This window comes from Linepithema humile, chromosome 1 (assembly GCF_040581485.1).
Source record: "Linepithema humile isolate Giens D197 chromosome 1, Lhum_UNIL_v1.0, whole genome shotgun sequence".
Taxonomy (NCBI): Eukaryota; Metazoa; Arthropoda; class Insecta; order Hymenoptera; family Formicidae; genus Linepithema; species Linepithema humile.
Window position 1 is genome coordinate 3109428 of NC_090128.1, and position 105596 is coordinate 3215023.

At 36.9% G+C, this 105596-nt stretch overlaps 13 protein-coding genes and 2 long non-coding RNA genes across 33 annotated transcripts; 8 read left to right on the plus strand and 7 right to left on the minus strand.

Moving 5' to 3' along the window:
* Positions 1-19244: 19244 nt before the first annotated feature.
* Positions 19245-31131, minus strand: Tg (Transglutaminase). Of its 2 annotated transcripts, XM_012370865.2 has the most exons (11): positions 30269-31131; positions 29458-29640; positions 22737-23086; positions 22525-22657; positions 22110-22339; positions 21656-21969; positions 21217-21486; positions 21045-21124; positions 20701-20845; positions 20205-20511; positions 19245-20092 (listed from the first exon to the last, which is right to left on the minus strand). In XM_012370865.2, the coding sequence occupies exons 2-11, from the start codon at positions 29567-29569 to the stop codon at positions 19784-19786; spliced, it is 2250 nt and encodes a 749-aa protein (XP_012226288.1). In that variant the 5' UTR covers positions 29570-29640; positions 30269-31131; the 3' UTR covers positions 19245-19783. The 2 variants fall into 2 exon arrangements, with proteins under 2 accessions (XP_012226288.1, XP_012226287.2); XM_012370864.2 differs by lacking the exons at positions 29458-29640; positions 30269-31131 and adding an exon at positions 23222-23515.
* Positions 31132-31271: 140 nt separating this feature from the next.
* Positions 31272-64409, minus strand: LOC105674511 (mitochondrial import inner membrane translocase subunit Tim21-like). Of its 4 annotated transcripts, XM_012370872.2 has the most exons (6): positions 64133-64409; positions 63529-63646; positions 32171-32360; positions 31865-32099; positions 31594-31693; positions 31272-31509 (listed from the first exon to the last, which is right to left on the minus strand). In XM_012370872.2, the coding sequence occupies exons 2-6, from the start codon at positions 63544-63546 to the stop codon at positions 31381-31383; spliced, it is 672 nt and encodes a 223-aa protein (XP_012226295.2). In that variant the 5' UTR covers positions 63547-63646; positions 64133-64409; the 3' UTR covers positions 31272-31380. The 4 variants fall into 4 exon arrangements, with proteins under 4 accessions (XP_012226295.2, XP_067213638.1, XP_067213640.1 ...); XM_067357537.1 differs by lacking the exon at positions 64133-64409 and having other exon boundaries at positions 63529-63836; XM_067357539.1 differs by lacking the exons at positions 63529-63646; positions 64133-64409 and adding an exon at positions 32724-32942.
* mei-218 (meiotic 218) lies at positions 33567-37091 on the plus strand. Its single transcript, XM_012370870.2, has 2 exons — positions 33567-33951; positions 34029-37091. Exons 1-2 carry the CDS (start codon positions 33897-33899, stop codon positions 35660-35662), a joined length of 1689 nt encoding a protein of 562 aa, XP_012226293.1. The 5' UTR covers positions 33567-33896; the 3' UTR covers positions 35663-37091.
* Positions 37370-50312, plus strand: amon (amontillado). The gene is made up of 12 exons (XM_012370869.2): positions 37370-38234; positions 43176-43280; positions 43641-43908; positions 44376-44413; positions 45230-45306; positions 45488-45752; positions 46239-46451; positions 46731-46831; positions 46983-47216; positions 47349-47513; positions 47848-47965; positions 48080-50312. Exons 1-12 carry the CDS (start codon positions 38079-38081, stop codon positions 48242-48244), a joined length of 1905 nt encoding a protein of 634 aa, XP_012226292.1. The 5' UTR covers positions 37370-38078; the 3' UTR covers positions 48245-50312.
* LOC105674508 (neprilysin-1) lies at positions 50665-63401 on the plus strand. 2 transcript variants are annotated; one of them, XM_012370867.2, is made up of 16 exons: positions 50665-51004; positions 52181-52844; positions 54848-55067; positions 56459-56566; positions 57038-57252; positions 57413-57544; positions 57617-57715; positions 58039-58232; positions 58349-58535; positions 58847-59023; positions 59201-59304; positions 59519-59574; positions 59648-59934; positions 60031-60189; positions 60429-60505; positions 60581-63401. In XM_012370867.2, the coding sequence occupies exons 2-16, from the start codon at positions 52641-52643 to the stop codon at positions 60678-60680; spliced, it is 2319 nt and encodes a 772-aa protein (XP_012226290.1). In that variant the 5' UTR covers positions 50665-51004; positions 52181-52640; the 3' UTR covers positions 60681-63401. The 2 variants fall into 2 exon arrangements, with proteins under 2 accessions (XP_012226290.1, XP_067213547.1); XM_067357446.1 differs by lacking the exon at positions 50665-51004 and having other exon boundaries at positions 51849-52844.
* A 348-nt stretch (positions 64410-64757) lies between the features above and the next one.
* Positions 64758-66784, minus strand: LOC105674463 (pyrimidodiazepine synthase-like). The gene is made up of 6 exons (XM_012370780.2): positions 66620-66784; positions 66293-66450; positions 66055-66219; positions 65856-65988; positions 65595-65710; positions 64758-65393 (listed from the first exon to the last, which is right to left on the minus strand). The coding sequence occupies exons 1-6, from the start codon at positions 66642-66644 to the stop codon at positions 65271-65273; spliced, it is 720 nt and encodes a 239-aa protein (XP_012226203.1). The 5' UTR covers positions 66645-66784; the 3' UTR covers positions 64758-65270.
* A 936-nt stretch (positions 66785-67720) lies between these two features.
* Positions 67721-74249, minus strand: MED23 (mediator complex subunit 23). The gene is made up of 11 exons (XM_012370766.2): positions 73845-74249; positions 73495-73739; positions 73279-73411; positions 72924-73106; positions 72400-72687; positions 70072-72217; positions 69610-69849; positions 69075-69234; positions 68663-68950; positions 68316-68522; positions 67721-68021 (listed from the first exon to the last, which is right to left on the minus strand). Exons 1-11 carry the CDS (start codon positions 73887-73889, stop codon positions 67883-67885), a joined length of 4074 nt encoding a protein of 1357 aa, XP_012226189.1. The 5' UTR covers positions 73890-74249; the 3' UTR covers positions 67721-67882.
* Positions 74250-74712: 463 nt separating this feature from the next.
* On the plus strand, positions 74713-85488 carry lig (lingerer). Of its 8 annotated transcripts, none has more exons than XM_012370768.2 (15): positions 74713-74908; positions 76370-76562; positions 76836-77199; positions 77369-77629; positions 77824-78032; positions 78116-78379; positions 78470-78787; positions 78866-79312; positions 79401-79595; positions 79716-79923; positions 80077-80279; positions 81397-81606; positions 81687-81812; positions 81888-82163; positions 82260-85488. In XM_012370768.2, the coding sequence occupies exons 2-15, from the start codon at positions 76437-76439 to the stop codon at positions 82503-82505; spliced, it is 3453 nt and encodes a 1150-aa protein (XP_012226191.1). In that variant the 5' UTR covers positions 74713-74908; positions 76370-76436; the 3' UTR covers positions 82506-85488. The 8 variants fall into 8 exon arrangements, with proteins under 8 accessions (XP_012226191.1, XP_012226199.1, XP_012226195.1 ...); XM_012370776.2 differs by having other exon boundaries at positions 81436-81606; XM_012370772.2 differs by having other exon boundaries at positions 74714-74908; positions 78866-79306.
* Positions 76703-78604, minus strand: LOC137000563 (uncharacterized). The gene is made up of 2 exons (XR_010890839.1): positions 78462-78604; positions 76703-78382 (listed from the first exon to the last, which is right to left on the minus strand). It is a non-coding gene; the product is annotated as an uncharacterized lncRNA (long non-coding RNA).
* Positions 85334-86154, minus strand: LOC137000564 (uncharacterized). The gene is made up of 2 exons (XR_010890840.1): positions 86013-86154; positions 85334-85585 (listed from the first exon to the last, which is right to left on the minus strand). It is a non-coding gene; the product is annotated as an uncharacterized lncRNA (long non-coding RNA).
* LOC105674461 (WD repeat-containing protein 13) lies at positions 86127-88256 on the plus strand. Its single transcript, XM_012370777.2, has 4 exons — positions 86127-86626; positions 86697-87370; positions 87448-87740; positions 87814-88256. The coding sequence occupies exons 1-4, from the start codon at positions 86494-86496 to the stop codon at positions 88058-88060; spliced, it is 1347 nt and encodes a 448-aa protein (XP_012226200.1). The 5' UTR covers positions 86127-86493; the 3' UTR covers positions 88061-88256.
* On the minus strand, positions 87774-96572 carry LOC105674456 (uncharacterized). Of its 5 annotated transcripts, XR_010890792.1 has the most exons (10): positions 96430-96572; positions 96008-96150; positions 95891-95914; positions 92218-95411; positions 91498-92050; positions 91205-91420; positions 91094-91106; positions 90769-90892; positions 90546-90617; positions 90389-90458 (listed from the first exon to the last, which is right to left on the minus strand). XR_010890792.1 is itself a non-coding variant. In XM_012370764.2 (9 exons), exons 1-9 carry the CDS (start codon positions 96512-96514, stop codon positions 89932-89934), a joined length of 4938 nt encoding a protein of 1645 aa, XP_012226187.1. In that variant the 5' UTR covers positions 96515-96572; the 3' UTR covers positions 87774-89931. The 5 variants fall into 5 exon arrangements, 3 of the variants coding, with proteins under 3 accessions (XP_012226187.1, XP_012226188.1, XP_067213489.1); XM_012370764.2 differs by lacking the exon at positions 91094-91106 and having other exon boundaries at positions 87774-90458; XM_012370765.2 differs by lacking the exons at positions 91094-91106; positions 95891-95914 and having other exon boundaries at positions 87774-90458.
* A 300-nt stretch (positions 96573-96872) lies between these two features.
* Samtor (S-adenosylmethionine sensor upstream of TORC1) lies at positions 96873-99078 on the plus strand. 3 transcript variants are annotated; one of them, XM_012370779.2, is made up of 5 exons: positions 96873-97013; positions 97147-97325; positions 97440-98303; positions 98547-98658; positions 98975-99078. In XM_012370779.2, the coding sequence occupies exons 2-4, from the start codon at positions 97194-97196 to the stop codon at positions 98586-98588; spliced, it is 1038 nt and encodes a 345-aa protein (XP_012226202.1). In that variant the 5' UTR covers positions 96873-97013; positions 97147-97193; the 3' UTR covers positions 98589-98658; positions 98975-99078. The 3 variants fall into 3 exon arrangements, with proteins under 3 accessions (XP_012226202.1, XP_012226201.1, XP_067213611.1); XM_012370778.2 differs by having other exon boundaries at positions 96932-97068; XM_067357510.1 differs by having other exon boundaries at positions 96932-97068; positions 98980-99078.
* Positions 98625-99609, plus strand: RpL28 (ribosomal protein L28). Its single transcript, XM_012370781.2, has 4 exons — positions 98625-98658; positions 98975-99076; positions 99155-99397; positions 99486-99609. Exons 2-4 carry the CDS (start codon positions 98990-98992, stop codon positions 99570-99572), a joined length of 417 nt encoding a protein of 138 aa, XP_012226204.2. The 5' UTR covers positions 98625-98658; positions 98975-98989; the 3' UTR covers positions 99573-99609.
* Positions 99610-99829: 220 nt separating this feature from the next.
* Positions 99830-103802, plus strand: LOC105674375 (uncharacterized). The gene is made up of 15 exons (XM_067347829.1): positions 99830-99836; positions 99937-99964; positions 100156-100211; positions 100396-100451; positions 100636-100691; positions 100876-100931; positions 101116-101171; positions 101356-101411; positions 101596-101651; positions 101836-101891; positions 102076-102131; positions 102575-102630; positions 102815-102865; positions 103102-103129; positions 103296-103802. Exons 1-15 carry the CDS (start codon positions 99830-99832, stop codon positions 103333-103335), a joined length of 714 nt encoding a protein of 237 aa, XP_067203930.1. The 3' UTR covers positions 103336-103802.
* Positions 103803-105596: the final 1794 nt, after the last annotated feature.

The following is a 105596-nucleotide window of genomic DNA, read 5'->3' on the forward strand; positions in this document are numbered from 1 at the left end:
AATCGTTGTCTAACGAGCGCTTCAATCGAACATGAAAACTGTTACGCGCGAGATCAAAATGTTTGCTGAGAAAAAAAAAAAACCTTCGGTAATCGCGGTAGTATTATTGACACAAGCAACGTTGTATGCTCTATTACATTCTCTTTACTGACACGTATATTTTCTCGGAGCAGGCAGCAATAGAGCGAGGAGAATTTATTTAAGCCGCGCCTCGAAAGTAAGTACACGGCTAAAAGCTTTCGCGAGGCGTCTGAGAGAAACGACGAGGGTTGTTTGCACCGGGAATAATCATAAAAACCTGTTGGAGGGTGTAACCGTCGACAGTGTACAATCCGTTTATGCCGGTTGCACATTGTAATTTGCACAAAAAAGATCATATCTTTGACAAGAGTTACCCGAACTAGCGTGACACGCGTATCTGTTCCGTAGCTTTGTAACATTCGACATTAACTCATGTGTTCTCCAAGATTACGCCACCTTTCCATCATTTGCGACATGATTGATAGCACCCTCCCTCATCGCCATTTCCATCTTTTAGAGATCACGAGACCAGCTTGTCTCTTTATTTCCACAAATCTGCTGTGTGTTATTTAATCGCAATTAACTCTTTAACCCTAAATAACTTTTAATAGTAATTAACTTTACTCTCCACATATAAAATAGCTTCTTCCTACGCGGAGAAAATTTTATATTAATTTGTAATGCATCTCAAATCACTATTTTTTTACTATCTGTGGACTATAATGATATTCTAAGATATATTGTAATATAACATGGTAAAATTTCAAACACTATAAAAATTACACTGCTTTGTTTTTAAAAAAATGACAATAGTATTTATACTTATAATTCCTCCATGATTCGCGGCTACTTTCGACATAGATTTTGATATAAAATTTTCTCCGTGTATTTATAATTTCGACAATCGATATATCATTTACAGAATTATTCTTAAGAAATTATTCAATAAGAAATAACAATTTTCTCATCTCTTTGAATAATTTGTGCAGCTTAAAATGCTAATTATTTTTTACGTCTATTAAAGCAGCATTTATTAATAATTCTATTCGTTATTGGCAATTCTTGCTGACCAACAATGTTACTAACCACACTGTCGACATTTCGCTATACATTTCATCAGTGTTCCAGAAGCTAATATCTCCTCGACGGTGCTTCCCAGCAGAATTTTCACTCGAGACACGTATCGCGGATATTCGCCGAGAGCGGTAAAACGCGATCGAGTTCCGTGAGCATTATCGTCAGGAGCGAAACGAGAGACGGGGTGGCTGCGGAGGGATAGAAAGGTATGGATAGACGTTACAGCGAGCGCGGTAATAAAACCGCCGAAGGAAGCGATCGAAGACGTAATAGGAACCGTTGGAGGCAGCGTCCGAAACGTATCCCGATCGATCAAAGCGCCCAGAAAATGGGCCCCGACGAGACAATTTCGATGGGCCGCCTGGACCGCCGGCGTGTACGTGCGCGGACGTGTCGGCGAGAGGGCCAGCGAATAGCGCGAGGAAGAAGCGGGAGAAGAGGGGAGATGGATTTACGGCGTGTGTTTAGGCACTTAGGCGCTTTACCTAGCCCCCTTTATTATACTAATTTCTCGGGCATGTCAAAATACCTATCGTATGTATGTACCCGGCCTCCCGAATTCTATTCGACACGCTGGGTGCCCCCGTAGTCGAGCGCATAAAAGGCCCCCTAAAGCATAAAATATTAAGCCCTCTCCCCACCCCCCCCCCTTCAGCCCCTGCCATCACCGGATCGTCTTCAGGTAGCTGGAGAGAAGCTAGCTCGCGCGCAAGTCGCTAAGTCGTCTCCCGTGAACCGCAGGGACGAGCCTGAACCCCGTAACGATCTCCCTCCCTCCCCCCCCCCTCTCACACCCCTTCGTCTCGAAACACTTCCCGATGTTTTTAAGGCGGCTGCCGGGACGTGTCACCGTTGCTTTTCACAGTCGTCACCCGTGGTGAAGCTTACCATTTAACGGACTACGACTGTATCCACTTAACTGCGTGCGCGCGGTCGCTCTCGGAAGTCATGTGGATCTAAAGCGCGTTGTTAAATGGGTATTATGACCGCGTGACCGCAGTGTGGATTCGGGATGATCTTGTGAAGGGATCGTCGCATCAACGAGTTTTGTCACGCGTGAAACCTGTAGAGAAAAAATGTGTGATTCTACTTGAAAATTAAAATACTATCTTCGCGTGCTACTGTAATAGAAATTGCATGATTGTTAATTCAATGTGCCGAAATATAGTTTTTAAATAAATATAAGAAATTCACACGCACATTTGAATTATTTATAATTAAAATTTGCGGCGGATGTTCTCTCCTTTTCTCCGTACTAATGATATCAACTTTAACTATGAAGCGCGTATAACGATCTCGCGTTTCATAACGGGAAGGTAATAGATCAATCCGGTATCGGCGAGTGCAATCTCGATCAAATTAGTAAAATTTCCTTTCCGCTGACAACAATTTCCCCCGGAGCGAGTCGCGCTACGCCGGTTTGTTGCTCGCGGCAACCGGCTGGGACGGCGGCAACAGCAGCAGCTCGGATGCAAATTGCATCTCGACGGTTCGCGGGTGGGAAAAATAAACGAGAAATAAAACGGGCGAGTTGGCGGAAGGAGAGAAAGCGAGCGAAACCCGCCGGAGCGAGGCCACTCGATGACGGGGGAACGGGCGACGCGGGAGGGGAAGGAATATCAAGGTGGAAACGGAGCGGGAGGGAGAGGAAAGGGCGGACGGACGCGCGTTAGTCGAAGGTGGATGCGGAGAGCCGGTAGGATCACGACAGGGTGCGCTAGGGAGGGGGGTACGCAAGGGTCATTCATCATCGGAGGAGAAGAGAGGCCTGCGCGAACACATCGTCGTACCGTACCGCACCGACCGATGGTGGTGGAAGACCCCGACGGAGGTGGAAGGCCACCCACGCGGAACGATCGGGTTCGGTGGCGATTCTGAGGCCGAGTACACCGACACCGACGAGACTGTGATCCTATCGCGGATCTCTATACGTACGACTGGCGCCCTGGCCAGGTGATCAGCGTGTTACGCGACGCGCGTTAGCCCTCTTGATGAAATATTTCACTCCCGCGTTATCTAGAAGCCGCACGTGAAATGCACTTTCGAATGGCAGTTGAAATTCTACGTTGTGTATTGAAAATACAATGGCAGGATTGTACGTATAGAAAATTTCGAATTCCAAATTGTTTTGGATTTTTAAATAAAAATTAATTTGAACAAAATAATCCGCTGTCGGAATTAAGATTGTTACGACACGGTATGCAAACGGAGGAATGAAGAGACGCTATTTCACCAATCGCTCTTCAATCGGTCCCACCTACATCAGAGCCTTTTCCTCAAGAAGACCACTCGCCGAGAAACCAGTCGAGCAGAGTTACAAACTCCGAGCTCTTGTGGCACGAGCTTCTCGGCTGTTCTCAAGTGGCTCCTGGAGAGGGTAAACACACGGTTTCTCTCCACAGCCACCCCCGCCCGGCCTCGGGCGGTCCTAATAATAACGACGAAATTACCGTTCGTGGCGGCGATAACGAGGAGACGATGTCGGGGAAAGACACCGAGTATCCTGTCGGTAGGGACGGAAAGAGCAAAAGAGAGATACAGCGGGAGGGTGCGAGCGGGGAGGGTAGAAAAGGGACAGCATCAAGGCGACTCGTGGAAAGACATGGGCTTCCGACGACTCGAGGACCGCTAAGATCGAGGACTCAATTCTGCTCAAGAGTGTCGCGGCGCCAGCCCTTTTCAGAGAGAGCCTCTGGAAAATAAAACATAACGCCGTGTAAAACGAGAACTCGTACACATATTTCTTGTGAAACGCGTCTCCCGTGAGAAAAGTATAATTTTGAAAAAAAATTCAAAGACATTTCGTTCGACTTCGAAAAAAAAGATGATTATGATAGCAATTTGGGAAGAACTTTTTGCGAAATTATCGGACCGGAAGATAAGAAAAATTTCATACTAATTAAATGCAAACAAAATTACACTTTGAATAAATAATGATAAATAATAATTCTATTCAAATCAGTCGCGAAATCGGATAGCTTTCGGTATCGAGAATCGCGCCCATTTAAATGGATTAAATTTGAAAAAAGTATCAAACTCGAATACTCTTTCGTCAACAGTTTCAAGTTTTTTCTCAAGCATCTTGTATATCGAGGAAATGTTCTCTTAGAGCAAAAGAATCGACAACCACGCGCATAAGACATATCCTCCTCGACCGCTCTTTCTTCGCACGGCGTGGGCGGAAAAATGGTGGAGCGTTCAAGAGAAGCGAACAAGAGGAGAGGCAACGGAGAAAGTACAAAGAAGGAGAAAGTAAATCGAGGGGCGGGAGGATGAAAAATAAAAAAAAAAGAAGAGGAGGATAAAGCAGAAGAGGCGTAAGAACACGTGTAAGGGGCAGAAACCGGGCTGTGTATCCCATGAATAACCCATGGCGGGGTGCAGCACGTTCGCTTTCGTGTATATCCGCAACCATAATCGTACCGGAATATGGTGGTACATTATGTGCGTTCGCTAGCATCGACACCGCGACGAATGATGTGGATATATGAGAATCCGGGGCGTATGCACTGCCATAATGCGCGAGAGGTTCATCATGCGAAGACAAAATCGATTCCGAAGTACCTGGAGAGACACACTGACGAGATCCCTTCCGTCGTGACTCGTGGCGTGAATCGATGAATCTCAATGATCGAGAACTCGCTTCATAATAATTGAAAATTTCAATGAGCTTATTATTTTTTCCGCCCGATAACTCGAATAATAAAACCAATCTCATTGCGATGTAAAAATTAATATATGTTGATGTAACAGAATGCGACAAACAAATATGTTAGATTATACAGCGCGATAAAATTAGATGTGTGCAATCGCGAGGAAATTTTACGACTTCGCAACTTCCTTTTCCATCTGGAATTCGGAAATGAAATACCATCGACAAAGTCACCGGTCTGGAAGATGTTAAATACCTGCCTAAGTTTGCGGTGGACCGCGTCGTATACTACAGCACAATGCCTGTCCGCTGGCGTTGTTGCCTGTACATAAGCGCGACACGCTGGTAGGTATATCGCCTTGGACCCGTTTGGAATCATCTACCTGCCACGTCGGGGCCCGGTGTGTAGCATTAAACATCGCACGATGCTTATCTAAATCCACACACGCACACGCACACGGGCGGATACACGAGCAATGGCTTTCGAAAAGATAACGCGATTATTTAATCGCTTCATTAATTCGCTTGTCTCCCGCCAGCTGATTACTTAATTCTATCGGTGATATTCTGTGCATTAGATACGCAAAGTGCGTGCTAGTTCGGAATACGCGTTTAGTTGCAATATTAATGTCAAATAACATTAATTTAATAAAACGGCGTAATTCTAAACATCGGAATGTCTAAAAATAAAAATAGTACAGACGAGTTGCGTTAATAAAAACGTTAAATCGATATTCAATTGCTCGATAATGTCTGCAGAATGCTTTTGTAGACGTCTCCTTAATGTATGACAAATATTTTTATCTGAGAAGAATTATTCTTATCATTGCGCGATTCTATCCAGAAAAAGCGCGCAATAGGAGCAAATTAAAATCCTACGACGATGTCGAAAATGGTTCCGTTGCTATTATCGTCCTCATCGTTGTCGAGTAATTCGTACCGAATCGGCAAGATATGAACGACGGTCTCGAAAATATCGCGACGTTGAATTTTTTACACGGCGCGCATTCATGAGCGAACCGGAGATAAAATCTCGCATCGCGGTAGGCTGGTTCATTTTCACGGCGTTTCTCCCGACACCCGATGGGCGAGCTAATGAGAACCAACGACGAGCGTCACTGCGTGATCAAAATTATTGCCGGACAGAAAATATATTGAAATAGTTAGAAGTGAGAAAAAAATAACCTGTGATAAATTTTATATGAATGTAATAAACCAATTTTTGATGAGAGAGACGTCTCGAGTTAAGAAAAAAAAAAAATAAATAAATCGTAAAACTTGAAGAATAATAGAGGCAAAAATAAATCCGCCTCTTTATTGAAAAGATAGAAAGGGGAGAAAGGAGCGAAATACCGAGCGGATAGACACCATCGGAATCGACGGAAATCTTTTCAATGGGCACAAAGCCCACGGTCACGCGGGTGAGCCCTCACGGGAGGATGAAATTCCAGGAGGACCAGCGTTACAACGTGTTTCACACTTCGGGTTTCACCCGCCCACGCCCAAACAAATATATAATACGACATTAGAATAACAAATAGCGGCTGAGGCGTCCACGCCTGAGAGCCGCGGGGTGCCGTAGGTGCGCACCTAACATAAATACTAATACGGACATAAATAAGTGCGTGCTTACCGCGCCCGCTCCTTCGCCCGAAGAAAATTCTGCGTAGACCACTCTCGAGGGAAACGTGATAAAGAGAAGAAATGCGGGGAAAAATTGAGAGAAATTATCTTCCGTTGTAGGAAGATTAGGATTAAATCCCTAACTTTTTCTCTCAAAAATTCTTTCTTCAAGAAAAATGCTTAGGAATGTGCAAACACAGGTTTTATTTTACCAGAAAAACGTTCAAATAGCACTTGTTATTCATTAAATTGTAATCATAATTTTTACCTTAAAGATAAATTACTTAAAAAAAGAAATTAACGAAATTGTGCTGAATTTGTAATAAATTGCTGAAAAATATATTCAATAATTAGTCAAATATTCCAGTAATTATTTTACCATAAAATTAATTATTTTAATTGGATAATTCATGAATCTACATTGAAATAGTATTTGAGTATTTGAATCTTTTTTTCACATTTTTTCTCTTTTACATTCTTTTTATTTCAAGCATCGAAAAGAATTTTTCCTGGCATGAGAACAAAACTAGACTCTTTTAGTCTTCCTTGAATAATACGCCAGTAAAATACTATGCACAAAGAATGTGAAATTTAGACGGTTCTATTAGAACGCTAATGCATGATAGCATTATAGAGTAGCAACAATGACGTACAGCGGTTGCGGTATAAAAAAATTGCGCCGATCATTTTCCTCCCTTCGTCGTCGGCATATCGCACTCAGCGACTTCCATCTCTTCCAACCCTTCGCTGTTGCTATCCTGCGGGATGTAGTTACACGATGCCAAATGGCCGCCCGGGGACTCTAATCGAAATTAGTTTTTTAATTGAGGGGACTTATTTAGTCATTAAGGCGTCGAGGGTAATGCGAAGGAGAGGAGGAGAGCGCAGGACGGCAGGAACGAGCACTTCGACTTTTCCTCCGGTCTTTTTCCTCCGCTCAATCTGCTTTTTATAAGTGGACGCCCTTTTTTACGCACGATACCTCGCTGCTGCTGAACTATAATTATTCTGGTATCATGTTATGGCTGCTTATCGAGGTGAGGAACATCCGATGGTTGTGTAATTATCAAACTCATTGAGTTTATGAGTGAGACGTAAGCTAGTATTTACGTAAGTTAGAGTACAATTTTATTTATAGAGTAAATAAAATATTAAAAGTAGTCAAATGATAAATAAAATACTCCTAGATATCATCAAGATTTTCAACATTGCATTATTAAAAATGATTATTATTTGTTTCAATTATACTTCCAATATTTTGTTTATTCTATAAATAACATATTTCCTTATTTCAGAATAGCAAATTAAGTGCTCGTTAAATTTAAAAAGAATTTTAAACTCTAATTAAGATATTTTAAAAGTCGATATCAATTTATTTCAATTATCATTATTTATTTCCGTCGCGACTTGTTTACGACTTGAATCGCGAATCAATTAGCATAACTTACCAAGTAGTGCTCAAAATAACTTGCGAATTTCACGAATGTTACTGAACAAGGCCGGGCCATTAACCGAATAAGTTTCTCGACGCCACGAGGAGAGAAAGGTCGCGAAGGATGAGGTCGGTCGGAACGACAGGAAGAGGAGGACAAGCGGAGGAATAATGAGGAGGATGAAGAGAGTACCCGGAATAATTCGCGCTCAAATATTGCTCCAGAAGATGGAAAAGGAGGATGGTGAGCTCGGTGGTGCAGGACGTTCCTGGGTAATTTCATAATTAGCAGGAGGCAAAAAGCGAGCGGGGCTCGGCGAGTTCCATCAAGTGAGATTCAGCCTCGACTGAACTGGGATTATTAAAATCAAAGGACTTCGAAATTTGATAATGCGATCGTTATAGATGTAAAAAAATATTCGAGAAATGAAACCATTACGAAAAGATGTGCTCTTTCTCGAAGAAAAGAGAAAAATACTTCTTTATTTATTTAATGACTTTGAAAGACTCGAATGAGAAAATTATCTATACAAGTAAAAAAATATGGAAAAAAGATGATTGAAAGGAAGAATGCAGATAATCTCTCTTAAGAAATTAAAGTACATATATTTTCTATCGAATATTATTTAAAAGCAGATCTTGATTCTCGATTTAAATTCACAATTTTAAATAAATATGCATCATATATGTATGTAGACGATACATGTATTGTATATTTTATGAGAGAGAATTCGCAGTATGCATCTTTTCGATTCTTTTAAAAATCCGGAAGGTTCTGCGTGGCTTTTCGAACGTTTCCATCTCCAAAGTTATATATTTTTTCACTTGATCTCCCGTCTTTCCCTGGCTTTTTTCGAAGCAACAAGAGAACAAGCGAAATTTACTTTGCGAATCCTCGCCAGCCCCCGTTTAGAGTCACTCGTAAATCTGTGCTACGGTCCGTTCGAGGGGAAGAAGCGACGACCCCCTCGACCCTGCCACCCTCCCCGTAGATTTCTCCTCGAACGGGACGGTCCGGTCGATAAAACAATTGCCGGGGGGATAATCGGCATTATTTACGCTGGATTCGCCGTAGGATACACAACGGCAGTAGCGAGGGATGTTTCAGGGGGGAAAGGGGGGACATTTCGTGTGTGTAACCACCGAGAGTGGAAGCCCGCGGAAGATCCCCCCGTGGTTATAAGCCCGGCGGGGCGGGAGGAAGGGGGGGCGACCTCCCAGCGCGGTGGTGGATGGCTCACGGCTTATCCCGCCCTCGTGGTTAAAGTGGCTCCAATTAGACACGTCGCTGGATCTCGATGTCAACCGAGTGTGCAAACCGTCTCCCCCTTCCTACCCCTAGTTTCCCCCGCGCTGAGTCGTCCCGCGGGAGCGAAGCGACGCGCGGACACGATCCTGAAAGCTATCCTTCCCCGCGCGCTTCCGAGAGAAAGAGAGAGAGAGAGAGCGGCTCACGATCCCGAAAAGCCGAACTTTACGAGGATTTAGCGGCCGCGCGTGTCTATTACTGCCGCGCGTTGATCAATTCGCCGCTAATGGGCAGCCGTGTAATCACGCGCGAAGGAGTTGCAATTAGCTTCAGATGTGTAGGAGAGAAATGACAAACGAAGATCATCGTCGGACCCATTCGTGTTAATAATTGTATATGTCCAAAGCATGTTTTTATTAATTCAATGTCATGAAAGCGTTAGAATATCTATATCTACTTTAAATTAAGAATTTTTTAATGCTTACCGGTAATTGTTTAATTGATAAATAATTGAACTTTTATCCTAAAAAAATAACATTCACATTTACAGCGTAACGAAATCTCGCGATAATCTACATCGCTGCAATGAAATTTAATAAAAAAATTTTGCGAATCCTGAAACCTTGACTTTCCAGTGTAGAACTTCAGAAGACTTCAATGTGTTTGTTTTTAATTTGCAATAATAGAAAAATAGATTTTAAAATAAAAAATATCTAAAATTTTTAACTGCAGAGTTCTCAACATTTTTTAATTTTGAAAATTTACATGTGGAAACGTCTAAGAGTCTGAATATTCCAAATATTACAAATTTATAGAATTTCTTTTAACAAGAATATTTATAAATTAAATATTTTAGGAAAAAAAACTAATAAAAATATTTGCCCGAAAAACTATAAGAACTTCCAAGTTCAAATTCATAAGATTTCTTCTAACAATAAGAACTACAGGACATGTTTCACACGCATGCAGGACGGCGCCTCTTTAGTGCGTTTTGCACATTCAGAATCTTTTCTCGCCGACAAAGGACGACTTTTTCTAGTCTAGTTGAATATGGTGAGAGACGGTCGACAGATGCTACAGAATCGCGTGTCCGTGTTTAGGACAAGCGGGCAAATTTTCATTTAAGACGCCTAAGCGGCCATACTAAAGGCCATGCGGTCGGTTATTCGCGGTCATTGTGCCATCTTTGCCGAAACGCCGTCCTATTACGCCAGGCCGAGCCGGTTAGGCTTACGAACGCGAAATGACAGGTTTTGACAGCCTGCCGGCATATTCGAGCGACACGCAAAAAGTACCCCGATTACTTCTTTTCTCTATCCGGCGACAATGGCACTTCGCGGTTCCCTCGAAAAATGGTGGACATAATTGGCGTGACGTGGCTGCTTCCGTTATAGATCGCGTGTCCTAATCGCTTGTCGCCCAAATTGCTGCCAATTTTGGATCGCGCACCGTGTGTCGTCATTATGCATCGTAATTGGCACCATAATTGCAGACATCTAGTCAGGAAGTGATCCTTTTTCCGAAGGATCCAGACGCCGACAGAATACGGTTTCACCGATGGTCCATCAGTTACTTTGTTAGAGGCCTGTTAATCTTCTCGTCGACGCTCGCCCGACAGTCTATTATTATTGTTTATTACGCTATTGTCATCCCTGACGCTATTATAGTTACTGGTACCTGATATGCTATTAGTATTTCATTTTGTATCCATCTATATGAATCGATTGTTATGAGGACGATTGATTGTATTAATCTATGGAATGCATTTTTAAAATCAACTATCTAAGAAAAAATGCTAAAAAATGATGTAACTAAAAGAAGATATAGGAAAAATTTACTTTTTTCTATTTCAAATTCTTTAACATCGCAATCAAAGGATTGCTCAAAATTTATAACTAACTATAACTTTGTTATGTCGAAGAGAAATAAAGAAAATTCAATTAATATTTGTTACATAAAAGCACGACATATTCTTAATAATATCGAAAGTAAATTGTTCCATTTAATTCAGCAAAATTCTTACACAAGTTTTTTAATGTGAAAATTTAATATTCATATCAGTCATAAGTTACTTTTAAGCTAAAGAAATTTGGAATAACGAAATCGAAACAAGATTCTCAAAAATAAATGTAGACATTCATTCGATTTGTGAAGGCAGATCTGCTACTCCGAGTTTATTAGACCAAAAAAATTCCTCTTCATCTTTCATTCTCGTGATGTCAGAAGGTGTCTCTCAACGTGCGTAATTGGCGTTAAGAAAGAGTCGCGCACTTGTCTTCGACTTCCACCCTCAGGGTGAAAAGGTCGGCGCGCGGTGAAGCAATTTCCGCGAGAATCTGCCGGAGCTGACAAAGAGCGAGCCTTCGATCGCGACACAGCCCCGAACCAGCGAGCGCGCACACCGGGGGATTGTCGAGGGAGTGTGGACGCGCTCGCGCACACCGGGACCCCATTACCCAGGAGATTATGGTAAAGTGACTAGCTGCTAGGGGTGGCGCAATTAGGGCGCCACGAGGGTGGAGATGGAAATGGTAAGGAAGGTTGTCGAGGGTTGAAGGATAAGGAGGGAAGAAAGGAGGGGTCGGTTTATACAGAGGGCGGACCGCGACGCGTTTTAGTGGCAGTTTCGTCGGAATTGCTGTATACACACGCGTGATATACGCACACACACCGCTCGTATTTTCGTATCGTTTTAGATAAATATACGCGTGTGACTTGACTCTCAGAGAGATCATCTGAATACTTATGTGAATTTGTATATCAAAGTTTTGGCCATCAAGAGTCTGAGAAGACTGGCATATTAAAAGCTTTACAAATTTCTACACGCGAAGATAAAAATATTTGAAAAATCGCAAATTTAAATATTACTTCCAAATTTTAGTAATGTAGAAAAGGTAATTGTTAAAGCTCGATATTTGAAGGTACATTTAAACTGAAAGTATTAAGAATAAAAGAAAGAGGAAAGAAATCAAATTCAATCAACTGAAAATTTAAATATGCAAAAATATACCTCGATTACTATTAATATAAAGTGATAAGAACGGTATAGTTTTTTTTTTTACAAAATTTATATATTAAAGATGAAAGACAATAATCTCTAAAAATCAAGCTTTATTTCATCTTATGATATTTACTGTGAGATTAAACGTTCTTTTCGAATTCTCTCTTTCCGAACTTTTCAGATTTTTTGCAATATTCAATTACATTATAAGATATCCGGAGCTGAAGTTGCGGTGCTTCCATTGCCAGATTTTGCCGCACCAGCCAATCCCGAATTCTTTCCCCATCAGTATTGCACGAAAATGAAAACCGACGACGCGGCCCTCGCCGCAATACGCACCGCGTGCACGACCGCACGCGGTCCTTTGTATGCGATCTTATACTCGACAAAATAGGCGTGTCTGCGCACACATTCATCCTCGCGTGTAAGTGTATGCGTGACGAGGAGGTACGTCAGCCAGTCACTCACTCACTCGGACCCTTCCGCCGGGGTGCATGCGTAATGAGGCATCCGCGCCATTTTTCGCCCCCTTTTTATTCGCCTCCCTCCCCGTCGCAGGACGAAGAAGATCCCTCCTACGACCCTTATCCGGACCCACCGCCGCCCTTCGTTGACGATATGGACGAGTCGACGGAGTATCCAATTCGCCCCGCGGCTCGATACGCCGGGGATTCCTCGTGCAAATATCTCGCAACTGCCGGCTTTACCTATGTAAACATCCTCCTCCTCCTTTTCCCGGACGCGCCTATGGAAATTGGACCTCCGAATGCGATACGAATTTGCATACGTAAAAGGAGAAATTATTTTTGCTTACGTTTAATATTTTGCTGTCGAAATGTTGTTTCGCAGTGTTTTAGAGAATGTGGAAAAACAATTGCAGAATATTGGATATCAGTTAGATAATACTTTGCTAAAATACTTAAACTCTGTTGTTCTAGATTCGCAGATTATTGTAATCGAGAATCTCTGTTACATTCTATAAATATGTACCTCGACCCTGAAAATCTGGCGGGGGATATTATTCTCTAATCCGTCGAATTAGTACACCCTTTATCATTATACAGTCGACTCGTTCTTCTCACCCTTTGTTTGAACAAACCCGACGCGGCGGGATGTCGCCGTGCAGGCGCAGAAGTGCAAATAATAAAATGTCAGACGACATCACAAGCTGACCGCGAGATAGTGAAAGTAGATTGACAGAGAACAAACGTGAACCAAGATCAACCTCGCATACCCGTTTGAAATACCGATTGAAATACATAATCGCTGCACGTCATCTGATGGATATGCGCGTTAGTATGTGCAATACTTTTATATATTATTATTTTATATGTCTAAAAAGAGAGAAATATAATAATATATTCTGCTAAGATTATCAATCTATATTCTTCAATCGAGTAAAATTATATTTGAATTTAGTTCTTGATATTTAATTTCCGCTTTCGTTTAAACAGATAATTCTATTATGTTCCGGACGAAGAAAGTAATCAACGCATTACGATCATTATGTTTGCAATCTAAACGAATGAGTTCGCATGACAGTAATTTGAAAAATAAAGAAACGCAGACAGGTCGAGTTTTTTGCAAAACATTTTCCCGATCAGTCGCGTGCATAATTCCTGCGGTAATCATTTCATCACAAAGCGTATCGCGTGTTTAACTTTTTAAGTAATACAAACCTAATAATATCTCTTGATAGCGCTCAGAGTGCAACGGAAAGATTAGGAGAAAAACGACCAGCGGTTCGTGTTATCTTTATTCTGTTTCTTGTTTAAAGTTATCTCAATTGCGCTTAATTTCCACACCGTTCGTTGAATTGTGTAGTTACAAACTTTTCTACGCCACCAACGTTCCGCAAGTTATGTTTTATAAAGTTCTTAAATATTAGCGAGATTGTGTTACAAAATGTGCCGTACATCGTGTTTATCTGTTCAAATTCCCGACAGATAAAAGCATGAAACGCATAATATAAAAATATGACAGACATTGCGCCACACTTAATAATCAGATGAAAATTTTGTTGCACATGAACTACGACATGAAGTATCTAATTGCCTAATAAACGGTGGAAAGAGGATGGCTAAGATATGTGGCCAGATTGACATGTCGTTCGTAACGAGTCAGGCATTATGGATTATTGGGGTCACGCGCGTTCGATGCCATACCCGATTATGGTTGTATATGATTGGCAATAAACTGTCAGCCGGTCTCGTTACAACCGAGCTTTGTCGTTGATCGATCGACTCTGCTTGGATACTTTTGGAAGCTTTTTTCTCTTATTTACTAAAGACTTGAGAAAGCGTGCGAAAACTCGAGAGAACACAACGTGAGAAAACTAGTGAAAAATTGTGAATATTTGTTTTCAAAATAAAAAATTAATTTTGCAACTCAGACTAAAAGTTTCAACTATTACTTTGTTCCAAAATAATATCGGAAAAAACATTGAATTTATTTTAAAAGTTTTGAATATGCTGGTGTTATATATACTTTTCATTACAATCAGCTTTTTAGATAGTAGCTTGAAATTAATTTGATAATTTTATTTTTAACGGCTACTATTTGAATTGAATTTTTAAACATTAAATTATATACATTCTTTTAAAAAAAAATTATACATATTCTTTTCTGTAAGTATTATGTGCTGCCATCTAAGTATTTGGTCTACCAAACTACAATGTCGTGAGCATCAAGATGAAATATAATTGACACATACCTAATAAATATTTAATTATTCCCTGATAAATGCGCTATAGATAAATACTAATAATAGGAAACAACACAAATATCATAAGAAGATAAGACTCACCATTGTTGAATACAGCTGAAGAAATGGACAAACACAGCAACAGTCACCTTGTAAAAAAAAAACAGAAAATTTGTAAAGAATTTCAGTAAATCATGCTATGATTAAATGTGTATTAAAAATCGATTTGATAATTTGTAAGAAAATTGATAATTTTATAATAATAATGAATAAAAATTGTATGCAAAATAATTATACATAAAATCTGTTTTTCTAATGATTAATAACAAAATATCATTTTCATGAAAATTTAATTTCTCTATTTTAATATGTTGAATCTTCTTTTGCATAAAAATATCAAATTTAATACATTATGCAACAAATAAAAAATATTTTTGTTACTTTTTAATTCTTGAGAAATAGATCAAAGATTATTATAAAAAATATAGAAATTCTAAAAATATAAAAACTATAACAATTAACAAATAATTAATTACATAATATAATAATAAAATTTGTTTACCAACTATTGTCTCGTCGTTGCAATCTGTTGATTTGGCACTATTTAAAAACACACACTTACATTTCACGAGCGCGAACATAAATACTTTTAATGCAAAATATGATAATTCCGAATTAATCCCGATTGTTACAAGCACGAAATACTTTTGCGCATTAAAAATTTCCCAGTGTTCGATAGAAGAAAGAAGCATTGTCAACATTTGCCGCGGAAATCATAACTGCTTTCCTCTCTTATTATGTTGACCAACAATGTATTCGACACTTTCGACACGCGATTATACGAACAATTTCAAGTGAATAAATAATGCGAAAAACGATGATTGTCCATAATTTTCTCACTGTCGAGATATACATAGCGTTTACAAAATGTCTTTCCGCTTGAAGATAGTTACTTCGAGTCGAAATCATGATGCATGAAAAAATCTAGATGTGATGTGTTATACAAAACTAACCCGCAAAATCAATGGGCAATTAATTCATATAATAAGAGCAAAGATGGCGCAAAAATTATCTAACAAATATATCACATGAGCAACTCGTTAAATAATAGCTTAAACAATAGATGGCATTACCTCCTTGATCGATTAAATAAATCATTACCGGGCTTGTTCCTAATGTTTTCCATATATTGTGGAATAAAAAAAGATAAATTATTACAAATTTTATTTCCAACAGAAACTTCGAAATAGTTATCTTCTAACGTGAAGGCATTATTGTCACTTAATGAACGCTTTAAAATTCGAAAGATGAAAACGAGTCGTGCCGATGCTCGAATATTTAGCGAGCGATGTTTGACGTTTGAAAAATTGATAATCACAATCGTACGCACTAAGTAACTTCCATGATAGTTCATGCTTGATTCAATACTCACGATACTTCTTTGCGCACAGGACTTACTTCGAACGAAAAAAAACACGCGCGAAATGCAGGATGCGGCTTGTGTTTCAACCTCCATAATGTTCCGCGGACGAATGAATATAGCTGCGATATGACGCTCCGTGAAATGATCACATGACTAGGACCCTAGAAAAATAGTGCCACCAAGTCCGCCAATTATTTTTATAGTATTATTTTTATAAGGCGTACATCAATCTTTAAAAATATGTATTCATAGTTTGTTATGATCTGTTGCGTCTCGCGTTTGTTTCGTGATTCTCGCGTGTTTTAATCGCTAAAAAATATATTTTATATCTAAACGTCAAGTGTCGAAAGTGCCGAATTGAACAAACGATTGTTTCAACACATCTATTATTCTGCGCGATCACGAGCTACGCGATTTTTTATACATATTTGCGATAACCTCGAAATAACCTAAATAACCTAAATAACCTATTCGAAAAGTCCACTGTTTTGTAGAACGCGAGTAAATTAGTGAATAATTCGCTAGTGTATAGTGATCAAGAATATCAATCTACTCACAATGACGATTGTTTGGAAGGAAGGAGCAAGGACGATCAGGAAGAAGAAGCAAGGAACAAAAAGGAGCAAAATATCAAGTAACGACGCATCGATCGGTGCGTAAACTCATTTATTATACTTGTATGATTATTAATTCATCTGTTAATTTTTATTTAATAAACATATCGCAACGCTATATGAATTACAATTACTCATGAGTAATTGCGTTGTAACATCTTGAGAGTAACGGTGAATTAATTGATACCACATCCTTTTTAACTTATTATATTCTGATTGCTCCGAGAATAAAACAAATCTCTTTGCCTGTACAAATTAAAATGACCGAATGCCTTTGGCCCAACGAAATAATTCATCCGTGAAATTCCGAAGTCACTGTCTAATTTTCTCAAACCCGTCGTTCGTCCCCGCGGTAGGAGAGCTCTCTTATTTGCCGCTGGTTTACTCCCGAAACGACCGGATTATTTACATCGCAGCATGCGTTTTTCTATCACGAATCAACGTCTTTCGTCGTTCGTTCCACGTACACGGACGCGCGCGGCAAGACGAGACGAAGACAGGTACAAATCTACAAGACGACGTTTCCCGTGCGTGCTTATCCTTCTGACCCCGCGGCATTAATAACATTTCACGAGATCTCCTCGAATTCCTCTCCCCCCCCCTCTCCTCCCACCCCCGACGGACCCCCCGTCGAAGAGATCGCGTCACTGACGTGCATCCTTCGCGCGGCGATCCTGATGGATACGCGGGCTTCGATGAGAACAAAAGGATGTTGGTTTAGCGTGGAAGGCGTGTTTGTTGTTTTGATGAGGTATAATGGGATGGATCCCGGGTGTTGATGCATAGCGCGTAGCGGGGTGCCGCGGATGCTGGCCCCCCGCTCGTCGAGACCCCCGTAGACAGGGGCCGCAACACGTCCATCACGTGTCACGGTTATGTATTTAGACATATCTCACTATCATTCTGCCTATCTTCCTTCTCTCTCTGCACCCCCGCAGCCCTTCTTCACGATTTCTCTTACTCGATTTGATGTTTCGGTCGTACGGCCGTTTTATCGCGTGTTAATCAGGATTTTGTCTTGCGCAGAAAAGTATTCTCCCATCCTGAGAATTGATTTTTGTCAGAGAATCGAGAAGGCTCTCCTTTTCAACAATATTTAACATTGTGACTTAAAAAGTCAACGTGTAATATCACAAATAATGTTATTATACATTCTAAAAAAAAAGAACACAAGAATTTTGTTAATTACGTTATGCACGCGGCAAAATTTTATCGCGCTTCCACGAATGTTTTATCTGATAAAGACGCAACCATCCGAGAAGAATTCGATGAAGCAATTCAACGATCATTGAGATAAAAAAATTCAGCGCGCGCACATTTACATTTACTTTGCGCGACGACTCCTTTCCGACCTGCTCCCTTTCATCACTCATTCCTTCAGCTCTCTGTCCAATTTGCCGTGCCGATATTCTCTCGCCACCTTACTATTTCGCCCGACGATTCATTAATCGATCCCGTAACAACCTCGTCCCCCCGCTGCCGATCCCGCGTGCAATCCTCTTCATCGCCACCGCGCGTTTTCTCCTTGGTCCCGCCTGGGCGCCGCGTATCGTTCAACCAGGCCCATATTTCAACATTAATTTCCCGGATGGTGATACATCGTTCACATCAACCTGGCCTCGTATCAGCCCGAAGCTCATCATCATCCGCGTTCCCTTTTTGCTCCCCCCCGCTGTCGCGCGCGCGCGCAAGGTCCTTCTTTTCCCTCCTCTTCCTTTTCAGGGACGAATAGTGTCTGGTATTAATAATTTTTCAAGGCTTCCGATAAAACAGAATAACAAAATAAAAACAAGTGAGAGAGGTCATCTTTCTTCTTATTCTACAAAGTGCATAAAATTTTTTGCCCCTCAGGTCTGAAGATCGAGTGCCGTAAAATCGAAATAAAAAGAAAAGAAAACATTAGCATCGGAACAAATACTTCGATCCAAGTTTCATTAACTTCCATATAAATCCGCCCCTGTCCTTCGTCTTCTTTCTCTCTGAATAATCACGAACTCGCCACGGCGACCCTCTCGATTGCAGGTCGTTAATATCGACCGCCAGGTAGTCTCTGTCGATTGAATTTTTTACCGGTGCCCACCGCGGAAGCCGCTGCTCGAACCGGTACCTCATTCGTGCTGTCGCTCCTTGAGAGTAACCGACGTTCACTTTAAACGTCCGCTATTCGTCATCAGGCCCGCGATGCCGATACGAGATGGCAGGAAATGGGACAATATAGAAAACGCGGCGGGATCCTCTTCTCGTCGAGATTGCGCGAAATATGCGGCGCGACGATGTTCCCCGTGGTTACTTCAATGACATCCGCGTCCGTTAAGCGATTCGCAATTTACGGAAATGAATGCATCCGCGAACAATCTCTGACAGTGGACCGTTGACTGGAATGTCAACTAACTCAGAGACGATTATTATTAGACGTGAAAGGTTTAGCTTGCAATTAATTAGAACTGATTATGCTAGGAACATGATGAAACATGTCGCAGATTATTTTATTCGATTTACGTACAAAATAACGTGTACAAATGTTATGCTTTTATATATATTCTATGAACACGCGAATAGCATCGGAAATAACGTGAAATATGGCAAGGCAATAATAAATAAAATTAATTTTAATTACATAATTTGACTCTTCGCATTCAAGTCGCCATAAATAAATGAACACTTCGTGTTTCACACGTAATATATACACCGTATCTTAATGATTCGAAATTAATTTTTGGCACAAATAATACTTGATCCGGTTGTTCTATTCAGTTATACTCTTCATATATTTTATTTTCTTGAAATTTGGATTCTCACATTATTGCATTTACTGTAGTTTCGATCTATTTGGCATCAAGCATTTCTAATTATAACTTTACAATAATTGCACTCCTTTCGTCGCCGTCATTGGAAAATTATTATTAATGCGGATAAATATTCATGGTAAAATACAAAAACGACACGACAAATTGCTATTTCCTAAGATATTGTTAAAAATATTGCAATTATTCAGAATTACCGATTATTCTTGCCAATTTGACTATAAAATTGTTCGAATGTCCGTCGACGTCCTCGAGTTCTTTCGAGTAAAACTTTGCCGCTATCCTGGCGCGTCCTTCCAGCTTCGGTATCATAGAGAATTCGCATTCCGCGTCCTCGTCTACCTCAACCGGCTCCGATAGCTTCAATTTCAATTGCTCGTCGAGGCCAGGCCCTTCGATGAGAAATCTGCCCTTCTTCAAGGGAATTGGTAGCGGATTGCGGAACTTGGCGGACGCGTTAAGAATTTGACCGACGATCGCGTCACTATGCAACTATAAATCACGAAATTTAATTTTTATATGAATATACTTATGTCAATTGCACACCTGCTTCTTTCTCTTCATTTTATTTCCCGCATTAATTTCCACATATTTCAATAATTACCGTGATTTTGATGTCGGGCTTTCTAACGCGGAAATCGTCTTGCGCGAAGTACTCGAAATTCGTGTCCTTCACGGTGGCGAGGCAGGCGATGTTGAAAGCGCATTGATCCAACAATCTCGGACCGTATTCCTCCCATGAAACGTCCATGCGAATTTCCTCGAGCACCAGCGGTCGGACCAGTCTGTCAACGTTCAATCTCTTCACTGGATCGCCCACCCGACCAGTGTACAGCACAGTTTCCACTCTCAAAATTGCGGACACGCGATACTCCACCGTCGGATTTCGGTTTTTTATCAGTAATACAACGCTGTCGAAAAATATAAAAGGTTCATATTTCTCTTAGTTCACATATTTACAGAAATAAATATTGCGTCTAAAAAAATAAAGCGTCAGAGAGAGATTCTAAAACTAAGTTTCAGAAGAAAGCAAATCAAACTTGAAAAATTGTATAATTTAAATTGCGTTATCGTATTAACTCAATTAATAAATTGAATACCTAAATGGCTGCCCAATTATGATGTCATCGCGCAATTCAAAAGTGAACGTAACGTCATTGAACTCCTCGTTGAGATAATAACGACTGAATAAAGACTCGCTCTGACGTAGCGCCTTTAGCATGGCAGCACGTTCTTCATCAGATTCTGCGGAGAAAAGTAATTATCACACAATATTAATATTCAAAGAATTAATAAAAAATATGTTAGAGGGTGAAATAAATAATTCTTCGATAAAGTAACACGATTCTACTTTTCCGTGCTAGATTATTATCTACTATAAATATCAAAAGTTTCCTTATCTAGCGGCAATTTAATTGCACAATTTATTACCAAACGCACTTACTTTCTGGATACTTGTAAGTGTGCGTGATATCTTCTCTCGTCCATTTTCCAATCGCTTTCGTGCTGATCAGTTGGCCAATTCTGTAAAATTATCATCCCCGATCACTCGACATCATCAGTCTAATGATTAGCATTACGATTAGCATTCGTGGAACAATATATTTCGCACATACCCGTACATATCCTTGCGAACTAATTTCAATGGCTGCGTAGGGCCGTTGTAACGCCAGAAGACCTTGTCGGCGTTCACCTCGGCGAAGAGAAATGCATTATCGTAAGGACGCAGGACTTCTCCTTTTTTCACAGCGGCCACGGAAGCTGGTCCGCAACGATACGCGCCCTCGCTCAATTCCTGAGGAGTCGCATCGATCACCTGCCATCCCGAACAATCCGGCGACAAGTCCAATCGTTTCATCCACACTTCGTTCCAGACGTGAAAGTTCCTTTTTATGAGAAAAATTAGCAATTTCGATATTTTAGATTCGATTCCACAAATTTCTTAAATTTTAATTTTTAAATTCGCTGATTATTCTAAAATTGATCGCATCGCGGACACTTCATTTCTATTATCGTTGTTATAAAAATATTTTGTTTCCAATTTCTTTCAATCACCATATAGAATCGCTGTTGAGCTCCTCCATAATTCTGCCTTCGACATCCACGAAATAATCGACAGTCAGACTGCTCTGCGTGTCGTGCGCGCTCGAATAATTGGTTATCACTCGGCAAGGTATACCGAGAGTGCGACAAACCGTCGCTAGTACGCCGGAGAAAACCCAGCACTGTCCGTACTTCACCGGTTTCTTCGTCTTGTAATATTGCTGAAGAATTTTCTGCGAGCCCATCCACCGCGTGGGCGGTGTGCCGCCTCCAAAATCGTCCGACCAATTTCCCATCACCGCCCCGTTGTCGTCAGGTGAATTTACCTAGAAATCGACGCTAGATTTAAAGAAAAGCACCCTGAAAATTCTGATTTTGATCACAAAATTAATTTAATTTTTCTACGAAAATACTTTTCTCGAAATATAGATCTGGTTTCGAAAAAGAATTCTCTCGAATGACTCACCGCGGCGGACAGGCAGCGTGTTATAATGACAGGATCGCTTCTACCGGAAACGCGAACCTTGCCAACTTGATTCATCAGGTGCAGAGCACAGTCCAGGATGTCTCGTTCGAATTGCGCGTATTTCCATACGGTGGGTCGCAAACGATTGTGACTGCCGCGCCAGATCAGACCGTCCTCCGCCAACACGTACTCTTGTCGCTCAGCTTCGCCCTCCAAGTACACTACATCGTCTAAGAAAAAAAAAAAATACCGGATTGTTATTGATAATATCTGATTTCTCAACCAAGTATGAAGCATACTTCGACTGAGATCTAGAATTTTTTTATTTTTTTGATAATATCAAAAATAATTTTTGATGGATTTTTATTCTGTCATCATCGCTATACTCCGCTGAAAGATGTTTGCAAATATTTACCTTCGCACCATGGATTGCAAATCAAGTAAAACGGACTGTCCATCGTATAACTGACAGCACCTTCAGATTGTTTATTCTTCGTGTCAATCTCCATCTTCCACTTTCCTATGATCGCATTTACAGACGGCACAACCTGCAAGAGAAAGATTAGTCAAATTTTTCACGTACTTTAAGTTTGGCAAAATCTGTGCACTGCAATGCTTTTCACTCGCCTTTATCCTTAAAAAATTGGGTTCAATGGCGGCTATGGTGGTCTGCCAGGCGGCTTCGGAATTTTCACCAGGATTAAGCAGAGCGGTTGCCACCAGAGTCCCATGTCCGTATTGCGGCCTCTCAATACCGTCCAGAGTGAAGACGATAGAAATTCCGTCGATATAAGGATCATAGTCTCGAGACAATCTGAGATGCAGATAAAATTCCTGCCCACGTCGAACCACGAGTCTCGCTCTGTCACCCTGACGAGTCATCAGCTCGTATCTGGATGTCCGATGAATTTCGCCATTCTCTTCAATGCAAGGGTCTACATCGTGAATCGTCAATACTGGAACACCGAAATCTTCCCCTGCGAATAACAGCTCTCTTAAAAATTACGAACTATCCTTCAATAAAGCTAAAAAAAATGGACAATAATAAAACAAATAAACAGATATTATAAATTCTATTTTTTTTTTTTATATATTTGCGGAGGAGGACTCACAATAAAATCTGAAGGGAAATGGGCGGTCGCGACGGTCGTTGAATATTCGATAGCGATCATAGAATCTGTAAAACATTGCACGGCGGTCCGGATGCACCGGTTGCACCGGCCGCGGATACGAACGAAAACCAGGATACATGGACGAGGAACGCGTCGGACGTGAGTGCGCTGATTGACTGAAGAGTCCACCGACAATGTAAAGGAAGGAAGTACATGCGGCCTGAGGTGGGCTGCTGCGTTCTAAGAGCAATTTCAAGGACGATCGTGCTGCAACACCGAGCGCAACCATACATGGCGTCATCGGTGACACCGCATTAGTAGGAGTCACCTACTTTTCATTCCCATAAATTAATCGGCGACATACAATCGCGGCCGAGTTATTGCAATTTTCGACGAAAAACTTCCTTTCCTTGAACTTCGTAACATATTTAATTGGAAAACATTTCGATAAGAGCTATAAAAATTTAATTTTGAGACTAATCAAATTTTTTGCATTTTTATATACTTTAATATTAAAATTTATACAGCAACAACGCCAAATAATACTTTATTGAATAAATCGAAGATTTTAATTGCTGTTATCAGAGCGTTTAAAAGAAATGGAATTGCTGTTAGAACATATATATATATAATCATTATTAAATAATTTTAATTAATAAATGCATATATTTGAAATAAATTTACAATAATACAACAAAAATCTACAGAACATGATAAAAAAATCAGATTTAACGTCAGAGTTGCAATGACGTGTAGCTCTATTGTCTCATAATACACTTAAAGAACCGCAGTTATCGTCATTCTTGACACCCAGGATTGATTTCATTACTGAAGCGAGTCTATTTAAATCATCGACGAATGGGACTATGAATATCAATTACGCCTACAAAAATATAATTGGCGCTCTGTAATTCGCGTATTGCGAACCTACGCAAACAATTTAGTAACATAAATCTGGTTCATTAGCTCATTGCCAAAGAAATCATTAAAACTCATCAGAAGGAATACTGTGTTCACCGTTTTCAAGATTTGCATAAAATAATAGATCTCTCAAATCGGAAAATCCGGCGTGGTGGTAATTAATGATCGGAAAAAATATCGATCATTACCCTGCATTGCATATACATACAAATGTAATCACGCAAGATTCATGCATGGATAATTGAACCGCCGCTGTACACAAATAATTAAGTTCTATTTTGCATAGATAAAATGCTTAAAACAGAGAAATTATTAAATAATTACATTATATGATTTTTATATAAAATAAAAAGATTCTGCAAGAGATAAATGTCTATCGATTTGTTTTTTTCTTTCTATGTAATTGTTCGGGCTTATTTAGTTTCCAGAGCACGTGTAAAAAAATCACTTTATCACCATTAACGACTCGCTATTACCATTTCTGATTGACACGTACAGTTCAATCCATTGAAACAGTCGGCTTGGGATTTTAGGTCAACGAAGAACCAAGTTTAACCATTTTCGGAAAGACAAGGCGCGTACTATATTTGTCTGGACGATTTAAGATAATTACGTGCAATTTAAAAAAGTATCTGTTACTGATTGCGCGTATACCCCTTCTCGCGCCGATAAACTGCGTCATAAGCAATTGATTTACAGCATACATTTCTATTTGCATAAATCAACTTTAAATCGTTACTTAGCATATACGCAAAATAAACTATGCGTTATATAGAGACTGCAATTTTTTCTTTTATTTTTTTGTGAAACAATGCAAACTCGTACAAATTACGTGTAGATTTAGTATTTTTTGCACAGTGTGTGTAATTAAATTACAAAAAAAACATGGCGGCAGGTAATTAAAGTCATATTGCACAAACTTCTTTTTATGTTTGCTTCAGCAAAATTTTATGACTGCTCTGTAATTAATGACGGATTTGCCGACAGAAATTATCATACCACGTGAATTCTATTACTTATCTATTACTTATTTATACCTATTTTAATAGATAAATTAAATAACGAAACAAGTGACCATACACGGAGAAAATTTTATATCCAAAATTACTTTGTACGGTAGTAGCTGTGGACCATGAAGGAATTATAAAAATTTTTACTATGTTTTTCACATGTGAAACATAGTAAAAATTTTCGGTCCGCGGCTTCATAGTCCGCGGTTACTGCCGTACATAGTAATTTTTTATATAAAATTTTCTCCGTGTACGAATCGCTTGTTTCAATCTGCAAACAATGTGATCTATTGTTGCTTCAATCTGCTTACTTCATCAATCTTAATTCGAAAATGATGGCGTTGAAATGACTCAGTAACGGGATTTGTATCACGGACGTATGCGTAATATTATTCCCGTGCAAAAATAACGACGTGAACTCGGTCAACTATACAGGATGCTCCAAATTGAAGTCATTTACATTTGCTCTTAAATGATTGATTCTTTCAGCAATTTATAACAATTTTTTAGTAATAAATTCATAAAATCTTATGAGTTATGGATATTTAATTTTCAGTGTTGCATAACATTTTTTATTTATCTAGAATTTTTTGATCAATGCTAAATTGATCCTCTTTTATCAAAAATTGTATGAAAGTCTATCTTCTTTGTTAACTCCTTGATTCTCGGTATTAATTATATCAGCAAATAGCGGAAAGTGCTACTCTTCTACACACGAAACGCAAAACGCAAATAATTAAGACTAGAAGGACATTTAATACAGTTTTTACGATGCGCTCTTCGCTGAATGCGTACACGCGACGACTTATTTCCGAGTGTTGCAATTAGAATTCCTACCGGAATGCACTTTACACGCCCACGGCGTGTGCAGGCAAAATGTTCGAGTCACGAGCAACTTGTTGATGCTCTCGGAGATATGCATCGGAATATCTTAATTATAACTCAGTGCATTAGAAGCGCCACCACCCACACAATAATAAATCTGTGCTTGAGAAGCAGACAGATGTAAATCTAAAAAGCTATTTTCGCCGGAATAGCTCAGTCTCATAGATTCGTTATATGTAAATTCGGCGAAAAATATGTAATTACGTACGTGTCTCGCGTTATTTATGCATCAGAGAATGAGTCAACGAGAAAAAGTTATCTTAAAAAGCGTGACTTGATGAATAGAATCTGTAATTAAAAGTTTCGAATGGGTAATCACAAAAGCACGAGTCAGTGAAGCTTTCGTGACTAATCTTCCGGCGAAATCAGACTATGAAGTAAAGTTCCGAAGAACTTTATGTGATTGTACTTTGTGTAACACTTAATGGAATGTTAATGCGATAAATATAACGAATATGATTGTCCCGATAAATATGATGAATAAGAAACTTTTATAAATGCTTTAATTTTTACTCTAATCTTTTCTTTTTTATATGAACAATCTAGATTTTTGAGAAACACAAATGACCCACTGAAAGATTTAATTCCCTAATTCTTGGCCGAAATAGATCCAATCTATTTAAATAACTCGAGTTTACGTCAGCGCGAAGATGACATCACCATTTAGCGGTCATAGCACCGCGTCGCTTGCGTAATTTCACTTTCATTCATATGTAATGACCCGCGGCGTAAGAGAAACCTATCAAGTTCAAGATCTGACCTTAGCAAATCAAATTCTGAATTATAAAAATTTTATAACACAACAGCTGATTTATGATAATACATATTCTCTTAAAGAGTTAACGGACTTCGTGTGTATATATTTGCGACGAGTGTGATAAATGGGGTCTGCGTGACGAACAAATGCAGATGTAATCTATGCCTAATGAATAATACTACCAATTTAAATGCACATAATCTGCGCGACGACGCTGTATTTAACGAAGGCCGGCATCTCGCAAGACAGACGGAAGCAAACACTTTCCATCTTGACTTGAGTATATTTTCTTAACCGCAGAAACGATAAATAAAGCGTGTTTCTCGAATGAGAAAATTGCGCATTGTATCGACGGGACGTTTATTTACAATCGTTCGATCGCTTTTCGGAATATAATTAGAGCTCTCCGTTTGAAACGCGAGGCTACAGCTCTTCTAAAAAGATACTTTCTCTTATATTTGTTAAGACATTTTTTTACTAATTTTTGAAGTCTACTTTACACGAATAATTCACGACAGATTTCGAGAGATTTGTAATTTTATATATACAGCGTAAAAGAAAATTCGCAAAATTAGGTAACGAAACTAGATAGAGTGTGTGACTTCCATTATTTTATGACACATTCTTTGGCTAATGTAAAATTAATATCGTTTATGATAGAATACATCGTCAAGTTAATAACATTTGATTCGAACGTACGATAATCATAAGTGAAATATAAGATTCCTCACGCCTATACATAATGTTGATTTGTCTCGTTCCATCAATCGTTTTCGTTGTTTGACTCTATCATGATGATTTAATCATTGCCAACATTTTTTTTTTTCTTTTGAGTGCTGACGATGATATCATTTATTTAATGAGATTCATTAGCTGTCCGCTGCTTTTTATTATTTTTTATATCAAAAATCGATAATTAAATATGTGTATGTACGTGTACGTACCATATTTGAAACTTAAGAGCGCAATTCATCCTTGACCAATATTCCAAAAATATATTTACGATCTACTAAGAAAAAATACTTAAGTGTTTACTAACCGTGGAATTTTGAGACTGATATTGTGTGACTCGGTTATTTAACTCTTTACTACTGCACGTGTTAAAACAACCAATTCCAAACCTCGTTTATGTTTCGATTTATGCGATTCTATTAATGTACCAGCAATATTGAATTAACAGTCAGTATCAATCAGTAAATAAAATCCTTGGTCTAAGTAAAGTCCTATGTTTACAAAATTTTGGCATATCGAAGATATTAAAACTGTAACTTTATTGTCCCGTTAATTTAGGAAAAGCGAGAGTTCTAGTTCATGTTATGCTTTTTCATTGCACTACACGCGTCTCACACGTGCCTAAATCACGATTTACTTTTAGGCGTGCAATACAAATTTTAATATAGAATATCATTTTATGCGCTCATGATTCAAATAGCAAACGTACGCCCTATTATCTTTCTACTTTATTAATTGATTTTTGCCCACACGTGAACTCCATCTTCAAAGGAGTCAATTGATTACATCAATTATATACGGCAATGTCCGTTCTTTATCACTTGTAGCACGGAATTACATTAAGAAGAGTGTAAAAGACTTTTGACTGTGTTAAAAAATTCGATAAACTTTGACTCGATGTTACAGTGAATATTTAATTTAAACAAAAATCTTTTTAGAAGCTAATTACACAATGGTCCTGTTTTGAAAATTAAAAAATATTAAATTTTAAAACTGTATCCTATTTCACCCTCTATATTGGTTTTGCAGAGATTACTATTGATTCATTTAAAATTTTTGAAAAAACCAAACGCCATTTTCTTCGTAAAGTGTTTTTTTTTATAGATTGAACTAAAATAAAAACAGTTTGATGAAAATTAACATAATAGATGAAAATAATCCGAAAATGTAGAAAACAAAAAATCGATTTTTTTAAATTTCAAACCTTTATACTCTCCTTAAAAGTGATCGGAAGTAGTTGAAAAAATTGCAGGAGGACGATTATCGATTAGTACTTTAGCATTTTCACGGAAACAGTAGCAAATAAAAAATCTTATTTTATTCAAAGAAAAATGGTCACTTTCGTATTCTGGTTCTCACAAGTTAAACACACAAGACTATTAATAATCAGGCAAATAATTACAGCTTTCTATAATTAAAAACATTGCATGAATAATAGATGGATGATTACTTCTCATCGATATCAATGTGTCATGCATATGTCTCGATAATATGGGATGAAAGGTCGAAGATTGAAATTCCATAAAAATTTATCGAGTCTAATAGTAAGCACGCAAACAGCATTCAAAATGACAAGCAAGTGAGACGATTCTTATCTCTCTCTTAATGTTTTAACTCTTTTCTTAATATGACTGAAACTTTTGGTCGATAATCGTAATTTCGCAAGAATATTTAACTGCGGTTGCCTCGGGAAAGCATTAAAAAACGTAATTTATTTGAAAAGTTACTTTTTTCTTAAACTCGCAATCAACATTAATAATAATATTATAATTAGAATTCCTTCACTTATTTAAATCATTACAAGACTAGTACACAAATACTTTATGTTATACATTGTATTTTATTTAATTTTTTTTTTTAAATTATATTGTCTTATTTTTATTTTAATTGTTAGCATTCGATTAGTAATTAAACACACAGAATTAACTTACCGAGATCAGTTGTAGTAGGTGGTCGTGGCTTGTGTGTAAAACCGATTTGTTGCGGTCTGTAAACGGCTCTAAATCCGGAGAGACATGAACAGGAGCAACACTTTTTTAACATTATTAACAGCAGAAGCAGAGACAATAAAAATCTTTAATGTCACACGTCTCGATCACACATCCATGGCATGCCTGATAACATATTTATTATTTTTAATTCATCATTTTTTAAGTCTATATTTTTTGCAATAATTTTTCCGAAATTTAGTAATATTTTTATCTTATATAATATTATGTGAATAATTTGAAAAATAGCGAACTTCTAAAACTCTAAAGTTGAACATACATAAAAATCGATATCGAGTGTAATAAAACGTTCTTTGATCCGAATAACTGGACGTGAATCTTAATCAGTAATTAATTCTAAGAACAGCAATCGTACAAAACAAGACATAGACTAGTGTTCATAAATGTATGCGTTTAATCAATTTAATATACACACAAAATTGTGTGAAAAAGTGAAAAGTTCATAAACTCAAGATAATTTTATCATGCACTCTAAAATGTTTTCAAATCCTTTAAATAAATAAGTTCAATAAATTTAAATAAATTTAAAAATCATGGCAAATTATATATATATATTCTTTTTCTTTTAATATTATCACAAAAATAAGTATATAAAATTTTTTACAATTGTTGAACAATCGTAGATTTTTTAAGCACTTATAAATATAAAGGATTTTCTCATTGTTCTTCATAGTTATAATATTTTTTTAAGGTGACGAAATTGCTTTGAAATAAATAATTGATAGTTTCATACCTGTGAAACAATCCGAAGGATTTTTCTTTTATAAATAGTTTTAAGTGATGTCACATCACACTATGTACATCTTGAGTGTAAAGTGATTAGAGCAACGTGTCGATCTTCATGCCGACTGTCGAGCGACTGTCAGCGAGAATCAGCTGCCATTGGCAGTGAAGCAAACGATATCTCCCGCCAACCTTCGGCGAACTTTTAGGAGAGACTGCTGAAGTAATGATATGCGAATGCGCTAACGTGGGCATCGTATGCACCCTTATGCAACCACGCGACACGCCTTTCTGATTACTGCAGTGGATGCTGCGTTCCTTAATAAACTCGATTGCATAATTCTGACTGATTTTATTTTTTATATTTTAATTACTGTTTATGAGACATAAACATCAATTGATTGATTTATAAAAGTAAAATTTTTTCAAATGATTTTATGTATACAATATTGCATGCATAATGATGTAATTAAAATGATAAAAAATATATATATATGAAAAAAGGGCAAAATGACTTATTATGCAAAGTATATTAGTCAGCAATTATTGGCGCTTTGATAAAGCGCATATGTACAAGGCGCATATATATATAGACACAGCGGCACGAGTAAACGATAGCACGCGAGAAGAATGTATATTTTTAGCGCCCACGTAATATCTACACAATGTAGGAATTTGTTTTTCGAATTTCGTAAGAGTTCCGTTTCCGTAGTGCCGCGGCGGTTTCTCTCTTATCCTTTAGCCAACTTAGATGCGAAATGCAAAATGATGCAAGTTCCAAATAAATATCTTTGGGGCATATCTTGTGGGCATAAACGAAACTTTATATAATAGGAATTCTATAATTATAAAAACAAAATTTTAAAAAATTGATATTAGAAATTCCTAATATTAATGCTGCTTCATCAATGGACAAACATTAATTAATCTTGATTCTTTGCTTAAGAAATAACAATTAATTGACGTTTAGCAACCTTCTATCACTTTTTATCAACAAAGAAAATTGCATAAACTAATAGAAAAAAATCGTATGTATTAAAATCATATATATCGATTCACAAAATGCTAGGTATTTACACAATATACAAATACGTACACAATTATCAATTATTATATATTAAACTAAATAGTATTTAATAACTCTTCATCTTGTTGGATTTTAATATTATCCTTGTGGTCTTCTATTACAATCGTTCCAACATGATTCACCGTAACATACAAGTATGTGTATTCATAATTGCCAGATTCATTCTGTAATTCAAATTGGATTATATATATATATATATATTATATATATATCAATGCCATTTTTACAAATCGTACTGATATACTTACTTCCTTTACTTCCGCATATACCGTACCACGTCTTCTGGTTCCTTCTACATAAAACTTGATTTTCATATATTTAATGCCTTGCTTAATGTAGTACATGTGACTGAAAAAAACAAATACATAGAAACATTATTTATATATTCTAAAAAATAATTCAAGTATTCTCTATTGTAAATAATACATATTTATTAGTCCTGTGCGACAGGACTCATATATACAAAAGCTATTAATAAATTGCATATAAATTTCAAAGAAGTATATTACTTCAATATACCTAATGTGTCTCCTACGACCACGTCGAGTTTCGTCTCCATAAGCCTTTACAGGTGCTCCGAGAATATCTATAACTTTTGGATGTTCAATACAACGGAGCCGTGCTTTACTATAGACAGCATATGGACTTTTGCTAGAAAATAGCTCGGAAAATAGTGCATAGAATATAAAAGCTGTGATTCCAATGCCACCTATAATTACCCCCAAGTATCCAGCAGATTTCAAGTTTTCTTTGACTGTAAAGAAGAAAAATAGAAACAAGTCACTGTATAATAATAATATGTAATATAGGTCATGTAAAATTTACCTACTTCTGCAGTGCCAATCTGTATTTTATTGTCGGTTTCATTGGAATCAACTTTAGATATAGATTTCTTTGTCGAATACCAAGCATTGTGTTTAATGTTAAAGACAATGCTATGACAATACAATGTATTTGACATGATCAAGTGTCTTCTCTGGAGAATATGATTTAATACTCTCGTTGACGCCATATCCTAAAACAAGAATATTAATTAATATAAGTCTATAAGATATAAATATAATTATATAAGTTTATACCTAATTAATTATATTGATTAACAATATTATATGATAAAATATTAAATACACTTTTAATTTGTGAAGTATATATGTGAAACTTTACAAGAAAGTAGTGTTGAAGCCAAGTTTTTTAACAAATAGAAAAAAACAAGTCAAAATGTACAGAAGTAATATATATAGTATACTGTAGCATGGAAATTTATGTGATATATATCGCAAATTAGGTTGGTTGAGACAAGTGCAATAACTCACAGCAACTAGTCTGTATATATTCGCAAATTAAAAAATAATTAAATAGATGATTAAAAAGTATTTACCTACGGCGCGTTTAAAAAAATCTGTCTAATTTAAATTATATTATGTACTTTTCAGTGAAGTAATTCAACAAGTTAGAAAAATGTTTTTCCTTGGATTCGAAGGAGAGTCTGTAGCTATGATATTTTTGAGCACTATAGAACGTCATCTAGCAATAACATCTATAAAAGCTTTACATCGTTACATCGGCCATCACTAGAGGCACTAGATTCAGAGTTACCAACTCTTAAGATATATTTATATAACTAAACTGTATAGTGCATAAGAAGATCGACCCATTACATGTTTAATGTAAATTTATTTTATAGCGTTTTCGAATAAACGGGGTTTGAACGATCTAGGGTTGATCAATCACTATTTTACTATAAATGCAAGTCTTTCATTGGTGGAGAGGTTGCAATGACGTCATTAACCAATCTTGGGTCGTTCAAATCCTGTATAATCGAAAACGCTATTAGACAGTTTGGTAGTTTTCCACCAAGAGACACAAGCGACACAAAAATATTATTCTCTCTGTTGCTCATTGAATATCGAACAAAGACAGGGTGATACTTGTGTCGATTTGTGTCAACTTGTGTCCTTTGCTGGAAAACATACATAATTGATCAGTTTTTTACGCACATGTATTACGCACTGCAGTTACAAAAGTTTATCAAAATTTACGTTTATTCCTCTCTCTAGTTTTGTGTTGATAAGTTTCTAGTAATTTTTTAGTCTCACCAACCTCATAGCTAGCAGGACTGCACAGACTGCTAAAAAGGCGCCTCATGTTTAAGTGCGTTCAGAAACCACATTCTGGATGAAAATCTTTGTCTATTGTCTATATTACACGTAACGTATACTATAGACAGACATAGACAAAGACTTACCCAGAGTATAGTTTCTGAACGCACCTTTCGTAACCTGATACAATAAAATGTAGGTGCCAAAAATTGAGTTTTTTCATAATAGCACACGTTTATTTTTATTTGGAAAAAATAGTGATATTGATTAAATATTAATTTGAAATAATTTGAATGGTATCAAATTAATACTCATTAAAATTGAAGAAACTTTTTCAAAGAAGTTTGACAGTTTTGTCAAGCTTGTTGTCAATTGCATAAGATTGATGGCCTAATACTGAATAAATTTTCATTTTTAAAGAATTTGAAACCTATAATTTGGAAAGGGTTACTATGAAATGTGTAAAAATTCCAAATAATAAAAATTCGCGTTTGACTATAAAGAGAGGTAGGTATAATTTGTTTCATTACATTAAGTATTCTCTTTTTACATTGTTAATAAAAAAAAATATATGATTTATATAGATGAAAATGTGACAATAACAACAAGTGACAAGATAATGAAGAAGAATGATGATTCTCCTCAAAGTTTTCAAGAGTATCCGGTTTCAGGTTATGATACACCAGTTATAAAAAAGCAATGTGCAAACAATACGGAAGACTCTCCGATGCTTAATTATTATCCAAGCCCAACATTACTTCCATTTACACAAGAAGGTGGTAATGAAGTTGCATGGGATTGGCAAAGTTCTGTAAGTAAAACTCCTGAGGACAGAAGTAAGAAACAAAATGCTTGTTGTGATACACCTAAAGGAACTAAATTGTTGCAACGAAAAAGAAATTCAAACTCGCCTTTATTATACAAGCCATTCAAGAGAAAGATCATCAAAATGAAAAACATAGAGAATATTGGACAGTTTGCAGCTGAGTTACAGGCTTTAAATGAAAAAGTGAGATTTATCAAACAAAATGATAAGAGTCATTCAGATGATCATGTTCAAGAAGAAGAAGAAGCATCAATCTTAGTAAACACAAGCAATGAGCAAGAAGTGTCAAGAGTTACAAATAATGAACAGAATTGCATCGGAGAAACTAATAATGATGGCAATATTCTGAGAAACAATGTAAGTGGAAACTACGATGATTTATTTGATGATTCAGTTGACGAATCTATGATTAAATGCACTCAAGAGATGGAAGAAAAATTCAACTTGATTGCAGAGAAAGAAAACTTCACACAGGCTAATGTCGAGAAAAAAGAATCACCTTGTGTAAACGAAGCGACTGTTAAAACTTCTGTAGAGCTTGTTTTTAATGAAAACTTCAAAGAATCACCAACCAAAATCATTCTTCATAAAGGTACAAACCATAGTAATACAATAAAGACATACTCAAGATTGCCGATGAAAAAAGACGCAAACTCCAGCATACATACTGCAGCGCAAAGAGATAAGAGTCGACAAATCGCGGATAAATCGCATCTAAATAATAATAACAATATGATAAATTCTCTTATTAAATCCTGTGATAATAAGAAATTGTCCAAACATTATAGCACAGAAGTGTTTGATTTTCCAGATGATTCTTTTGATGATTGTTTAGCGACCTGCGTCGAGGATGAGAAATTATTATTTAACGATTTCACAACTCGTAAATCTGATAGCACAAAATTTGAAACTAGTTACAAACGCTTAACCCATGCGTCACTAAAATCGGAAGTCAAGCCCACTAACTTTCTTAAATCTACAGTGAAAGTCGAACCACCGAGTTCTATTTTCGAGAATAGAAAGTTTTTTAAAACTAAAAGTTTATCGGATCAATATTTTGCCCAGAACGCGCATACGTCCGTAAGTAGAAATTCGATTGTTACGACTGACCGTAAAGTAGAGGGTAGTGCAATTTCGTTAATGCGCAGCGCGGATCGCACGCATGGATCTAATGTTAACAGGTGCGCCGTAAAAGAAGGTGGTGATCGCTTTGTTAAGCATTACTCTACTGGTAACATAAAAACCGATACGAAAGAAACGACAAAAACTGGTTCGCAGCCGGCTCGGTGTACCGCGGAGGAAATCGAAAAAAAGAGACAGCAGGCTCTAATGAAACTTCAGATGAAAAGAAAACTGCAATCCATGAATGTCGCGAATAATATTAATAGGTGAAAGTCTTATCTGTTTTATTTATTACTGGGATCATTATTATTGAAAAAGTAATTTTCTTAATTATAATGCTGTATCATATCGTGACTCATTCCGCTGATAAAAGTGTCATTTTTGTAATCGTCACTGTTATCTTTGCTTCGTCATCATTGTTGAATTGTACGAAATGGTTTTAAAAAAGTTGTAAAATATATTTGTAATTATAAGTTTATCATAGTATATGATCTATTTGTAAAACATTTAAGACTCATATACTCAAGAATATAATTGGTCTTTGAAAGCCTAAGCTTTTTTTTCGGGGATGATTATGCGATTAGATAAATTTTGTCTGAGCATCACTGAACTGTGACAAATAATTGATAATTAGCAGTTAAAAGTTTATGTTATAAAACAAATGTGAATATATAAAAATAAAATATTCTGTTTATAAAAATAAAAAAAGATCAGTTGTTTCGAAACTTTAATTTGTTTTTTTAACAGAATATAAGTTTTTTTACTTTGTAACTGTTGTCTTCTCGATTTATGTACCACTGATAATAAATTTTACTGTATAATTTTATAATATATCGAAATTGCGATATAAATAAATTTATTTTATCGAATTTGTCGGATTTTTTGGCACTTTAGATATTATCAAGCGAAAGTTACGTATATAAATTATGGGATAAAAGTAAAAAATGTATAATCGAATCTTTCTCTGAAGTTAGTTTATCGGAATGTAAATCTTTTATTATAGTCTTTTTAGTTCCTCTTATTTTAATGGCACATGTCTACATATTGCGTAGAATCAAGTTAAACTGAGAAAGCGAGCGAAATATGATGACGTGGCAAATGTATAGTAGCAAACAAATTTTCACATTGCGAGGATTTTACAATAAAGATTGGTCAACTTTAGAGAAATTTGATTGCATAATTCACCATATACATATATATAGTTCAGAACATAGAAAGACTGTATTTTCAGATACGTGCGCCATTTTGACGGTAATATGTAACTTTATGCTACTTCTAGATTGCGAAATTTAATTAAGATTTAATATTTTCTAAAAATTTTTGTGGCATAGATATCATAAGATTTTCTTAGGTTTCATATTTTTCCTCTATTTTTTTTCCTGCGTAAAAGAGAAGAGTTTCTAACTATATATGTGAATATTGTTTGCTTGTTGTCTTTAATTTTAATAATTGACTTATTCAGACAAATTGCGATATGTATTGCGACATTATACACAATCTTATAAGCAACTTGTTTGTATCAATGAATTCAGGGCGTATTTATAAGATAAAACGTAAAATGTAATGCGATATATTTTGCACATAAGAAGACGTAAATATTTTTAAAAATTCATGAAAATTAGAAGTTCCTTGTAATATAATCTTCTCCAATTTCTAAGATAAATGTTGTAATATAACAAATTATTTTTTAAAGTTGTAACTGTGTATATTATTCCCTTCCCTCCCCAAAAATGCGAATGTTACAGACGAAGCAATGTGAAATCGAAGAATTTGTTTTCCGCGCATTTATATCACTTAATTGCATCGATGTCGTTTTCCTTTTTATAAGCTATTAAATTGTCGGTTCTATATATTTTACGTCGACGATTATCCTTGAGAAACGAGATGAATTGGCGCACGCGCGATCGCCAAATTTCCCATGTTGGACGCGAACGACGCGACGCTGTTCCAATCAATATATCGAATGACGTCACGCAAAAGGTTATCACCTGTCCGCCTCATTGTTCCACGCGGCGCGGCTACGTAATCTCTTCTTTCGTAAATTATCTTTTCTTTCGGTAGCTGCATCGTAATTCATTCTCGCGATCTCGCTTCGCTCCTCGTTCGAATAATACGCAATTCGAAACAATATTCGAAGTAATAAAATTTTTCAACAGATAAGCGTCTAGCTCCCATATTTTTCCCGATAAAATTCGGCGTTTGCGCGTTCACGTGTTAAACATTATTCCTTTAATCCTTCTTTTTTTTATCTTTTACGTAATAGCGTCGGTATCTGGGCAGTCGAAGGGTATCTCGCGATATTGTGAATATGGATTCGGTGGCTCATGACGAACACCTGTGTTACACCTTTTTCCTCTTGATATCGAGCAGTTTTGTCGCATTGTAACATTTAACTTGCGCGTCCATCGGCATCCCGTCGCCGTCGAGGAAGGGGAGAATCTCGTCTTTTTTCGATCCGCGCCGTACGTGAGTCGACCGCCGTCTCCGCCACCGTCAATCGACGCCGTCGTCGCCGCTGACGCCGCCGCCACCACCGTCACCACCACCGTCGCCACCACCGCCGCCACCACGGAGATCATAGTACCGTCGCGTACTTCGTAGCCGAGTATCTCGAGTGTCCAGTGTCCCCGAATCCGCGAATGCGAAGTACGACCTGGACGTACCTCGCCGGCCGCGTTTCGTCACGATGTTACTACTCGCGGTGATTGCGCTCTTCCTCCTCGCCGGCACGACGACCGCCGAGGTCTTCACCAATTCGTTCTTGGTGAAAATGCGGCAGCCAACAGAGAGGCATGTAGCCGATCAAGTAGCGCTGAAAAACGGCTTCGTCAATCTCGGACCGGTAAGTGGCGAATTCCGCTCCGAACTCCTTCGGAAATAGCCAATTCATTCGGGGATGATTGTTGGGGAAAAAATGAAGAATATTCCACGATGAAAGCGATTAGCCATTTCATCATAAAATAATTCTTCGCAGACCTCAGCAATATATTTTCTCTCTTTATATTATATATTATATATTTGAATTATATACCTGGATTATATGCTTCTTCCATTCTGAGCTGAAAATATAATTTATTCGAAAGAGACGAAGGTTTTCTTATTTTAACTCATTATCGATGAATTAATTCTGCTGTTCAAGGCGCGGACAAAAGAAGTCCAGAGGTGAATGTAAGTTCCACGACGAACGCGTAACGATCGGATCGCGCCGACCAGCAACTTCTTATCGATATTACTTTCTCACGTATGGTGTGTTCAGTATCGCGTTTAACTTGCGCGAGATGATATGCTACTCTTTCCGGTCCAAATAGCCCTTATTCAGTCCGTATCCTGTGTCTGTGAACTTTGTCCTGTCATCGGATAATAATAGATGCTCCGTTATACACTGTTAAATTTATTAAATATCACGATAAAAAATATTCGCTAGCAACATTTCTTGATTCGCAAGAATTATGACGTGAAGGATAATATTGTGCACTTTAAGTACGACGAATATTAACGTCTCTCAGGTTCACCCGATTAATTACTTTTCCTTTAATGAATGGCTATGAAGTAAAATAAATGTTTTTTTTATCGTATTGGAAGCGTTAAAACCGCCGACTCGAGCGCATTCATTTACTTTACAGAAAGATAAATAACATTATGGTTTAATTATTTTTCCTAGCATATTGCTTGAGGAAACATTTATTTTTGCGTTAATTGGTATTACAGTTATTACTTCTTTTTTTCGCTCATTCTCTGCTTTTTTTTTTTAATATAAAGTTGCAGAAATCTAAACTATTATTTGTTGAAAAATGTAACGCAATTTATCCGACGTATTATTTATGATAATCGCAACTTTATATAATTTTTACATTCATCAGGCATTTATGACAGCATCATCTTCGGCTGACAAATAAAAAAATAATAAATGTGAGCGATATACATCGCAGTTGTGTGTTTCTGTATATTTTGTACATTCCTTAACAGTTTGTTGAATAGATTGCAATTTATTTCTAAACAATTTACCTGTATTAAAAAATAAAAAAATGTATTTTTCACATGTTATTATTGAATCGGAAAATATTTCGAGCTTTGTTCGCGTTCTACGCATGATGCTGCACGGCGACGCGCCACGCGTCAGATTCAGCGCCACGTCTGCCCACTGCTTGACATACTCTACTGAATGTGGAAACATCGTGTCGTGACTTGTAAACGGCACGTTCGCGAAAAAACGCATAAAAAAAACAACGAATATAAATATTTTTCTTGACCATTTTGCTTTATTGTATGCGAAAGATAAATCGGAGCAACTCGAGACGGACTATCCTCATGATTTGCATTGTTTTTATTCGCCGTCGATACGTCGAATCGATAGCTCTACTCCGTGAAGCACAGAGAAGAGAATCCAAGTTGCGAATCCAACTTGAAAAGTTTGTTAATAGTCGCCAAGAGAAATGCAAGAGCGGTCAAAAGGCATTTCTCTGAGTTAACATTGTTTGTGGAGAATTCCAACTTCGTGCACAAGTTGCCTTTACAAATTGCCGAGTAGAAATTTTTTTCACAAAGACTGTGATATTCTTTTTACGATAAAAACTTTTTGTAATACATTTCTAAACTTTTCTAATATTGTTTCGCTAAGTTAGCCCTAACGCGCGTGTAAACAATTGTACAATTTTAATTATCCTTTCTAATATAAATTAAATTTTTTTGGCATTTAATGTTTTCATATAATTAGGCATAATTTCAATATTTATTAAGAAGATCCATTAAACCTATTTAAAATTCAAGTTTATTGTAAACGTGACATTTATAAAAAATAAAAGATCTAAAAGAATATACCTAGATATTTCTATCGAGATATCTACTTGGATATTTTAAAAATATGGAAATTATATTCACGATAAAGTTATACATGTATAATTTGCAAAGGTATTAGAGTAAGTAATTATCCGCAATATCTGAATTACGTTTTACTTGAATATTGCAGACAATGTTTAATTTACCCTCGTAATTAAAATAAAATGAAGAAAGAAAATTCAACTCAAATTATTTCCAAGATTTCAAGATTATTGAAATGTCAGATACTACATATTTTTGGATATATTCTTTTAATTGCAACAGAAACTTTGAAAATTTTTTTAATTTAACAATTCCTCCGATTTTCATGTATATTATACAAAAATTGTGTTAATATAAAAATGAAGAAAAAAAAGTTATTGTGATTTAACTAAAATTATTCATAATTGATAAATTAAAAAGTCAAAATTTGAATCCTGCTAATTTGAGAAGTAGCATAAATCAGGTTTAGTTAAAACATACTCCTATTAGCTAAGTTTGATTAAATTAACATAGTCTAGTCTGCATCGAAACGAGGTGTAAGGTGTTACTGCGGGATCAATACTCGAGAAAATGGAGAGAGTGGTTTGAAAAATCGCAGCACACAAGAAACTCGATGCAAATATGCACACTAATTTGTTATTCATGTTACTATCGAGAAGATGGCAGTTTTGCATGAAGAAATTTGAATAAGTGCGATTAAAAGTCTTTTTATATGTAAGATTTTGTTTTAAAGAAAACCGATTCCGAAAATCACAAAAATAGTAATTTTACCATTTTTAAAGAATTATTTTGACTATTTTTCTATACAAAAATCGTTCTAGATATTTAAACAACGACTGTTAAAGTGTGAATAAAAATATCTCATTATAAAAAATAATGAAACGTAATTGAAGTAAAAAAATTTACAAAATAACAACAAGATTATTTAATCTTTATTTTCATATGTTCATTTATATTGCAATAACCGCAGTATGAAACAGATTCTATATTGCACAATTTCATTAAAAATACAAATATTTATTGAGAGTTGTAAAAAATTTAAAATAAAAACAAAATACCACTAATTTTTCAATTTACAAGTCCGATTTTCTTTAAAATACAATTTTGTATGAAAATAAATTCTCTATTTCCAGCTTTTTTTATATAGAATCACTCGCTTTACACAATTTCACCACTAAATAACGAATCGTACTATATTAGAGAACCGTTATTGATGCAGCTTCGCCAATACAGAGAAAATTGATATCCTGTAAGCTCTATTTACCGGCGTAGTGACGTAGTTTCTTCCGATTAAAACTGTTTCCCGGCTGTCTCGTACGTTTAACCGTCATGGGACATGGAGGCTGAATTATCGGCGCGATCGATCGCTTCCACTGCGATGCGATTAATTTTGCCATACTTGGCAGCGACTGATTTTATCGTGGATAAGCTTAAGTAGCAGCTGATGCAATTGACCGAGAGATCTTCCTGTCGTTATCAGATTGATCGTTTTCTCGTATTTCGAAAATTATATTGCAAACGAACGTTAATCTCGCAGACGTACGAAAAGAAATATGGTCAGCGATAAATATACATGTTCGGATATTTGTAAAAAAGAAAAAACGATGAAAAAGTCTCGTGTTCGAGGGAAGAGGAATAGTTGGAAACTTTTTTCCCCATTTTTCTTTCGCATCAATCATCACGGTTATCAGCGGTGAGCCGCAACGAGGATTGATCGGCTTTTATGTAAACAATTCTCATGTTGAGACAATCCTCATTATTTTGCGACCTAAAGAACTAATTGCTTTATCTCAATAACGTTCTCTATTTACTGATGTGTAGGCGTATCGAGAAATCAGATTAAAGATACCGTCGGTTGTACGACATTCCTAAGCTATATTATTGATAGAATTTCCGCTCTCCCAGATCTCATCCGCTTTTTCTCTTCCTTCCGGTATATTGAGTTTACTTCATTCTTTTTATCGTGCGTATTTTTCATCATTCTTACGGTTTGGTTTCGTACCTTCGTAGATTAAAGATATCCCCCTTGAGAAAAAAGAATGAAAAGAGAAAAGAGGAAAATTACATTTATATATTTAATATAAATTTCTACTTTTATATCCTGCTGAAGGACTCGCAGCTACATAATAATAAGACATAAAACTCTTGAAAGTAATATCTATAAAATATCACTTTTATACTTAAAAACAAGTTCAGATAAAATCTTTTTCAATCGGATATTACATAAGCTAATAAGAAACCGCGCAGTTGAACGTAATTGATGCAGTTTGCGGAAAATTAAATTATATAATTCAAATTTAGATAAACATTTTTCCTTATTTTTATATTTTTATTTCCGAATTTATTATTCACTGATAAACCAATTAATGTTAATCTTAGAGCTCAAACAAAAGATTCCAACATATTATACGTTCAAAGCGACAAAAAATAAGCTTCAAATTCGGACAGTTTGAACGTAAGCAATAATCGACAATGTAATGCCAATTTGTTGTCTGAAGATTCGAACAATTTTGATATTTAAAAAAATTGGAACAAAAATAGAATTTATTGTAAACAGAAAATGAGCAGCTTTTTGTTTTTACCCGACCTCACGCAAATGTTAATGTTCGAACTTTTGGACCTAAAGTTAGTTCGAATAACTCAAATTGTTCGAACATACTTTTCTCGAAGGATCTAAACTATTTGATGTGTGGTCTTGACACCCCTGTTCAACTGTCGCCCACTTCAAATGTCCGAGCGTTAAATAATATTATACAATGTAATTTGCTTAAAATTCTCAGTTTCGCATCGTCAACTGCGCTTGGCTTTTACTAGCTCATATTCTAGTGTATTAAAAGAGCTTTTATTTTATTCGCTTGAAAAATTAAATTTCGCGTTGCGCAGTTGAAACAAGGTCTAACAAAATTATGAAGAAGGGGAAAGAAATATTTCTTTCGTTTGAAAAGAAATCTGTCTTCTGTTAAAGGTTCTGGGCAGCAGGACGGAGTATCATTTCGTACACAAGGCTTTACCGCACGCACGAAGCAAAAGGTCTGTGCCACACACGCGAAGATTAAAGGTCGACCGTCTGGTAAGCTGACATCTTCTTTTTGCGGGGTTGCGCCTACGTAACAACAGTCATTAATAGGAAAAAAAAAAAAACGACAAGTTATTAAAAGGATAGTATTTTCAAAGGGAGAATTATTATTTGCCTGAATTTTATATCGCTGCCTATTAACTAGATTGTTTCACTCTTTTTTACGATTCAGGAAAAAATTAAAGAGTTTTGTGTAATCGTTAAGTCGTAAAGGCAAATTCACTAATTTTTTTTTTTTTTTTTTTTTTTTTTTATCGCAATCTTTTCAACATGAAATTTTATCGTAGTATTTGTATCGCGCAATATCATAAAAAGAGAACGTGGGCGTTTGACAAATATTGCCTCGGTGCCTAGGTGGATACGGCCATACAGCAGATTGGCTTCAAGAGAGTAAAAAGGGGCTATAAACCCTTGAGCGTGGACAATCTCGTGCCGTTGTACGAAATTAAGAATCCCACAAATCCCGGAAGCAAGGATCCGACGGATCCTTATTTCAGGCTTCAGTGGTACCTGAAGAATGTCGGGCAGAATGGCGGCAAACCGAAATTGGATCTGAACGTCGAGGCCGCTTGGGCCCAAGGTGTTACGGGGAAGAATGTGACGACGGCCATCATGGACGACGGTACGTGCTTGATTCTGTCTTTCTAAACGCGGGGTCTCTCGGCTGGGATTATTTTAAAGTCAAAACAGCATTAAATTACACGCGCTCGGATGCAGTTCGAACTGCAGCGGCTCTGAATCGATATCTCGCCGAGGGGCGAGTTACGCAACGCTCTCGCGTTTCACCGAGAAACGAGATGGTATTTTCGTAGAATCGCGGTCGTAACCAGTCGACCGGAACGGTGAAGCAAGACACCGTCTAAATAATTTAACAGCCGACCGGTGTAACAAAGAATTGTTGCCGTTGCCTCTCTCATCTTATTTCTTTTTCATTTCGGTTCTTTCTTTTTTCGAGGAACTTTTACGTATCATGTCACACACTGCGCGACGCACGTGGCAGCGCGTGATGTTGGGCTTTCCTTCTGCCGCTGCTTATGTAAATCCACAAACATGTACACTAATTGCTGCGTTTCTACTGTTCTATTGCAGGTGTTGACTACATGCATCCGGATCTCAAGTTTAATTATGTAAGCACAATTGTCCGTTATAATGCTAAAATGGTGCAAAAGGTTTCTTTTAACTTGCCATTTAATTCTATTTTAAATGCAGTTGTTAATATGGAAAGCTTTTTAAAGCTGAAGAAATCTCATTGAGAATAATGGTGATCGTTTCAATAAAAAATCATCTCATAAATCAAATTTATTTGATAAACTTTTTGCACCAACCTAATGAAAACTAAATGCATATACATATATCGATTTAAAACCTCTTGAAATAATAACGAAACAAACTGCATGAAAATGGCACTCTACAAATGCAATCCAATGCGATTAAAAGCGATATTTTTGTGATAAATCTGTAATTGGAATTCAATATTAACAGCATAAGTCTCTCGTATAACTAGCATCGAATATTTCGTTCTCTATCCTTCGCGCGGATGCCATTCTTAGCGTATCTCACAAATATGTGTATGCCAGGAATTTCAAGCTGGGGAATAATTCATTGACTACGAGTTGAGCAGAGACAAGCGAAAAGGAATAATTCCTTGCGATATTTGCCGAAGGGAGAAAAATTCTGTATTTTTTTTATTTTTCTGTACGTGGCTGTTATACATTGTAACATTTCTTTTAAAATGTTGCATGCCGCTTTTAGTTTTTCTTAGAAGGCAAAATTTTTAATCACTGTTCTTATCTCATCATTAAAATTGACATTAGCAGATTAGCACGTAATTTTGTCATAGTGCTAATTTCCTCCTAATTTAAGCGAAGTTATGCGGAATGTAAATAGATACGCAATTACTTTTATAATTAGCAGTCACTAACGACGACACTCTGTGTTTTCAGAACGCTAAAGCTTCTTACGACTTCAGTAGTAACGATCCTTATCCATATCCACGATACACCGATGATTGGTTTAACAGGTAAAAAAATGTTACAAAAAGTTAAACGAAGAAAAGCTAGTCAAGTAAATAAGACAATCGTAAAAGCGAAGCTTTGCTCTTAATTTGTTTGAAAGTAGAAAAAAAATGTGTCTTACGTTTTTCATACAATTAACACTTTGCGAAACTGGAAACAATCTTTTGCAATGTATTTCTCTCAAAGTCACGGTACGAGATGCGCCGGGGAAGTCGCAGCTGCACGCGATAATGAGATTTGCGGCGTCGGAGTGGCGTACGATTCGAAGATCGCCGGAATCCGGATGCTGGATCAACCGTACATGACCGACCTGATTGAGGCGAATAGCATGGGCCACGAACCCGATCTCATAGACATTTATAGCGCTTCGTGGGGGCCCACGGATGATGGCAAAACCGTAGACGGACCGCGTAATGCAACCATGCGGGCTATTGTGCGCGGCGTTAATGAGGTACACATTGCACAATTACTCACAGTAAATGATGCGATTGCAAGTGCATTCGTGTGCGGCTGCAATTAGGAAAATTAATCGCCTTTAGCACGAACCGAGAAATCATTATCGGATTGGCGAAATTAATAGAGTGGCTCTCAGCGGCAAAACTATTATTGCTTTGACAGTTCGCGCTTTTCTTCCATTAAATCTTGTGTTGAATAAAGTTGCGAGTTTTTTTGCCACAAAAAAAGTAGAAAAATTTATCGAAGCCAATGCTGACTATCTTGAGTGATAAAAATTATACTTAAAAATAATGTCAATTCGTTTCTAACTTCATTTGTCAATAACGATAAACCTAATAATTAAATGCTGCATTATTAAAGAAAACTTTACCAAAAATATTTACAAAAACTTACTAAAAATATCATAACGTCGCTAATTTTTTCATTTGATTGGAAAGATTTTGTTGTTTATATCGCTTGTTTGCTTGCGTACCATTATTAGGGCAGAAACGGATTGGGCAATATCTATGTCTGGGCTTCGGGCGACGGCGGGGAAGAGGACGATTGTAATTGTGACGGATATGCAGCGAGCATGTGGACCATCAGCATCAACAGTGCGATTAACGACGGCCAGAATGCGCATTACGATGAAAGCTGTTCTAGTACCTTAGCTTCTACCTTTAGCAACGGTGCTAAGGATCCTAATACGGGAGTGGTAAATGGCCAGAATTTCAGTTTGGGAAGAATTTCTCTCCTCCCTTTTTAGAGATAATTTTAAAAGAAAAGCATCATTACGAAATTTACTATTTTAATACTGAAACTGTTTCAACGTTTTATTTAATATATACTGATTAGTTTAATATATTGATTTTATAAGAAAAGAAGAAGTACTTTTTTGGACGGAAACACTTTGCAGCGATGTTTCTCTTTTTTATATAAAACTATCTCTAAAAAAATTAGATGGATAAATATTATATGTATATCCTTTTCATAGGCTACTACAGATTTGTACGGAAAATGCACGACGACTCACAGCGGGACGTCCGCCGCAGCACCGGAAGCTGCAGGAGTATTTGCACTTGCTCTCGAAGCCAAGTGAGTGGCATACTAGTTTGGCAAATATGCGTTCTCAACTCTTAAGCAGCGCGTGTTCACAAATATATATATATATTTTTTTAAGCAACACGCATTCTCGTTAATATTCCTTTGATACAATTTTGTGCTAAGTAAGAGCTTTTATTTCCAGCCCGCAACTCACTTGGAGAGATGTTCAGCACTTGACCGTCCTAACTTCGAAAAGAAATTCTCTGTTTGACGCGAAGGACAGATTTCATTGGACTATGAACGGCGTCGGGCTTGAGTTTAATCACCTCTTTGGATACGGCGTTTTAGATGCGGGCGCTATGGTAGCATTAGCTAAAAAATGGAAGACGGTACCGCCGAGATATCATTGCGAGGCTGGATCTATGCGTGAAATGCAGTAAGTAATCATTCGAATTGATGTTTGAGCGTAACTCGCGATGTTAATTTTAAGATTTACTGAAATTCAGAATCTATTTGTTCTTAAATTTTCAATCCCCTACTCTTTTCTCAAGCTGTTTAATTTTTCCAGGGAAGTCACGAGCAATCGATCGATTCGCGTACAAATTAAGACCGACGCGTGTGCCGGCACGGAGTATGCCGTCAACTATTTGGAGCACGTGCAAGCCGTCATTTCTGTAAACGCGACTCGACGCGGCGATCTTGAACTCTTTCTCGAATCCCCGATGGGCACAAAGTATGACAAATGTCATCTTTCACTTAAACTTTTAATCATTCTTTCAATTCGGACTTTAACTTCTGGATATATGACTCTGCAACAAGGATTTGCAAAAACTTAAACAGCACGAAAATAAATCTTCCGTAAATTTAAATTAAATGGCCTTAAATATCTCTAAAACTTAGTAGAATAAAAAACTTGATTTAATAGAAATATAATAAAAATAAAGTTTATAAAACTCTCTGTTATGTATCCAAAGATTAAACTTACTTTTTTTATTTTTTCGTTTAAGAAATTTTGTCGTCCTAATTTTTTATCTGAACTAATGTAAATAATTACAACAAATTTTCAGGTCTATGATCTTGAGCCGCAGAGTAAACGATGACGATCGTAGAGATGGATTTACGAAATGGCCATTTATGACGACACACACTTGGGGCGAGTATCCTCAGGGAACGTGGACGCTAGAGGTGAATACTGCGCATACTATTTGCATCGCGTTGGCATCAAATTTTATTATTCCTCGTATCTCGCAAGCACAAGATATGAAAACACAGTTCGATTCGAACGTTGGGATCTTTCAGGTGAAATTCAACTCAGAAACGCCTCAACGCGGATGGCTGAAGGAATGGACGCTGATGTTGCACGGCACCAGGGAACCACCATATACGGGATTGTCAGCGGCGGATCCTCACTCGAAATTAGCAATTGTCAAAAAGGCCCACGAGGAGCGATCGGGCGCGTACTAACGCTACCGACGGCTTTCGACGCGATTATCGCCGATTTAGGACGAGGAAAATGGGAATATTCCGATCGGAAGATGTTTACGCGAGCGCTCTCTTTCCGCTTTTCTCTGATTTCTCGCGCCGCGCGACTTGACAAACAAATTGTATGCCTCTCGATTTTGCAAATTCGGTTGCGCGCCGGCCGCATCATCCGTGCCAATCTATCGTCGTATGCTATTTCCGCGCGCTGACTTATCTCGTATTGAATCATTAAAAGAGAAGCAGGTTTCGGTACTTTTCATTGCAATCGCGTTTGTCTAATTCCAATTACGGCGTCAGCTATAATTACATATCAAACCGTTTGTAGCAAAATTTATATTATTAAGAAACGGCGCGGGGAAGTGGGACCTTTTGCATAGTCTTTAATATTGAAATCTTTTTTCGAAACACTAACTACCGAAAAATAAATCAATTTATTAACTATTTACTCTCGGAAACTTAATTAATATTTGTTTATACTTTTTGAGAAATATTAGGCAAAGACGTAATATAGATTGTGAATTATACGTCATTCTTTGATGCACCTTTAGAAACTTTTTACTCTATGAACAAGTGCTGAGCACTGAGCGGAAAAAAATTAATTTGTATGTACGTGGGTTGAAAAAGCATGGTCTGGAGTCTACGATCAGCCCGATAACGCTATTATTCGCTATTTATTAATTCTAATCTATTAATTTTAATTATTGTTACTAACAGCAAGCTCAGGCAGCGTGCGATGTAATTACTGAGAAGTGTCGTTTTGTTAAAGTCGTGTCCGCGTGGACAGCTTTCCGAAGAGTTCTCAAGTACGACGATCGAATCCTAATGATTGGGGCAACAAGCAGATACGGAAAGAAGTTTACCATGTATTACTCAAATAGCGGAATAAATTACTCTTCTGAGCGGAACGATGAACTCGAGGCATTAGCGTTTAATGGATGTTATCGAATCGATAGCGTCTGCAAAAGAGTATCCCGGGAACAAGAGTTTCGTGTAATCATCGTCGTCCTCGCGACTCGGTAATCGGAATATTTGTCTTGTACCGATGAAACTTTCAACTTTTAATGAAATTTGCCAACGCAGGCTGGTCGAGTTGGCCGGAAACAGTTATTTGCAGAATTACATTCAACATGTGATTTTGCGAATAATCGCATTTGACAAGTTTAACAGTGTATCGTAATATCATAATCTATAAATATCAACATTTCTATTCTTCTTCCTTTTGTACAATTATTTTATTACTCGATCGCGACTTACTTGATGACAAATAAATAATAAAAAACCTATTTTGATTTGATGCGAGCGACGGGAAAGGGGGGGGGGGGGACATGCGAGGACGTCTGTGAGGAACACGAGAACGCAAAATACGGATGCTACAAAATCCGCATGTGTAGACGATGTACCTTAGAATCGTAGCAAACAGAGAGTTTGAGCATTACATAAAATTAAATAAATATAAATGCATATATAAATAAGATATGTGTATATTTACATGTATATGTACGTACAGGGTGTCCCGTCCTTATCGTATTACTTCTAAATCACAGATTCTTTAAACAATTTTGGGACAAGAAATGCGAAAATTTCGAGGTCAATAGTAATTTTTAGACAAGAAGCAATTAAAATTAAACAATTGTAGTGGCTAGAATGTGAGTTAACTTTAATCGCTTCGTATTTGAAGAGTATTGTAACTTCGCGTATTGAAATTTTCGTCTTCGGATTGCTTGAAAAGTTGCTGTATAGTTGAAATACAGCGCGACAGTGACGGGACACCGTATAAATATATATACATATATTTTATATATATCTTATATACAGAGTGGAACATCTATTTTTATGACCTGGAGTGTCTCTATTGTTCACACAGGACACTTTTCGATGACTGCATGCACAATGGAGGTGTAATCCAAGTCAGAAAATTAAGTGCCCCGTCCTGTGTATTTTATATATGTATATCTCATTACATATATCTTACAGTTGAAATGGATTTAATCAACTTTATCGTGTATGCGTTAATAAGTGGATGAATAAAATCTGTATTTTTTGGCTGGCATCGTTTTTATCTCGTGTACCGATACATTTGCCACCACCTTTGACCTATTCTCTCTTCCCATATTTTTTTTTCTTATTGTCCTCATTGTCAAAACATGCTTAAAATAGATCTAACGACATATACAGGCGTTTTTGTTTGGCGAGAAATAGAGTTACATTATTTTTATTTGTTTAAATATTGCGCAAATAATGGAAAAAAGAATATCGCGTGACAAAGGCACACCTGTCGCACGCGTGTTAAACGCGAGAGATTAAATATTAAATAAAAGAAGGATGCACGCAAGAACGAGAATCGAATTGCGAGATGGAAAGGAGGGGGTAAAAATGGGGTGGTTAGTGGGAACGGGTTCAGGGGTGGAGCGGAAGCGGAAAGGGTTGAGGCGCGTGGGATTATAGAAGAGAGCCGCTCAAGTCCGAGTTCAGTCCGACAGTCCGCGTGCTACTGTCAACTCGGGAACGGAACTGTTTTGCAGTTCGTTCGTCAATCCGTGCGAGAGCAGGAAGAAACGTAGAAACGTTGACCGTCGCGAAGCATAGTCGATTATTTTCGAAAGACGCGTCGAGCACGTCATGTGCAGGTCCTCTTTTCTCGAATTTAAACGGTCTATCCAAAGTGAAATTCAAAGAAGCACGGCGAGGGTGTACGAAATTACGAATTTTGATCAGAACGTTTTGTCATCGTTGAAAATTCACGTAAGTATAATTTATGTAAAAAGTATTCGCTGTGTAGAATATGTCAGACTGACTGCAAAAGATTTATCGTCTTTGTTAAATAAAACTGAGAATATAATTACAAAGTTTTAAATTAATTTTTATTTGAATTAAAGCAACTGTTATTCACTTCAATATGTCTTCTATATACAAGAAATTATTCTATTCTTTCTTTAAATTAATTTAACAACTATGTTTATGATATAAATTATTTAATTGTTTATTTCTTAATATCGTATATCTTTAATTAAAATTTGAATTAGTAAAACTTAATGGAGAAACGTAAAAACTTTTGCAGCAATGTAATAAAAGACTTTGTCTCAGATTTCCGTCTGATTTAATCGATTCCGGCAATAAATGCAATCCGCGCTTTAATTTCCTTCTCACTTTTGCGTAGACTTTCTTTATTAAATTTCTCAAATTAAACGGAATTCTTTGCCAGATACAAACTACTTAGTTTGTTATCGAACTTCTAAGTTCATTATGTAAAGCCTGACATAACCGCGATGTTTATTTGTGGAAGTCGCAAATTGTATAGAATTTTTATTATAAAATATTTATTTTCCATTAAAACAGAAGTCTCTTTTCTTTGCATATAGAAATTTTGCGTATGCGTGAGACGGCAAGATGCACAAGTAGAAATTTATTTAAATATAGACTATCCTAAAATTACCACTTGTTTTTCTATAGTTTAACTATATCTAACTATAGCTTCTTTGATCAATTTCAAGATAATTTTTCTTTAGGAAAAATGTTTAAAAAGATTATAATTTAATGCAATTTTCTATAATATTGTGTATCTTTCGGACTAAGATTTGAATAAAAATAAATACGTTTACAATTAATTAAAAAATATAATTTGGACAATCGTATTCTCTTTCAAAATTTGTTTCGATTAAAACTTATTTTCAATTGTTAATTACTTAAGCGCCATACATGTCTCACACGTTAAGAAAATATCTACTTCAAATACAAAGAATAATAAAAAGATATCCAATGATTTCGTGATCTTGGAATCCTCCATAAATGTCTTACATAAGTTTTCTCGATCGAACATATAAATTTTCGAGAAGAAAAAGACATAATGATGATGATCCTGAGAACAATTTGTCAGCTTTGAAAGCGCTCGACTTCGCACAATTTTCCGTACAATTTCAGCTGAAAAACGAGCTACCGCTCGCAGCAGACTCGTCGCTCACTCGGTGAGGACTGCTGCCGTACATTCTCGCTGCTCCATCGACAGCCCCGTCGCGCCGGGGGTCGGCGACAAGAAGGCAAGGGTGCGCGGAACGACGACTGGACTGGACGCGGGACCGGGATTTAGGGACCGGACGTACGGCGAGACCCGGCAAATGTGGCTCTGTGCACGGTGAGCCGGGGTTACGTGGGCCCGCGTGTGACCCGCGGGGCCCGTGCTGGTGGTGGTGCTGGTGCTGGTGGTGGCGGCGGTGGAGGTAGGTTGCTACGCGGCGAGGCGAGCGCGCGGTTGCCCTTGAGCCCCCGCAATTTATGCGCCGCGGGGGTCGGTTCGCGCGGGGTGCACGGTGCGACCGGCGCGACCGTGGCTACCAGCGGCGGTGTCGCGGACGAGGCCGGCGCCGGGCTACCGGACGAGCCGATGTTGCACGTGGAACGATCGGCGCACCACGGTACATGGATATGCTGCGTGCCCTGCTACTGGCTGCGACGGAGCAAGGCCGTGCACAAGGCGCTGCTCACCTTCGCCATGCTGCTGGTCACCAGTCTGCTGGTCACCAGCCCGGTGCTCTTCCTTATCACGACCTTGCCGGAGGGCGAGCAGCCGCGCAATTGCGCGCCATTGGTGGGTGCTATGTCTTTATAACGATCGTTTCTCTTTCTATATCGTTACACAGCGCGGGGAAGATGATATTTCATCGAAGGCGTGCGAGGACCGATGCAAAGTCTGCTTAAAGCAAGTTTTCGTCGATCTAACTTTCAATGTCATCCATAAGTTCGGAGAACACACACCATACTAAATTATGAACAGATATAGCAAATTATATATACTGTCATTCACGGTTTTGAGAGTTGTGTATTTTCCACGTTTCTCTCAGCATTTGTGCACTTAACAGATTTTGCATCGGAACCTTTCAATTCAAAGATTAAAATGACGCGACGACTTTGATGAGTTCAATTTTCGGCGCTATCGATGCACTATTGATGAGAAAGGATTTTTTGCCGCGCGTTTCATTTATTCGCAAATAAATATAATATCATAATCGCCTGACTATGAATAATAACTTATGTCGGGTAATTTTTCAGTGAGGGTTTGCATAGTACAACTAGTACTTTCGTGTAAAAAAACGGTAAATCTTCGCACGAAAAATATGATTATTCAAGACCACTTTACGTTTAAAACTATTTCTTCGTGTCATTAAAACAATTCTCACGCAATTTTATAATGCATATATAAAAGGCAAATATATACAAATCTCTCAAGTCGACATACTTCATCCATTTTATGTTTTGGCCAAGATTCATTTATGTAAATATACGTGCAGTAAATTCTATTTCTTTTATATTCGTGCATTCGTGATTGTTTTTTCGGTCAAAATTTATTTATGTAAATTTACATCGAATGCCATACTCTTTGTATCTGCGTATCCATGCAGTTGCCTATGTTTCCTTCCTCAGAAAAATATTGGTATTTGTTTAACATTATCTGATAACAGTGATAGAATTGCAGAACTACAAGTACGAGGATAGATCAAAAAGTAAAGGAGCACGTTTAAGGAATCAAATCCTTTAAAAAGTCCTTTAAATTTTTCAACTTTCCTTTGTATATTAAAGATTGTAATAAGATATTCAATACACGATTTCGTGAACACGTTGCATAGGATAACTTGCAAATGTGCAAACCGTATGACGTGACGCGAATAAGAAATCGTCTTACTTATACAACAAGGGACATTAGTAGTTGCCCGAAGTCACGAGTAATTTATATCGATCGTAGCTCAGTTCGAGGTGAAGAAGGCAGAAAGCACAGCATTTAGCAAAACCACGCTGGAACTCTCGTAATCAGCGTTCGTTTATCCTGGCGCGGAAAAGGCGGCCAATTTCACAATATTACAAAAGATTATCTCGAATTAAAAAAAAAAAAAGAAAAAAAAGAAGAAAATCGAAATCAAATTGTAAATTCGAAATTCGTTGAAAACCGTTTCATTCACGCGATATCGCGCAATCACTCCTAAACGATAGAAAGGGTCGCACTTTACGATAACTTACGATTACTCGCGATACACATTGTAATATATGCCAGCGCAAAGCGAAGCCGTATTAGTAGGTAAGGTTTCGAGGCGAATAGAAAGCTCATCCTCGGCTGAGGTCAGGGCTTTACCCGTTATCCTGACCTTTAGACCTATATTCTTCTGTATGTCGCGTTTACGTATAAACTCGATTGTTTGATCGTAAACATTACGTCAAATATATGGGTATGTTACATTAATTAGTATCACAAATCCCGTCCATTGAGAGCCAAATACTGTTAACAAAAATGCTCTGTGAAAAGAACCGATAATTTGCAAAAATCGCACTTTACAAATACTTATCCGGCATTACATTATATATTGTATTTTTATCGTAAAAAGAGATTAAGCATTAAACCCAAAAAATTTAGCAATTTAAAGAAAGATAAGACATGATAAAATGGCAAAAGATATTTTTTGGCGGCGATAAATTGGGATTTGCATATTCTAAGATCGAGAAATTAGCACCTCGTTTTTTTCATTAGGTCGACACGCACCGACAACTTGCAAAAAAGGGTCATTATTTGTTAAAAGCGAAAGCTAATTGTCGCAATTTCAGGATGAGGCTTGTGTCAGAGAGCGGGATGGGCCCGAGGGTGTTTGTAATACAGATGTTTGCGTGGAGGCGTCGAAGAGGATCCTAGCGTCCATGAAACGTGGCGTCGATCCTTGCAAGGATTTTTATAAATTCGCATGCGGCGGTTTTCGCGATCAGCAGCCCTATCAGCCGAGCGCGAGTTTCAACATACTCCAGGCGCAAACTGACGCACGTATACACAGTGAGCGTTTTGCAATTATTTTCGACTTATAATCCACCGCACATCTCTTTCTACGAAATTCCCGACTATTTCGTCAATATAAAAAAGATGACCGCGCGTTCCGCTAAGTGCTCCACTTTTAGCATTATATTTCAATTCTTTCCAACCCAGTGAGTTCATATGGCCTCATTAGAACAAACCGCTATTTATCTACAGCTATCAGTTGAAACCACTGAAGTATTAATAGTGTTTATTAATTATAAAGTAGAAATTCTCGCGAGGGAATAAATAGATACAATTAGACATCAGATACGAATAGATATCTATTTTGCATGTATGGCCTATTGTAATTAATAACGCGAGTTGAAAAGGATTGAATTTTCGATACGGAAACAAGTTTAAATGGGTCATTTGTCATAACTGTGCACTGTGTCCAAACTCGAGCAGTTTACAGATAAATGCAACGTTTTTATACTTTATAAAAATTTTGCAATATAAATGACAATAGAATACGTTTAATAATTCTAAAAAAATATATATTAAATATTAAAGTATATCTCACAATGCTAACTTTTTGTCGCGTGATTATTTTCGACGACGCGATCGTAATCCGACGGGGAAAAAGCGGAAAACCGAGTACGGGGGTGAGAAATGTGAATAAAAGGCAATATATTAATCTTCAAGGACAAAGATTGAAAGAGCATGAGAGCTTGGACAGTGAATACGACCTCAATTTGGTAAGAATCTATCGTGGACACGATGGAGTGGGGTGGTGTCGCCAGCGCGACTGGCGCCGAGCGACTGGCACCAACTATGTTCGCGTATAGATCGCGCGTTGCCGGGATAATATAACTCGGTTCGGGGATCGAAACTTAAAGGGGAGGTAGATAAATACCGGAAGAAGAGAGAGTAGGAACTGTCTGAGCGCGATTGAAAAGCCTCGTTCCGATTCAAGGATAAAGTTAATGTATGGACGCGCGAAAGGAGCGCTTTATTCGACTACGTTGGTTTGAACTACGTTTATACACCCCTTAAACGGAAGCGCCGGCAAAAAGTTTCATTTGATGAAAAGTTATCGGACTCTAATGTGCGAGGAGAAATCGAACGGCCGACTTGCCGCTACTATAAATAATGCTCGTTAATCGATATACGTGTACACGTACGTGTGTGTTACGCGGGTCGCCTATTACTCGCGATAGAGTGCCTCCCCAAGTTTTACGCAACCTTCGAAATACTATTCGCGTGATTCAAGGTCGACAAATTACCTTCATCGCGCTAATCAGATTATCTAAAAGTGTGATCTCTAGCTACTTCGCCTTATCCTCTGGCTTTAGTTTTCCTTGTAAAAAAAAAAGAAAATAATAGAGATATTTTTCTTTAAGGAAATCTAGTCGTGGATATTACTGTTTTAGAAATGTTGACAAACGAGACAGGGCATATGGTCGCTGCCTTTGAGAAACTCGGGCAATTTTACGATGTTTGTCGCGACTTTAAGATGAAACCCGTGAATTTTACACCCGGTAAGTTATTTATCACGATATTCACCTTGCAATTTACACACAATTTTATATTTTATCGTGTAACATATGGTTCTTGAATAAAAAAAGAATAATAAAGAAAGGCTGCAAATCAAAAGATATTACAAACTAAAACAGAGTCTTCAATTAAGTTGTTCTCTCAATCTTCTTCTTCTTTAATTACTTCCTTATTAAACTAAAGAATGTTTAAAAATTAAACTGAAACGTCTTTTTGCTCTGTTTTAATTCGTAATATTTTTTGTACCTCGATATTCGCGTTTTTAATTCACAGTTTTTTGTTATTTTATATTTCATTATTCAAATATGTGTATACTAGGTGTATCAGTAAAAATAATCGAATGCCAATAAATACAGAATATTCTCTAAACCGTTTCGTTTCGTTGTTCCGAGTTCGTTAAATCGAATGAAATTTTACGATTGAAAGATCAAAATCTTGATGCCCTCTGTCTTCAGTTTACGAGCTCTTAAATGAACTTGGTGGCTATTTATCGTCGAAAAGCGCGGTACCGGCCGACATCACCCCTCTGATCTCCGCATTGCTAAAAGTAAACGGCGCGCCTCTCTTCGATTTATATGTCGACGTAGATCTTTACGATCGCACAAAGCTATCCGTATACCTTGATCTCCCTACCAAGCACCAGAGTTACGAGTTTCTCGCAGAGGACCAGGTAAACATAATTTAAGGATAGCGATTGACTCGAATTTTTATTTATGCGGTGAATGAATTTACGCTTCTAAATTTATCATTATCTTTTTTTTTTTTAATTATTTTTTAACTTTATAAGATTTTACATATAAAGACCACACTGTGTGACACATTTCTTTTAGAAAAATAGAGACGTACAAAGATTGCGTAGAATTCAAGAGATTGTTCGGGGATTCTTGCCAAAAGATATGAATCCGAAGGAACAGTCGTCGGAGACGGATCTACTTTTGCAGTTTTGCTTATCGCTCGAAAAGGTGAAGATAAAATATTAGCGTTATGGTATTTAAATAAATGAATAAACGAGCAGAATTTATCTGCCGTTTCAGGTTTATCCAAAGCACAAAGACTTATACAATTGGGTGGACGTCGATCAAAGGGTGTACGTTGCCTACAATGTGACTTATCTTCAAGAGACCTTTGGCTATGTAAGTATAAAATATCGATTTAATTTTTTTTAATGTAAAATGCACGACATTTTTTAGGGTTGCTTGTTTTGCGTTATAAAATAAATATAAAGGCAATTTTTTTTTTATCAAGAAAAGAAAACATAAAGTGGCTAACACGAGTTAAACGTAGATAGAGAGTTTAATCGGAGAATTTTAATTAGATACTTATCGCACTTTCATCTGCGTCCCACTTTTACCTCCACCTCACAATAACCTTTCGCATTTCTTTTTCTAATTTTTAAACTATCGGCTTCTTTCTTGAAATAAGAATTAAATTTTTAATTTAATGATCCTAATGGCAGATAAGATGGAGATCGTTGCTAAATACAACGTTACGCCATGGCGCAAACAGTACCGACCTGTACAGCAATAATAATGATACTAATCGCGCATACCGACCGCCTTATACAGCCGACGATCAGCAGATTTACGTTTACGTCACCGCTCCGCGTTACTTTCGCAGCCTCGGCAAGTTACTGAATCGTTCCTCTAAACGGTATGCATCCTTTGTCATTATACTTTTACGCACATGACACGCGTGTGAATATTTCCACGCGTTACGAAGCTGATTTTACGATTATTAATTGCCTGATCATAATTATCATCACGAAGGATTATTCATAACGGATTGCTGGTGCTGTACGCCATGGATACACTGCACGATATCGTGAACGTTACCGCTATTCAGGACTGGGAGGTTTTTTGCTACAAATTAACCAAAAGTCTATTCAGCGAGGCAGTCAGTGCGCTCTATGTGCGACAGCACACCCCAAAGTACTTGGAAACTCTAGTTAACAGGGTAATAATCTCCATTCACTGATTTAGCTCTTTAACTCTTGTTCGGGCGAACTACTTCGTACTATCCGGAAACATTGTGTTCGCCAAATAGGGCGACCGCTGCATTATAATTTAGATATTACAAGTTAGAAGCATTAATTTTTGATAGCACAAAAATTGAGAGAAAAGTATGAGAACTGACTATCATTGCCGTTGTGCGATTTCTCTGTGCATTTTTGCATCGCGTTTTTCAAAACATTTGACAATTGAAGACTTAATTTATCATCATCAGGTATCTTTTGTCTTAATGATATCATTGGTTACATCTCGTAGATAACAGCATTATTTGAACGCGTGAAGGAAACGTTAGCCGAACGTATATTGATAAAGTCGTGGCTGGACGATGAGACCAGAACGCAAGCGTTGCTGAAACTGAATTCCTTACAAGGCCAATTTCAAGTGTCGCCCGCTTTTTACAATGACACATTACTGGCATATGAAATGGTCGAGGTGAGACAATAACTTTTTAATCATTTTTAGACAAAATGAGAGAAACAACTACCCTTCAAAAGCAAAATATGAGCTTGATTAGATACCAGCTTACGATTTAATAAACTTTAAACCTGTTTATTTGAATCCATGCTTACATTTCTTATCTGTATTTTTAAGCAAGCTTGTTTTATACAGATTGTAATCGATTCGGATGACTTTTTCACTACCGTCCTAAGAAGATTCCGTCAGATCCGGAAACAGGAGAACCAAAGTTCATTACGAAGAAACGCAATAAAAAGGTGAGAGAAATTCTTCTCTAGATCTGCGACTTATAAGATAAAAAACTCGGCTCTTCAAACACAATTTTCCAATTATTTCTTCTATTTTTTTAATCCTTATATTTTTTCTCTACTATTGCTACAAATTTATCAGATTTGTCTACAAGATTAAAAAAAATGTATTTGTCAGCTTTGTTCCAATTTTTCGTTACAAATTATAACATTGAATTTTCAGACGCCACTATCCTTACTCTGTACACGCCTATTACGAATCCTCCACAAATTCGATCGGTAAGCAGTTTACGACACTCGCGTGCTGTTATCAAAGAATTTTAGTGAAATGGTCTTTTGTTAAAAACGATAGAAATTTCGCTGGCTATGATGACATCCTGGGCATGGTCGTGGGACGGCGGACCGGCTTATGCGGTTCACGCTACGCTAGGATCGGTTATCGCTCATGAGATCCTGCACGCCTTTGATTTTCACCGTCGCAGATCGCCCGTAGATCCCGATATGAACACTGACGAGTGGCTCTCAATCACACCTGACTCTTGGAAGCGATTGGAAGCCAGAATAGAATGCGTCGCGAGGCTTTACGCCAGGAGCTTCTGGCGTAAGGTTCAATTTTACGGAAACGACGTTGCTGTACAGGTACGTTGTAGATTTATATTTAAAAAAAAAATTGTTACTCGTAAAAAAAAGTAAAATATTCTACGAAAACGTTTCTTTCGATTTTTCACTATGCAGTTCGACTGGAATATGACGAGAAACGAGAACGTTGCGGATATCGGAGCTCTACAAATTTCTCACAAGACTTGGCATACTTTGACGAACGGAAAGGATCGGAGTCTTCCTGGACTGGAGGGACTTCGTTCAAGTCAACTTTTTTTTATAAGTGCCGCTCAGGTAAAAATCCGTTTTTTAATATTCTTACTTTAAATTGGTTTTTTATTTTTCCATTCCATATTTTTGCAAATAAAAAAATAACAAAAAATCTATCGCCAGTAATTCAAATATTTTTGTGATTATTACAAAAGAACAAATTTTTTTCGACTAAGATAAATATATTTTTGTGTTTTTCCTTCTTTCTCATTTGAATTCTAACATCACAAAAAGATAAAGTTGATCCGTCATTCTGTTTTTAGGTTTATTGTGTTAACACAACTGCCGAGGCCTACGCTGTCTCTGTTGAATTCGATTATCCTGCTCCTCATCCTGAGAGGTACTTCAATCTTTCCTCTTTTTTTTTGCGTTCAAATAATGCTGTATAAAATGTAACAAATAATTTCATTTTCAGAGTCAATAGTGTAATAATGAATTCTCAAGCGTTCGCAGAAGCGTTTCGCTGTCCAATCGGAGCAAAGATGAACCCCCCGAACAAATGCATTGTCTGGTGATGATCATACACACTCGTTCATACATGAGTAAATATATCGTCACCTTACGCAACAGGCTGCCTACGTTTGTTTTACGCCGTAACTATATAATGAATCATGCAAATCATTTCAGAATCGCAGAATTAATGCTGCGTAGTGATCACTTTTTCCTTTCTGGGTGGGAATTAATAAAACTTAACCCATTAAAGGTCATAGTAAAATATAAAGAATTTTAGTTAAAAGTCAGAATGGTGTTTATTCACTAAAGATCTGAGATTAATGCTAGAATCATTAAATAGATAGTTCTTACTCATCTTGTACCTGAAAAATCGCGTTATATTTTTGCGACGTTAAAAAGTAGAAAATATCACATTTATTTTTTTAGATCTTTGAAAAACATAAAAGTGTAAATACATGGACTTTGGCAAAAGTTAAAAAGATATTAATAATTGAATACATGATAATAATAATAAATAATAAAAAATTTTCAAAAAATTCTCTCAAGCAAAATCAATTTGTTTGTTTCCAAAAAATGATAAAAGTAATTCATGACAGTTTGTTTATATCAGTTAATTATTTAATAAATTTAATGTTTGTTTCAAATAAATTAACCGTTAATGGGTTAATTTTCAGGCCTTCGACTACTGAAAAATTTCGCAAGAATTTATTCGGAAATTTCCGTTGCTTTCTTAAGTTGCATATTATGCAAAACAAGAGAAAATATATTTATAATAAAGTATTTTTCCATTTTTTATATAGTATTCTTAGAGCTCACCAAAAAGTTACTAGAATTAAACTCCAAAAAGTCATTATCCGCCCGTTATGCTATTAAGAAATTTCTCGATAAAAACAAATTGTAATCAATTTTATCGAAATGAATCGAAGCAATGAAGATTTCATAAAATTGCAACCAGTTCTAAGACAAATTATAAAAATTTACACCAATTTATATTTGAATTATAAGAAATTGTAAACTAATTTGTAAGAAGAAAACACACACATGAACAAACGGATCGATGGTGTTTGATAGAAGAACGTTATCAACAAAAATTGCATTGATATATGATAAGCAAGTATACGACACAGTAAATTCTGACCATTATACGTACGTAACGCTCTATTGTTGAAATATTAATAAAAATATTCTTGTTATCGCGTAAAATGGTGCTGGAAAGTATGATAGAAATAATTTGTATATAAAATTTATATATAATAAAAATAAAACTGTGATACAAAACAAAATCTCGGCAAAATCATTTTTTGTTGATAATGCCGGACACCATCGATAAAAAAATGCCGGACAAAAATAAATTTGCTACATGCTAAAAATATTTTTCAGCACTCTGCTTTAATCATGTAGCTATTAGTGAGAATGTATGTTGCATGTTCAGATTATTCGCTTGACTTGTTCAATTATATAAATTGAAATAGTAAAGCAATGCTTGTAATAGCTGTATTAAGTCAAACATGTTTTAATATTTCGCGAATTTTTTATAAATTTTTTCTTATCAAAAATTTGATCATATATTAAAACGCCATCTTTTTATACTCTTTTAATGATTCATCTAACATGTCTTTAGTAATTAAAGCTTAAAAAGACTTTTCAAAATTATCTTAAAATTACTTGAAGAATAAGATTTTATTATCATTTAACATTTCAAATATTTTTTTATTCAAAAACTGTAATTTTACGAGAGAGTATTAATTGATTATTTTAGATCCTGGCAGCAGTTGCAAAGATACGTTGTCAAGATATGATTATTCATTTTTTGAACTTTTGAAAGAGAAAAAGAGAAAATAAAATAATCTTACTACATCTTATTAATTAAAATCCTGCCTTGAAAGCCTCTCAAGCAATTTTTATAGCGACAGCATGTAATAATGTCTAAACACTTAGTTCATACGTTGTTTAAAAAAAATTATTGTTGTTTAGAAATTGTATACCATACGTTAAATACGACATCCTATTACAGATTATACTGTTTTAGAAAGCTATTTTTGTCCGATTAATTAGTAAATATCGCTTTATGCAAATTAGATAATTGTAATGTATATATATATTTTGTAAAGAGCCTTCGACTTCTGTTCTTAAGAGATATAGTATATATTTTTTCGTAGAAGAAATAAAAGATGCAAATAAAAGCATGGACATTTTAGTTTAGCTAAGAGAAAGTACGCAGTGTTATGAATTTTGCTGCATGAAATAGGATATCAAAGTAGCACTCTGTTTTAACATTTTCCACACGTAATTTGATTAATTTAAAGTTTGATAGTTAATTTATCCATTACATGAATTACGGATCTAACGTGTTACATAGAATAATAAAAATACGTAAAAAATTATAACTTTAAACACCAGAAAATATTTATAGAGCAGGAGTTTGATTAAGTTCAATATTTTCAATAATTCTAAGATTATCGATTATTATGTGATTAGTGAAATACTTAAAAATTCGTAATTTCGAATAAAGTTATTAAGCTCGATGGGCCCGATAGATAGAAATGAGAGAAATAATCATGCATCAATAAACATTGCAATAATTAATATACATCAGCTCAACATTAGTCGTACGAAAAATGAATATGTTATACTAATTAGGAAGAACAATCATCAATTATTATTTGATAGAAACAATGTAAGAGATAAATAAGAAAATATTGTAAAATTAAAAAAAATATTATTTCTAAATATAAAAATAAAAAAATAATAGTTCCAGATATAAAAAAACTATAAAGATAAATCTTTTCACACTGATTATTAAATCCCTCAAAATATAAAATTACCAACGTGACAATGTGAAAATATTTCTTAATAATAAGAATGCAAAAAATATCGACGCAAATAACATATGAAATAACATGTACTTACATACTTGGTAATAATCATACGTCAATTGCTATTTCTGCTGCATCTCGACGAAAAAATAATGATACGAAATGTACGAAGACGATGTCGATCGATTCCATGTAGAAGTGCATTGTCGATTCTGAAAACACAATATTGATAACAGCAATTGTATACGATATTTAATGTACTATGGCGAATGTTCGGTGCTTTTCGCGATAATTTTTCGCAATTTTGAGATTAACTTTTAGACAATAATAATCATAACAACAAATGTGGAACAATCCGAATGCAATTTTTGCGGCGCATTTCACGATTAACTTTGCGATTCAAAATTGATCAAAAAGCGTATATTGCGATTCGTGAAGTGTCAATACGATTGAAGCGACAGTATATTTACACATGTTCATATTAATTGCATTTATTGCTATTTGATACAAAATAAATATAAATATATATTTAGCATTTGACAAAGAAGAATAAGAAAATAAGTAAAAAGTGCAATTAACATAAACATAGCTATTATTTAATGTCAAAATAAAATTTTCGATATTTTAGCAAATAAAACTGGTCGAGATAGCGACTTGTTATAAAAAATATATATATAGCTAGTTATAAAATTACATACCTATTGATGATCGCATGTCAATTACGCTTTCGATGCACGTCGAAAAGTTGAAATAGATGTGAAAATAATTTCGATCATACATATAGGAGCGAATTGCTGATACTAATGCCGAAAGTACAATGTTATCATAGAATGATGATGATGCTGAATGTTTATGTTACGACAAATATTTTACACGATACTTTCGATGATCTTTCGTGCGCGAGATTCACTTTTAGACAGAAATAATCGCGAAAAATATAGAATTCAATGATCTACCTGTATCTACTTGCGTCCATTGTAGTACGTTCTATGATCACTTATAACCGATTTGAAATATATTGAAATGCAGCGCCGCGATTCTTGAAACGACAAAGCAATAAACTAAAACTATAAAGGCGGCAAAATTCAAAATAAGTTGCAATAAATTGTTAATTTAAAAAAAGAAAATAACAATAAATAAATGCAATAATAATAAATGCAAGAATTTAATAAATAAAATTTTCTAAATATCGAAATTAATCTAAAATATTAAAACGTGTATGGAAATAAAATTTAAAACTTATTTATTATTATTTTTAAATATTCAAATAAATTATATAATATTTGAAATATTTAAGACGATACAAAATAAGAAATGAACACGTTGTAAATGCCAATTTACATTTTATAATCACAGTAATTGTATAACAATTATAATAGTCCAGTACAGTTATATACTCAATTATATAGCGCTTTGTAAATATTAAAATGCGTAATAATTATATTTAATATTAGGCGCAGAATATTATATTTAATTACATTTGATATCAGGCAGAGTATTATATATGTACCTAATTATATTTGATTTTAGAATAAGTACTATTAAAGTACATCATTTAAAATATAGCACATAAACCTATTTTGTACTATAATAGTTAGTAAATAAACTATAAATAGCAATGCTGCTATATAGCATAGTATAATATATTAAAATAAGTATAAAAATATATTAAAATTAAAATATTGTAGATATATTAGACAAAGAGATAAAGGAGATATACTGTCAATGTTAGGACTATCGAAACATTAATACTGTTATGTTAATCTGATAATTTATAGAAAGTAATTTTGCGTATTACTTATCTTTGCAGCATTTTGTTATATTAAGCGAGTAAGTTTAAATATTGTCATAATCAACGTTCCCTTTTTTTGTAGCTTCTATGACTTTTGCAAACTTTTCATATGGACATCTATGTTGCAGAACAAATGGCACATCTTTCATTTCCTCAACCCATTCCATCTGAAAATAGAAAACAAATGGTAATCAATAGATCATCGCGTATAGAAACAGATAATTAAATAATATTATGCATTTAAATTATTATTTTATAATAAATGCAAATATTATCTTAATAATGTTTGTGCTACATGAGCTTGAAATTATTGTGATAATTAAAGAAACTTCTCCATTCACACATTAAATGCTACGTTATATACTTACAAGATTAGGAAATCTCTCTTTGTCAAGACTCGCACGCCGTTTGTAAAGTATAGTTAGAGCTTTAGCACGTTCAAACCAAGGCCATATTAAAATGTCCAGCATACCAGGATTACTTCCTAAAAATAAAAATCTTATAAAATGCGAAAAATTGAAATGTAAATATAAAAATGTTATAATGCAACATGTTTCACTGATAATTTTGGAAAAAGAGTCAAAAGAGAAAGAAAATAGGAGAGAAATAGAAAAGTGATATTTGCAAACCTCCAAAAAAGATTGTCTTGCGTACACCAAGTTCTTCTTCAAACTCTTGTAAATTGTCCATTACTTCGGTTAAAATCTCTTCAAATTGCCTCTTGTCCTTGCCATGTATGCAATTTGAAAAAGTAGTTATAATCTGTAAGAAAAACATATACAATTATTAAAACATTGACTATTTCTAAAAAGATTTGTTGTTTATTACCTTAGAATAATGATCCAATAACTCCAAATCACGAGTTTTTGTCTCATTATTGTATAAAGGAGGTTCAGGATACTTCTGATCCAAATAATTTGCTATTTCAGTAGAATCTGTTATTACAGTTCCATCTGCATCAACATAAGCTGGTACTTTGCCTTCCGAATGTACCTAAAACAAAATTTTTTTTGTACAAATAACAAGAAAAACTACATTCAACATTTAAAAATAATTTGATACATACTTGAAGATACCATTCTGGTTTATTCTGCAAGTTAATGTTGACAATATCATGAGGTATCTGCTTCAGAGTAAGTATAAGTCGTATTCTGTGAGCGAAAGGACAATATTTCATACTGTACAAACGTGCCTGGCCTTCCACTTCCGGTGGCTTTTCGGAGCCTGCAACAAAAATTAGTTTTGTTAGAAAGGATTCGTTAGAAAGGATATTATGACATATGTCTCTGCTGATATGTGACACACATATAGGAGACTCCTTTCAAATACTGCCGGCTTTTTCTTAACACTACGTGTAATATTTTTAGTAGACCCGGCTGTCAAAATTACTTACCATTTGCTAAATGCAAGGAACTCATCTAGATAATCTTTTTACGGACCAACAAATTGATATTGCAGATCTGCAGATCCTCGAATTGATTCGATGCAGATTCTGAGTCTTGACGACAAGTTTTGTCAGATAGCGCCATCTCTTCGATGCGCAAGGATATCAAGGACACGCACGCAAGGACATTCATTCAAGGTCGGGCATTTACATATAATTTATACGTATAAATTTAAATTTATATCTACATCTATTTTATTTAAACAATGAATTAAACTATGCTTAAGTATTATCTATGCAAACGATGCATAATAATAATTATATTACTTGAATAGAATTCATGTTGATTATATCTTTAAAATATAGTTTAAAATTAATTTTAAAATATATGTGGGTCGTCTGAAAAATTTTGAGCCTCAATACGAAGATAGCATTACTCGTCAAAATTATTTCGGTATTACAATCGTACATGCTTTGAAAGATAACTGTGAAAATTGTAAACATTTTGTACGCTCAGTTATTGTTTGACGATCATTTGTGCCAGTCGATGTCAGTATTTTCGTAAAAATGGAAAAAAAAAACGAATATCGTGCCGTAATTAAATTCTTGCATTTGAAAGGCAATACGCCTACGAAAATTAAAGCCGAGTTAGACGCTGTTTACAAGGACTTTGCCCCATCATTTGCCACCGTGAAAAGATGGGCAGCTGAATTTAAACGTGGTCGTACCAGCTTGGCTGATAATGAGCGTTCGGGACGGCCAACAACTGCGACCACCACCGATAACATCGAAAAAGTTCACCAAATGGTACTGGACGACCGTCGAATTAAGATTAGAGAAATAGCAGAGGCTGTGGGCATATCGAAAGAACGTGTTTGTCATATATTGACTGAAGAATTAGGCATAAGCTAACCGCGTGTTGGGTGCCGCGCTTGCTCACAGTGGACCAAAAACGCATTCGAATGAACATTTCCAAGGCCCTGTTGGAGCGGTTTAAGCGAAACGAGACGGATTTTTTGCGCATTATTTGATGAATTTTATTTATGGGCTTTCGAATGGAACCTATATATAAATGGGCTCATGGGTCTGAGAATTTCCGTATGTATAATATCAAATTTAAGAAATATATTTTGTAGAGAAAAAGAAATATACATTTTTTATACTTATCTACATTTCGAATTATAATAATGGTATTTTGGAATAACACGTTTTTATTCCAAAAAGTCGTATTGTACATTATGATGTTGTTTCTGTGGCAGGAACAATCATCTCTCAGGATGTATGAATTTCTTCTATATTTATGTGAGCAATAAATCGTAGTCTCATTTGCAATGCGGGCCTCAATCTTCGTATAATACATTCCACTTCGTTTTTCATCATATCGCCAACAAACATGTATTTGATGTGATATCTGTCGTAGTTGTTAAGAAAAATACTATATGTTATATATAATTGATTATATAAATATGTATATCGATTAAATTAATTAAAAATGCTAATAAATATCTTAACTTTAGACAGGAAAATTGGATATGTCCCGAATACATTTTTTTTGTATTTAATATTTAACTTTCTGTATATATTATATTATTACATTAAAAATAAATAAGAAAATTATTCGATAAAAGCTGTTAAAATTGTCTCATGAACGATCTATCAAATTTTTGTGAAATTTGTTGTAGAATTATATGTACATAAAGGATACAATAAATCACAAACTGGATCTATATAATTCAAGAGTGTTTGAGTATGATCAACTCGTTCCAACATCTCGTACAGACAAACTGCAAGTTCAACTACACAATGTGGCCGTTCTGCATTAAATCTTGCCAACGTGGGACCAATTAAATGGCAAGCATATATTAATTGCTCTTCACTGCTTACGACTGGCTGAAGTTTTTCTTTGATAAATCTAAAAAAATATGTATATAAATATTTGTGAAATTAAAAATATAAATAATATAAAGTATAAAATAACTATAAAAGTTTCTATTTTTCAAAGTATATTAATCTTATCTTAATTTTATTTACATATGTAAAATCGCTACTTACTGAGGCATTGTTGTAATTTGTCCTACACCTGCGTGATGCCACACTGAATGTGCCAGTGCAAGCATGTAGCTGTATTTGTTTTCCAATAAGCTGTTATGTGTAGTGCTGAAGTTAAACATTTGAAATGGTGTCAAGTTATTGTATTGCCAATTAACCAGACCGGGGCTGCTAATGGTCTCTACTAAACGCTCATGCAACGCTGACCAATAACATTCTGGCAGTGCTGCCAGTAATAAACCAACACAGTTTATCCACAAATGTATTTCGTCTGCTGGCACAACGGTGTATCTGTGAAGAATAAATAATAGATAAAAATTACATAAAAATTTAATACCCTCATTATTATGCTTGTGTCATGATAGTCGACTATAAATATATGAGCAATATATATTTAAAAATAGAAAGATCATACCCTTTGGCAACAACGTCCAATAAAGAATTAGCTACCAGATTTGGAGCAACTGGCAGAGCTATAAGTTCAACGCAAGTCACGTATAACGCATGGGCAGCTGGATTTGGAAATTCGTTGAATCTCCAATCGGTAGCAGGAAAATGAGCCGTGCCGGACATCGCTTTAATACATACATAAGATAAACAAATTAAAATAAATCCTTTTCCATTATTTTGTTTATAATAAAAAAAACTATGAGTGCTTTGTTACAAGAAGTTTTAAATTGTCTACGAATAATATAAAAATGCAGATAGAAACTTTATAATTTTCTTTTTGCATATTATCTATTTAGATTTTTAACAGATAAACTGCAATTTTAAAAAATTGTTAACGTTTCGATTAATTTTTATTCAATATTTTGTAAATTTATTTATTTTTATTTTTAAAAAAATTACGAGCTTCAAGACTGTGTAAACAAGAAGCTATATTTTCTTATGTTTCGAAAGATCAATTAAAATTATAAAATAAAAATTAAATAAAATTTTTGCTGCCTTACTTTCTACGATTCTTTGTACAAGGCGAATGTAATATCCCAATTCTGGTACCCATGCAACTGCATCGTCGCCGGAGCGTGACATGTACATTTTATAATCCTCGGAAAGCGCCCATCCTGGTGCTCTAATTTCCCGCAACGATCCCAAAACAGCGGACACCAATCGACGTTTCAACGACGGTCGATCTCGCAATTTCCTTTCGTAATAATGCAATGTATTGTAAAGGTACGTGACAGGTCGATCTGAAAAAAAATTGATGAATTACTTTCAATTCAAGAAATTTTAATTCACAATGCAATCTGCACAATCGAAAGAAATCTATTTCCTTTTACAGAATAACAATGAAATATATTTAAGCATAGAATCAAATTCGAACAATTCAATCTGAAATTAAATTCAAAATATATGCGCAATAAAGTTTTTGATGTCTCACGTTTTAACAAAAATGATGTCTAAATACGTACCGTGGAATTTATATAAGCAGCCCAGATGTTCTAACAATATCTCCAAACTTTTGATAACAGGTGGTATCTCTAGATATCGATGCACGACTATGTCGAAGACCGGTAAAAAGCGGAGACATACATTCCCAAAATAGACGGGTAAACTCTGATATTGACTAGGCCCGCCGCTGGTTTGCTCCATGATACCTTCCGGTGCAAATTTTTCCGGAAATTTTCTATGGAAGGCAAGATGTTTCTCATGCCAATTCGACTGCTTCCAATGCTCCGGTGAATTCTCTTTGACAAATTCTTGTACGCGATTTCTGAACTCCGCCGCTTTCAGCAGCAACAATTGTATAATGAAGAAGCACACTTGCGCTTCGCTCCCTTCCTGAGTTCTTAGCGCCAAACACAGCACCAATCTGTCGATTGTTACTATATTGTACTTCCAGATCATGTCGTTAATAGTGTCCACACACTTGTTGACGTGTTGGCCGCCGACACTGTTGGCAAACTCGAACACTAGATAATCACAAAACTTTCTGAGATGAGCCGACAACGCTCTGGCTCCGATTCGCTCGAGAATTTTATACGCAATAGGACTTATACAATCCCTTTCCAATATCATTTTCCACAGCAGACATAAGAATAAAGGAGGCGTGCCTGGTACGGAGAAATGCGCGATTATGTCATTCTCATTGTTCATGGAGGACCAATTTCGATACTCCTCCTCAACTGCTTTCTTGATTTGCTGCTTGTTCTCCTTCGCGACACTGTTCTGCTGGAAGAACTCGCTCAACACTGGTGGGAAACATTGCAGCGTATGATTCGCCCAGGAGTGCGGCGTATTCTGCATGATGGTATTCAGCAGATCCTTGCACCATGTGCTACTGAGACTGTCTGCGCCGGTGCCAGTCACATGCATGGATCTCGCCAGTGTCAGCACTAACGCTCTATTAAGTTCCTCCGATTCAGCGGACACAAGAGTCTTCGGCTCCGACAGGAACCTGGATAGTTGCGGCTGCACTTCCGCCGAACCCAGACCGGTGATCAATCGTAGAGCCGTGCTTTCAACGCACAGATGAAGCTGCGTCTGATTAGTCTGCGGTACCGCTGCGAGACTATGAAGATGCGATAACAATTGAACTCTGTAGTGTGGTTGGATATGATGCATTCTGTAACTGAACATCTCCAACAAGGTGTAGAGCGTGCCCCATGCATGTGATTTAAATACCGTCGGCAACAATTGGCTGATGAACCCTTTAATACCGAGGCTCTCGATCTCTGTGTACACCAGCAAACGGCTATAAGTCTCGACGAGCGCCGGTGCTAACGCTATATTGCTCTTTGACTGCGCTAATTTAATCACATGCGTAACGATACTATGAATTAAACTCATTTTCGAGTGCACAGTCAAAGAATCCAATATAGACATTGAAAGGGGCGTGGTTGGACCGTTCGCCAGTGCCGCGTTATTCTGCAAAGTCTGCAAGCTTGGTTGCTGCTGCTGATTCTTCTGCGTACCCTGGATAGTATCCACTAGCGCGCCCATTGGTCTGCTGAAATATTCTTGATTCGTGGAATAGGCATTGCACAAGAGGGCAATACGATAATCTGAACCCATACAGAGAGACGTGTTCGGCATGACCAAGTGTTGCAAGAATTCATGATGGACCTTCAGCGTATGCGGTATCGGTCTGTGAATGTTGGAGTGATCAGCCTGAGCTTTCTTCAGCAAGTGTATCCATATACATGTAATAGCCATCTGATGAGTGCAGAGCGCTTGAGTATAATCGGGAACGGGCAAGGGCTCCTTCTCCGGATAGAGAAGATCGTACAGTTTCAGCACAGGTAAGAAATTTGACAAAGGATTTCGTTGAATGCTGCCGGAGATGAATTGCAGAAGGACCCACATCAAGTGATCTCTACCTTTTCTTAATTCTCTACCCGCTAATTTATCATGTATCGCCATGACGATACTCGGGAAACAAGCAAATTGGAAAAGAATAAAATAAATTAGCTGCGAGGATAGATGTAACCACACCCAGTGATTGGCTACAGTGCCGTCTGTGCCTTCCGCCGGTAAGGTTTCGTTTTCGGATCGTTCCATCGCTTGAATGACGAGCTCCACAAGCTGCTCCTCTAAGACAATGCACCGTTGCTTATGCTGTAATGTGGATAAAAATATATTACGATCGATACATACAATGTGTTCCAATGTGTAATAATAATGCATAATAAAAAGATTTAGCTCATTTAATTTTGTTGTGAACCATAGTTGTAATTTTTTTCGCTTAATTTTTACGTTTATTCCATGTTAATGTTCTATATAACTTGATTCTATTTTACCTGTTTTTGTAAACCAAGCATTGAGCAGACCATATCTCTACTATATGGTTGCTCCAGAACATATCTGAGCAGTTCTGTTTGAGGTTTAAGTAAATCTGGCTCATAAGGTAAATTTCCTTTCAAAGAAAACTTCAATGTAATAGGATCCAATAACCAAGGATTAATTAAGTGATCTGCGTATCCCGTATGCTCAACCACTGGTAACATTTTTGAATGTCCTACTATAGACACCATTTGCGCCGTGTTTCGAAAACTTTCAACAAAATTGGAGAGCAATTTTGCTAGTCTCTGAAACAGATATATAAAATAAGTAAAGAAAAACACTTTCTTACAAAAATATTCTTACAAATATGAAATTTTGAAGTATTTTTTGTGTTACCCTAATTTGTTTCTACTTACATAATGTTACATAATATTATGCTTATAAAGTTTTAATTATTGTAATTTAAAAATTGTGTTAAAAGCATAATTTTTATACACTTTTTATATAATGTTAAAGCATAATTCAATATTTTTAATGTTACCCAGTGAGGCCAGTTTTTGCTATCAGGATAGGCTTTCTGTATCTCATTGACGATAAAATAACCCGGCAATAAGCACGCATTTCTCTCAAAAATATATTCAATAACGTTCTCCAAAGCTTTTAGTTGTGGTTGTACAGATGCATCTAATCGAGGTGGTATAGTTTGGGCCTTTTCTTTGCATCCCTAATAACATAAATTTAATTACAAATTAAAATATTAAATATAAATTACAGACAAGTAAATTATTTACAAGTATTTTAAATTTGAAGTAAGCGCACACAATTAAGATTACAAGAACCATCATTATTTTATATGTATATTGCAAATAAATTGTAATAGAGCCATAAATACCTACTTTCATGATCTCTCTGACTCCCTTGTAATCAACTCCACCAATGATATTCCGAATAAGGACAAAGCATTCAACCCAAAAATCTGCCAATTGATATTGCAATTTATCACAACTCAAAATACATTCGCATACTAACCTGAAAAAAGATTTATAAAAAATAATTTATAATACAGTGAAAAAATAAGGATAAAATAAGATTTCACTTATCTAACAACATACCTAGCGGGTAAATAATTTGATTGCACCAAGTTTTGTAGCAATGATAGTAGTAATTGTAATCGTCTGTGGTTAGTCATAGCTGCTGCCATTGATAAAAACTGACGAACAGCAGCTTCCTGCTGCTCCTTTGGCAATCCAGTCATCAGTCCTTTTAGTTCGTTTTGCCATGTTGCTACCTTGTCACTGTCATTGTTAGGATGATGAACAAGAACGCAACTGAATGCTTCCTCTATCGCCTCTACTTTCTAAAATACATAACTTGTGAATATACAGAATGTATTGTAGCAAAAATGATAAATATAGAGAAATTATATATATTGTATCCAATATCAAACATTTTTAATACTTACCAAAATGTTATTTACAATATTGGCAATCTGACTTTCACTTGACATCTTCCTTATAATTAATTAGCAGTAATCTTTATTTTTAGAAGAATCAATTGTCAAATTCTTTGTGTTCTCTCGTACTCTAGGAATTAATTTAATAATTAGTTATTATATTCATAAACACACACATATAACGTTAAGATGCAAAACTGTGTAACTGCAACTGATAGTTAGCAGTTTGTTCTTCGGCGCCAGAAATACTTTGTGTATAAATATTTGTGCATCATATTGATTAAATCTTTATTACACACATCTTTATTACACACATATTATCCGTATAAATTACTATCTAATTTTTAATCAGCAATAACCTTAGCGGGGTACAAATGTAAGGTTTGTCTTTTTTAGCTAAACTGGCTGCACTAGTTCAGAGTCTATCTTTCTCCTTCCAATGTGGAGAAAAAAAGATAAACTCTGAACTAGTGCAGCCAGTTCAGCTAAAAAGAACAGACCTATAGTTTCAAATAGTTCAGTAATCATGAATATCTAGATATGCATTCGAATAACCTTGTGCATTATGCAGAGTGCACATGTGTCTGCCATTTAACATCCAATAGAAAAATTTGCTACAGAAATGAACAAGCTTTTGTTCTTACCATTTTATATATCAATTCATCAAATGCACTGATTGCCTATCGAATAAAAAAATATCTAAAGTTTTTAAAAATCTCTTTCCTAATATTCAATGAGCGCGTTGAACGAAATAAAATAATAACATGATTCATCTTCAGGCTCGATTTTCACATGACTTCTTTCATCACTACCGGAAGTAGGGGGATTCTGCTTCAGGCAGCAGACGATGTAACGTGGCGTGCGGATAGAGCAGTGCAGAGCAGTGTTCGTCAGTGTTCATTTTGTTTCGGTTGTCGTTCTGATCCACATCCTTGCGCATAGAGCTGTGATAAAGAGCGACGAAGCGGTGCTAGTTGTGCTGTTGAGGCACTGTTAGGTGCCTTGGTGCATCGTGGGAAGGGGGGCCTTTGCGGTCACGTGACCGAGCTGCGTTTTCGAGCGCACTAACCCAGGTACGAAAGCGAATTCGTTGTTTTTCTCGTGGTCTTTCGCGCGCCACGGCCCCAAGCGCCGAGGTGCCGTGAATCGTCGTACGTTTTTTGCTCGCAGTCGCGCCCGCTCGAGTACGCACACACCGCCTACGCATACGCCGTGAGTTATCTGAAAAAAAGATCCTTGCGCCTCGGCCATTCTGAGACTCCGTCGGGAATCCATGAATGCACCGCCGCGGCGATGGTTGACAATCCTTCCTTACGCAAAGCAGAAATGGCGTCCGGCCGTGCACATGGCCCTCTGAAAATATTTCTCGTCCGCGTGTGACTCGCATACATCGCGTGCCGCTCGTCCCGATAGCCTGCGTTCCGTTTCTGTACAGCGTGACCCGACTTCCGTTTATATACCGCCTTTCTTCGCTTCGCCCGCGAGGTGCCTTCGCAACCGTGCAACGCGGCGTGCGAGCGGCCTGACGACGCGCCCGACGAGGTGTTCTTTTTTTCCACAATTGAATTCTCCGACGCGCAACATTGAGATTCCACCGCCGAAATTTTCCCTGGGAAATTCCATGTACGACGCGTAAAGAGTTTCCCGCCGTGCCGACAATACTCGCTTGAGGCTCTTAAACATGCTCACTCGTGTTTCGACCGTTGATTTTCCTGACGAAATATCGTGGATCGTCATTAATCACATTGTTTTACGTATCGTCATCGAGCAGGAAGCAGTTCGGATTCTATCGAGACAATCGTCGAGGCGATAAGCGTTGATATTTTGTTTAACTTTCGTTATCGTCCCTGAATGGACTTTACATTCTTTATTTATCGTCGCTAGATGATCTTAACTTCGTATATTTTGTAAGCTTTTATGGGTATTTAAAAGCAGTTATTCACACAAAGGTTTTCTTTTTTTTTTTTTTTTTATGCATATCTAGAAATGAGAAATATATTAATTGTATAATATTTTATCAATTTGGTGTGCAAGCTTAAATTTTTAAAAATAATTTACCTTTCTTAATATTGCACATTAGTAATAACAAAGATATCTTTTGTGATACTTTCCTATGAAAAAAATTTTAGTTGTGTTTTATAAACTTACAAAGAAATGAAGTTTTATTTTTACATTAATTTTGAATTCATTTGGGATTTATATATAATTTAAAAATATAATTGATACGCATGAAAAACATAATTAGTTGGAAAATTAGTAACAAATACAAAGAATGTAAATGCACAGCTAGTATTGCGATAAAATTTGGAAAGGTGCTTTTATAATACCTGCAAATATAGCTTAATTTCTGATACTTAATTTATCTTGAAGGTAATAGTTATTGTTTTGCAAAGCAAGATATATGTGTGCTAGGGTATATTGCTCAGCTTCTTATTTCACCATACTTCTGCGATAACGAAAACAATGCATTATTAGAAATCACACAATTTAGTAGCTATAATTAGATCTGTAATGGCTAATATATTCTGTTTCAGATTGTAAATAGAGAGTGTACATAGTGTGATACTGTGAGTGCTTAGGTGTGTGGGATTTTAGTTGGCAATGAGCTCAAGCAACAAATCCCTGGTGTCCTCTGGTGGAAGAGGCACCAATAAAAACAAATCACAACAACACGGCAAATCAGATCATCAGTCTAAAACGGATTCGACAAAACATGACAAGGCCCAGGTTAGTATAATTAAGAATATTTGTAATGATATGTCTATAGAAACACTGCACTCAATATATTAAATAGCAGCAATCTATAAAACATTATTTCTCATAAAAAAATTTCAGTTTCTGTAAATAAATATGTATTTTCAACAAAATTTTCAATAAATATGTTTCTTTTATTTAAGCAGAGTAAAAGTACAGAGAACAAATACAAACATAGATAAATGCATATGTGACGTTTGTAATTCTAAAACATTTCTAAAATTCAATCATGTTTGTTTCATACAGCAAAACACAAATCAGATCCGGCACGCACAAATTATCGACACCAGAATGGCGGGAGGTGAGGACCCCCTTCTAAAGGAACGTATTAAGGAAGTCATGGCTATGACTCAACGTTCGGAAGACGCGGTTATCACGGCTCTGCATGACAGTGATGGTGACTTGGAGCGTGCTGTCAACGATCTTCTGGAAGGGGGACAAACAGAATGGGAGGTGAAAAAGAAGAAGCCTCGTCAGCCCAGCGGTTCCAAGCAGAATACGGATCAGTCCGGTGGTCAACAGGACAATGGCGACTGGGAAGAACGCCGCAACCAACGTAGCGGCGGTCCTCCGCGTATGCGAGGCCGTGCTAACCATGACAACCGTGGATGTACGTTTAATTATTTTCCTTAAAATTTTACAACACTATTCGAATTATTTAGCTATAAAAAGTTTTTTTTTATATTAGTTTATAGTTAAAAAGTCAATAGAGATTTCTAAGTCTTTAAATTATTTTACAATAAATTACAATTTGCGTAAAATTGTTTGTCCACAAATAGGGCGTGGGCGAGAAAACAAAGAGAACGAGAGAAACATGGAGGATGGTGTTCGCGATGGCGGCAGTTACAGCAGAAGAGGTAGGGGTGGACCAGGAAGATCAGGTCGCGGAGGTCGTGGTGGTGGTAGAAGTCTTGGACCTAGGACTTTTGCGAATCGCAATGACCCGTCGTCTACCTCCACTGCTCACAGCTTTAATCGTCCCATCGACACCTGGACTGGTAGCGAAGAACAGCAACAAAGTATTCAGGAACCAAAAATGGGTAAGTTTTATTCTATTGATTCCCTCGGACAAAATTTGTTTTTTTTTTCCTCTTCTCATCAAATCATGGCTGGATTTTGAACATTCTACGTTCTAACCCGGAAACAAGAAGCTCTGATTTGTACTCCCCACATGTACATTGTTCAATGCGTACAATTGAACATGTACATTAAATTACTGATAACGCATATCCAGATGCTTGGCAAAATTTGGAATCCACAGAAGATTGGGACAACGAGGAATACACGGGGTCTTTGGCAGATACCAAGGTCTTCACGCCGAGCGCGAATATCCTGGAACCTCCTCCTGCTCTAGAAGAACCAAAGCCTCAGGAACTACCGTCGACGCAAGCCGGTCAAGGTGTCAATCTCTCGCTGCTTCAGCAGGAAGTACGATCTTACAAAGTACCTAATAGCATTATTTCACATTGTTAATGCCTTTTCGCATGTTTCACACTTATATACACTTTTTCAAATGCAATTTGCAGGAACTACCGAAACTCTCTGAAATGTCTACGATGCAGCAGCAGAGTTTACTGCAGCAACAACCTCAACAACCGCAGCAACAGCAGCAGCCGCAGCCAACTGTATTAAGCTTACCGACGTTGCAGTTGTCACAGCAACCCAGCGCTATTAGCAGCGGCGTACTAACGGCGGCGCAAACTCAATATCTGACGCAACTCACTCAGCAGACGAGCGAAAGCTTAAAAGCGGCTGGGCAAACGTCGTTTTCATCGTCTGTATCCAGTCAGGTACTGCAATATTTTTACATTACATAATTAATCTTCTGACGCTAATGTTTATTTGAAATTTTTAATTGGTTCGTGTACTTACACTTGCAGCCTCAAAGGCAAGCAAAGCAACGTCCAAGAGTTCCTCCACCGTCAAAGATACCGTCGAGCGCCGTAGAGATGCCGGGTGACGCGGTGAACAGCGGAATGGGCTACCTCGATGTGCAATTCGGCGCGCTTGAGTTCGGCAGCGATTCGGGCTCCCTCGACGGTTCCGCGAATGAAAAATACAATTCGACAAATAGTACAATTCCTGGTGTGGACATGACTTCCGGTGCGAACGCTGTGAACACTGCCAACACGAGTAATTCACTCGATATTGAAACTACGCAAACTTCCACCGCACCCTTCAACGCCAGTTCTCAGATGGTAAGTTTCACTCTTGATGATCCCATTACAGTTTCGTTAACACGCACATCTTTCAATGTATACTTTATATATTTTTAGCTGTCGAATGCCGACAACCTGCCGGTGTCGAGTGACCATTCGATAAATTCCCAAAGCTTCACCGCTCGCGGAAGCAGTACTGGCCAAAGTTTGGACATAACTAAGCAAGACTTCACGTCGCAAGTCTCGCCTGGAAATGCACCGACGTACGGCGCGTCGACGACGTACCAGGCATCGCAGAAATCGTCCTTCCAGCCGTCAAGCGGCACGCCGAGCACTTACAACGCGTATTCGACGAATAGCCAATCTTCACAATCTACCTTCCAAACGGCGTCAGCCGCCAACACGAATAGTTACTCCGCGACAGCGACGGTATCGCAGGCGAGCTACAACTCGTCGACGTCGTTCCCGCAATCAAACGCGTCAACCTTTAGTCAGGCTTCTCCTTCCGCATCGGCGTCCGCGACTTCCGGTTATAATCAACCCACCACTAGTAGCCAGGTAATGGTACAAATCGATTTCAATTTTTTTTTCCCCCATAAAAATATTCAACAATGCTGAGACTATTTCTTGGAATAACTTATTCTCTCGATAGGTTTACCAATCCGCGAGCGGATATGTACCGGCTACGACATCACAATATCAAGCGCAATCCGTAGCTACTAATACTGTGTCGAACAGCAACGCTGGATATCAGGCGTATCAGCCCCAGGCTTATCAGTCTTCTGTGACGACGTTCACGTCACCGATAACGCAAAGTTCTGGTGCTTACCAGAGCGCCGCGCAGTCTGTAAGTATAAGTTACTATCGTGTATTTTTATCACACTTTGATTATGCAATAAAAATACAATTAAAAACTAGCGTTTTGTTGCGATGCAAGTTTTATAAATATCGAACTGATGCTTGACAGGTATACGCGAGCCCGTACGGCAGTTACGCCAGCCAGCCGCAAGCGGCGTCTCACAATCATAAGCTGAACAGCACCGCGACGAAGGACTCGCAATACGACAGCAGCGCGACGACGTCAAACAGTTCGCTCGCGACGACCAGCGCGCCGACGTTGGGTCTCACCTCGGCTTCCGTAAACAGTTCACAGACTAAAGTTACGAATTCTAATGGTTAGTAGATGCTTGGAAGCTTACTTGAAATCAGTTTAACAACATCTATCTCTATCATTGTGCGTCGTAGCTATTATGATGCTTACACATTTAACGATGGTGATATTGTTAGAAAAAATGAGTACAAAGTAGATACATATTCTGTTCGATTAGCTGTACCAAAAAGCACGTCGAGCGGCGTAGTGACAGGCAGCAGCGGTACCGGGAACATGACGGGCGGTGGTGCGGCCGGAAGTATGACTCCCATGCTGAGTCATCAGTACATCATGGGTCAGGGTGTGCCGTATGCAACCTTCCAGCAACCCGTGTACAGCTACGAGGATTTACAAATTGTGCAGCAGAGAATACCGCACATGGTCAGTCACTGCTCGATTCTTCATTAGTTCACTCGTTTCTCTATATTTATTCAGGTGTTGGGTTGCTGCGAGTGAAACGGTTGTTTTCGAAATTTAACCTTTCAGACTTTTAGACGGCGGAAAGTTCGCGTTATTAAGATTCGCCATTTCATTTGTAACAACCTGACACGAATATGCATTGTTCGGGGGTGACGCTTCTTCGAAGTAACGTACACAGACACAAAGCATGGTAGTTTGATCATTTGCCGTTTCGATCGCGCGCAATGCGCACTTGGAACGATCGGTCCCCACTGGTGTGCTGCTTCGAAGCGCGCTCACTCCACTCTATGTTATTATTATATGGTACGAAGATTGCCGAGGTAATCGTTTCTTTATTGCTTGGTAGCTGCTCCTGATTCCAATATTTTTTCTACGATTTCTCAATCTCCTCTGAATGCCTTCACGATGAAAACACACACAATTCTTATTTATAGTGTGCCGTTCATGAAACAATTACGGTAGTAAAGACAGATCGGGTTTTCAATACTTCATGCAGAAAATAGCTGGGAGAAGTATCATATCTCTCTCTCTCTCTCTCTTTCTTTCTCTCTTGGAAACTAAAGCTTATTGGAAATTTAGATGCTTTAGCCACGAGATTGTTTCGACTTCCGATCTATCTTGACTCGTTTCCTTCTTCTCTGTCTTGATTAAATTTAGGCTGTACACGAGTGATGTTGCGTGTCTGAGACTGTATGAAGGTAGGCGTGGTAATGTGGTGAAAGTGGTTGATGAAAGTTGTATTATATATTTTGTAGCTAGTCCTTTTTACTTGGGATATTTTAGACTATATGAATATTGGGCGGCGAATGAGCGAATGACGGAGCGATGAAGTTCGTGCATAACACGGTCACATGTGCATTCTTTCGTAGCTCGATCTATCGCGAATGACAATTCCAGCCGGATATGAGTACCTTGATATCTTTTACATAGCAAGATCTAGATCTCCAACCAAACCGCATGTTTACTTGTCCCCAGCCCGGTACGCGTAGAGAACTTAGACGTTAGTTAGCCTTCTTGTATTTGGAGTACACAGTGTATGCATGTAGTTTTGTGTTTGGCCTCCCTCACTAACGTGCAGCCAACTACTGGTTACTATGACGCGGCGCTGGGCTATCAGACAACTGGTCCCGCTACAAGTCTCGGTGGTGGCAGAGGCGACGCGCTCTCCGCCGTGCAGGGCGTTCAGGGTGTCCAAGGGGTGCAGGGAGCGTATACCAGTATTAGCGACGCCAGATTTGCCAGAAACGACAGCAACGCGTCTCCAGTTCCTTCCACGATGTCGCAGCAGGTGAGGGACAAGATCGCGATCGAAACGATCCGCCCCGCGTGAAACGCGATGCGCGAAAACTTACTGGAGTTCTTTTGCAGACCGCCACGCAGCATCAGCAGCCGATGATGAATCCCACACTCCCTCCAGGATACGCATACGCATTTACGTACGGCAGCGGCATCATGCCGGGAGGTTTTCAGTACGGAACTCCCGCCATTTATCCGGTAGATTTCGTGTTTTTCTCACACTTTATTCCAGTTAACGAGCTGTTTCTCATACCGAACCGATTTGCATTGTAGCAAATAGCTACGGCCGGCAATGCTGGCACGAATAGCGGCGCGTACAGTGCTAAGCCTGGTAGCTACGGGTCTGGCTACGGCGCTGGCGCGAGCTACGACGCTTTGGCTTCCGCTGGTCCGTCCGGCGAGTACAAGGGCGCTGGTAGCAGTTACACCGGCACCCAGACCGGCAAGACCGGCACTTCCACGGGAAACACTAACACCGCTGGCTCCTCTGCGACGGATATCAACGCCACGATGTATGCCAAGAGTCACGTGGCTCTCAGCAAAGTAAACGTATGTTGTTTTTTTTTTTTTTTCAGACAACGAACGACGAATATCTGTATGTTATACAGATCTTTCCTTCAATGGACTTTCTTTACTTTATTGCAGTCTTACGAGAAACAAACTTTCCACTCGGCTACTCCGCCGCCGTTCGGTCTCACGGGCAACCAAAACGCTGGCCTGCCTGGTGGTTACGGTGCGCCACATCTCTTCATACCGACGATGGCGCATCAGTTGCACCAACCGCTCCATCAAGACGGCAGCAATAGTACTCAGAGGTCCAACACGAGTTCGCAGAACAAACCTCAAACAAAGCCTGGATATAGTCCTAGTTACTGGACCGGAAACAACTAAAAGAACAGTTTGGACTTGATGCGACGTCTTGCTAGAAATAAAATTGCTTACTATTGTTAAATTAATTCGGGAGAGAAGTAAGATATTTTATATCTAGTGTATACAGAATCAAGGATGTGAACAAACGCAATATCTTAACAGGGATGTGATTAATAACTTGCTGTCAGAGAAATATTTATAAAATTTCGCAGTTTCAAAGTACATATCCATCGATGGGGCGAGGCAATATATTTGTGACAAATTGTCTTTTGTCTATTATTTGTATTTTATTAAAAATAAAAATAAGGCGTAGCAATAATAAATAAAAAATTTGCTAATCTTTCACGATAATAATCTAATTTTTCTCGTCATTAAGTTAGCACATTACTTCGTTTAATCAATCATTGAATGATATGAACTTGGAGGAGTGAATACTTTTATAAATGTTTCTTTTAATGGCAGATTAATCTTATTGCTATTAAGATGTTGCATTTGTTCTCGTTGGTTCTGTGTATCGGATATCAAGTATCTGACTTCTTTCCAATAATAGTGAAGGATTTCTTTTTTTACTGGCAAGATGTTGCGTTTACTTTTGAAACTTGAACTGTATAATATAACCGAATGTGAGCTCAAAATAGGTTGTTCTATTTACTGCTGCAAATCAGAGAAAAAAAGCATCTGGTATTGCATATATGTATGCAATATATATATGCAATTATTAACTCGGTGCTTCCTTCTATGATTTGCAGTAGTAACGGAACAACCAAATTTGACCTATTTCAGTTATGTTATATAATTTATATTATTGTTTTATTTGTTCGGTTCAGCGCACTCGCAATCTTCTCCAAGAGACTGGCATGGAACGCGATACCACATGAAATAATTTCTTGCATTTTATGCGACGGTATATGTGCAAATCTTGTATAATTGCATATTCTTTATAACTGTAAATTGCGCTCGTGCCAAAAGAAATTATAGCGTTTGCAATTGCGGTGATCGAGTCCACAATTGGTCAACCACCATCAATTGAGTTTTGTATCAGGTTTTCCTTCTGTATATGACAGTGCAATTTTGAATGTATTGTATTGACAGCGAAAAGGGTAATGGTGCGTTTCTAGATTGTTTTCTTTTCTCTTTTGTATAATGTAAACGCAAATGTGTAACGCACATTGTAACTTCGGAGATTCCGATGGAATAAATATAAATTCAGTTTATCACGATCGTACGAAAAAAAATGATCGGATTTACGTTTTACTACGTCGAATTCTCCCGAGTTATAACTTGCGTGAGAATCTCACATTTAAAATTAAAATTTAAAAAATTGCTATACTTTTTGTTTTTTATTTGTTTAATGATTTAGATTTAGAAACATCGTTACTTTAGCTCCTATCAATAATGGTTTCTTCTTTTATTACAATTATTATGAAAAAGGTGCAAATGTCGTTTATTGTTGCTGCCAAACGTCATCGTGTTGGTCACAAATCTCACTGATCTCTCAACTTGATCGCTGAATTTTCAAAGATTGTGGATTCAGTGGATTCTTGGAACTTTTCAGACATAAATAAGGAGCTGAATCTACGATCGTAACAATTTACAAAATTAAAATATTTAAATAACATCTAATAATCCTATTTAGTTCTTCCACTGCTTAAAAGATAGCAGTATATTTTTTCTTAAAGCGAAATGTTTGTGAAAGTGATAAAGATTTGAAAGAATTTCAACAATAAATAATTGTTTTATTATCTAATGATAGATTTAAGTTAAAAATATATTTGAAAATCTGGCAATTAAAAGTTGAACGATCAGTAAGAATATGATACGAACGTAAAGTAACGATGTGTGGATGGTAATAATGAGCACATTTTTTAATCGTTTTTATAATTGCGATAAAAAGAGAAGCAATTATTTATTCCGTCTGGTGTACACATTCATTAATATTGCACTATTTACGCCGATGAGAAATGCGACCTGTACAGTCATATGCATATTGACCGGAAATAATACATTGACCAACACGGAACACACATATTTTGAAAACATACTTTACACATTTTTGCATTGTGAATAATGAATGATCGCAGATAATCCTTCGGTGAGAAAAAAAAACTAATGAAAAAGATAAAAGTGAAAACAACGTACGTCGAACGAGCGAAAGAAATGTATGTGAAGCGTTTTCACAAAGGTGCTGTGAGAATTGTTACAATTTGCGCGTGTACGATAAACGATGAAGAAACGATGTTTCTTCTAGCACGAATGGACAGACGGACCGACAAAGCTTTACCGAGTATCGCTAAATGTAAGCGAAAAGTAAATAGTTGTAAGTAAACTCTCGTTAGTCGACTGCATATATATAAATATATAAATACATAAACTCGTATAAATGCGATAATGAGTAGGATGCGTTTTGAAGAACTTGGAAGACCAAAATGTAGATTAGCTTCCTTTTTTTCGGAGAAGAGTGTAAATCTGTACTCATGAGCTCTCTCTCGAGAGAGAAGTCGGGCTACATTGTCTTCGCCGTAGTCCCGCGAATGTGGACTACTAAACCGCTCATTTCTGATACACGTTTTGAATATGCATACGGCCGGCACCGATGGAGGAACGAATTGGTGAACCGGCCAAGAGAAAATCAAGTAACATTTTCGTTCTATCTTAGTGTATGTTTTAGTCGATTCGCACTCCCCCTTGTATACTCGAATCAATTTAGGACAAGATAATATAAGTGTAATGTATAATGGAAAGTAAGGGGAAAATATGCAAAATATAGAAGAAATGGAGGAAAACAAAAAAAAGAGATAAGATTCTGAGTAAGCACGTTTGTTCTCATAACAATTATTATACATTAATAATTTTTGTATTTTTGTCAAATATTAACCGATTGAAACGAGAATGCAAAATGCATTAAGCCACTATTGCTACTATATAATTAATAATAATAATGATAGCTACTGTGTATAAATATGGATATATAAGAATAAATGTATTAAAGAAGTCTTGTGATTTACATACCCATGGTGCAAACTTGTATTTCGCTTCTACATTTAACGCTACATTCCTAGATTTTTCCAAGTATTTTTTCCCAATTATGTTAAAATCCTTTTCTGAAACCATTATAAAAGTTACAAAATGCCTGCTTGTCATATTTGTTTATTTTCAAATTTTAGAACATTTCTTGAACATGTTTGTGCAAAACGTAATCTCTTTGTGGTTTGACGTAACATCAGATTCTTTATAATGTATTATACGATTTACAATTATAATGAGTAATTCTTGCTGAATCAGCAGATGATACTTCAAAAACAATTTTTAATATAAACGCTTTTAATTTAACGCTGTTAATTTTGTTAATACAAATATTTGTTATATGTGTGTAAAATAAATTAATATTTGAGCAAAGGCGTTAGAAATTTAATTATAGATCTTCAAAAATTAGATTCATGTAAAACAGAAAGTTAATGTGTAAATATAAAGAAAAAATATTTTAATTTTTGTTTAAATATTTAAATTTGCAACTTTACTACGGTTTACCTTATATTCTGTGTTTTTCCTCTTATGAAGATGTTTTCTTAATACTATGCCGGCCCATCGGAGTTCAAACTACTCTTGCAATGCTCTTGAAATTAATTTCAGTTCTCAAACATAACCTCAAAGAAATTGAAGCAAACTGACGGTTGAAAAGAATAATTAATCGAATGTTATAGATCAATGGTATCTGAAAGTGCGTTCTTTAACGATGTTTAATATTGAAAAAACTACAAATAAAAATAAAAAATTGTTACGTAAACAAACATATTTGAAACCACCAGAAACAGTATATATTATTCACAAGTGATGCATATTTATTAATTAAATAAAAATGTGAATAAAAAGAATATGTTGGTAATATTCTTTTTATTTTGCTTTACTTCTGACAGTATTGTTTACACGAATCTCTTAACAAAAGTTATTAAATTTGCCAATATATGTATAAATTCGTGAATTTTGAAATGGAATTCAACAATATTTACCAATGACAGAATCACAAAACAATATTATTGAAAGCACATCGCAAAAAATGGCTACTACCTGGCATCAACAAGTGTTTGCACTCGATGCAAAATACAATACATTGCGAGCTAATAAACTACCTAATCCTAGTTTAGGTATGTTTTATTTGTATCATATTTTATTATCAAACTGATCAGTTTTAATATCTATGAGATTTTATTACAGGTATGTTATACATTCGTCGAAGGAATCAGCTGCTCCGTGAAAAACTATCCAAAGATCCAGAAATTGGTGCACAATATCTGAAATTGAGATCAGAATTATTACATCGGCGTTACGGAGAGAGGCAAGAGCAGAATAGTGTGGGAAGTCACACAATCAGCGAAGAATCATCGGAAAACAAAATAAAGCACCACCTTGTGCAACGAAAATCAACAGCAGAGAACTTTGCATTTGCTGGAGTCCATCATGTTTTTGATCAGCACAAGACGGCCGTAACAATGCTCAAGTTTGCCAACAACGACAGATCCAAATTGTGCTGTGCATCACTGGACGGTACACTGTCCATATGCGAGGTCATAAGCACATCTCCGAAAGTAATCGCTCTCTTGGAAGGTCATCGTAACGGCGTGACTGCACTCGATTGGAGCATTAGCAACGATCTGATAGTTTCCTCCTCTTTGGATGCAACAATAAGGCTTTGGAGAGTATGCACAGACGCAGAGCCGGTTTGCTTGCGAGTAGTGAATGACCAACAACGAGCAGAGGTTTTATGCTGCAATTTCATACCTGCCAATAATAATTTAATAGTAGCTGGCAATTCTCAGGGATTGATTCAGATCTCGAACGTATCCACCGGCATATATACACGCGGCGGATCTTGCAAGATTGGTGGAAAGGTCGGTATTTATTCTTGAGAAGAAAAGTAATAATACGAGGAAAAGTTTATACCTAAATTATCATGCAATATTTCTAGATTCTTTCCCTCGCATGCGAGGGCAGCGGTGGTTCGGTGATCTGGGCCGGCAATGACAGAGGTGTTATAGTGTCTTTCCGATTGGAACCTGGCATAGGACGGCTGACAAAGTTGCAAAGAGTACAGGAGACCGGTGGGATGATAACTAGTCTTTCTTGGCGCTCCTGGCTATCCAAGGATGCGCCTTGGGCAGCGTTGCTGGTGAGCAGCGCGTGCAACGCCGTATTATTATATCGCGTTGCGGACAATCACGGTTCTTTATGCTTCTGGAGAAAGTACCCTGTCAAGCATAGGTATTATTTTATCGTAAAAAAAAAAAAAACTCGTTCTCACTTCAACGTTTTTATTCAACATGTTTTTTCGTAGGCATTATCCATTGAGATCTACCTTCTGCCCACAAATGGGCGCGTCTTTAATAGCCACTGGATCGGAAGACGGGGCTATTCATCTGTTAGATTCAGCGAGGGAGGGAAAAGCCGCAAGAATCAATCGGCTGCACGGTCACGCAACGCCTACATTAGCTTTATCGTTTAATTATGATGAGTCTCTATTGGCATCCGCGGATCACGACGGTCTGATTATTCTATGGCGCAATCACCAACGTCATTTGTGAAGTATTACTGCGTAGAGCATTCATTAAACTAAAAAATTAAAATAAAATTTATATTTCTCGTAGAGATTCTGTAGTTCTAAGACAATTTAGTAAAAAATAATATAATACAATATCAAGAGTGTAGTATAAAGTGCGATGTATAAAGTTGTACATAGATTCATTCAGCGTAAGATAATAAAGATGATTTTAATATTAACACTTGTGTATATCAAAGTAAAGCTATCTACTCTTGAATAAAAATATAAAATTCCTAAATTAGATAATCGTAGAAAATAAGGGCATTTGAAAACACGGTTTGATGAAATAGACAGTTTCTTTTTCTGTATAACAATATATTAATTGTTCTCTATCTTATGTCATAGTGAGCACAAAGCAGTATCAGTAATAATAGGTGTAGTAATAGCGAGAGACGTGACAGCACTCGCTGTCAATGAGTGCTACGACAGCAGTGATTTGTTTGCATATCTTCTCAGTGTCGCGCATACTTGTGAAACAATAGTGGCACAAATACCCACGCAGCTTTCATTGGACGTTAAAGCTATACTTACACGTTTCGATACTGTTTCATTGATTCGTTCTAGCAGTCTCTCTGTGTCCAATATGAATAATTATACAACGAGGTACATTATCGCAAAAAACAAATACTTGTAAAAATTTCTCTAAAACGGTATTTGCGAGCATATATTTATCGCGCGAGTACTTTAGATCTATTTTAGAAATATCTTTTACAGTGAGATATCGAATTGTATTGACGATTATTCGTATGTGTCGCATACTTTCATACGGTATTTAAGCAAAGAATATGCCATAATTGCGTCGAGTTATGTATTAGAGTAAAAGTGAGTGAGATTTGATACTTCCGTTACATCACTATAGAAAAGAAGATTTCTGATCTTGCATCACGTATCCGAGGAAACAAATCGGATTGTCAGATTCTCGCTTTGGAACGATATGCGCGAAACGCCAACTCAAATATATTTGAAATTCATCACGAGGATTCGTCTTCTTTCTTCAATATAAAACAGATCGATATACGCATCGCATTTTCATCACAGATCTAATGAAAGTAAAAGTCTATCGAGATATCGTGTATACATCGTGTAGAAAATTAGTCGTGCAAGTACAATATTTTCATGTTCATCGTCGAGAGTCTTCATAAGCGGAACGGTGCGTCCCGTATACTTTCCTGTACAATACTTTGATAATAGAGAGCAAATTTGTTAATAATATTGAATTAATATCGAGAGAAACGCGTGATAATAAGTGTTGAGTAAAGAAGAAAGAATGGACGTGCAAAAACGATTCACATGTCCCTTGTAGAGGAGTCATAAAAATAATCGTGTCATTCTACATAGGCACTACTGCTCATTTATAACGATTACGCTACAAACAATAACTATTTACACGCGCGATGCGAATTGTTCATCGTGATTTCGATGTAGCTTTCTACAAATCGATTGTCTAGAATTAATATTTCTGTGTCCGCTTTTTTACAATACGAGCTTTCACTCGTTCAGTTGTCATTCTTCTCTATCGTGACTAAATTGTCACGCGAGAAACAGCTTTATTGATGATATAAAGCCGACACTATCTATATATATATTGACACATTTTCGTACTTACTATAGAACAATTTATAGAACATCTTCGAAGATCATTTAGACAACCGATCGACTTGTAGCTTAGCATCCTAGCTACATCTTTCGTTATGTACATTTGTTCGAGATTCGTGTTACAATAATCTCGTCGATGACAATCATCGGATCGCGTTAACGAGGAAAATCACCGCATTCTCTCACGACGAGATTGTTTCGGACGGATTTGGGCTACACTGTCTTCCATAAAACTCCGTTACAGACTTTAGTCTCGTATCAGTCACGAGCTAAAACACTACACTTCTCGGTGGGCTCCGGCGTCTCCTGACTATCACACTGAAAAACTTTATGAGAAGATGGACCGTCTCGGGCATCTTCGTGAGGCACCTTTGGCAACGTGGCATCGTCATTCATTGGACTCGATGGGATACATTGGTCTTGCGCGGCAACGTTCTCAATAAGTTGAGACTCGTGGTTTTCTTTAATGTCTAGTTGCTCACCGTCCGCATGCGATTGTTTCACAGGAACGAACGAAGTGGACGGCGTACCGTTCGACGATATTAGATTTAATTTCAAACGATCTCTAGTGTGTCTTAATTCTCCTAATTGATGCTGCTGACATTGTTCATATTCGTTCGTGAAGTCCACATTATTTTGCTGCGGCTCCTGCCCGTCTACCTCATCTCGGTCATCGGACAAGGAAATTGCGCTCGCACCCGGGAAGAACTGGCTCACGTACTTACTTTCGCCAGTTTGAAACTGGAAGGGTCGGTTCGAACTGGTCACAAAGAATTCTTCGTTCCCTGCGGCGGAAATAAATACATTGTGTCAGACAAATAAAAACATACGTACATTGCATAAGAGTGTTATCTCAGTAAATTAATACGCACCAGTATGATTGGCGTCGTCGTAATCCAAAGGATATAAATCCAATCGTGGCTCATCCATCATTTCTTCCCAATCTAACATGGAATATCAGATTTTTATTCGAATCAAAATATTTTTATCTGATGTTTTTACTTAAAAAAATATATATATACAGACAGAAAATAGTTTTCAATTTTCAGAAATTTTTATAATTTATATAGTATTTATGATGTGCGAAAATAGTACCAGAATAGGACGTTGGTTCGGAGTTGGTGGTACTATCCGCTTGACTGTCCGGCAGCGTTTCCTTCGGATACTCGTACACGCAATGGTAGCGTTGCTTCTTGAACCATACACTCTTCTTTTGATCCTGAACAAATGGTACACCATTAGTGCGTAGAATTTGTAGAGAAATACGTATCTAAGCTATGTATCTATATTTAGCGGATATCTAGCATGGTAGGTTTGTAAAAAGCGCGCTAAATACCTCTAATTAAATCTGCAAGGGAAAGTCACGCGAGAGGAATGTTAAAACTACATGCATTGCTCTGTACTTAAGTAATCGACACACCTACCAACTCATCCTAGCGGCAACCGAAAGAGGAAGAAAAACGTTATTAATATCTATGCGACATGTGGATGCGAATCGTTTTGCATACAGCGCATTTGCATCTGTATTTACCCCAGATTTTAACGTTTTGTCCGGAGACCTCAATGCCGAACGGTGAGGCGCTAAAGCGGCATTCCAGGCCGAAGGTGTGAACTCCTCCTCCTCTTCTTCATCTTCGCCTTCGGCACCCAATTCCTCCTCTAACTCGACACTCGTCGCCATACTCGCTTCGTCGTTGTTTGCGGTACTTTTGACTCGTATCTGTTCGATATGTGGCTCGTTGTATCTCTGCAAGTTTGAACGAGAGCGCAAACTTAGACCGAAATTTCGAGGAACGATTTTAATTCGCACATTCGCGGATTTACCTTCCAAACAAATTCACCGGAACTAGAACTGTTATCCTCGTCTTCTTCCTCTCCCTCTTCGTTCTCCTCCTCCTCTTCGTCCTCCTCTTCGTCTTCATCCTGGCTGCAACATTCGCGTTCACTGGCAAAACTCGTCGACATTAAGTCATCTTGCAACGGCGAGGGCAACGGTAAAGGCAACGGGAAGGACGAGGGCAACTGCTGCCATTTGGATTCTTCCTCAGGGCTCGGTAACGGCGCGCCTCCGCTCATCTTGACGATGCGCGATTTATCCTCTAATGGACGTGTGGCTGAACAAGTGAAATCTAAATTTTCTTCTTCGGATAAATCGCCGTTTGTCGTGTCCCGATCATCGTCCTGTAATCGTTCTCCCAATCCTTCCAGTAATATCATTTCATTCGTACGAGTGTCGACTAACAGTACATCTTCCGACGGCACAGATTCCCTCGAAGCAACGGATGCCTCTCTGGAGTTTGACATCAAAGACTCGGAAGTGACGGTGCTTTCTCGCTCTTCTAAGATGGGACTAAGCGGTGTTCCATACACATTGTATCTGGATAACAGAAAAGTTGCATATTACATTAACACATTTAATATAAATATTTAATTCTTTTATAAAGTATAACAAATAAATGTATTTCTTAATTTTATAAAATATTTACACTAGTTGATTTATTGATTATTTATTATATTTATTATATAATAAGAACCTAACCTTACCTGATCGAAATATCTACGCCTCCGCTCATTTGATTGGATGGATCGTCGCTGTCATCGTCGTCCCAACGTTTGCCATACACATCGCAGGGGATAGGAAGGTTCTCATCATCATCGTCGTCGTCGTCGTCATCGTCGTCGTGTCGTTCCAGAGATTCCACAATATGCATCTGCGCTTGAGGCAACTTTTCCCTGAGCTCGTTACGAATCGCCGTCACGAATTCTTCCTCCATGCCGAACGACACGTAGGAATTGTCGCTACGCAGGCTCACCGTCGAACTGTCCTCGTCCTCATTTTCGTAATCTCCCTGCGAGTACTGTTCCGAATCTCGGTATATATTATAAGTACTCCTGTCGGATCTCGAGATGGTTTCCGCTTCCGAGTCGTACGATGGATGAATATTATCTTCGGCCTTAAACTCTTGCACTTTCTCAGGAGTCAAACTCTTTGCTTCCATCTCGATGATTGTTTCCGTTATATTTTCACGTCTCTCTTCATATCGACACGGACTTGTCTCCGCATCGGTTATTTCTGTCGAATCAGAACTGATAATATCAATTTGTTTACTTTCTAAATCATTTACCTTCGCAGAAACAAGATTTGAATCGGAAACATTCTGTTTCAAGGGCGAAAGGTTTCTTTCTATGTTTGATGCGGAAGTTATACTTTCCGTTATACTTTCAGGACCAGCTGGGGTAGCGTAGTATTCTGCATCGAGAATATTATCCAGCTCGAAAAGAATTTGGAACGGCTCCTCCTCGGGATACGATGATTCTGAAATTGGAGCCGCGGGTAAGAGATTGCCAGACGTCGGACAGATCGCTTCCTCTTCCTCGCAGGACTCTTTATCTCGAAAACCAGAATCGGAACTCTGCTCGTCGTCCGGCGTGGACAATTGTTTTCTCTCCTCCTCGTCGTCATTTGGCAACGATTTTTGCTCCAACTCCGCGTTCTCTATTGTAGAAAAGTTTTCGTCGTCGGCGGTATAAATCGAATAGGCGTTACAAAAGTTCGCGTCCGGTGTAGATACGGCAGTCACAGTGACTTCCGGCGCGCCGGCGTTGCTCTCTTTCATCGATGCGTCTGTGTATTCGTTGAATTCCGCCTCGTCCGTGAAGCCGGGTACTTTATGCTCTAAAGCGGAGTCTAATGCGTGATTCCAGAGTAAAACGTCTACCGTGTTCTGTTGGTCGGCTTCGATATCGTTTGAAACTAAACGATTAGGAGCATCATTGTCCTCCTTGTTAACGAAGGGCGCATCGCGCGCCTCGCGATCCTCCCTCTTCTCCACTTCTTCAACAGAGGACGTTTGGTCAGGTACATAGCGGAGAAGAGGAAGGTCCGGGTCTCCCTTCGACAGTCTTAGTACGTGCCTCTCGCCGCCGCGCTGCGTGCTATCCGCGCTCGCACTCGACGACGCACTGTTGTCGTTCTCGACGGCTGCTTTTCCCGCGCTGTCCAGAGACAGCCGCAAAATCGGCATCTGACACTGATCCATGGTCAGCGTTAAGAGTTTCGGCCGTTCTAGATTCTCCAGCGACCTGACTTTACCGGCGGCGTTGCTCGGCAAGGGGTCGCGCAGCTTCTTCAATGCCTCGTCGAACTCATCCGCGGGCACGGTGTGCCTGAGGTCGCTGTCGCTACCGGTCTTCTTCACGCTCTTCTCCGTCGTTTGGGCCCCCATCGACCACTCCGCGTCGGAATCCGGATCGATATGTACAAGCACCATCAGATCTGTCACGGACTTGGACTTCTGCTTCACTTTCTCTGTATATACACCCTGCTCGATCCGGCCCTTCCAGCTCTCCTCCTCGGTTTCCGAGCCGGACTCCGCAAACACCGTAGCAGCAGTCTTCATTCCGGGAATATTTTTCACCTGCTCCCCGGGTCCGAGGCGAAACGAGGACCGCAATGTGTCCGTCGTCTGCGCGTCGTCCACGATGTGAGTCCAGTAGTCGGAATCGATGCTACCGCGCAGATCCTGCAAGCTGGCGCTTCGCTTGCCGGCGTTCGCGCGTAAACTCTCCCACCGTTGCTCGAAATCCGCGTGTGCCGAGTGCTCGTGCGAGAACATCTGCCTCACGTCGTCCAGGGAGGGCCTGTCCTTCGCGCTCACGTTCAAACACAGGCGAGTTACTTGACATATATTCAGAGGACAGTTGGTGAGATAACTTTGCAGGAGCCGCGTGCCATTTGGCAGAAACTGATTCTTCAACGATAGAATCATCTGAATGACTTGCTCGTCGTTCATATCGTTGTAAGGTCTCTCACCCCAGCTGGCAATCTCCCAAAGAAGAACCGCGTAACTCCACATATTTGCCTGCGGCGTGATCTCCTGTGTTTCGATCGTCGTGTCGGTGCAGTTCAAACTTTCCGGCGCGGACCATCTAATGGGCAAGGCTCGGTCTGCTATGATGTAATAGTCCTCGGGATATTTCTCGACACCGGTACCGTAATCGCCCAGCTTAGCCGACAGGTCGGGCGCGACCAGGCAGTTTCTCGCGGAAAGATCCGTATGCGCGAAACCGTGGCTGTGCATGTGCTTCAAGCCGGACGCGATCTCCATTGCGATTCTTATGGGAACGTTCTCCCTCGCGAGCGCTTCCCTCGATTTCACATCGCGGTTAGATAGCAAGAAACCTTTTAGATCACCAGCCGGACACGACTCGAAGAGCAAGAGGTACGGATCAGTTTCCAAGCAGAAGCCGAGCAAGGCTAAAACATTCTGATGGCGCAGCTTCAAGTACGGCGTGGCCTCGCCAAGAAACCAGGCCTTTTCTCTGGTAGTAGCTTCTTCGGTGAGAATTCTCACGACTACACCGCCCGATTTCGATACACCCTTCGATCGTTCCAGATCCGCCCGACCCTCGACAACCTTTCCGAACCATCCGTGACCTATTTCTCTGAGGTACTTGAGTTTTTCCCTTGGGACGTAAAGTTCATTGGAGTTGAACCATTCGCTGCATGGTTCCTGCAGAATGACGTGTTCTGCATCCTGATCTTCGTTGCGCGGCGCTGACAATGGTACCGCTTTGTGCGTTGGAGTGGTTCTAGCGCCAGCCACAATACTGTCCACAGGTAAAGGTTCAAATTGGACCCTCTCGGAAATAGCTAACGTCCTAGAGGCATCCAATTCCAATCCTTCGACGGATCGATCAAGCGTACTCTCTTGTCCTATACTTCCGTCCTTGAATTCCTATAATGATAACAATACCATTTCACATGTTTTCTCATCGTTGTTGCTGGTTATGTTTCGTTGTTGTGAAAATAAAAATGTATCACATTACACATGCTAATTACTAATCTCTAGAGAAGAATCGAGAAACTAAGGATATGCTTAATATTTGTGAAATAAAAATAATTAAACGATCTCTTTCAGTTTCAACAAAGTGTTATCGATGTTAAATTATAAAAAAAACTAGCCCTACAATACTACATGGCTGTGTAAAATGTGTACTAATAGCAAAGACTCTATCCATAAAACTTTATTAGATGTATTTTAATGTAAAAAATATAATTCTTATATTATGTATTTACAGAAGAATATGTGTGAATAACAGTTTACATAGACAGAGTCTTTAGCATTTTTAATAGTTCAACACATTAATTTTGTTTATGTTCTCATCTAATTGATTATATGGAAAAAGTGTAAAGAACCTGCAACATCAATGTTACCTGATTGCATTTTTCTGCTTTGTCCTATAATTAAAAAATGCAGAGACTGGTGTTAGAGCTGTAAAGCAATGACGTCGTTCTTTCTATTTTAAGTGCGTAAGGGTGTTCTCAAACTACCTGAAATCCCTTAGGTCTTCTGTGCCTCTGGCAACAAAGGCATCCGGCCAAAGTCAGCGCTGTGGCGGTAACACTTGACAGAGCAATCGCGTAACGTAACCAGTAGTGTTCCCATTGTGAGGAAGACCGAGTATGTGGTGAATCTACAATAATAACAAAGTTACTTAACATTTGCTCCAAAATATTCAAAAACTGTTGTAAAACTAGTGTCAATTGCGGTTTAATTGTCTTTTTTTTTTACATAATAAAAAAAAGGAAGTGGAGGAAGATTAATACTCCTCTATCTATAAAATACTGCATATGTACATGTATATGTGTACATAAATATAGAATTTAAAAATAAAAAAAGGATTAAACTGTAATTAAATAGGGTCGATATTTATAGTAGCAGCTTTTACACGCGATGAAAACCCAATGTCTACCTGTGAGAAGCGACGAAGGTACAGGGTAGGCTGCGATCATCGGTAGACCCACCCAAAACAGCCAGCATGCCCGTAGGTTCCGCATCGCGTATGCAGTTCCTTATCGTCCGTGTTCTCGGCGTGCTTGACCTAAGTCATTCTCGCGTTTCTCAGCGGCGTGCTGCGAGAACGGATACAATTGGAAAGTCTTCGAGGGCGGTTTCTCGGGTCGTCGTACGACAACGCGCTCATAATCTTCGCCTCGCGTATTTTTCCTCGCGCTTCCGTAACGGCGACGGCGCAGGCGAAAGGTGACGACGCGCACAGCACAGGCACGGTCTATCCGGATCGTGCATGACATATGTATTGTCGCTGGACTCTAATCATGCTGAAAGGTGCACTCGCGTATGTGATGTAAAGAGACATGTTTTTTTACGCGTTGCATTCGCGTATCATTCTCGTATAGGGAACGAGAGAGAGAGGAAGAGAAAGTTAATGGGTAGCTTCGTCCTTTTTTGGCCAATTAGGCAGTCCGTGCAGGCGCATTGAAAGCTTCCTACAATCTCTGACAAAAGTTTAGTCAGCATCATTCATGGACGTAAAAAGTACGTAAGATACTGAACCGGACACATAAAGTGTTTCCGACATTTAACAAGAGAGGTACACGTGAATCTGTCGCCACTTTGGTTAAATGCGAATAAACCCGCGAAATAATTTCCATTTTTTCATTGCATCTAGAATATTGAAGACGATATTGAGATAAAATTGCGCTGTTGAATACATGAATGGCGACGGACGAGCATAAACATCTAGCTGACATAGTGAAGAAAACTCATGCTTTGTTACGTACCGAGTGTCATCAATATGGCGCTAAGGTTGCATGGGAACGTCACGTGGCGCGAAATGACGTTTTGCAGGTTTGTTTTAAGCATCACATTGTTCAAAATTTTAAAGCTAATTTTATAAATTAATAGAGATGTTTTAATATAAAAATTAATTAATTTAAAATTAATGTTTTAATAAAATTCTAGAACTATGCTGCGTCTATGCAAAAATTGGCAACAAAGTGCTGGGCGGATAACAATTCAAGGAATGGCACATATTGCAGGATGGAATGGATAAAAACTCAGTGCAAGGAATATTTTTTCAACGGTGGTAAAGAAAAATATGACATAAGAGAGCGTGATATAAATACAAAGATGACTCTAGAAAAGTTGAGCAATGAAAATAAAATGTCAGAAAATAAACAGATTAATGTGAAAAATAAATTACAAAATTTTCAAAAGCAGAAGATATCTATATTGGACGTAGGAAGCTGTTACAATCCTTTGAGCATTGATCCTGCATTTGATGTCACTGCGATTGATTTAATTTCTGCAGTAGAAGGAGTTTTTCAATGCGATTTCCTAAATGTTGCAATTGAAGGGGAGACAATTCTTTCCTGGGATGAGCGAGAGATTCATCAGCTATCTGCAAATTCATTTGATGCTGTAGTGTTTTCATTGTTGTTAGAATATCTGCCGTGTCCGAAACAGAGATATGTTTGTTGCAGAAATGCCTATAATGTGTTAAAAAACAGTGGCATACTAATTATCGTGAGTCCTGATTCAAAACATGTTGGTGCAAATGCAAAGTTGATGAAGTCTTGGAGGTACACATTGAGCAAATTGGGATTTATGAGAATAAAATATGAAAAACTACGTCACATTCATTGCTTGGTGTTCAGAAAATGTGTGTGCAAGGATGTAGCGATGCGATGGGCTAATCTGCAACATTTTTCAAATGATGATAAGAAGTACATATCTGAGATAGAAATTTTTATCCCTCAGGACTTTCAGACTATCTGTCACAAGGAAAAGCAAGAAAAATTAGACGAATACAATGAGACTGATTTAGTAAGCATTTTTTCCGAATTACCATTTGGTAATGAAGTATGATTGTAAATATGTGATGTTCGATGAAATATTTTGCACACACACACATAAAATGCTTGTATAAATATTTTATTTTTATATTTATTACTTCTCTATTATCTAATATATAATATATATATAAAGAAATATTATTTTTTTATCACTCTATGTATAAAAATTATATAAAATATAAAAAAATTTTTTGTTTACGTGTTTAACCGCTAGTTGACACTGAAATCGAAGAGAACTATTCCTTTCTATATATGATGTAGTTCGTGAAGTTACGTCCATCTTGAAAATTTCTTTCCTTCGTCGTTTCTCCTCACTGGCGCACGTGGTGTGTATATAATTTTACCTTTATTATTTAATATTTTTAAAATATTTTATCGCGCTAGAATAATTATTTTATAATTGTAACATGTTCTAAGTTATCAAATGTTTTTACAATACAACAATATTTGCGGAAAATGACTTTTTTATGACCAGTTGAATGTCAATCTAACCTTATCGATGAATTCTGTGCAGTTTAATCGAATATGTATTTCTTTATTAGATATTTTTTCGGGAGCTATTGATATTACTTGATTTTTGAATATGTTTGATATCTTTTAAGGATATATATGTAATTTTAATTAAAAATATAATTTTGATAGTGTAGAGACTCCAAGATGTCGTCACACTTGACTTGGATGATAATCCGTGACAACAATGCCTTCCTTCTCAAGAAGCGCAACATCAATAAGCCGTTCTCTACGGTTTGTAGTTTTACAAAGATTAAAACTTTACTAGCTGTGATAAATTTAGAAAGTATACTACAATGATTTAATATTTAGGAGTCCAACAACTTGACGAATTTGAGCAGTTATCGATACTCTGGCTTGGTCCATCGCAAAAGCGTAGGCATTGTTGATACTCCTGACAAAAAGGGATTCACAGTTGTCTACAAGAAGGCTAAGGCAGTTAACAAGCCTGCTAAGGCTACGGTAAAGAGCACCATGAAGGCTGGAGCACGTCGTTCCCTTCATAAGCTGAAGTCTTTGCTTACAAAGAACAAGTATCGTGTGGATCTTACCAAAGTATGTGAATCATATATAATTCTTGCTAATTGGGATGATTTGTTAGCATTGATTTGATATTAATACATTAGTGTGATGTATTTTGCAGGCTGCGCTGCGACGAGCCAGTGCTGTGTTACGTTCTCAGAAACCTCTCCCTGCTAAGAAGACACGAACTACTAAAAAAGCCGATTAATTTGTATACTTTATTAAATACATATGTTTTAAAGTAATTTGTTACAGGTGACATGTTCTGTGAAGTAAATGTGTTCTAGCCTTTAAAAGTTTTTTTATTTTGATGTTATATTGTTTGTTTTTTGATTAAAAATGCATTGCGCTGTGCACCTTTACTTAGCAGATATGTCTGGGATATTATTTATTGATTAATATTTATAATACATATTTTAATTATAAAAATATTTTGAGGTAAGCATTTATATATATTTTGTGGTAATGTATAGTATTTGTTTATTTTTTGTATTAAAAATAAACACTATACTGTGATATTTATATTTTATTATATGGAATTTTATTTGTTTTAGGTTTATTGAAAAAATAAGTCGCATCCCTGGCAATTGTGTTATTCAGGTAAATTTTATTTATGAAAGTATTTTTATGTATTATATATGTAAATGTAAAAAAATGATATATATATTTATACACCAAGATCTATGAATGCTATGATTAGTACAGTATTTGCTAGCTGATTATCATACATCAGTTTGAAATTTAAATAGAAAAATGATATTCTCAATTAATACAGTACCTTTATTATTCAGATTATTGGCGAAACTTCTTTCCTTTTGTTGGACCAGCATTTCAAAATTATACAAAGGTATTTATATTTTTAATCATTTTGTTTGTTTTATTTAAATTTAAATAATGTGATGTTATAACGATCACCAAGATCTCTGAATGCCGTGATTAATATAGTATTTGCTAGCTGATTATCATACATCAGTTTGAAATTTAAATAGAAAAATGATGATCTCAATTAATACAGTACCTTTATTATTCAGATTATTGGCGAAACTTCTTTTCTTCCTTTGGACCAGCATTTCAAAATTATATAAAGGTATTTATATTTTTAATCATTTTGTTTGTTTTATTTAAATTTAAATAATGTGATGTTATAACGATCACCAAGATCTCTGAATGCCGTGATTAATATAGTATTTGCTAGCTGATTATCATACATCAGTTTGAAATTTAAATAGAAAAATGATGATCTCAATTAATACAGTACCTTTATTATTCAGATTATTGGCGAAACTTCTTTCCTTTTGTTGGACCAGCATTTCAAAATTATACAAAGGTATTTATATTTTTAATTATTTTGTTTGTTTTATTTAAATTTAAATAATGTGATGTTATAACGATCACCAAGATCTCTGAATGCCGTGATTAATATAGTATTTGCTAGCTGATTATCATACATCAGTTTGAAATTTAAATAGAAAAATGATGATCTCAATTAATACAGTACCTTTATTATTCAGATTATTGGCGAAACTTCTTTCCTTCCTTTGGACCAGCTATTCAAAATTATACAAAGGTATTTATATTTTTAATCATTTTGTTTGTTTTATTTAAATTTAAATAATGTGATGTTATAACGATCACCAAGATCTCTGAATGCCGTGATTAATATAGTATTTGCTAGCTGATTATCATACATCAGTTTGAAATTTAAATAGAAAAATGATGATCTCAATTAATACAGTACCTTTATTATTCAGATTATTGGCGAAACTTCTTTCCTTCCTTTGGACCAGCTATTCAAAATTATACAAAGGTATTTATATTTTTAATCATTTTGTTTGTTTTATTTAAATTTAAATAATGTGATGTTATAACGATCACCAAGATCTCTGAATGCCGTGATTAATATAGTATTTGCTAGCTGATTATCATACATCAGTTTGAAATTTAAATAGAAAAATGATGATCTCAATTAATACAGTACCTTTATTATTCAGATTATTGGCGAAACTTCTTTCCTTCCTTTGGACCAGCTATTCAAAATTATACAAAGGTATTTATATTTTTAATCATTTTGTTTGTTTTATTTAAATTTAAATAATGTGATGTTATAACGATCACCAAGATCTCTGAATGCCGTGATTAATATAGTATTTGCTAGCTGATTATCATACATCAGTTTGAAATTTAAATAGAAAAATGATGATCTCAATTAATACAGTACCTTTATTATTCAGATTATTGGCGAAACTTCTTTCTTTCCTTTGGACCAGCATTTCAAAATTATATAAAGGTATTTATATTTTTAATTATTATGTTTGTTTTATTTAAATTTAAATAATGTGATGTTATAACGATCACCAAGATCTCTGAATGCCGTGATTAATATAGTATTTGCTAGCTGATTATCATACATCAGTTTGAAATTTAAATAGAAAAATGATGATCTCAATTAATACAGTACCTTTATTATTCAGATTATTGGCGAAACTTCTTTCCTTTTGTTGGACCAGCATTTCAAAATTATACAAAGGTATTTATATTTTTAATTATTTTGTTTGTTTTATTTAAATTTAAATAATGTGATGTTATAACGATCACCAAGATCTCTGAATGCCGTGATTAATATAGTATTTGCTAGCTGATTATCATACATCAGTTTGAAATTTAAATAGAAAAATGATGATCTCAATTAATACAGTACCTTTATTATTCAGATTATTGGCGAAACTTCTTTCCTTTCGTTGGACCAACATTTCAAAATTATACAAAGGTATTTATATTTTTAATTATTTTGTTTGTTTTATTTAAATTTAAATAATATGATGTTATAATGCTCACCAAGATCTCTGAATGCCATGATTATTCAATTTGCTACTTCTGATTTCATAAAATCATATCAATATTGAATATAGATGATAATTTAAGAAAAGTAAAGAATTTTTTGTTTATTTTTTCAGATTTAACACTTAAAACTCGAAATTTAGACGACGGAAGTTTTCACTTTACAGGTAATTTTTAATTATTATCTAAATCTCATTTTTTTTTTAAATTGTGTAATAGTATATCAATGTTTATGAATGATGATTTTTTTCCACCAAGATCTCTGAATGCCGTGATTAATATAGTATTTGCTAACTGATTATCATACATCAGTTTGAAATTTAAATAGAAAAATGATGATCTCAATACTAATACAGTACCTTTATTATTCAGATTATTGGCGAAACTTCTTTCCTTCCGTTGGACCAGCATTTCAAAATTATACAAAGGTATTTATATTTTTAATCATTTTGTTTGTTTTATTTAAATTTAAATAATATGATGTTATAATGCTCACCAAGATCTCTGAATGCCATGATTATTCAATTTGCTACTTCTGATTTCATAAAATCATATCAATATTGGATATAGATGATTTAAGAAAAGTAAAGAATTTTTTGTTTATTTTTTCAGATTTAACACCCAAAACTCGAAATTTAGACGACAGAAGTTTTCACTTTACAGGTAATTTCTAATTATTATCTAAATCTCATTTTTTTTTTAAATTGTGTAATATATCAATGTTTATGAATGATGATTTTTTTCCACCAAGATCTATGAATGCCATGATTAATATAGTATTTGCTATCTGATTATTATTTACAATAACTTGAAATTTAAATAGAAAAGTAACAATAAGATTAATAAAATTTAATAATTTTTTTGTTTGGATTGCTGTGATATTACATTTTATAACGGAGAAACCTGTATCTTTCAAAACTCTCTAAGGTAAGCTTCATCGTACAGTCCTTATCATATAATATCTAGTGCGAGAATGATGATACTTTTTACCACCAAGATCTCTGAATGTCATGATTATACATCATTTAGTATTTGCTATCTGAATGAGATTGTTTCAGTTTTTTATTTAAAAAGACAACTTTTTCTGTTGCAGACTTCTGATCTTCCGGATATTTCGAGAAAGCAGTTGGTAACAATTCATTTGTTGCACACCTATCAGGATTAATGTTAAAATTAGACAAGTAAGTAATTATGTATATATTTATTGATTTCTTTAGCAGTTACAAAATTATTCACCTAGAAATAGATCAGTATTAGAATCTATTATAATAACGGTGTATTTGACAATAAAATTGTTACACATTTATGTGTTACTGATCATATTTAACTAGAGGCTATTTTAAAATTTAACTATTTTCCTATTTAAGATTGCGTGGTTATAAACGTTAGCATAGAGAAGCAATTTTATAATTATATACAACTGAAAGTGAATCATTATATGGGTTATTAAATGTGTTGTTACGAATATTATGAGCTGTTCAGCTAAACGTTTTGCTGAAGCCTTTCCGTATTTTTTATTAAGTTTACGATATTAGATGGAAGAATAAAGTTGTAAATATTAACAATAAATAAATTCGAAGAAATAATAAGAGAAATCTAATTTTTCGACTAAAGTTCTTAATTAGAATCACAAATTCCTCAAATCCAGTTTACTTGTTTCCTTGTGCTTCCTTTGATATTTAATATATCTAACTTAACAAAACCACTTGATTTCCACTAAAATTATACGAAATGTTCTATCTCTTTTTGTACATTGAATTATTTTATACATTCTTAATACATTGAATTAAACGTTTACGATGTCAGAGAATGTATCGGTGCGGAAAAGATATGCTAATTCGTGTTTACACGAGTAATGAAAGGACGAGCGCTTTCCTAGGCTGATTATCTTGTGGCGGGAAGGACTAAAAGGACTCGTGTTTGCTACGTGCGAGCTATTTCCGCGAACAGCCCTTTTGCCTGCTGGCCTCGAAGGGAGAAATCGTAACGCTTCGGGATTGCGGTTCGCCTCGTTTGCGAACCCGCTTGCTGTTAACTGCACTTAACGAGAAACGGGTGGGAATTGCAATAGTCGTGTGTCACCTTATGACGTCTCATCGTCGTTCGACTGAATAACGGGGCGAGCTCTCTCGACTGTGTAAGGCTTATTAATTTAACTTGTCGTTGCGAGAGGTCCTTGGCGACATTGCAACTGCTGAGGAAGCCGCATCGATCGATTCGCTCGGAAACGTCTATTAGCATGTAAACGCTATTCGTGAATAGTAACTGCTGACTGCGCCTGGGGATGCTTAAATTTAATCGAGATACCAATAGCATTATTCATTTATCGAGTGCAAGTATTGATATTCGATATCTGTTCCAAAATTGTAATCAAATCTTTCACTATACTCCGCGATATAATAAATTAATAAAATTAACTTTGAGTAATTAACGGCGTAAAAAAAACCTTGCGAGAAGAGATACGCGATATTGTAAAGAGTTATCCGTAACAATAGAAATTCTTTCCGCAGTATATATCGGAAGAAGCGTATGGCGAATGTACGCGAGAAAATAAAAGCTTTTCAATCGGGACGATGCGATGGAACCCTTCGGCAAATGCAACAGGAATTTAAGTACGCGTCGTATCGAACAAATGTGCCTCTCCGGGATTTTCATTCGGCCTTTGTCCCATGAAAATGCGCCAAGGAGATGCGAAAGGCTCGAGGCGACGCCCTTTGCGGCTTTCTCAGGATCGACAGATTCTCGATGAGATATAGGGATAAAGATCTACGCACGAAGTAAAATATAACGTTGGCGATGCACGATGCGATAATGCGGATTCTTTCGGAAAAATAATGGCCGATTTTAAGCTACAAGCTCGGCGCAGAATTCAAGTTTCAAGTTGCTATTATTTATGAAGGTAAATAATACGATAAATATTTCTTGTAAGATTTCCGATTCCAGAATCATTTGGATATATCGAGATGCGTCATATCTTCGTTATGGATTTTATTGTATTATGTGCACGCTTTTCTTTATTGTATACTCTTATATGAATCGCCCCGTACATTTTTATGTTTTATATTGTGTCCCGTGGGAAAAGGGCCATAAAGTCTCCCCGGGGAATTATGAGAGGTGATATATACCATTATGGAATTCCACGGAGAAGCGAGAGGGGATGGAAAACGCTATTCCGAGTATACTCGTATTCCGAATTACAGCGATTTCCGCAACTGCGTAAAGCTACGCCGGCGTTCGCACCGGTGGACGGGGATTTCGTAGAAATTATGGCAATTAGCGCAATTAAAATCGGCCTACAGACTAATTTGGGTCCGCGAAATCGCCATCGTCCACGTAAGCGCATAATACAAAGCGTCGTTTACAAACGACGTGCATATACATCAATGTGCTTTTT

Excerpts from the sequence above, each read along its gene's own strand:
- Tg (XM_012370864.2), bottom strand. The coding sequence starts at position 23,510 with ATGGTTGCGCTCGGTGTTGCAGCACGATCGTCCTTGAAATTGCTCTTA. Across the intron at positions 21,970-22,109 it reads CACGCTGCCTGTCCGCCGCG|GTAAATTCACCTGACGACAA; the intron begins GTGAGTCATTCG and ends GTCGATTTCTAG. Across the intron at positions 21,487-21,655 it reads CTCAACAGCGATTCTATATG|GAACTTTCACGTCTGGAACG; the intron begins GTGATTGAAAGA and ends TCTCATAAAAAG.
- mei-218 (XM_012370870.2), top strand. The coding sequence starts at position 33,897 with ATGAAATGTGTAAAAATTCCAAATAATAAAAATTCGCGTTTGACTATA. Across the intron at positions 33,952-34,028 it reads GCGTTTGACTATAAAGAGAG|ATGAAAATGTGACAATAACA; the intron begins GTAGGTATAATT and ends TGATTTATATAG.
- amon (XM_012370869.2), top strand. The coding sequence starts at position 38,079 with ATGTTACTACTCGCGGTGATTGCGCTCTTCCTCCTCGCCGGCACGACG. Across the intron at positions 43,281-43,640 it reads GATTAAAGGTCGACCGTCTG|GTGGATACGGCCATACAGCA; the intron begins GTAAGCTGACAT and ends CTCGGTGCCTAG. Across the intron at positions 46,452-46,730 it reads AGGATCCTAATACGGGAGTG|GCTACTACAGATTTGTACGG; the intron begins GTAAATGGCCAG and ends TCCTTTTCATAG.
- LOC105674508 (XM_012370867.2), top strand. The coding sequence starts at position 52,641 with ATGTTGCACGTGGAACGATCGGCGCACCACGGTACATGGATATGCTGC. Across the intron at positions 59,024-59,200 it reads TGGCATATGAAATGGTCGAG|ATTGTAATCGATTCGGATGA; the intron begins GTGAGACAATAA and ends TGTTTTATACAG. Across the intron at positions 60,506-60,580 it reads CCTGCTCCTCATCCTGAGAG|AGTCAATAGTGTAATAATGA; the intron begins GTACTTCAATCT and ends TTTCATTTTCAG.
- LOC105674511 (XM_012370872.2), bottom strand. Across the intron at positions 32,100-32,170 it reads GATTGGCACTGCAGAAGTAG|TCAAAGAAAACTTGAAATCT; the intron begins GTAAATTTTACA and ends TCTTCTTTACAG. Across the intron at positions 31,510-31,593 it reads TATATGCGGAAGTAAAGGAA|AATGAATCTGGCAATTATGA; the intron begins GTAAGTATATCA and ends TTTGAATTACAG.
- LOC105674463 (XM_012370780.2), bottom strand. The coding sequence starts at position 66,644 with ATGAGTTCCTTGCATTTAGCAAATG. Across the intron at positions 66,220-66,292 it reads AACCAGAATGGTATCTTCAA|GTACATTCGGAAGGCAAAGT; the intron begins GTATGTATCAAA and ends ATTTTGTTTTAG. Across the intron at positions 65,394-65,594 it reads AAGAGAGATTTCCTAATCTT|ATGGAATGGGTTGAGGAAAT; the intron begins GTAAGTATATAA and ends TTCTATTTTCAG.
- MED23 (XM_012370766.2), bottom strand. The coding sequence starts at position 73,889 with ATGTCAAGTGAAAGTCAGATTGCCAATATTGTAAATAACATTTTG. Across the intron at positions 69,850-70,071 it reads CTGCTTATATAAATTCCACG|ATCGACCTGTCACGTACCTT; the intron begins GTACGTATTTAG and ends ATTTTTTTTCAG. Across the intron at positions 68,022-68,315 it reads GATCCAGTTTGTGATTTATT|ATATCACATCAAATACATGT; the intron begins GTATCCTTTATG and ends CAACTACGACAG.
- lig (XM_012370768.2), top strand. The coding sequence starts at position 76,437 with ATGAGCTCAAGCAACAAATCCCTGGTGTCCTCTGGTGGAAGAGGCACC. Across the intron at positions 76,563-76,835 it reads CAAAACATGACAAGGCCCAG|CAAAACACAAATCAGATCCG; the intron begins GTTAGTATAATT and ends TGTTTCATACAG. Across the intron at positions 80,280-81,396 it reads AGCAGAGAATACCGCACATG|CCAACTACTGGTTACTATGA; the intron begins GTCAGTCACTGC and ends ACTAACGTGCAG.
- LOC105674461 (XM_012370777.2), top strand. The coding sequence starts at position 86,494 with ATGACAGAATCACAAAACAATATTATTGAAAGCACATCGCAAAAAATG. Across the intron at positions 87,371-87,447 it reads CTTGCAAGATTGGTGGAAAG|ATTCTTTCCCTCGCATGCGA; the intron begins GTCGGTATTTAT and ends CAATATTTCTAG. Across the intron at positions 87,741-87,813 it reads AAGTACCCTGTCAAGCATAG|GCATTATCCATTGAGATCTA; the intron begins GTATTATTTTAT and ends GTTTTTTCGTAG.
- LOC105674456 (XM_012370764.2), bottom strand. The coding sequence starts at position 96,514 with ATGCGGAACCTACGGGCATGCTGGCTGTTTTGGGTGGGTCTACCGATG. Across the intron at positions 96,151-96,429 it reads ACCTTCGTCGCTTCTCACAG|ATTCACCACATACTCGGTCT; the intron begins GTAGACATTGGG and ends TTATTATTGTAG. Across the intron at positions 95,915-96,007 it reads GAAGACCTAAGGGATTTCAG|GACAAAGCAGAAAAATGCAA; the intron begins GTAGTTTGAGAA and ends TTTTAATTATAG.
- Samtor (XM_012370779.2), top strand. The coding sequence starts at position 97,194 with ATGGCGACGGACGAGCATAAACATCTAGCTGACATAGTGAAGAAAACT. Across the intron at positions 97,326-97,439 it reads CGCGAAATGACGTTTTGCAG|AACTATGCTGCGTCTATGCA; the intron begins GTTTGTTTTAAG and ends ATAAAATTCTAG. Across the intron at positions 98,304-98,546 it reads AATACAATGAGACTGATTTA|TTGACACTGAAATCGAAGAG; the intron begins GTAAGCATTTTT and ends TTTAACCGCTAG.
- RpL28 (XM_012370781.2), top strand. The coding sequence starts at position 98,990 with ATGTCGTCACACTTGACTTGGATGATAATCCGTGACAACAATGCCTTC. Across the intron at positions 99,077-99,154 it reads TCAATAAGCCGTTCTCTACG|GAGTCCAACAACTTGACGAA; the intron begins GTTTGTAGTTTT and ends TTTAATATTTAG. Across the intron at positions 99,398-99,485 it reads ATCGTGTGGATCTTACCAAA|GCTGCGCTGCGACGAGCCAG; the intron begins GTATGTGAATCA and ends TGTATTTTGCAG.
- LOC105674375 (XM_067347829.1), top strand. Across the intron at positions 100,212-100,395 it reads CATTTCAAAATTATACAAAG|ATTATTGGCGAAACTTCTTT; the intron begins GTATTTATATTT and ends TTTATTATTCAG. Across the intron at positions 103,130-103,295 it reads ATCTTTCAAAACTCTCTAAG|ACTTCTGATCTTCCGGATAT; the intron begins GTAAGCTTCATC and ends TTTCTGTTGCAG.